The sequence below is a fragment of the Ambystoma mexicanum genome, chromosome 7q, assembly GCF_040938575.1.
Source record: "Ambystoma mexicanum isolate Mex_15411 chromosome 7q, UKY_AmexF1_1, whole genome shotgun sequence".
Lineage (NCBI taxonomy): Eukaryota > Metazoa > Chordata > Amphibia > Caudata > Ambystomatidae > Ambystoma > Ambystoma mexicanum.
In genome coordinates, this window is record NC_090941.1 from 1151099770 (window position 1) to 1151243948 (window position 144179).

Sequence of the window (144179 nt, forward strand, 5' to 3'; positions counted from 1 at the left end):
AATGTGTTTTTCTTGGAGAAGGTCAATGTACATGTCAATGTACATGTTGGACCTGCCCACCTCCCGCACCAATGTCACAGTACAGCCCACAGAACAGGCACATGCCGGACATACCTGGATGGATAAGCTGATGCGCACAAACAGTAGCAACTCCAAACAAACACATGACAACAGGTAATACAATGCAACATGTATCGTCCTAAATCAATGTCACACACAGTGTCACATCACATCACACAACATCAACCCTGCCAGTACCACAGCCAAATGCCCATGTACACTCAGACTATAATGCCGACCCGCTGCCCCCAGAAACCTATGGAGGGCCAATAGGAAACACATCAGGCCCATGCACGAGACCAATACACTGGCAAAAGACAACCACCATGTCAGCTTGACATGGCACCGACAGACACATGATGTAATATCAACTGCAATGGAACAGGATACATGTTAAGAAAATACAATGCATGATGAGAGTGATACAACATGAACAAACATTAAAACAACACATGCCATGCAATGAAGCCTCATATGCATGCACATGATGTCCATTGCCCTGATGCCGTGAAAGTCCACCCCCACACAATACACTGTGACTCATGGTTGTGCCGCTATCCATACAGGTGATTCCAGATACCCGCAGCTGCCATGGCTCATGACACCTGTGTGTGATCCACAAACACCACAGGATGTTGCCTACAACAAGGCTCACAGCAGGACCTGTTTGCACATAGATCATACCTTTGGCCTCCTGAAGGTCAGTTTCCTCTGCCTGAACCGTATAGGAGATGCCCTAATGTATACATCAGAGAAAGTGGGTAAAATTGTGCTTGTGTGTGCCATGCTGAACAGTATCCGACTCCAGAGGAATGTCCCTATTCCCCCTGAAGTAGACATGCCACCACAGGAGGATGAAGATGCAGTGCCTGTGGCAGAGGCGTCTGCATGTATTTCCAGAGAGTGGCACAGTTTCCTAAGACATTCACATGGCACATCAATAAATAAACACAACAATGACACAATGAAGAATGTAGTTTAACAATGTTAATGTTTTTCGAGTGCACTAACTATTCCCCTCCCCCACCACTGCCTCAACACACTATCCCCGAACAGACTATCCTCTCTCCCCTTACCCCCACCACCACCCCAATACACTATTCCCTTCCCCCTCCCCCACCACACTACCCTCTACCCCTCTAACCACCCGCCACCCCAACATACCCACTGTGGGCAACAAATGTGTCACAGTCACTTGCCTGGCCTCTTCTCCCTCAGGGCTGCCCCTAGGACTTTGGGCTAAAATGATGCTCAGACCGCCGCCTTGGTGTGCTGAGCGGTGAACCCTCAGTGGGTGTGGCCAAACTTGAGGGTTTGGACCCTGGCCCACAGATGTACTGTAGAGTGACTTCAAGACTCTGTTGCATGGACTCTGCAAATGCTGATATCCCCTCGGTCAGTTTCCTGACTTGCTGGCCACAGGCCGTCAGTGCAGCAGTACTTGAAGCTGCCTGTTCCCAGTTTTGCTGCATTGACCTTATGATCCTGCAGGTGGCTCCCTGCATACAGTCACGTATGGCCTGGAGGTGTAGTGAGTGTGTTGGCAATGGCCTCCATCTCACATTGCCACCTCTCCAAATCGGTGATGGTGTGGCTTGGTGGTGGGTGGTCACTGTGCTGGGGGCTCCGCAGAGCATCAGGGCTGAATCTTGGTGAGCCATAACAGGGGGTGTGCATGTCAGGCTTGGGTGTCTGGGCATGCTTGTGGTGGGAAACGCTCTCAGGACTGTGTGCCCCTACATCACCCTGTGGCACTTGGCTGGATTCCTCCTGGGTGCCATCGGAACCCCTGCCAGCAGGTGTGTCCTCAGTGTCAGCCACTGCAGCTGGCTGTATGGGTGTAGTAGGTGTGGAGGTGGACCCAGTGCCATGTGGGAGTGGCGCAGAACCTGCGCTGCCACCAACAGGCCTGACCTTGCTGGTGTTGCATGTGGCCGTCCTTCAGGGGTGGTAGTGGACTTTGACGGCCTGGAGATGCCAGTTCCTGATGAGTCGGCCCCCATCATCCTCCTCAGATTTTTCCTGTGCTGCCTCAGTGCCTGTAGGGGACAAATGGAATGTTGTCAGGTATGGTGCGTTCATGTGGGTTGGCATGTAAGTCGCATATGCTATTCTACATAGTGACCCACCCATTTGGCCAGATGGGCATGGTTGTTCAGGGGACATTGCATGTGGCCAAGTATTGGGGGAATGGTCGCAGCCGTGTGTGTGACCCATGTCCAGTTGGCCTTTGGCCTGTGTGTGGTGAAGGCGGGATGTCCATGCAGGGGCAGCTGATTGGGGATTCTATGCATGCATATGGTCCTGCAGGTTGATGCATATTGTAGCATCCTCTCATGGTCAAGGCTGGCATACAGGCACAGTCTTAGTAATAGCATCACATGGGACGGTCAAATGTCTTCATGCCCACACATCCCCACCCCGGTGATGCACACCTTGTGGGTATGGTGACTTCGTCTATGCCACGGCCATGGCTCTATGGGACACTGCTGTGCAGCCAGCAGCGGTGCACTGTCTTGTTATGTGTTCGGCTTTCTGCTGTTAGGGATAATTCTCAAGAATGGCTAATTTCCCTTACCCACTGAGTCCCTCAGCAGCTTTGCTGGATTGCTAGGATTTATTTTTTTCACCTGGTAAGAGGGTGAGCCCTTTTTCCCACTTTTAAATGTGTTTTGCTGTGTGTGTTTAACATTCTTGTGTTCATAGACTGTGGAGCCTCACCTACTCCACAGGCATCATCTTTTTATTGTGTGTTACACAGCACCTTCAGTGCAGTGACACAGGGTTGTCTTTTAAACTTCCCAACTCAGACTCCATTTTCTGGGACTGACTACTGTCTCCCAGAACATGTAAAGTTGCCATTGACTTTATTAGTCTTTTAAAACCACAGACCCAGTACACACCATCTTCCATGGAGTAGTGGGAAAGGTTAATATTTATCCCTTTTTGTCTGTTTCTCTTGGAGTCTTGTTATGCTCCCTTTTCATCAAGACTTGGCTGGTGGCAGTGCTAACTGCCCTATTTTTGCTACCGCGGTTCTCTTAAATAATCTTGGTATTGTTTTAGGCTATCTTGATAGCCTCGAACTTAAACCCGCTTAACCATATTGTTTTTAATATTGTTCCGGCTGGGTTTATTCGTCATTTCTTTTTCAAAATAACTTTCTCGTGTTTTTCTCTGCGCGCCAAACCAGGTTTGGTTCCTTTGTTCACCGTCTTTTTGCAGGCTTCTACGCAGAAGCCCTCCTTAGGCGCCTGTATGTCTGGGGGGGACAGGATGTGAGGGAGGGGTTTAGGACACCCTGCACAGAGTCTCCTTGGAGACCCCTGTCACACTCTGACATAATTGGCTGTGCTGTGTGATTGACAGCCAGGCTGTGTGAATGGGGGAAAACTGCATAAAAAGCAGGTCTCTGGGTCTGGAAAGGCAGAGTCGCCACTGGAACGAAAGTACTGACGAGGAGCTGACGGAAGAGGACCCCTACCACTACTGAACCGCCCGGTGAAGCCCTGCTGCAGGTCTGAATCTCCAAATCCGACAACAGAGAAGATCCTCCAGAATCTTATTCCCCTGAGCTGGTGGGACCAACCAGTTTGCCCAAACTGCAAGCAGGACTCCCTCCCCTGGTCGAATTCACTGTACAGAGCTACAGTGGGCTGGATCGCAAGGAAGGTCGGACCATGCTTGGGTTTTATGGAGCACACCTTTTATTTGTTGCTTTGCTCGGCTGCTGGTTTCGTCCCTGGGTAGTGCAGGCCCCTCCAGTCTTCCTACTTCATGTCAGTCCGACAGTCACTTCAGGAACCGTGAGCCTGTAGGAACTACCAGGAACGTCCACCTCAGCCACCTCAGCTACAGCTTCTTCTCCATTGAAAGGTACTGTTCAAATCTGGTTGTTCGTTTCGTTCAGCCGCGGTGAAAGTGTGTGAAATCTTTCTCCAATCCGAGGGCTTGTCCTTCTCTACTCTTTAAACTAACTTTTCTGCCGACCAACTTCGTCCGGAACTCTTGGCAAAGACTTAACCGAGAACTACCCTGAACTGTGTGATCTTGAGCAAAAGACTTTTGTCTGATTGACTTTGGCCCTAAGCTTATTTGATTTGATCCCATCACTGTAGTTCCTGTTTCTAGATTGCCCTGCTTACTTACCTGTTGGTGTTACTCAATTTCTGCCTAACTTTGTCTTTCCCTCCCTTTTAAATTACCAGAGTGCCATTTTGCTCCAACTTCATTTTGTGAACCTAACTTGTCTGGAAACTATTGGGAGTGGTGTGGTGTATTAAGAGTGTGATTTTTAAACTGCTTTACTTTAGTGAAATGTTATACAACTAATGTGTAAATAAATGTATATTCTTTTACTCAGAAACCTTGACTCAGTGTTTGTTTGAATCATAGTAATTGCTGTCCTTTGTGTAACTATAGATACTGCTCACTTGCTCTTGAGATAAGTCTGGCTGCTCAGCCATTGCTACCACTTTTACTGTGTAGTACACGCTTGTACCAAAGGTGAATTTGTGCTGCCACTTGTAGTCCTAATTGTGTGTGGTGTTCCCAAAGAGTACTGCATATAATTCTGCCTAACAGCTGCACCCATGTAGGTGCATAGGGTCATGTGCTTCCATGGGGCTCGTCTGCCATGACTGAATGGGGCAGGCCAACTGGGCTTGGTGTTACTACTGTGCGGTGTCATGGTTACTCACACACCACAATCCTGCTGGCATGGGGGAACCAGCAGGGGTGTGGAGTGCATTGCACTTGGATTGGTCACTTGCCACACCTTCAACCTGCAGACCCGCTGAGGGGTGCACTTGGTGCCCTACCCCCAGGCCTCTGTGGAGGGTGGCTGATGTGGCACCCCATCACTTCCCCCTGATTAGCCGGCCATGCTGCTGGGTCTGTTTAATTTCAAGAGTTGCACATGGCTTTGCATGTATGTTAACAGCACAATGTATGTGCAATAGTGATTCAAATTTATTGATGGGACATTGTTATATATTGTAGTAACTCTCATATAATTTCTTGAATATTTTGCTAATTTGTGGTTCCTCTTTTTATTTTGTAATTTTCACAATTTTTCTTCAAAACCAACCTGTCACCATTTGAACCCACCCCTCCATTTTTTACCTGACCTGTGACATGGTATGTGCTATGATTTGAGTATGAGAAACCTTCCTGAACCTCAATCTACTGTGCTAACTGTTTTGCAAACTTTTGTGAGAAGTTTGAGGGAATAGTGTACTCGCTGCCACCGATCTTGTTTGGAAATGTAGTTGTCTTACAATAATATTTTGTGAGTGGTAACTAGCGCACCTGTATAGATCGATCCCACAACTATGATATGATATGATAGGTTATTTATAACGCACCTAATACCCAGAGGTTTCTAACCACGGACCCGGGGATCGAACCTGTGGTGCACGTTGCCCCTGAGCTATCCTCCCGCGACACCTGCCAGTAGGTCGCACAATATAATAGGCAGAGAAGGCCTAGGTTTCTCAATACAGAAGCTTTCACAATATTATAGACAGATATGGGGGATACACCTACATTTGAGAGGCCTAGGTTTCATACAATGATATCTGAAAATAGTGTAAAATTGTTCCTGCCTTATCCGTTGATGATGGTTGACGGCAGGCTGATCCCCGTAAGGTGCATCAGGTTACTGCAGCCGGCTGCTACTGCTGGTTTGCGGGTGGGATTATGAATTTGGAACTACCTCGTTGTTGGCTGTTGTTGGAGGGGGGGTCATGGAATGACACTGCACGCAGGGACTAAAATGGGGCACTGTTAGTCATTCTCTTGGGCTCAGTGCGTTGAGCTAAAGCTAGGTAAGTCCACGGAGTGCCTGTTTGGTTGTATGTGTCACTGTGGCATGGAGGGTTATTTAGTACTTTAGGCTTTGTTTATGTTAGTGGGTTGCTGCTTCCCCTGCTGACACCTGCAGACACTGTCTGGAGCCTCTGCTTCAGGAGCCGCCCTTTGCCTTGGGGTCCTTAGCCACTGCAGCTGACCAGGCAGAGGGCTGCCCTGGGAAGGTCTGTGTAAGAGCGACAATTAGCCAATCGGGAGAGGGGGGTAGGAGGGAGTGGGGAGAAGGGGCGTGTCCAGAAGCAGGAAGGTGGATTACAACACGCACAGAAGCGCTTTACAAAGAAATACACCCCACAAAATCTGGTAAAGATTTAAGAGCCGTAGCGGCTCAGGCTTACCTCAAGGGGAAACACCAGAAGAGTGCGCAATCTGCGAGCATGCAGGGGCCTAAGGCTTGCACAACATGGCTCATGGTGTTAGCCAATTGGGAGAGGGGGCGAGAGGGAGCAGGGTCATGTCCGAGAGAGGTGAGGTGGATTACAATGCACACAGAAGCGCTTTCCAAAGAAATTCACCCCACAAAAGCTGGTAAAGATTTAAGAGCCTTAGCGGCTCAGGCTTACCTCAAAAGGAAACACCTGCGGAGTGCCCGATCTGCGAGCGTGCAGGGGCCTAGGGCCTGCACAACACGGCTTGTGGTGTTAGCCAATCACGAGAGGGAGGAGGGAGCAGGTCCGTATCCGAAAGCGGGGAGGTGGATTACAATGAACACAGAAGCACTTTCCAAAGAAATTCACCCCACAAAAGCTGGTAAAGATTTAAGAGCCTTAGCGGCTCAGGCTCACCACTAGAGGAAACACCAGCAGAGTACCTGAACTGCGAGTGTGCAGGGGTCTAGGGCCTGCACAACACAGCTCGCAGTGTTAACCAATCGGGAGAGTGGTGCGGGAGGCAGAACCGTGTCCATAAGCGGGGAGATGGATTACACCGCGCACATAAGCGCTTTCCAAAGAAAGTCACCCCACAAAAGCTGGTAAAGATTTCAGAGCCTTAGTGGCTCAGGCTTACCTCAAGAGGAAAAACCGGCAGAGTGTTTGCATCTCTCCTCAATCATAGACTTCCAAGGTTCTCTTCCAGGACAGGAGAGGTGGGGATTGTCTGGTGGATGCTCAGACAATCTGCTGGCCTCTGGGGCTTCTGTATATAATTCCTCTGATTCCTCTGCTGTGCAGTATCTTGAGGTGGATTAGGACATCCAGGACCGTATTGGCCATGCAGATCTTGGTTCCCTCTGTTACTTCTTTTAGCTGTGGCCCTCCTACTGCTCATTCCGGTCTCACCTCCCTCGGTCTGTCAGCAGCCCTAATGCCTCACAACACTTGGTAATGGGCAGCTTAGTCCTTGAAAGGGAATGGCTGAAATCTCAGGGTCTTTCCTCTCCTACCTTGTAACCGGTCCAGTGTCTAAAAAGCCACCCACCTTGCAGGCCTACGATAGGCATTGGGGTATATTTTCTGACATAATTGAATTGCCGATCCAGAGACATTGCTACATTCTTGCAGTCCGGGTTCCACCTGGGCCTTTTTGTTTATACATTAAGGGTGGGTGCAGGGGGCTGCAATTTAGACAGACCGGGCACTGTGGGTGGAATCTCCTGAGTCTGAGTCAGTAATTTCTATGTTGTTACACAATGTTTCCATGGCTCCACCTTTGGTTAAGTCTCTCACACCTCCTTGGGATCCAGCCTTGGTTGTTAGGGTTCTGCAAGGTCCTTCTTTGTACCCCTTAGATCTGTTAAGGTCAGGTATGTCCCCCTGACAATAGTTTTCTTCATGGCTAATGTTTCTGCCAATAGTACGTGGAGTTAGAGGTTCTGCTATATTTGTCTTTATTATTATTTTGTAGGTTCTTTGTTGTTTTTTTGGGGGGTATTTAATGAGAACGGATCTAGCTTTGGGGAGCAACAGAGCGCTTTACAATCCAAGGTGAAGAACGAAGTGAGGAAAGCAGCAAATAAGGGAGCAGGGAGGTAACATAGATGAGACGGCGGGTAATTGGCTGAAAGGGATCCCCAAGCTGCCAGGGGTGGAGACAGTGGGGAGCAGATCACCAAGTCTCAGGTAGGGTGGGGAGTGGAGGGTGTGTGGACCTAGGTGTCAGAGAGGAACCATTCCTGGAAGAGGAAGATCTTGAGCGCTTTCCTGAACTGTAGAAGTGAAGAGGTGAGTCTGATGTTGACCAGGAGGAGGTTCTAGAGACTTAGAGTATATTCAGTGAAGGCCTGTTTTCTGGTTCTTTCCTTCCTGCACCGTCAGAGTTCAAGTCTGCACATGTCCTTACTTCACATGGATCACAGGCCTCCGCAGATGCTGGGTTTCTCAGTGAGATAGCTTGGGGACTTCAGGGTGACAGCTTTGTAGATGATGCAACAGGATTTAAAGATGATTCAGATTTGCAGCGGGAGCCAGTGCAATACAATGAGAGTCAAGATTCCTTTTATGAGTCATGCTGTTCTTAACCTTATTTATCTATGTACCCAGAAGCTGTTCTGCTACATTTTGACCGCCCACTCTCACTTCAAAGATGGGGTCCACTTTCCATCTTTCCCCAACACATTGTGATTCCATCGCTATCAAATGATTTGTCTGTGGATGTACATGCCCTGCTGGTTTCCTTGGATGGGAAAGAGGGAATTCTGATGCATTTAAACAGAACCACTTTATTCAGATCATCTAACAATGTGTTAGTCAATTTTGCAGGAGCATGTGTCAAACGGCTTCTTCTCACTTCATTAGCTACTGGTTTAAGGACCCCTATTGCTGTGGTGCATGCACTTTCTGATTCTCCTCTGCCAGGTATGATGGTGGGTCGGTCAACACAAGGAGAGAAGTAGATGGTGGGCATCACTGATGGATATCTGTAGGGCCACCATATGGTCCTCTCCTAATCATCATGTCCATCATTGTTGTCTGACCATCTTGAGGCAAGCTAATCGGGGGTTTCGTCTGCCGGTCATTTCTTGAATCTTGTTATTCTGTTTTTGTAACAAAAATGTAGCTGCGCAGCCCAAACACCCGCTCTTTCCTGCGATAATACAACGTAAGGTTGCGCGTTTCAGACAACTATGTGAAAAAAGAGTTCTACTCCCGAAGCGCAAATACTATAGCATATTAGTAGGTTTTCTTGGTGCAAGGGGCAGGGTCCTGGGGATGTTAGCAGAAATGAGCTGCCTGTGAATTAAGCTAAATTCAGAGTAGAGACCCCTAGCTTTGAGTATACAACACCTAGTTGTCAGTACAGTTCTTTGAAAGCAGAAAAGTGTTTCTGTTCGTAGGAGGGGGCGCGTGGTTAGAGGGTGGTCAGCAGGGTCAGTCTGGGGCATACGATTATCTCGGGCACAAATTAAAAAGTGGCCCTCAGTTGCAAATGGCAATTCATTCCTTTTGTGACTGTTTAAATAGTACCCAAGTGGGAGTTTTTTTGATGAAATGTGATGCAAATTGTGCATTTTAAAGAATATTTATTCAGCAAAACGACTAACTGCAAAGTGAAGTCACTCATGAAACTAGCACGCATTGGCCAAAAAAGTAGCCCACTTTGAACAAATAAATGGGCCCACACCAGCATTTTGCATTTTTGGTTTGGGCATTGCCCTATTGCCGTATAGGCCAGTCCGGGCCTGGTGATCGGGTGCCCAGGCACCCGCCAAGGTCTAGAGTCAGTCTGCACGCTTTTTGATCGCTGCCTCAAACGCTCCAACATCCAAAATCTAGCCACCAGCAAACCCAGGGAAATTCAAATGTTGTCTCCAAAGGCTAGTAGTATAAGCCATGGGATAAAACAAATAGATCTAGTGCTGTTCCTGGACTAAAACAGGTTGAATGGGATCTAGGGCGTCTGCTTGGAGTGGAAACAGTCCCTCACCGGTGTGGGGTGCAAACATTACAATGGTTACAAAAATTAGGTTAATCACTGTCAATTATCACAAGACTGCCAGCCAGCAGGGAGCTTAAACATTAAATACCCACTGAAGGGCACTAAGCCCTTCTTTGTCAGCAAGGGGCTGATGCAGAGGAACAGGTGTTAGATGGCAATGAGGTGATAACACTTAAGTATATCCCGTGGGAAGAGAAATCACAGCTTGTAATGCAAGTGCTGAAAAGCGCACAATTTAAGCCCCAGTACAGAAATAGAGAAATTAATGTTTATGTGTTGACTGGCAACATGGGGCCAGTTGCTGGGAGCCCCCTAGGGCTCAAAGACCCTTTCACTTGAAAAAGTTGAAAGGCCCCGACGCCATCCCATTGCCCCATTATATCACATTTTTAATAGATGCTGAATTCCTCCCACTTGTGAGTGCTTTATTAATTGAGTGCAATAAAAAGGCGTCATTATAACAACAATTTGCCAATGCCAGGAGGATGCCAGAATGCCAACCTGTGTGCAGGCTGAATGCAGGTTTTTTGAAGTGAGCACTTATCTCACCAAGCTATCTTGGCAAGAATTACCAGGACACTAGAGCTGTTCATTATCGCAGCAGCACAGCTTGTCACATATCAGGCCAGAGGAATTATATGTAAAACGCTTCTGCCACTGCACTGTGTTGACAAAAAGCAAAAAGAAAATGCAGGAACCTGTGCAGGACACAGCTCAAGCAAGCTGTCGCAAAAATGAATGACAGCATTTCTACCCATTCTTCTCACCTGCAGTAAAATATAGTGAAACTTGTCAGGTGTCAATATTGCACGTTTACATCCATTCTAGCCCTCCAGTTCAGGTGACCAAAATATCAATTGCACACTTTACAATGATGGTGCATTCTTTTAACGTTCTAATTGCACCAATACTGCTATGTGTCTCCATACTGCTCCCTTCCCCCTCGCTCCCCAATGCCCCCCAGCATTGCTGAAGCCGTGTTAAACATGAGAGAAGCAGGGGGAGGGAAAGAGGCAAAGCCTTGTGGCAGCATTATTCTCACTGCTCACGCGGATACAGGCCTTCGAGTATTAAACTAACTGGTGTTTTATTTATTTACTTCTGCAAAAATGACTTACAGTGATTTATGCAAACTGAGAGGAAATGCCCAAAGTATCTGCCATGCACATCGCAGACAACTGGTGCTTCTTGCTCTGCAACTACCACCAGCCACTGTTGAGTGTGCATGGTTGTGTCAAAGAGGTGTGAAATGTGCCTCCTGGAAGTGGGTGTGGGGGGGAGCCAGCGCCATGGAAACAGAGCCTTTGTGGAAAGCTGTGTGCTTTGTTTTATCAAAAGCAAATCATTAAGTTTTCTACCATGAACAACACAAGTGTAATGTAATCTTCACTTTTTGCTTTGGCACTGAATTGTAAAATGGCGGGTTTCTTCCCGTGATCCACTTGAGAATTGCTGGCCCACTTTTCAAAGAGAAGTTGGAATACAATCGCAATGTTGAGCAGTTTCATGATAAATAACTCATTCATATTGAAACTTTAAACTAGGCCGGAGGGTAGCTCAGCAGCAACTCAGGTGTCTTGGAAGCAGGACACATCCTGTGCTGACGTTTGGAAACTGTGCAGTAGGAGAACACATATAATGATACCCTACATTTATCAGGCACTACACTTTAGAGAGAATCTGCACACCCGCCAAGAAAAGCAAGTTTATCAATGTGCTTTTGGGATGTGCCAACTCCTCCGCTGAGGTCACCTAACCCTATCTTTGAAGAAGAACCATTTATCTAAGGAGGAATCTGCCAAGATATTGTACTAGTTCAATGCAACTGCTTAACAAGCAAAGTGCAATGTTAGTGAGCGGTAGTAACCCTGTTATATGGCACTCGCCAGTGTATCAAGTGAGAATGCTGGCACAGCAGGCACATTGTGCATTGTACAGTTAGGCAATCAGTTAAGTTAGCACATGGAGTCCGTCCGACCTCGAGCCTTCCTCTATCCCCTTTGCTCATTGACATGCTGCCTCTCATGGTGGGAATCAGTAACCAGAACCTCTCCTACTTCTATGTTAATGACATGCGGCTCCATTAAAGGCTCATGGCAATTGTTCTCAGCTGTGCATGGCGATCATGTCTAGTGCAAGGAATGCATTTCTAGTTGCTGGTTTCATCTACAAATGCATCCCGGACACTCTAGGAATATGGTGGTGTCTTCCATGGATGTCCTCGTTACCTCCACCTTCCTCAGTGGCCGTTGACAGCGACCTAGGGATGAACATGAATGTTCTCTTATGCTGCACTTAGATTTATAAGCAGTAAGCAAGGAAACAGCCATTTTGTTCCCAAACTCTCCCGGCCACTCGCCTGACTTGGACAAACCCAAACACACAAGTCATCTTACTGGAGCGCAAATTCTACCAACTACAGCAATGAAACACTGAGGTGAGCTGCCAACGGCTGGCATCAGAAATGTATGGCCTATTTTCCCCTTCATTATAAGCAGGTATGGTGGGCTCACTGTTTGGATTGTGGGCATGATCACAGTCCAGCTTTCCGTCCATTGCAGCCAAACAATGGAATGACTTACCACATGCACTGAGAGCGGAAGAATCTTACTGGGCTTTCCGCAAAGCGCTCAAAACCTGGTTGTTTACTTAATCGTGCATGCTCCATGCTGATCTCCCTTCCCCGCCCCCACTACCTTCTTGGAAACACACCACCACTCTGTCAAGTCTGTCTGTCTTATTATCTAGAATGTAACCACAATCTGTATGCACTACCTACCAAATGCCAATTGGCCAGATGTAACTGGAACCCTGTAACTGCGCCTCAATGCCTCCGAGTTTTTGTACGCGTTACAAATAAAATAAATAAATCAATCCACAATCTGCGCTAGGAATAGCCTCACCATATTTGTCCAAAATAGTAAGGCGGTATGTGCACTTTTGTTAGCCATCCCCTCCGAACCAAAATCTGCCCACAACCTTTCCCAGGATTTGGGGTTATAACACTGGTTATCAGCAAGCAAACACCTTATTTGTAAGCACCTGACGTAAGTGCTTTTATAGTTGAACACCCAATAATGGTAAAGGGATGCCCCGGCAACACAACCATCTGGCCGGTACCCACCCACCTCTTCGTGGCCGCTTAACTGCATTTGGTGAAACTTATGTTTCGTTGCGTTTTTAACAGCATATTTTTGTGGGCGAGGGGCGTGTTGTGGGAATATTTGGAAATTCTTTTTGGGGTATTGAGGCAGTGTGCCAGAGGAGTATGTGGGGGCCACGCTCACCATAAAACACACTGCGAGAATTGTAGCACACCAGCCAGACGACAAGGTGAGACGGGTCCCATCTGGACCCCCCAAACACATTAAGATCAGTTGAAAGGACCTTTAGCGGCTAGATGTAGTTCAGAATCTGAACCGGTTCTACTTGTCTTACTGTCTGTTGCATTCATTCCTGAATAGCATTGGCTACATGTTTGCCACACATGTGCGCAACCTGCCTGAGCATGGTGATTTCTATTTCCCTTTTGAGATTTCATAATGGAAACGTTTTACAGGGAGGGTGTCTACTTTTAGGGCTTCTCTGCGCTACTCCTAGTGACATATTCATCGTGTCTGCAGACTGCAGACAGTGGGTCACTAGCAGAAGACAGTCTTGCAGAAACACCAGAGCTGTCACCATGAAAAGCTACAAGGGGAAAATAAATGAACGTTGCCTCATGAAAACCAAAACTCTCTGCTTTAAAGCAAAGAACGAAACAAGGAATCACGCCCAGATCTACTCAACAGGAAAGAAGGGGGCAATGAAACGAGATGGGATTTTTGCCCGAAGTGCCTTTTTATAATGTCATTTATTTAAGTGGATTTCCACAAACACCATCTGGCGAATTGTTTACTATTCCCATCAGCACTAAATATCTTAGTTTGGGAACTGTTCACACATACTTCCCAGTATGTGAGGCAAGGTAACATTCCAAAGCTCCGCCATGATGTCTCTGCACAGTAATGTCAAAAACAAAAGCAATTAAAACGCCCTGTTAAGCTCCGTGCTGGGGATTTGGAGCAGGTATTCAAGGACTCACCATTTGGGTGTGATTGAAAGAGGGGGGGGCATGAAAGCATCGCAGGGGGCACTGCCTCCCGCACCTTTGGAGTGTGACCTCTCTTTCTTAAAGAATGAGGCGGCTCCCACTGTCTTTGCATTCATTGGCAAAATGCAGGGTCAATAGGCAGCATTTGCACTTAAACAAAAGTGCAAGTTCATGTGTTCAAAAGCCTCGCCCAGTTCTTGCCCTGGGGTGGAAAGCTTCCTGGCGGTCCGGGGTGTTACTTTCAAAGTCAATTATGGGTTTCTGTGAACGCTCACGGCTGCAAGGACGTATCCCAAAAGATGCGGCCGTTAGCACGGAATGTCTACAGCTCAGCCCTCAAGATTGTCTGCTGGTCTCCAGACTCCATTCACCTGTTGGAAAGCGCCAATTCCTTTTAGGGCTGGGCTACTGGCAATGCCACACGTGTATCTCTTGCATGTCAAAGAACGTTGACGCTGGCACTGTGGTTTCATGCGCTTGCCCCCAACATCTCTGAAACAACGGGAAACTCTTCCGGTGACATTTCCGGGAGGGTGCACCTGCACTGCGGCATAAGCGCGCCACACGTGTTTGCTGAGGCCAAACATGATGGCTCCACGAATAAGCTTAAATACAATGTGCTGCAGATGTAGTGTCATTTCAATGTCCTCGCCCTTCAGCAATGTCACCAAAAAGGCCAAACCTTGTTTCAAAAGTTGCCTTTTTTTTATTACTAAAGACTTATAAACGCATCTAAAAAATTAAAAGCTAATGGGGTGCTCCTCGGAAACGGTGTTTTTGAGCGCATGATTGTTGCCGTGTAACTTTGATATGACGAGTTATTTCTGCACGCATTTGCGCACTCGACCTCTTTAATAATTGCTGGACATGTTACTTACACCTTCATGCCTGCTGGCTAGTCTATTCTGTACTCGTGCCATTTCTAACACCGGGCCACTTGGCCCACCCTGGCCTTTTAGTTGAGAATACACCAAACTGTCAGTACCGGAATTCAAGTTGCTGCTAGCAAAGCAAGCTAGTGCTGTGAACGTGTGTGTTGCATGACATTGTACCACTTAGCAAGTGCAACTATGTCTAAGAGTGTGTGGGGGCTGTGCAGTGCACCCAGCACCTTACCCTCAGCTGGGCTAACTTCGCTCTGCCTACCCTTTGAACTTGAGTATGCTTTAGTTAGGAGGTCGCGCCACCTATTTTTTCATTTGAGTTTGTTCTGTGGACAGTATAAGTGGGTCATTACATGGATTATCTATGTTGTGTTGGATTTGAATAAAACAATTAATTTGCCTTCAAGGCGCCTAGGAGGATGGAAGCTACAACATGAGTGGCCCACCTGGCTCTAGTTGGTTTAAAAACACTATGGGACAGCATGAAAATGAGACTGTTGCTTTTAACTTTAGCCTAAACAAAATGTAGTAAATCTCAAAGGGATGTATGTGCAGAGGTCGTGCTTGTGCTGACTAAGAGACCACCTACATTTAACACTATTAATGACGTGTTCTTACCCTTCTGTGTCACTCACTCGTGCCTACATTTGAGAGAACAAAACCTTGACTTGATTTCCTACTGTGTACGCCTACATTTTGTTGATACACGCACACAGTCTCTCTCTCTCACCTTCTGCTCAATGAGCACTCCCACAGATAAGACACAGCAGCATAACATCTTTTGCCCAGGATAACACACTTTAGCTGACTGCTGAAGCCGGGATTTGAGACCAGCCCGCCACATAGACACTTGGTCACGTGTTTTCTCATGTCTGGATGATAGAGATGTGTTCAATCTATAGATCCGAAAAATGCTCTGTTTTAAAGAGATTATTTGGAAAGTACACGAATCATAATAAATCACTGTTACAAATACATAAACCCCTATAGGAATATGTTAAGTAAAACTAGCACAGTTGTTGCTTTCTTTCAAACCCTATATTGACGGGAAGACTGCAACTACTGTAATGCAAAACAATGTCAGATAATATTTATATGACAGTAAGGGGCATCCTTTGGGTAAGTGAAGGCTGTGCCATCCAGGTGAGTACACCGCACACCATTAAAGACCCCCTGGCCCTGGATACTTCGTACAGAACTTTTCTACTTCTCTTTGACATTGTATGGCAGCGAGGGGCCAAAGGTTCAGGTAAAAGAACACACATCTCATTAAACAGTGCGCCGGCAAGATAGCTCAGTGAGTTGGAGGTTCCTTACAACACTGTTAACCCGAGCAGGACAAAGATCTGACTCTATAAATGGGTCCAAGCATGAAGATCCCCCCACTCAATGAGTCCACACAGTATGGCGCACCCAGACAGCAATTGCCCAGCAGGTGAAGTCGTCACAATCGCAGACCATTCCTTTCTAGCCTGCAGCATCCTCGTCCTCGACTGCCCTAAACAATCTTTGCACACAACCTAGCTGCCAATGAGGCTTAACTCTAGGTTCCCTTCTTAACTCCATTGTACACAGTGACATGAATGTCTGGTCGATCAGTCTGGTCAACCTCCTGCCTGTGCTAAAACTCAACATACACTCTGTGAGCTGGTTGCCTTCTTAACACCCCACCACAATCTGGGCAGCATCATTGACCTATTATTCACCTCTGAGGACAAAGCCAATGTTTAAAGCTGCACCCTTGGTCTGGGGCGGTCACCTCGCCATACTCTTCAAAATGTATCTCTTGCTTGCCATGGCTAAACCCCCTGCCCGATCCCACCACCCCCGCCCTTATCTCAGATGAGCCTTGTGACTCTGCCTACGCCTGGCTGACATCTGCCCTCCTACCACCCAAGACTTTTCGTGCTGGTCAGAAACACCAAGAAGCTGGAGAAAATACTCCCACAAGGCCGTACATAAATCTTCTGCCGCTGGTACTACTAAGCCTACGTGTGTCTGCCAACAAAGCCTCAATAAACCACTGCACTTTAAGGTCCTGGCGGAACCTTCCCAAAGTTCTATAATGAGTAAGCCATTTTCTTCTGCTTCAAGATCCTGACCAGTGGGCAAAATATGTCAAGCAGCATTGCTTGTCTAGTATTATTCTTTCCTAAGGGTCTTCCGAGTTTGACCTGCAACCTACCAACCTTCATCTTCATTCCTTTACACATCAGCCAATCCAAGCCTCTTTTTAACCAAATGCAAAGCCTCCATTTTGACCCATGTCTTGCAAGAATCTTCAAATCCTTATGGCCTGGAATATCTGACCACCGGCTGGACTTGGTGAATGACCCACTCTCCCCCCTCCTCCCTCAATAACGCTATATATAAAGCAGTTGCCATTCAGAGGAGACCAACCCTAGTCCATTCTGACATTAAGAATGAATCTCTTATTACATGCTTAATACCAGAGACCATTCTCTAAGCGCTTGACTGGGATTCCAGCCTGTGTTGCTCTACTTTGTCTTGCTTCCAAGAGAAGCACGTTTCCCCGGAGCTATCTTCCCGGCCTGACATTGCCAATGACAGACCTATAACCATCCTCCCTTTCCTTACCAAATGCCTTGATCCCTCTCCTTACAAACAGTGTCAGTCTCACTGCTAGATTAACCATCTCCTTGATCCACACTGATGGGGTCTCCATGCATGAAAGGGTAAAAGGACAGTCCGAAGCCAATAGAGACAAAGAAGGATTTTTGTTTAGTATAGTCTTTACAGGAGGTGCCAAAGTTTTTCCAACATCCATATAAGTAGACAAGGTGGTTTGGACTGGAAGTTCCATTGTGGAATGGCAGACCTTGTCCCCAAGAAGGGAGTCACTCCCAGTGAGGCCCCATTTGTCCAAACCCCTATGCAGGGTCTTGCTTAGCGGGCTCGCCTCACTAACCTTAAAGGGGGTGGCTCTCTCACCTCTGGGGAGAAGGGACCAATTGTCCAGATTTGTCAAAGAACCCTCAACTTGTTTTCCTTCAGGTGCCTCCCCATCTTATTGTGCATTCCACCTTTTCTGTTGAGAATTCCGTTTTCCCTAAGAGCCTAAACCACTCGTCCTTGCATCTCCAACCTTCCTTTCCAGCCAGTCCCACTTCTATCTTGGTGTGTGTTGAAAACAAGTGCACTACCATGAAAAAAGACTTTCAAGCCCCATTGGAAAGAGTAGCACGTTTGTAATTTCCCTTAATCCAAGTTCCTTCTTGATGGCCTAGCCAATTTGCTGCTGATTCTGTATTGCCTTGGTGTAATTCAGGCACAGAACACTGTGGGACCATCTGCTTTCAGGGGCCCACGTCTTCTGGCTTTTTGAAGGAGTACATCTCTGTCTCTAAAATTGAAGATGTGGGTCACAGCAAATCTCTGCGGCTACCTCACGGGGTGCCCGCAATGGTACCCTATGTGCTCCCTTAACTGTAAAAATTGTTCCATAAGCCATGATTGGAGAGAAAAACGCTAGCTGGATGCTGGACGGGCGGGTGCCTTGACCGAGCAAGAGGCTCCAGTCTAGGAATGATCCTCAATAGGAAGACAACAGTCTTCTCTGGTGGAGTGACCACTGATAAACAGTGGTGGGCCTTGGGACCAGCAACCGACGGTGAGACCAGAGACTGGAGATGAGCCTGGATCGCTGAGCTCCACTGGACAAGCACCTGTTCCGCTGGAAGCAACACCGTTCGGAACACAGCCGCTGTCGATTTGGGGACACCAGTAATGCCAGGAACCTTTGCTTTCACGGAGTAAAAGAACCGACACCGTTACCGAAAACAGTCAGAAAGAGTTACAAAGATTGTATGTCACGGCTGGAATAGCCACCAAGAGTATGAAAACAAAAGAGAAGCTCACGGGCACACAGCCCCACAAAAGCGGGGGAAAAAGGTTAGGAACATAATGTGCCCAGGTCGGAATAACAACCCGAAGTATGAGAAAGTGAAAGAAGCTTATGGGCGCACGGCTAAAACAGTGAAAGAGATATGAGCATTGTATGCCAAGGCTGGAATAGCCAATCAAGATAGTGAATATTGCAATTGTGTAATAAAGACATCCACAAGAGAACCACATAACTTTGGGGAATGCCAATACTTGACAGTGGGAAATTGAGAGTTGCCTTGCCAAGTAATTCTGAAGGGATTTAGACATTTGAAAATAAAACATGAGAAATTCATGTGTGATTCATATGTGTAGTTTGGGTTGCATATATGACATCTCTGTTGCACGTGATGCTTTCCCGAAATAAGCTGATGCATATATGCAACAAAAAAAATGTATATTGGTTTCTGTGCATTTTTTAACCATTTGGAGATACACATTCAATGCAGCTTGTTTTAAAGCCACTAAATTCAGTCTTTATTTGCATTTAGTGTGTTTCTTACAAGCATTTTGAAAATGTTCGCACTTTGCATCACTGGTGATACAGAGAGAAAATTGAGTTTTTTTCTGTGAGGGAAGCACTTGGAGTGCTGACAAATTCATCTGTGAGCTCACTAGTAACATGCCATTGCAGCCATCTAATTTAAATTCAGCAAACATGAAATATATTTTCGAGGCTCCAAGTGGGACGAACTCAAATGATACATGACACAGAGTTCCATGGCATCGAACCGAAAAGGCCCTTCAACGCATATGATTGGTTATTTCTAACGCGCCTAATACCCAGAGGTTTCTAAGCGTGGACCCGGGGATCGAACCCGTGTTGCTCTGTGTCGTTTTGCTTCAAACACGGGAACGTTGCCCATAAGCTATCCTCCACAGACATAGAAATGTATTTTTCCTGGTGAAGGAAACACTTAAAATGCTGAAAATTCTTCTGTGAGCTCACTAGTACCATACCATTGCAGCCCTCTAATTTAAATTCAGTAAACATGAAGTACATTTATGAGGCTCCAAGGGGGACGAACTCAAAATGTTACCCGACACAGAGTTCCATGTCATCGGACCGAAAAAGCCCTTCGAAACAGAGATAGAAATGTGTTTTTCTTGGCAAAGGAAACACTTAGAGTGCTGAAAATCCATCTGCTAGCTCACTAGTACCATGCAATTGCAGCCCTCTAATTTAAATTCAGTAAACATGAAGTACATTTTTGAGGCTCAAAGGGGGACAATCTCAAAATGTTACACAACACAGAGTTCCATGGCATTGGACCGAAAAAGCCCTTCGACACAGAGATAAAAATGTGTTTTTCCTGGCGAAGGAAACACTTAGAATGCTGAAAATTCATCTGTGAGCTCACTAGTACCATGCCATTGCAGCCATCTAATTTAAATTCTGTAAACATGAAATACATGTTTGAGGCTCGAAGGGGGACAATCTCAAAATGTTACACAACACAGAGTTCCATGGCATCGTACCGAAAAAGCCCTTCGACACAAAAAGTTGATTTGTTTTGTTCCAATGCACATTTTTAACATTTGCAGTTATACATTCAATGCTGCTTGTACTAATTCCCCTGAATACAGTCTTTTTTGCATTTCTCATAAATAGTTTGAAAATGTTTGCCCTTTGCGTCACAGCTCACACAGAGATAAAAATAATTTTTCTAAAAAGGTGATTCCCAGAAATCCTGACCTTCGACTCAAGTCGTTCTGATTTCATACCATGTGTTAGTGCCTACTTACCCCTAGATTTATCTGGGCCTACCTGTATCTAAATAAATCCTTTATTTTTACAATACAAAGTGTTTAAGCGACAAGAGAGGTATTGAGCTGCTTCCAGAACGTCAGGTGGTCCTGCTCAGGTCTGAGAGGGGCAGTGAGACCATTGCAGATGGACGCACTTCCAGAGGAGAGAGACCTACCCCCAGTCTCTGCTGGGAGAAGCATCTGGCCCTCAGAGAGTTGGAGGTGGCTGAGCGAAGGGCTCAAGAAGGAAGCTGTTTAGGAAGAGAGAGTTGGACGTAGTGCAGGCCCCGGTCCCAGAAAGCCTTGTGAACGATGCAAAGGGTCGTGAACTTGATCCTTGCAGCCACCGGGAGCCAGTGGAGAGATTTCAGGGCTGGAGAGATACGATCCCTGGGCTTAAGGCCAAAGACAAGTCTTGCAATCCTGTTCTGGATTAGTTGCAGAGGGCAGAGAGTAGAGTGTCGGGGGGAAATTCTGCCGGGGTCGGCTGGGCCGTCCGCGGACCTCCGGGCAGGGAGGTCCCAACTCCTCCCGCGTATCACAAAAATGAGTATGAGGCGCACACAAGGAGCAAGGTGGTTCTGCTGTTTATTATACAAACGGCAGGGATGGGTCAAGGAGCGTACGCGTCCGTCCTGACACACACACAATCGTGGGGCTCGCAGGCCCTTTTTACCTTGATATGACGCGCTACTTGCGTCACCTCGAAAAGTTATCAAAAAACCTATCTCCACTCTGGATTGGTAACTTGAGTGGTAGGGTTAGTATAGCATACATATAGAGAAGGATATTAGTGGCTGAGGGTCAGTCAGGTGGTATACCTGGGTTGTCCCTGCAATTAGATACATGAGAATTGTTACATGAAGACCCCTGAGGATTGGTCAATGTTAATGGCGTCAGTGATAAGAGCCCCATGTTCTGATTGGTGCGCCCGCGAGCCTCCCAGCCTGGGACCATCGCCGTTCCCAGCTCGCGGTGCACCTGTCATTTGCAACAATGTTTGACTATGGGTACGTGTAGACAATGCGAGGACTTATTCATGGACTGGAAGGCCGACTACTCCCACTGTCGTAGATGTCCATTGAGTCTTTTATTTGTATCTGCTTGTGTCTCGTAATGAGAGGTCCAGGCGCCTCCATTCTCCTAGCCTTGGCATCCGTTCAGGTCTTGCTTGGTCACGTGAGGCGGGACCGTGTTTGAGGCCGAATTCTGCACAATTAATATTGTTTTTCCCACTGTGTGCCTTGTTTAATTTGCAGGTGTGACCTTGACGTTGGTGTGCGGCGTGCGAGATTGCAACATTGTGGCATGGCTGTCTGCCTTTCGCCGAGCTCATTCTGCAGGATCAGCAACCGGACTCTTGTTCATTTTAATGTTCATGGAAGCTCTTGCTTGCGGCCTACTTGAATCAGGTGCATAAATGGAGCCGTTAATTGCACAGGTGCTTTAGGTTATAGGGTTTATGTGAAGCGTAAGCAAGCCATTTGGATAAGTTCATCGTGCGTCTTGCGTTTCTGCATCTTAAAAGCCTATGTGAAAAATAATAAAGATGCACGTCCGTGGATGTGTCCGTCACCTACGTCATAACGCTGAGGATATTCTTCGTGTAGGTTGGTGTGTGAGTGTCCAGTGTGCATGGTCGTACAGGTGTGACCGTTGGCTAGGTCGTCATGGCATCTCTAACGATGTGTTGGTTTTAGTCGAGTTGATCCATGTTGCAGGTGTCGGCCTGGGTAGGGCGAGCTGCTGGGCAGGTAGGGCAGGTAGGTGGGCACATCCGTAGGTTCCTGTACCAAGGTATTTGGTCATCTGGTAGATGGGCAAACTCATCTCGTGGTGGGTGCCTAGGCCGTGATCCTCTAGGCCAAGCGCGAGAGGGGATTGGCGGGAGTCTGTTGTTCCATTCTCCCACTTCAGTCCCCCCTCTGGTCGACTTGTCGACCACAAACATATCCTTTTCTCTATCTCCTCTCACTCTCCATATTTTAGTTATTCCTCCCAAATGTCCATAGTGGTTGACATGGTCTTCAAATGACCAATACATGTATGCACATGTTCCTCCAGGAGTGCAGTACACCCATTTCCCTATGTAGCTCCTTGGGTTTCTTGGGTTTTCGAGCTTCACAGAGGGTGGGTCCAGGTGGTTGGTGGTGATTTGGTTACGCAGCCTCTCTCTTTCTTGTATTATCATGCCTGTGTGTTGGCCGTCATCTGCTGGCATCAAGGGGTGCATACCGGCCATTTCAATCATTTCATCTGTGGTGCGTGCCTTCCGGGCTTTCCAAAATCTTATTATGATCAGTGTAGCTCCAGCCAAAATCGTACATCCAACTATAATTTTCAGTCCATCTGACAGCCAAGATGGCATCCATGACCATAATATTGAAAACCAGCTCCCATCCTTTGTTACACCTTTACTTTCATCCATCATTTTGGAGTGCATCTGGGCCAATTGTGAAACTGCTTCTGTCAGTGTACCGTTGTCAGCATCGTTGGCAGGGATGAATGTACAGCATGATTGTCCTATCTTTGCGCAAACCCCTCCTTCCATTGCTGTGAGGAGGTCCAGTACATATCTGTTCTGAAGTGCCACCATTCTTACTGCGCGCAGTTCCTCTTTTATGGCGTTAAATCCATTCACTGCAGAGTTGATGGTCATCATTAGTTCCCATCTAGTTATCTGGAGCCATTTTGTATTTGCGTAAGCCTGTAATCCCGGATGTATTATCGAGGAGAAGAACATTGCTGCTCTGCTAAACAGTCTGTGTTCTGGCGGAATTGAGGTGAGTGCTGTTTCTGATCTTCCCCATAGGTAATTTCCCGTCAGAGGTTCTCCTTGTCTTTTCTTTCTATTCAGGACATTATCATTGCTGTTGATTTTGTTCTCCGGCCCCTTCTGAGGTTGTACAGACCTCTTCTTCCTCTCGTTCCCTTCATCCATTTTGGGGAAATTGGCCATATTCACGTGTTTCTGGGGTACCACTAGTGACGGTACATTAACGTGCACTATTGTGCATATACCATTCCACAGAGGGGGCAGTGTGTGGTATGCTTTGTCTCCGCAGGCCCAGTAGTGGTCCATTATCACTGCTGTTCCTGCTCCCCCCTCAGGTAACTCCATCACGCTTGCACAGTTGGTGTTATATCCTACGTCCACCTCTCCTTTATGTTGGTAGCATACCTTAGGCGCAGTTAGTGGCAGTATTATTATTGGGTCTTCATCCTTCTCTATCCACGTGAGCATGGGTACGTACTTGATCCAAGTCGTCCAACATCTGTGGTTGTGCCCATCGATAGTGGAAATAGTTTCTTTTGTTATCATGTTGCTGCCAACCACTCCTATCTCCCATTTGTTGTCCAAGTACACCTTCCCTGTTATCGTCACCAGTGCCCTCTCCCAACATCCTGTTTTACCAGCAACTTCAGTGGCATACCAATCACATGGTAGGTACTGTAGTGTTACCTTCTTTGTTTCTCCTTTTTCGGGACCACTCGTCATGTATCTGAAGGCTTCAGTGTGTAAACTTTTCTTGTGGTAACTTAAATAAGTCTTGAGAAAATTGTTTTCATATGGATATGAGTCACGTGTTTTCCACACCAGTTGTACCACTGTCCCTTGAAACCTTCCTTTCGTTTGGAACAGTGCCAGGTATATTATGCACTGTGCTGTTTTTTCATCTATTTCCGTGGCAACAAAAGTTCGAGAAGCGCTCATGGCATATGGAATTAATGAGCAAACGTAGCAGCTGTCTTCTGTTGTCTGCTTGCCTATGTGGGTCATGTGTTGATACCACATGTTGTTTGAGATGTGCGCTGAATCTTGTATGTAGTTGTCAATACCTTTATTATCTGAATATGTGCTGCGTTTAACCTTATTATCTTTGTGTGGGATTATACTAATACCACCTGACGTAACACCTGTTGCAGCTGGGGGTGGGGGTATATTAGGTTTGGGTACAGCAACAATATTCGTAGCATAGCTGTACTGCCATACAGAGGCAGCCAAGAACCCGGTGATCATCAAAATCCCTATCAATTTTATTACAAAAGCTAATTTCACCGGCATTTTGCTCTTACCTTGCTGCAGTCCGGCAGCGTATTCTTGCGACGTTAAAGTTGCCCGCCTGAAAATTCTTAATATGCTTGTTATTAGTGTTAGTTGTTGTTTATTTTTAAGCCCTCCCTATCAGATAGTCATTCAGTGCCCAGGCGAAGAGCTGTTCCCATGCCACTCTAAGTGATCTATCTCTTAGGGCAGGCAAGTATGGGTGGAGGTGGGGCATTGAATATTCTATGGCCAAGAGAAATGCTGTGTAGTAGACACGTACCCTTCTTTTGTTCAGGTACGTTGGTCTTCTTACTTCATATACAAATTGGTGTGACAATTCTTCTGGGTAGTTATCGTCTGAGGGTACCATCTACTCCTGGGCAGTGAATTTGTTAGTTAACTTACTTTCTTAACAGTACAATAATACGCAGTACCTGCATGTGCGAGAGAAAAGAAAGAGAGAACATTCAAGTGTTTACATGTGTATATGTGCAAAACAATGTCCTTCAGTTCTGTTGTTACTACAGGGGGTAGGGGATCAATGGGCAGAGGGGTTGGGGCTTAGCTGGCGGAAGTCTCTTTACTCTTTGATCGGGTGACCATGGGGTGGGTGGGTCCAATAGTTGTCTCTGGGGAATCTGGGGGTTGGCAGGGTATGGGGACACTTAAGCCGTCGGCAATGGCAGAATTCTCTTCCTCCGTTGGTGACGCTGTTGTTGTTCTTCCGATGGCCCTGTCGGTGGCGCTGGGGCGGGTCAGGAGTTTGTAGATCTTTACGTCATGTAGGTGATTCCAGGCACGTTTGTCCTGTAGCTTTACTGCTCTCGTTGATGTCTCCTCTACCAGATGGGGGCCAGTAAAACGTGGATCGCTCCACTTCCTGTTGAAATTGCGGAGTAGCACGTGGTCACCTTTAGCAATTTTACACAGTCTTTCCTTTTCCAGTTCTTTAACCGCGTCTTCTTGTTGGTCGCTGTTAGACCCGCCCCGTGTACGCTCGAGCTGTTGAGACACAAACACTACACTAGTAATCAAAGAAGACACATATTTATACATTTCATCACCAAAAACAGTGGCAGTGCTATCTTGGTCTGAGAATGCTCTTGATGTTGGTGTCAGAGGAAGGCGCATTTGGCGTCCGGTAACCACCTCGTGCGGGGTGAGGTGGTGATCGGAGCCCGGCCTATTTCTTAGTTCGAATAGGGCTAACGGAAGGCAATACAACCAACTCTTTTTTGTTGTTTGCTGTATTTTTGCAATTGCTTCCTTTAGTAGGCCATTCAGGCGCTCGCATATACCGTTGGCCTGTGGGTGGTATGCACATGCAAATTTATGCTTGATGCTCAATAAGGACGTGATGTGTTGGAACATTTCGTTTGCGAAATGCGGGCCATTGTCTGACCGCAGTACCTCGCACACCCCCCACCTGGGGAAGACCTCCCTTACTAGAAATTTAGCTGCTCTGAATGCATCTGGGTGGAAGCATGGCCCTGCTTCAATCCACCTCGAAAATGGGCATACTACTACGATCATGTACCTGTTTCCTTGACATACGTTGATCATATCAACATAGTCAATATGGAGATGTCGGAAGGGTCCCTCTGGCCGGGGTATAGTACCTTTTATCACCTTCAAAGTGTGACCGGCCGTAAACTGTTGACATGTGAGACAGTTACTTATGAAATTTGACACATGGGAATTTAACTCGGGGCAAAACCAGTCTTCCCTAATTCGTGCTGCAATTACTTCCTTGCCTGTATGGGCTGGGTGGTGTAGTTGGCTCAGGGCGGTATTCAATAGTGCCAGTGGTATTACAATTTTTCCAGTGTTACCCTGGCGCCATAGTGCGTCAGTTGGTGACATTGTGCATCCTCTTTTTACCCATATTTCTTTTTCTGCCATTGGTGCAGCTGCTTGTAGCTCCATTATCTGTGTGGCGGGGAGATGGGTGTACCCTTCTCTTATCAATATCTCCTTAGCCATTCCCCTCCCTCTCCCTCTCTCTGACTCTGGGGGGTTCCATATCTCACCAAAGTACGCAGCATACTTCGCATGTGCGTCTGCCGCTGCATTCCCTCTTGAGACATGATCTTCTCCATTGGTATGTGCGGTACATTTGACCAAGGCTAATTCCTGGGGGTTGTTTATTACTTCAATTAGTTCAGCCAGTAAGAGAGCATGTTGCACTGGAGTGCCGTCAGCTCTTCTAAACCCTCTTCTTCTCCATTTTGACAGCCCTGAGTGGACAGTAGACGTAACATATGCGCTGTCAGAATATATGGTCACTCGTTTATTAAAGCTTTCCTTCAACGCCAAGATCAGAGCAATTAGTTCTGCAGCTTGAGCAGAGTAATGCTGTGGTAGTTGCACACATTTCATTGCCACACACACCGGTACCGCCATCATTTTCACCACCGCTGCCCCAGTTCTCCTTATCCCGTCCTTTTGGTCAATTGTTGATGACCCATCAATGAACAGGAGCTCACCTCCCTCTAGTGCGTTTTCTTCAACTTTTCTAGCACATGAGTACATTTCAGTGGTTTGCGTACAATTGTGTGCATAATCTCCTTCCTCAATTACTTCTGCTAAAAACCTTGCAGGGTTTACTGTGCTACATCTAACAATTGATAGTTCAGCTCTGGATAATATTATCTCATAACCTGATGCCCTCTGCGTGGTTAGGGTGGATTTGGGTTTATTCAATATTGCAAATAGTGCATGTTCCACAAATAGTGTGGTTGGGCACCCCATGGTTATTGTTGACGCCTTTTCTACCGCAAAAGCAGCTGCGGCGAGGCCTTGTTCGCAAGGGAAATGACCCAACATTACAGGGTCTAAGTGGCCGCTGTAAAACGCTACTGGTTTGTAGCCCATGCTTGTTTTTTGAGCCAACACTGCTTTCATTACTGCTGAGTCGCAATGTGAAAATATGAAAAATTGTCGCTCATAATCTGGGGTGGCTAGTACTGGAACAGTTGATATCGCATCTTTCAATTCATCAAAAGCCTCTCTCATTTCCATCGTCCACCCCAACTTTTTCTCCCCTTTGTTTGCTTCTTTTAACCCTTCAAGCAGGGGTCCTATGTATGAGCTGTAATCAAATACCCATGCTCTACAGTAGTTGCACAGACCTAGAAACTGCTGTAGTTCCCTCACTGTTTGTGGCAATGGCGTTTTTGAGATGGCCTGTGCTCTTTGTGGTGCAATCTTTCTTCCATGTTGGGATATGAGCTGACCAATGTAAAGTACCTGTTCCTGACAGTACTGTAACTTTTCCATATCTACCTTGTAACCTTTTTCAGCCAATATTGTCAACATCTTCAACGAGTCCTCTCTGCATTTTTTTTCATTTGTGCTGCAAATTATTATGTCGTCTACATACTGCAACACTGTGCTTCCTACTTCAATGTTACCCAAATCCATCTGTATTACTCTGTTGAATATTGAGGGTGACTCGCAGTATCCTTGTGGCAATCTAGTGTGTTTCCACTTTGTGTTTCTGTATGTGAAGCTTGTCAAATCTTGTGAGTCGGGGTGCAATGGTATTGAGAAAAAAGCATTTTTAAGGTCGATCACTGTAAATCGTGATGCCTCTGCTGGAATGCCACACAATATTGTGGCCGGGTTTGCTGCTATGGGGTACTCTGCTTCCACTATGTTGTTCAAGGGTCTGAGGTCCTGTATGAAGCGCCAAGACCCCCCTTTAGCCTTGCGCACTGGGTATACAGCTGTGTTGCATGGTGATTCTGATGGTACTAGTATGCCATTATTTATGAGGGCCGTAATGGTTTCATATATGCCCTCATCTGCCTCTTTTGATAAGGGGTACTGTTTTACTCGGGGGAGTATTGCACCTTTTTTCAATTTTATCCTTACACCTCTGATACTTTTTATGCATCCCACGTCATAGGGGCTAGTAGTCCATAGTGACGTGGGTACCCTTGCCATATCCTCTTCTAAGAAGGGAACTGGGGTGGATGCGGGTGCCTCAAGTGCCATTGCAATTTTTTGTGCTACTTGTTTATACGTCACTCTTAGCCATATCTCCACACTCATCATAAACACCATTTCACCTTCCTCCTTTTCTTCTGAGAAGAGCTCCTCGTCTGACACCTGTGTTAGTCTACATCCCTCTGCTAGTGCTATTACTGCTCTCCATGCTCTTCCTTCGCTGTCTTGGGCATGCACTGCAATGTAATCAGCTGTTGCTATAATGCTCTCTATGTCTACTGAAATCACCTTTCCTTCTGGTTCATTGGCTGGTGTTTCTGGTCTGAACAAATAGGCTGCTGGCCTCCTCCAGATCTTTCCTTCTATCCCTGGCATCCAGGCAAATGCCATGTCTGTCCCGTATTGGAATAGTTCACCATCAATTGGCTCAGCCCTAATCGCTGTCTGTCCGCAGTATGCTTGCATGATTTGTCGTGCTGTGAGCATGTTGATCCCTGCGGTAGAGCAAATTATGCCGTCTTCCGTAAAGGAAATCGTCATATTCAACCTGTTCATGATGTCTCTCCCCAGTATATTTACTGGTGAGGCCCTAGAATATAAAAGTGGCACTGACATGTCATAATCCCCTATTGATAAGGGAACGTTATCAGTAAAGGGAACCAACCCCCTAGCCCCAGAGAATCCTTGGGTGTTCATGGCTTCGCCTGACATCTTAAACTTACCTTCCCTTATGCAAGACCGGGTCGCCCCGGTATCAACAAGAAATGATAACTTTTTGTCACCTATCGTCACCTCTATGCGTGGTTCCTCCGCACTATTAGGGGTTACTGACAGGATGGGACACACCAAGGTCGTCTGTGGGCTGTCCTATTGAGGGTACAATGATTGCCCGTTTCCCGTGTAAGGGTTGTGTCCTAGTACTGTCACCCTACCCAGTTGTGTTTGTTGTGCTTGGGGTTGTGGTGTTGCCACCACCTGTTGTTGTGGCAGTGAAAATGCCTGTGGCTGTTGTTGTGTTGCTGGTTGTTGCTGGTCATTTCCCTGTTGCAACGTCTGCTGTTGCTGTATCCCCTGCTGTTCCTGTGTGGGCCTTAGTTGTCCCTGCTCGTTCCATAATGGTGTCCCTGGTCTTACTCTACACGTACGTGACATGTGCCCTATCATGCCACAAATCCAACACACTGGTGGTTCCCTACTCTGCCATGGGAAGCTACCTGAGTTGTCCTGGTATACTGGTTGACCGGTGGGGCAGTAATTTCTAAGTCCTCCCACCTGTTGTTGTGTGTTATATCCGTATCCCCTCCCTCTCATTATTCCTCCCCTTCCCCTGTTATAGTTATAATACCCAGCTCCTTGCGTTGAGTATCCTCCTCCCAAGTTGGTCGTGTATGGTTGGAGTGGCGGCATCTGTTGTGTTATAGTCTGGGAGGGTTGTATTTGGGATGGGTCTTGTGCAACCACTACTTGTGTGGGGCTTTGGGTCATTGTTGCAGGTGTAGTTATTAGTGCCCCTTCCATTGTGTATTTAGTAAGTTTTTTCTGTACGAGTTTAGCCTCTTCCGCTTTCCTGTCCTCTTCCTTTTGTTTCATTTTACCTTGCCATGTCCTACAATGATGTACTATTGTCAGTTGTATTTCTGGCCATGCTTTTGCTTCCATTCCCACCACTTTCTTCAGTTGTTTCTGAACTCCTTCTGGGAGCCCTTGTACCAACATATGATAAAATATTGCTGGTGTTTTGTCCCATTGTTCTCTAGTTTCCATGCACCACTTCTCTTGAATTTCCTGGATATAATCAACAGGATCTTCGTTCTCACGCATCTTGCGTGAGGTAATTGCTCCTATGTCTGATGTGTCTGGGTACTGTACCCTTAGTGCCTGCCATAATGCATGTCTGCAGTTTGCGAATGGTGCCCCATCGTGTGATGTGTTGGTTATTGTTACCCCAGTGAATCCCGCTCTTTTCCAAATGTCATCCGCTGCATCCCCTAATATTGATATTAGAAGGCCCTTTACATCCCCCACTGCCAGTTTCTGTCCTGCGGTGTGTTTTTCCATTTCATATATCCATTTACCTGCACCTCCACTTAATGATGGGAGCCTGCACTTTATATTTTCTTTGTCTACATGCTTCCAAGGGACATATTGTGGTCTCACCCCTCCCCTCTCCAGAAGTGGCATTAAGTTGTGTCTCGTTATATCCCTTGGGTTCCGTAAAATTGAGTCCCCACACCCCTCCTCTTCTTCCCTCTCTCTTATATCTTCTATTCTGTCCGTAATTCCCCTGCTCGTAGCTCTTTCTTCTCTTTCTTTTCCCCTTCTTTCATCATCTCCTGTAGCTAATGTGGGCGTGTGTGTTCGTCCTTCTTGCCTACGTCTAGGGAGGTCTCTAAGCCTACCTACATAAGGTGTCATTTCGTTTGTGAAAGGCGCAAGTTTAGTTGTACGTAGTGAGCGTGGGGTGGTTGTCTGAGGGTAGGATGGTGAGGGTGTGGTGTCATGTATCTGTCTGTTCGCTATACCTCGCTCTTCCTCCTCACTTTTCTCCAGTTCATCCTTTCTCATACATATCCATGGTGAGTCTATATTGGTCCGAGTGGTGTATAGTTTATCTAGGCTTTCCCTGTCACTGTTTCTTCCTTCCTTCTCCATTCCTTCTTCTTCCTCACTACAAAAGTCATCTGTATGTGGCTGCCCCCACTCTGTCTTTCTCCCCTTGATAGTTACTGTTTTTAAGTCTATTAGGTCTGTCTCTCCCCTTTCTCCTTTACTACCCGCTCCCCCTTGTGCTGATGTTGTTGCTACTTCTTTATCTCTATACACATACCTCCTTTCTTCAATCTCTCCTCTCCTATCTTCTCTTTCCCCTCCCTTTCTCTCCTTCATCTCTCTTCCAATTTCCTCCCTTTTCCTTTTTAATTCCTCCATTACTTCGCTACTCATCTTTCCCAATGCCCTTTCATCCTCTTCCTTCCTTTCCTTTCTCACCCTCTCCCTTTCTAATATACTCTCTATCACCCTCCCTTCTTCATATCTCCTTGTCGTTTCTGATAGTAATCTCTTCTTCCACATTGACATTTCTTTTTCTTTCTCTTCTTCTTCCTTTTTCCTCTCTCGTAGTACTGCTCTTGATACCCTTTCTGCTGCTGCTTTCACCCTTTCTGCTTCTCTCCTTTGCTCCTCATTTCGTTCCCTTATTCTTTCCAACTCATTCCTTCCTTCTTTCCTTTCCCTTGCTCTCTCTCTTTCCTCCCTCTCGAGCTGTTTGATTAGTTCATTCTGCTCATCCCTTAGCTCTGCTAGCCGTTCCTCCAAAACCTCTTCCTTTCGTCTTATCAGCTCTTCTCCCCTTATTTCGCTCTCCCTGGTATTATCCTCGTCCATCTTCCTCACTACCTCCCTCTCTTCTCCAGTTAATGTACCTCGTAACTTTAATAGTATCTGTGCAGCTACCCACTCGTCATTTCCTATTTCCTCAGTTTGCTCTTCTCCAGTCCTCCCCTCCCCCTCTGTCATCTTCCTATAGGCTGATCCCGTCGTATTAGTCCGTTCCCCTTCCTTGTGGACACCCGTCACCGCATATGGTGGTGGGCTGTAGGTTGGGTTTGAGTACCCCTCAGCCGCCCTTAGTTGTTCTCTTCCTATTTCTCCTAGTTCTCTTAAAGGGTACAACCCCCCTCCCTCTGTTTTCACTACCTTTGCTAGGGTTATATCGTCGCCCTGTTCCTTTTTTAGTTAGTTTTCTTTTGGGTTGTTATTCTTTTCTCCTCCCTCTTGTCCGTTCCCCGTGTTCTTTGGGCCTTCACTCTCTTTCTCCCCACTCTCTCCTTCTTCCTTAATCTCTTTTTCTTCCGGTGTTTCCCCCATAGTGAACATTCCATTTGGTCCTGGTCGGGACCCTTGGAACATCCGCCATAAGTTAAACATCTCCACATGGTTTGTCAATTTCTTTCCCTTGTATGTATTATGCAGATGGTTTAATAGTGAATGTTGGGCATATGGATCGAAGCTACCATTAGGCGGCCATGGTGTTGTCATTTTGTTGTCCGTCCCCTGTGTCCATTCAATGCTATACTTGATCAATTTCTCCCGATGGGGTGACAGTGTTTTGCATATGTGCTGTAATGGGGTAGTGAGGGTGTTCCCCCACCCTCCCGATCCTGTTCCGTGTGACATAGCAGCGCTCCACTTGCTATCCTTCCCCTGTTTGGTAATTGTTGTTTTACTAACACCTACAATATAGAACCTTTTACCTTTACCTGGCCCCGTGAATATGGGGGCTTGCGATAGTCCGCTAAGGAAAATTGTTAAAATATAGTATTTACATTTCCATATTCTTTTCTTCCTTGTCTTCCTTTACACAACACCCTTACAGCCCCCTGCGGCCGAGGCGAACGTAGCCCCCTACGGCTGCGTACCCCTTGTGACGTTCTTATACAGTCGTCCTATTTTCATTTGCTCCTCCTCCCTCTTCTACCCTGGCCGTGGCCGGCGTTCTCCGTGCGCAGCCACGCCCCCCGTTTAGTTTTTTCCCCGATCGCCTCATTATCGTTTATCTCCGTTTCCACTCCCTTACCACAACTCTCTTCCCCACCACCCTCCGAAAGAGAGATGCCTTGTGCTCGGGATATCCTATGAAAGCCCTACTGGTGACGTCACCGGTCTTAGTTCTTAATATACTTGCACTCTACCCCCGTTAACCCCACAGCTGTCTTCCTGTCACGCCTGGAACAAGGTAATCAACAATATATAATCGGACTGCGCACGCTGCGTCGCCTCGCGTGTGATACGCCCCTCGACAGGAGGGCTTAACCAGTCAATTATCTTCCGTATTGGGCAACCACCTAGCTACCGCCTACAGGGAAACGTCATCTACCTATCGAGTTTCTTGCTCGATCAATAGGGATCCTCATCTACTCATTGATCAATAATCACCAAATCGTAGGAAACCGCACATACACACACCCGTACACGTAGTCGCGACCTAGGCCAATCAGTGTCTACGAGCGGCTGCACGTGATGTTTTCGTGCTCCGCCCCCCTCTTTCGCGTAGCGTAGCCTACTGCTCTCGCACTCGTTCGGCTACCATTCATTTCATAGCCAACACTAAATTGTCAAACCTTCTCCGCGCACCTGTGCAACACCTCCCTCCTCCCTTAGTTAATTCCTCCCCCCTCCCTCACAATTCCACATTGCTTGTTGGGTGTGGCATACTCACCAAGTTCTCCTGATGCGGGGCCGCTCAACTGCGTGCACCCCTCCAAGCGGCTCGCCACCTCCCCTCGTCTGGACCACGTCTGGACACTCGCCAACCGCGGGCGGGATACTTCTCAACCGGCTCCCGAAGGCCAATATCCGGATTGCGCCGTCCGGTCTTCTCGCAGTTCCGCGATGGTCCTGTAGTCCTCAGAAGGGGGCAGCGGCAGAGGGGGCCGCGCCGCCGGGCCTCCTCGCAGCGGGAGCACTCAGAAAAATAAAAATAAAAGCAGACCTTAAACAGATCTCAGCAGTGCCTCCAACTTGTCGGGGGGAAATTCTGCCGGGGTCGGCTGGGCCGTCCGCGGACCTCCGGGCAGGGAGGCCCCAACTCCTCCCGCGTATCACAAAAATGAGTATGAGGCGCACACAAGGAGCAAGGGGGTTCTGCTGTTTATTATACAAACGGCAGGGATGGGTCAAGGAGCGTACGCGTCCGTCCTGACACACACACAATCGTGGGGCTCGCAGGCCCTTTTTACCTTGATATGACGCGCTACTTGCGTCACCTCGAAAAGTTATCAAAAAACCTATCTCCACTCTGGATTGGTTACTTGAGTGGTAGGGTTAGTATAGCATACATATAGAGAAGGATATTAGTGGCTGAGGGTCAGTCAGGTGGTATACCTGGGTTGTCCCTGCAATTAGATACATGAGAATTGTTACATGAAGACCCCTGAGGATTGGTCAATGTTAATGGCGTCAGTGATAAGAGCCCCATGTTCTGATTGGTGCGCCCGCGAGCCTCCCAGCCTGGGACCATCGCCGTTCCCAGCTCGCGGTGCACTTGTCATTTGCAACAATGTTTGACTATGGGTACGTGTAGACAATGCGAGGACTTATTCATGGACTGGAAGGCCGACTACTCCCACTGTCGTAGATGTCCATTGAGTCTTTTATTTGTATCTGCTTGTGTCTCGTAACGAGAGGTCCAGGCGCCTCCATTCTCCAAGCCTTGGCATCCGTTCAGGTCTTGCTTGGTCACGTGAGGCGGGACTGTGTTTGAGGCCGAATTCTGCACAATTAATATTGTTTTTCCCACTGTGTGCCTTGTTTAATTTGCAGGTGTGACCTTGACGTTGGTGTGCGGCGTGCGAGATTGCAACATTGTGGCATGGCTGTCTGCCTTTCACCGAGCTCATTCTGCAGGATCAGCAACCAGACTCTTGTTCATTTTAATGTTCATGGAAGCTCTTGCTTGCGGCCTACTTGAATCAGGTGCATAAATGGAGCCGTTAATTGCACAGGTGCTTTAGGTTATAGGGTTTATGTGAAGCGTAAGCAAGCCATTTGGATAAGTTCATCGTGCGTCTTGCGTTTCTGCATCTTAAAAGCCTATGTGAAAAATAATAAAGATGCACGTCCGTGGATGTGTCCGTCACCTACGTCATAACGCTGAGGATATTCTTCGTGTAGGTTGGTGTGTGAGTGTCCAGTGTGCATGGTCGTACAGGTGTGACCGTTGGCTAGGTCGTCATGGCATCTCTAACGATGTGTTGGTTTTAGTCGAGTTGATCCATGTTGCAGGTGTCGGCCTGGGTAGGGCGAGCTGTTGGGCAGGTAGGGCAGGTAGGTGGGCACATCCGTAGGTTCCTGTACCAAGGTATTTGGTCGTCTGGTAGATGGGCAAACTCATCTCGGGGCGGGTGCCTAGGCCGTGATCCTCTAGGCCAAGCGCGAGAGGGGATTGGCGGGAGTCTGTTGTTCCATTCTCCCACTTCAAGAGGAAGGCAGATTGAGAAAGAGGCTGGAAAGTGAGAAAAGGAGGCACCTGCTGTAACTGTTTCAGTGTGTGGCAGAAGCTTGCACAGATCCTGTTTTTGTCATAAATGTACCAATTTGAGTAATGTGTGCACAGCCCCTTACACGTACTAATACTCCCTAAGGGAGCAATCCATGTGGTCTTAAAAGCTTTCAGACAAATTTGTGGAATTAGCTATTATAGGTATCTTTGCTGCAAGATTTCAGCTGGTGTTGGCTTCATTTAAAAAAAAAAAACAACTAATAAACAGCAAAAATCTGTACTGTTTTACTCAGAGTGGAAAAAAATGAAACCTCACTAATTTCAACAATGGTGGACTCTCCAAAAAGGCCATTCTCAAAAGAAAATATGTGTTTACAAGTCTCACATCATTTGAATGTAATCTAGATACTTTGATTTTGTATTCTGTATTAATAATGGCAGAGGGTTAAATGATGATTTTGACTGATTGTATAACTAATGCACCACGACTGAAACGTTGAAAATGGAATATGAAAACAATTACATATTTAAAATGAGCACAACGTATATTGACATGAATAAAAACATGTATGTACCTGTTTATGTTCTCTTCTAAAGAAAAAAGTTTCAAAGAACTAAAAATATTAAATTAAACAAATTAAAAAGGAACGCTGTTTGAACTTCCCCAAAACTGTCCCAAAAGTGAATCACAAATGCGTGCAGGTCACAAATGGTTGAGAGACCTGTGAATAGTCAAGGATCAGTTTGGGGGTAATCAGCCCCCAAAACTCCAAATGATACCCTTATGTCATTGTCTGGCCCCTAACAGCTCCAAAGGCCTCCCACCCATCAACAGAGGGCTGGAAATAAAAAAAAAGCTTTAACATGCCCCCTGCATTCACATTTTAACACATCGGAGCGGCTTCTCGATCCATGTGGGGGATTGTGCCAATGCCATCTGGGTTCTAATGCAGCCCCAGCCAGATGGATTGCCTCCTGCATCTCAGAGAGCAGTTGGGGTGTGAATATGGCTTCCCCAAAGGTGCTGCACTGCATGCGGTCAGGGCGAACGCACCTGCATTTGCCCTCTAAAGGCATATTTCCCGGGGTGGCCATTGCCAGGGCTGCTGAATAGGCCTCTCTCTCAGCTTTCTGTAAGCATTACTACCTGGACGGCCTTTGGCAAGGGAGTACTACAGAATATCTTTGGCTCGATCAGCATAGGACCTACACTCATCTGTATCTTATTGTGTGATAATCTCCTACTGGTGTTGAGGAAGGGAACAGGACATGGGAGTCACTGACAATTACTTGCCATAGTGACTACTGTACTCCTCGTCCAATGTCTCCTTCCCTCCATACCCCCTCCCACGTTGCCTGATTAAATTAGGCATCAGTTACTGCCTGCACAGAAGGAAAAGGACTGGTGGAGTGAGGCTGGAGGGGAGGAGTATGAAAGAGGAGCTATTTACTGCTTTAAAGAATGGACTCATCCCCATTCCCATGAGTGGGTCCACACACAGGGATGGAGGAATGGGGACTAAGTAACAGAAGTACAATAGTCACTATAGTGAAGGAATTACACAAAAACACGCATGTCGAAAAGCTGTAATAAAACATAAGGCCAAAGCAAATGAATGAGGATGAAAGGCTACCGCACTGTAAGTGTAAGACAACAAATAAAAATGTGACTGGGTCTTCTATAGCATTACCTATGCGGAGACAGGAGCAAGGTGCCTGGAGCTGTGTTATAGCTGTTAGTGCTGTTAGTGCTGGGAGGAGGAGGCGCCCTGAATCTACTCATCCGAAAAGCTCTGTAAAACGAATGATCTGGTGGATCGCACCTTCTCTAAAGGCTATAAAGGAAAGGTAAGCCGGATCGGCGTTTACCATACGTTGCTTTTAACCCATTTGTGAACTGCAAGAGGCTGCTGGAAATCTATCCTTTGATATCATGGTTAGCTGGGTTTATTTCAACGATGATATTGTGCTCCCAATACACTATTCTGATCTCAACTAATAGTGTAATATCTACGCTACGCTGCAATGGCGAGGCGAGAGAGTCTCCTTTGTGTGCTGTGCTTTTTGGGGTCTCCTCTCTAGGGCCTACCTATCTGATTCCACTCATATAAGATCTGACTGAGGACTGCGGGTCAGAGACCTTTGACTCAGCTGGAATCTGTGAGGGTGAATCAATAAGCGCAGGATCTGAGAAAGCTGGACGCCGGTTTTGAGAAAGGAAAATGTCAAACATATACAATCTACAAAGCGGACCAATGCTGGATAAACAAATGCTTCTAGAACCACAAGCTATATCTACCCCAGTGGTCCAGCAAAATGTAGCAATGAACCCCCCATTAACCCATTTTAGAGCGGGAGGGGCTCATTTTCTACCGCCAATGAGTACTTTCCCAGAAGACTCTGAGGTACCTACTAGCTCGGGTCTTTCTGCTATTAAGATAGATTAAAAAAAGACTTACCTTATGCTTCACATTTAAGTATTTCAGCACAAACTACTCTAATGGCCAATTTAAATTATACGGTCACAGCTGCAACAATGAAAAATACTATTGAAGATCGTTTTGCCAGACCAACTGAGGCTAAAACAAAAGATAAAGCCTCAATATCAATGGATCAACATCTTCAATCAAATCAAGCATTATATAACTCTGACAACCAAATTGTTAGTGGTGCGCACTCATCGGCTGTTTCCCCTCAGTTTCAAAACCTGGATTTATCAATGGAGCAGAATCCAATATTGGATAGCTGGCATGCATCTCTGAATACTGCTCCAGTAAAATGTAAAACAACTACCCAAGCATTTGAATATCAAAATGAGAACCTAACATTGCCATCAAATGTGGAGGAAGACCTGAGTCCCCCAACCATTATAGCTTTGAACTTTGTATTGACTTCACTGGTCAAGGTCTTTGAAAATATCAAATCAAAAGTGGAAATGCATTCTGGAATATTGCTGGAACTATCAAAGGATATGGAGTCTCTGGACTCAAATATGGTGGCTTTTAAAACAACTACAAACAAGGAGAGAATTGTTTCAAGAAACTTATGGCAGTCCTTTCAGGAAGTTCAATTAAGTAAAATGGACACTATATGGGCACAGGGAGTTGAAACTGAACAGATTTTATCTCTTCTAAAAGAAAATTGGGATAAGGCCCAAAAAAGCCAAAAACAATATGATGAGCCCAGGAATTTGGAGGAGCGTCAGATGGCAGATGATTGGGAAGATATCTATCTATCTGCCTCTATGATGGAAGAATGTATGCGCCTTGCTCAATTGGCAGGGGACGAAATTGCTCGAAGTGTAAATAACGAGAAGTCTCAACATGCTGATCCGGCAGAAAATCAGACCGGTAATAAGGGATCTTTAACCAAATGCGCTAGGAAGCTGAATGGAAAATCTAAAAGAAAAAGAAAAAAGAAAATGGAAGAAGTACAAATGGAGCAAAAGAAGAAAAATTTGAGTGCAAACCAAAAGGAGTGTGAACCCCGTATATCTAACACAAAGCACTCTGTTAAAAGTCTGAAAAAACGGACTCTGCCTATCGGAGTGAAGTCCAATCGGAAAGGCCCTAAACAAGGTTCGGCCAAAAACCAAAAACTGAAAGGGGTAGAGTCAGAAACGGATAAGAATTTGGATAATACCTCCCCGCCTACTAGAAAGGTGTTGGTGAGTAGTCAGACAGATTTTCTGGCTCCCCCAAAGAAAATTGCCCCAATATTCCTTCCTCTGAAGTAAAAAGTGAATACTAGTACACCTTATTTGAAAATTGCCCCCTTTTTTCTGAAGCATACAAAGAAGAAGGCACCACCTGGTGTCCATGAACATAGGTTGGGTACGAACATACCATATGTGCAAAAGAAGGACTTGCATAAAGATGAAGCTAGGGAGGAAGAGGAAAGGGAAATTGTGGGCATATTTCCGGAAAATCAAGTATTCCAAATGCTGATTGATAGCTAATGAACTCAAGGGGGATAAAGTTCCCTAATTCTAACTGTAATGATCTTCCAGGGTCGACTGGGAAAAATGTGGCAATTAATTCCCCGTCACAGAGAATCTTCTTATTTAAGTCCAATGACAACAAATCAAGATGTCCTATTAACCGACCAGTCATCTTGGAAGAGATGAAATTAATGAATTTATTGAAATTTCTTATCTCCAGTGATATCGATCGAGTACGTTTCCTAAACTACCCAAACACGACAGTAACTGAAATACAGTTGAAATCAAGATTAGCATCTGAGTGTATGCTCGAGTCAATGGAGGAATGGCAAAAAAGAGGCTATGTTGTATCAAGAACCAATCCCAGTGCCGCCTCAAATATGGTCGCTGAAAAGGAGTACTCAAAGAGGAGGGGATCTGGAAATCTTTGGGATATGGTCGCAGAAATCCTAGCACACGTTTTCCAGAAGATGGGCCTGCCTGAACAAAGGCTTTAGCAAAGCAAGAAATCAGATGCCTATCATGGAACTCCAGAGGATACAACTCCTTCGTGGGAGACAACCAAAGAGATTTCATTTTTCAGAAGTTTGGATTGATCTCCCTACAAGAAACATGGTTAGTGGAAGAGGTGGGCATCATAGGTTTCTATGTCTTCCAACAAACTGCTGAACACAAAGGGATGGGTCGTCCAAGTGGAGGAATGCTGTTAGCATGTAACAAAGAGTGGTTTAAGGAATGTACTTCGTTATCAAATAAATTCCAGGGCCTCTTGGTTGTTAGAGTCCGGATCAAAGAATAGTCGAGTCCAACCCATTGGATTATAATTAGAGTATATTGGAATCGTGTGGAGACTGCCCTAGGCCTCTTTCTACAGCAGCTCTCCGACTTACTGGTTACAGTTTTAACACAATTTCCCAGAGATGAACTGATAATACTGGGCGACTTTAACTCACAGTGTGTCAACACAGATGTATCTCAGCTCTTCTAAAAAAAGAAGTCTATGAATGGGAAAGTATGGGTGGATTTTATGTCGGACTGGCATTTAACTATGTTAAACGAGAATGTGAGGGAGAATATCTCATGTGCTCCATCTTGGGAGAGAGGTGACTCCTTCTCTACTATTGATTATGTTTTCATTTCCCGTAACATCTTTAACAAATGTGCATCACTAAAGCTCACCCATACTATAGATAGTGATCATGCCATGTTAGACTTTACTATAGGAATGGATGTGAGATCATTAGATCTGTACTATTCATAACCCCTGGAGATAAATCTGGGTGTAAATCGTATTGTAAAATTTGAAAAAGGGTGCCAAATTCTGAATTACAATCTGGAGAAAGCTATTGACTGAATACTGGTTGTTGAGTTGAAACATCAATGTAAACCCAGTAACTATATTGGCTTTATATGGTCTCTGAACCGACCAATCTCTGGAAAGGACAAACTAAATAAAAGGCATAAATACAGTTATGATAACCAGATCCAGGGAAAAAAGAAACAGTTAAGGGCCGAAAAAAATTAAATAAAAAAAAACAGTGAGAAATGAGAAGGTATGCCTAAGCCAAATTAAACAGCTAGAGAAACAATATAAGAACTGGGTTAGAAGCCATAGATATATGCTCCTGCAAAAAGATGGGGAAGAAATGTTGAAGGCTATTTCCTTTCAAAACTCAAAGAACTTTTGGACACTTGTAAATCATGTACAACCCTGCAGTAATTTAACCCTAGAGTCAGTAGTAGACGAAGGGGCTTGGGTGGGCCATTTTATAAAGGTCTACGCTCCGATTGTCTCTGAGACCTATTACTACCAACAAGACGCAATATGAACTCTCCAATTTGATGCAAAGGACATTATGCGCCTGATAAACAAATCTTCAAACTCAAGGGCTCCAGGGTCAAACAGTTTATCGAACTCAGTATTAAAAAATAACCCGTCTCTATGGGGCCATTTACTGAAGATTCTGTTCGACAATATTATTGCCACAAAAACAACTCCGGACACATGGAAACAAGCAATTATTATTCCGGCTTACAAGAAGGGAGATCAATCTTTGCCAATTAACTACAGGCCAATTTCCCTATTGGATACAGATGGTAAGATCTTCAGTGGTCTAATGTTGATGGAACTAGAGAATTGGGCGGCCTCTAATGATATAATCCCCAAGGAACAAACCCGTTTCTGGAGAGGCTTATCAACTCCATTGAATATTCTAATCCTCACCTGTATTTTGTCATTGTCCTTGTTAAAACTGGTATTCCCCTCTTTGCTGCCTGGGTGGATCTCTCCCAGGCCTTTGATACTATCAATGGGAAGAGGCTGTGGCTCAAACTAAAAAATTGGGGTTTACCAGATGGCCTCCTTAATATCCTTATACATCTTCATGAAGACTCCGCTATTAGAGTTAGACTCACAAAATCTGATCTTCTATCGAAGAGTATTAAAACAGAGAGGGGGGTTCGTCAGGGGTGTCTTTTGGCTCCTTTTCTATTCATATTATTTTATGGCGGACCTGTCAAATTGGTTGCGGGAGAAAGGATTGGTGGCGCCTAGGTTTGGGGGAGGTAAAGAGGTAAAATAGAGTGGCTTGCCTATGCAGACGGCATAGTGGTCATGGATCACACTCAAGTTGGGCTGCAGAGTCTAATGACAGCACTATCTGACTACGCTAATCTTAATGACTTGACCATGATTCCAGCTAAGTCTAAGATTGTAATCTTTAAACATCCCCTTAAAATAACTAAATCCTATGCATGGCAACTGAATAACACTGTGGTTCCAATAGACACAGAGGTTACCTATCTGGGGTGTCAGATTCTATCTTACCCATCTATGTCTCATCTCCTAACAACAATAGAACCCAAACAAAGAAAATTCAGAGCGCAAATGAAAAAAAGTTTTCAGTAAGTACTGTAAATTCTCCCTAATTCCTTTGATAAAATTCTATGGGTCAAAGGTTCTCCCATCCCTTAGCTATGGGTAAGAGTGTTATTCGCAGCCCTCAATTGGGAAAAAATAAAGTCTCAGTTGTGGAAAAGGGTATTGCTACTGCCAAACTGTATACCAATGTCAAGTCTTCGATATGAGTTAGGCCTTGCCTCCTTGATGTCTTTAATGGAATGGAAATGGTTAAGTCTACATAGACTTATTTTGTGCCCCCAAAAAGCTACTATGTATGTTGAAGCAGCAGATCAGGTGGAAAAGAGAGACAACATATTTCTAAATAGATTAAGCTCTGTCTATCAAAACATATTAGTAGCAGCAGGCACTACCATAGATAATCTAATCCAGGATCCTCTAATGGTAAAGAAATGATAAAGAAACTTCTAACCCGAATGGGCTGGATTAGAACTATCTCTAAAATGAGAGAGGCCAAATTGTCGGCATCTTGGACGAAAATCGATATCGGTGCCGGCTTATCTAAAAGAAATCTTCAAATCAAAGAATAATATCAGACTTATTAAGATTTAGACTAAATCTGGTTCTTACCTTAGAATTAAAGCATATTAGAGACCCAATAGCCTATCCATGTAACCATGTAACATCTGTGATAAATGTGAAGATGATGATGTGAAGATGGTGTTAAGCAAACTACGATCCACTTGCTGTCAGAGTGTATGGGGACGTGGACTCTGAGACAGAACAGATTTCAAAGCTTGTGCATAACCCGCAACTACTCAACTTCACTCTGTTCTGGGAAAGACTTGTGCAAGGCCAAGAAACCTTCCTTACTTATGAAGTCATCTGCTTTCTAACAGATATGAACTTACTATCTGAGACAGTGGTCGAAGTGTACGAAAAGAAGTAGTGGAACTATGTTCCCTGCTGGCCTGCACCCACTCCCCCACAAACCCCATGGCCACAACCCCACCCACATACAATACACGCCCCCAAACACTTGCACCTGCTGTTTAAGGGAACGTTCAGTGCAATGCACTGAAAGGGCAAGTTTCAACTTCTTCCTACACTTTTATTTTAAAACCAAACCATTCCGGAACGGTTTCTTTTTAAAATAAAAGTATAGGAGCTGTAAAAGGTAATTTAAAAAAGTAGAGGAGCACCGCTCCCGACCGCTCCCGCTCACTTCGACCACTGATCTGAGAATGGATAAGGGAATGCTTTTGTGCACATCCAAAATGATATCTATATTCTTTTCCTGGTGTTCTGTTTCGTTTGTCTATGTAACTTGGTTTATGATAATGTTTTAAGTATTCATTGGTTTGTATGTGTAAAAAGTCAGATTTTGACTAGTATCACAATAAAATAAAAAAAAATAAAAAATGTGACTGGGTCTTCTATAGCATTACCTATATTGTGTTGAGGGCCTCTTGGTTCTATGAATTCCAAATCCTCATCTCTGAAAAGCTTACAGGGTAATTCATAGAATTCGGTGCACAAGTGGCGCACACGGCTGGCGCACAGTGTGCGCGTGCGGCAGTCTGCGCCAGCCGCACGCACCAAAATCCATTTCCACGCACAGCGTATTCATGGATTTTAACATCCATAACCAGCCGTGGCGCAGTGTGGCGCAGCGACCCTGCAGCAGCGCCAGTTAAGTCCCCAACCCCGCCCCGTGCGCCATGAACAGCGCACAAATCCCGTACATGGCGCACAGGCCAGTGGACCAGCATACAGCCCCCAACCATGAAAACATCTGTAAAACTACCCGCGCACCCTTCAGAATACACGTACCCCTCTCGCGGTAGCAAAATCGCGTGTAAAACTCTCTGCGCACCCCTTCGAATACATGTACCCCGCTCGCGCCAGGTAAATTGCATGCAAAAAGCACCCCCATGTGGCGTGGGCTGCCTGTGGGGCATGCCCAGGGTGGATGGGGTGCCTGCGTGTATTTGGGGGGTGCGTGGGAAGTTTCACATGTGATAGGCCATGTACGAGTGGGGTACGTGCATTTCGGGGGTGCGCGTGGAGAATCACACGCTATAGGCCTTGGGGAGCGGTGTACGTGTATTCTGAGGGGTGAGCGGGGAGAATCACACGCGATAGGTCTTGTGCGAGAAGGGTACATGTATTTTGGGGGTGCGTGTGGAGAAACACACGCGATAGGCCCTGTGTGAGCCGGGTACGTGTATTTGGGGGTGCGCGTGGAGAATCACCCCGACTCATGTCCCCCTGCACCCCCACCCATCCAGCATTGACGGGCACCTGCCAGAGGGCCCCGACCCATGTCCCCCCCCAACATGTCAAAAAGATGCACATTCATGGGCCTCATGTCCACCAAATTTACACTGCACGCCACCCCCCAGTCTTGAGACCCAATCAAGTTTCCCATCCACCCCACACTGAAAGGCCTATTTCATGACACAAACCAAAAGTCAACTATGCACATCAACACATGTCCGTCACACACACACACTGGGTGCCAGTGATTGTGCAAACCCACATTGTGACATGCAGTAAACCAATGAGCGAATACCACACATGGAAGTAATAAATCACAAAATGAAGCTAATGGAATGAAACCATGACAATTATTTGAAACAAGAAAAAAAATGCATGTCCAAAAATGAAAAAAAGAAATGAAGTCTCAATCCAAAGTAATCCAAAAGAAAGTTAGTCCAAACTCTCCGTCCACCAAAGCAAATCCAAAGGAAACATAAATTGTAAAATCCATTGATCCATGGTGATTTAAAATAAATTATTGTTCAGAAATCCACAGTTCAACTATGTACAACGATTCAAACCAGGGTCTATGAGCCCAACGAATGAAATGAAACCTATAAAAAAAAAACTACCTAATGAAGAACTATATACAAAAAACGTGGGGCATTGTCCAAGCGTCCCAAAAGAAATAAAAACAGAAAGGAAACCTAACACTAACTAACTACATACAATGGCGGCAGGCAAATCCTATGGCTCACTCTGTGATGTTGTGGGCCAGGGCATCATCGAACTCCATGTCAATCTCCCGGAGGCCGGCCTCTGCCCTGGCCCGAGGTCTCGCAGGGATGCAGTCATGGCCTGTTCCAACTCCCTGCGAGTTGCCTCAAGGCACTCAGCCCGCCTCAACGCCCAGCGCATGGAGAACTCCGCACTGACCATGGTGAGCCGCGCCGCTACCGCCCGCTGCCGCCTCACATCTGTCCGCTGGCCCAACCGCAGCCACACGGAAGACACTCCCATTCCAGATTGCAAGCGGGTGGCGACGCTGAGGCGAGCTCTTCCTTCTTCTCCACTGGAGGGGGGATGATGGTGAGCATGCAGTGATCGTAACCAGGTGACGTCGGAAAGCAGTGGAAATGGTGGAAATGGGTGTGTGTCAGTGGCAGAGATTGGAGGGGGCCCTGTGATTGTTGCCTCAACTTCCGCATCCCACAGACTTCACAGACGGCACATGGTGAGACAGCAAAACTAGTGAAAAAATGATTAAAGTAGTAATTCTAGCCACCCTTATTTTTGCTCTTCTTTGTTTTCTTCTTTTATTTCGAGAGGGGAGCAGGGGGGTGACCAGCCCTGACAAGCCCTGGAAAACCAGAGATACCGGAGACACTGTAATTGGCACTGCTCTCCTTCTTGCCGGCATCTGGTCCAAAATCCCCACCCACCTCACAGTAAAACAAAAACAACAACAACAAAAAACAAAAGCTGGTGGGGAAAGGGGTCACACTGAGAAAGCTGAGCTGAGCTGTAAGATTCATGCTTTATGCATTATGTTGGCAGTGTATAATCATTCTGCCTTTCTCTCAAGCACTTTGTCTGACTAGTTTATGTTTGACTAACTCGTGTTATTTAACTCCTAAGTCCCTAGCAGAGTTTACAGCTAACCCCATACTTAATATAATTGTTGGTGAGCTGGTGGGGTGGTGCTCAAAACAAATAAGGGGGAAACAATTATGGGATTTTTTTTTAGAAATCAAGCAAAGCCTAAATCACTAGGACCATCCACAGTAACAAAGCATGCAAAAATCAGGGCAGTCCCAGTAAAAGTTAGTACAAGGTGCTCATTTGCACTTAGTTCAGAGCATGTTTTGCCCAATCCAAAGATGCTCTGAGCTGGGCAGCGTCCAGTCCGTCGCACCAAATACTGCAGCAGGTCCTTCGCTGCCAGAAATAAGTAATGAAACCTTCATGTTCCGACATAAATGCCGGGGGAGGCAGCAATTTCAGTCTGGATTGTACTGATACTGCTGCTTCGGTCCCCTTGCAGAAGGTGTATGTAGATTGGTGGCTGCAGAGGGAGAGGGTGTGGAGACTCCCATGGAGGTCATTAATGTCCTACTATTGGAGACAAGCTCAAACAGCATAGCTCATTAACATTCTCATACCACACGCCTCGTGCCTCAAACGGCACAAGCACCTGTTTGCAAAATGGAGACGGTGGATGGGGATCAACATCGGAATGTTACCGCTATCAGAGGTCAACTTACTTCACCAGATACATCGTGCACAGCAAATCTGTCCTCAAATCCCGTTGAGTCTTTTAGCTCTGAAGAAGAGTTTCTGGCTATGGTTGATTCTAAGCTTATTAAAGAGAAAAGTGCATACACGAAGATGACATCCGTACCACAAACCCCACACTCAAACAAGATCTGATGATTAATTGTCTTGGCCATAGAATGGACGAAATACTGTATTCCTTTTCTCAGCCATTGGGAAATGTCATTACTTCAACGGGGAGATGGCCATCAGCAAATTCAAACAACAGTTTTGACTTCAGGAACAAAAGATACTGTAGCACCAAAACCATCAGCACAAACAACAAAACATGTAAATGGTCAACTGCCCCCTCAACAGATAATGATTAATCATTCTGAAAATTCCAACAATGATCTGTCTACGGTCTCAGCTCTAGTAGCAGAACTTTTGGCCCTTTCGGTAGGCCCAGGTCATATACCAGGGGACACCAGATCAGAATGAGCTCAGTTTCAGTCTGTTCAAGCTGCTCATAATTTAACCTTTACAGGCACAGCCCTAAGATCAGATGTAGCTGAAATTCAGCAATCCTCAAGGGGGCCAGTACACGTGTCGAGATGCTGCTGCAATTGTAACTGCATGCCTGCTTCAAAACACTTTAAGAGTAGCGCTAAGATCCTTCAAGAACAACTGCCAATGATGAGACTTTTAAAAGAGACATTAGAGATTATGAGGACTGGCTTTTCAAAGATGGAGGGTCAAATGAAAGCAGTGGGTCTCATTATATAGGAGCGTATCCAAGACCAAATTCTATTAGAGAAACCACTGGACCTAACCAATGATCTAGTAAATCAAGACAGGTCAAGATATGACAAAACCTCTGCTCACAGCTCCCCTCAAAGTTCCCCTCAAGGAAGATCAGAGTACGTCATGAGGAATCCAAATGCTCACGTTGCAACTGTGCCATCCTGTTCTGACAAAGAGAAAATGTCAGCTCAGGAGGAACTTGGCCCTCCATCTGTGAGAACGGAGTAATAAGTCAGCTACTGGAACCTCAGAGTACCATGGTGACCTGATGGTCAACAGGAATGCAGGGAACTTGCTAAACTGTCACAATAACCTGATAACAAATGAAGTGGAATCCAGATGGCCTCTGCTCGGGTCCTCCCAGATCTCTGTTTTAGAACCTAATAATGGTAACTCAAAACAAAACTCCACTAACTCAGTGTCCTGTCCCGATAAATAGAAAGGGAAACTAGACACTGGCACAAGTGTACAAATGGATCACCAACAATGTTGGAGGAAAAATAACCTAATTTGCACCTTCAAGGGTTCCTTCTTTGGAAACAAGAATACATATAGAAGAAGACTGGAAATGGTGCTAAGGGACAACCTCAGCATTATAGTGAACTCCCACAAGATGATACCTCTGCTACGCATACTATAGAACTGCATGCATTGTGCCAGCTGCAGCATAAGAGTGACCTTTGCAGGTACACGCGTACATGTATCAAGGAGCATGTGTACTAAGTGAAAATATGTTCTCCTGCCCTGGAACAGGCACCTACCCTGATTAGGACAGCCCACAGAGAGCACTTGCATGTCCAGCCCTATCCACTACCTTATGTCCAGAAGAAGAACCACTGGTGGGGGCAGAGATAGGGAACAAACAGTTCATCTTTATGGTGGACTTGGGGGGTGGAAAAATCGTGTCTATGTGAAGGTGATTTTCCGTTATCTGGCAAAATTCTCGAGACACAAGGATTCTCTGGGGCTGTGGTCATGGTTTCTTACACAGAAGATTTGGATGTTAGAATAGGGAGGAAAACCATATGAGCACCCCTACTGTACCACAAAGATTCTCCTGTAAACTTACTGGTGCAAGACTTACTCAGCAAGCTCAACCTGACCATAGCATTTACAGACAGGGGGATAATAGGTTCTACCCCGGGCATGTGCACACTCCCAGCAATGCTGCTGATACACACAATAGCCAATGAAGTAAAGGTGCGTGGGTTACCCACAAATTCAGACATGTATATATATGGAATACAAGTATTAGCAAGAGCAGTGCCAAAACAAACACAAAAAGAATGGAGGGTGTCCTCTGATTTTGTGTTTTACCCAGTGGCCACCCGCGAAACAGTGCCTGGTACCATTCTGTCCCTCGATCTGTATGGTGTCCAAGTGTCAGCAAAACGCATAGTAGCAATAGGCCTGGACACCCATGGCTTTGAGTGGCGTACAGTGTTGTCTATTGACCCGAATGTACCCTTATGACAATTAATGGACGAGGAACTGTTCACTGACAATGACACTGATGTGGAGATCATACTGGAAATGTGTATGCCCTGTGATATAATGGTACAGTACAGAGGGGTAACGAACCCCTAACAGCTGTTGTCAGTGCACCACCATCTTTCTGTGACACAGACTTGCAACAAGTACCGCCATATTTGTGGACCACGAGCCCCCATGATATGGAGTTATTAAGAGAAGTGAACCCTGTAAAAATAAAACTTAATCCAGGTGCGGTCCTGCCCACAGTGAGACTGTATCCATTGTCCAGGGAGGCAGAGGAAGGGATTAAAGAAACATTACATGCACTGCTGCAACAGTGTATCATTGTTCCCTTAAAATCACCATGTAACACCGCAGTGTACCCCATTAAGAAAGCGAAAGGAGGGTTGTGGCGTAAGATCCAGGACCTCCACCCATTAAATAGTGTCCAAAAGGAGTTTCCGCTTGTCCCAAATCTGGCATCCATTTTGTGTAGCATTCCAAAGAAGGCCACCCATTTCACTGTGGTGAATCTGAAGAATACATTTTTCTCAATACCACTCGACCCAGAATCACAGTATCTTACAGTCTTCACACTAGGGGGGAGGAGATATGAGCATCGACAATTGTCCCAAGGGTATTGTGAGAGCCAAGCATTTTCAACAGAATATTGCACGAAGATCTCGGCAATATTGATGTTCAGAGCACAATCATTCAGTACGTAGATGACCTCCTGGTATGTAGTGAAGGAGAAGAGAATTGTCGGAGGGATTCTGTCATGTTGCTTAAATTACTGGGCAAGAAAGGGTACAAAATGGACAAAAACAAATTGCAGTATTGCCTGACTGAGGTGCTGTACTTGGGCCAACTGATTTCAAAATATGACAAGAGAATAATACCCGACAGAGCGATAACAGTGCGTGGCTCAGCAAGACCACATACTGTGAAGGAATTGCAGAAGTTTCTCGGAATCTGAAGGGCATGGATATTAGACTATGCCGCCTATACACGACCCCTATTACAAGGGCTAAAAGAAGCACAGAAAGACAAGACACCCATCACATGGACACATGAAATGCACACTGCCTTTGAGACACTTAAAGAACTGATAAGTACACCCCCAATCCTAGCCACACCTGATTATGAATGGGAATTCTACCTATTCTCACACTCAAACGGGACGATCATGACAGCAGTACTGACACAAAAAACAACCATGGGCAATAAACCATTAGCGTACTACAGTGGCATACTTGATTCAGTAATGCAAGGGTACTTTGCTTGCGAACAAGCTCTTGCTGCAGTTGCCTTTGCAATAGAAAAGAGTTTGATAATTGTGATGGGATGCTCCGTCACATTGCACGGTGAACACTCCCTGTTCGCCATACTTGAAAGGTCCAAATCCGCCCTGACCACACAAAGAGCATGAGCATACGAAGTGATAATAGCAAGTCCAAACGTACACGTAGTATGCTGTAAAACAATAACCCTGACACTTTTCCTACAGAGCCATATACAGTGAAAGATGTGCAAGACCATGATTTTGTCACTTATGAGGGGGAAGAGGATGATATTCGCAAAGCAAGCGAGAATGAACTCGAGGAGGGTGAAGTATATTTTGTGGATGGATCAGCATCCATCTGTCAAGAAACAGCTGAAAAGTATGTCGGAGCAGTAGTAGTGAGGATAGAAGAAGGGAAATATGAGGTACTGGTTCAAAAACACTTACCCAAGGGATGTGCAATAATTCTGCATATGTTACCACTATGGTACATGCTGGCTTATCATGATGGAGAAGGAGGGGGATCAGAAGGGCTGATGGGTCCCCGGTACAACATGCACAACTGCTGAATGAATTAATCGAAGCATTTGCAGAACCCTCAGTAGTGGCCCTGGTAAAATGCCAAGCTCATAAAAATAACAATGACGAAATCTCACTAGGGAACGTAGCAGCGGACCCTGCTGCAAAAGAAGCAGCTTGCCTCCTAAAACCAATGAATACAAAATGCACGTTGAAAGGAAAACAAGAAGCGCCCACAGAGGAGGGATACGATGCCCTACCTATATCTCAGATAATCGAACTCCAAAAGAGAGCCCACTTGTCGAACAGGAACTGTGGACAAAAAGGGGATGCACCCAGTCGCCGACTGATCTCCTATGGAGACAGGAGGTTACAAGGAAAATAGTAATTCTCGTAGAATTATTACAGGTAGCATTTCAACAGCTGCATTTCCCAGCCCCTCAAACCTCAAAACTGCACACAGCAGCAGATATCCAGGAGGATTGGTTCATCCCAAACCTCCAGGAGTATCTCAATAAACTCACAATAGAGTGTACCACCTGTCAAGCATTTAACTCAGGAATGACCCTTAGAACACTATGGTGAACATTGCCACACCCTGTGGGACCTTTCCGTGAGCTGCACATTGATTATGCAGACATGGGGGAGAGATGCAATGGAGCGAGATATCTGATTGTGGTGGTCTGTCCCTTCTTGCGCTGGCTGGAGGCAGGGCCCCGAGCCCACCCAGACGCCAGGTGTGCAGCAAAATTCCTAGTGCGGAAGGGGTTCCTGCATTGGGGCATATGCGATGTCATACACTCTGACAACGGAACACATTTTGTAAATGACCTGTTTAAGGAAGTAACAACCTTATTGGGAATAAAACATAACATGTGCTCAATTTATCACCTGCAAGCAAACGGAAAAAAGGTTGAGAAAATCAACGGCCTTCTTAAGAGCAGGTTATCAAAACTATGCCACTCTCTAAAGAAAAATTGGGTCTATTGCCTGCCTTTGGCCCTGTTACAATTGCGCACACAGCCCAGCAAGGACCACCACCTGTCCTCTCATGAAATGTGACAGGTAGGCACATGCAAACGCCACTGTCCCCTGTAAGGAGATTGTCAGATGCACATAGAACAGCGGCTGTGTTATGTGAGGAATTCAGAGAATACCTCACCCAACTCACTAGAGCAGTAAGATGTATTGACAAACAAATTGCCCCACCTTTCACACGAGAGAGTGAAACAGACACGACAACTGCACCTGTAGGCAGCCCAGCAAAATCACTAATGCCTGGCGAACTGGTGTATGTTCACAGCTTTGTGAGGAAATGGAACGGCCAAAAAGTCATTGGGCCTCATTCCGAGGCTGGCGCTATCCATGGAGTAAATAGCACCATAGTAAGCAACCATGGAGCTATTTACTCCATGGAAATCCGGCATGGTGAATGGAGTAATTACCGGTCCATTCCAAGGTTGGAGGGACCGGTAATTCCCCATTCACCGTACCGGTTCCCCATCCCCCTTCCTGCCCCCATAGGGCTCAATGGGAATGGGGAAGGAGTAAATTACGGCACCGTAAATTACGGTGCCGTAATTTACTCCAAGGTCCCTTTGCGGGTTGGATTTTTAACGCCTGCTAAAAGCAGGCGTTAAATGCCAACCCGCAAAAGGGAACTCGGAATATGGTGGTAAGTGTTAACGGTCACCGTTGCCATTAACGGTGACCGTTAACCCTTACCTCCAACCTCGGAATGAGGCCCATATATTGCCAAAAAGTCATTCTGTTTTCAAAAAGCTGCCTTGCGTGTTTTTCCTTGCAAAGGAAACACTAAGAGTACTGCAAATTCACCTATGAGCTCTCTATTACCATGCCATTGCAACCTTCTAATTTAAATGCACTTACCATGAAATAAAATGTTGATGCTCCAAAGGGGACGAACCCAAAATTTTACCCGACACAGAGTTCCATGGCATCGGACCGAAAAAGCCCTTTGACACAAAAAGTTGATTTTTTTCCTCTGCACATTTTTAACATTTGTAGATATACATTCAATACAGCTTGCTCTAATTCTCCTGAATACAGTCTTTTTTTGTGTTTCTGATAAATATTATGAACATTTTCACACTTTTTATCACTGCTGACACAGAAATTTAAATGTGTTTTTCTTGGAGAAGGAAACACTTAGAATGCTGAAAATCCATCTGTGAGCTCACTATTACCATGCTATTGAAGCCGCCTAGTTTAAATTCACTTACCATGAAAGAAAGTTTTGAGGCTGTAAGGCCGACAATGTCACTTTTTTTAAAGAAAGCTGCCTTGCCTGTCAAATCTTCTTCACAAGATCCCAAGTGATAAATATACTGGCTATCATGCTCGGGGTAAGCTGCAGATATGCAAAGAAAAGGTGTACTGGTGTCAACAGATGTCGGTGTCAGAATCAGTCTCCAACAGTGGACTGATCAATAAAGCCTCAGACTGGAAATGTCAAGTTTTCAATAAAAAAAAGTTATATAGATAGGTTAGATACATATGCGGGACACTCCATTAACACCAGTGGTGGGTTCTGAGTTGTACAAACGCCGTCAGAAACACAAAAACTGTATTTTGCCTTGACATGAAAGTGAGTTACTTCTTGGCAAAGCGCCATATATGGCGCTTTGCCAAAAAGTCATTCTGTTTTCAAAAAGCTGCCTTGCGTGTTTTTCCTTGCAAAGGAAACACTAAGAGTACTGCAAATTCACCTGTGAGCTCTCTATTACCATGCCATTGCAACCTTCTAATTTAAATGCACTTACCATGAAATAAAATGTTGATGCTCCAAGGGGGACGAACCCAAAATTTTACCCGACACAGAGTTCCATGGCATCAGACCGAAAAAGCCCTTTGACACAAAAAGTTGATTATTTTTCCTCTGCACATTTTTTACATTTGTAGATATACATTCAATACAGCTTGCTCTAATTCTCCTGAATACAGTCTTTTTTGTGTTTCTGATAAATATTATGAACATTTTCACACTTTTTATCACTGCTGACACAGAAATTTAAATGTGTTTTTCTTGGAGAAGGAAACGCTTAGAATGCTGAAAATCCATCTGTGAGCTCACTATTACCATGCTATTGAAGCCGCCTAGTTTAAATTCACTTACCATGAAAGAAAGTTTTGAGGCTGTAAGGCCGACAATGTCACTTTTTTTAAAGAAAGCTGCCTTGCCTGTCAAATCTTCTTCACAAGATCCCAAGTGATAAATATACTGGCTATCATGCTCGGGGTAAGCTGCAGATATGCAAAGAAAAGGTGTACTGGTGTCAACAGATGTCGGTGTCAGAATCAGTCTCCAACAGTGGACTGATCAATAAAGCCTCAGACTGGAAATGTCAAGTTTTCAATAAAAAAAAGTTATATAGATAGGTTAGATACATATGCGGGACACTCCATTAACACCAGTGGTGGGTTCTGAGTTGTACAAACGCCGTCAGAAACACAAAAACTGTATTTTGCCTTGACATGAAAGTGAGTTACTTCTTGGCAAAGCGCCATATATGGCGCTTTGCCAAAAAGTCATTCTGTTTTCAAAAAGCTGCCTTGCGTGTTTTTCCTTGCAAAGGAAACACTAAGAGTACTGCAAATTCACCTGTGAGCTCTCTATTACCATGCCATTGCAACCTTCTAATTTAAATGCACTTACCATGAAATAAAATGTTGATGCTCCAAGGGGGACGAACCCAAAATTTTACCCGACACAGAGTTCCATGGCATCAGACCGAAAAAGCCCTTTGACACAAAAAGTTGATTATTTTTCCTCTGCACATTTTTTACATTTATAGATATACATTCAATGCAGCTTGTTCTAATTCTCCTGAATACATTCTTTTTTGTGTTTCTCATAAAAATTATGAACATTTTCACACTTTTTATCACTGCTGACACAGAAATTTAAATGTGTTTTTCTTAGCGAAGGAAACACTTAGAATGCTGAAAGTCGATCTGTGAGCTCACTATTACCATGCCATTGCAGCCGCATAGCTTAAATTCACTTACCATGAAATAAAATTTTGAGGCAATAAGGCAGACAATGTCACTTTTTTTAAAAAAGCTTCCTTGCCTGTCAAATCTTCTTCACAAGATCTCAAGTGATAAATATATTGGCTAGCATGCTCGGGTTAAGCTGCAGATATGCAAAGAAAAGGTGTACTGGTGTCAACAGATGTCAGTGTCAGAATCAATCTCCAACAGTGGACTGATCAATAAGGCCTCAGACTAGAAATGTCAAGTTTTCAACAAAAAAAAGTTATGTAAATAGGTTAGATACATATGCGGGACACTCCATCAACACCAGTGGTGGGTTCTGAGTTGTACAGACGCCGTCAGAAACACAAAAACTGTATTTTGCCTTGACATGAAAGTGAGTTACTTCTTGGCAAAGCGCCATATATGGCGCTTTGCCAAAAAGTCATTCTGTTTTCAAAAAGCTGCCTTGCGTGTTTTTCCTTGCAAAGGAAACACTAAGAGTACTGCAAATTCACCTGTGAGCTCTCTATTACCATGCCATTGCAACCTTCTAATTTAAATGCACTTATCATGAAATAAAATTTTGATGCTCCAAGGGGGACGAACCCAAAATTTTACCCGACACAGAGTTCCATGGCATCGGACCGAAAAAGCCCTTTGACACAAAAAGTTGATTTTTTTCCTCTGCACATTTTTAACATTTGTAGATATACATTCAATACAGCTTGCTCTAATTCTCCTGAATACAGTCTTTTTTTGTGTTTCTGATAAATATTATGAACATTTTCACACTTTTTATCACTGCTGACACAGAAATTTAAATGTGTTTTTCTTGGAGAAGGAAACACTTAGAATGCTGAAAATCCATCTGTGAGCTCACTATTACCATGCTATTGAAGCCGCCTAGTTTAAATTCACTTACCATGAAAGAAAGTTTTGAGGCTGTAAGGCTGACAATGTCACTTTTTTTAAAGAAAGCTGCCTTGCCTGTCAAATCTTCTTCACAAGATCCCAAGTGATAAATATACTGGCTAGCATGCTCGGGGTAAACTGCAGATATGCAAAGAAAAGGTGTACTGGTGTCAACAGATGTCGGTGTCAGAATCAGTCTCCAACAGTGGACTGATCAATAAAGCCTCAGACTGGAAATGTCAAGTTTTCAATAAAAAAAAGTTATATAGATAGGTTAGATACATATGCGGGACACTCCATTAACACCAGTGGTGGGTTCTGAGTTGTACAAACGCCGTCAGAAACACAAAAACTGTATTTTGCCTTGACATGAAAGTGAGTTACTTCTTGGCAAAGCGCCATATATGGCGCTTTGCCAAAAAGTCATTCTGTTTTCAAAAAGCTGCCTTGCGTGTTTTTCCTTGCAAAGGAAACACTAAGAGTACTGCAAATTCACCTGTGAGCTCTCTATTACCATGCCATTGCAACCTTCTAATTTAAATGCACTTACCATGAAATACAATTTTGATGCTCCAAGGGGGACGAACCCAAAATTTTACCCGACACAGAGTTCCATGGCATCGGACCGAAAAAGCCCTTTGACACAAAAAGTTGATTTTTTTCCTCTGCACATTTTTAACATTTGTAGATATACATTCAATACAGCTTGCTCTAATTCTCCTGAATACAGTCTTTTTTTGTGTTTCTGATAAATATTATGAACATTTTCACACTTTTTATCACTGCTGACAGAAATTTAAATGTGTTTTTCTTGGAGAAGGTCAATGTACATGTCAATGTACATGTTGGACCTGCCCACCTCCCGCACCAATGTCACAGTACAGCCCACAGAACAGGCACATGCCGGACATACCTGGATGGATAAGCTGATGCGCACAAACAGTAGCAACTCCAAACAAACACATGACAACAGGTAATACAATGCAACATGTATCGTCCTAAATCAATGTCACACACAGTGTCACATCACATCACACAACATCAACCCTGCCAGTACCACAGCCAAATGCCCATGTACACTCAGACTATAATGCCGACCCGCTGCCCCCAGAAACCTATGGAGGGCCAATAGGAAACACATCAGGCCCATGCACGAGACCAATACACTGGCAAAAGACAACCACCATGTCAGCTTGACATGGCACCGACAGACACATGATGTAATATCAACTGCAATGGAACAGGATACATGTTAAGAAAATACAATGCATGATGAGAGTGATACAACATGAACAAACATTAAAACAACACATGCCATGCAATGAAGCCTCATATGCATGCACATGATGTCCATTGCCCTGATGCCGTGAAAGTCCACCCCCACACAATACACTGTGACTCATGGTTGTGCCGCTATCCATACAGGTGATTCCAGATACCCGCAGCTGCCATGGCTCATGACACCTGTGTGTGATCCACAAACACCACAGGATGTTGCCTACAACAAGGCTCACAGCAGGACCTGTTTGCACATAGATCATACCTTTGGCCTCCTGAAGGTCAGTTTCCTCTGCCTGAACCGTATAGGAGATGCCCTAATGTATACATCAGAGAAAGTGGGTAAAATTGTGCTTGTGTGTGCCATGCTGAACAGTATCCGACTCCAGAGGAATGTCCCTATTCCCCCTGAAGTAGACATGCCACCACAGGAGGATGAAGATGCAGTGCCTGTGGCAGAGGCGTCTGCATGTATTTCCAGAGAGTGGCACAGTTTCCTAAGACATTCACATGGCACATCAATAAATAAACACAACAATGACACAATGAAGAATGTAGTTTAACAATGTTAATGTTTTTCGAGTGCACTAACTATTCCCCTCCCCCACCACTGCCTCAACACACTATCCCCGAACACACTATCCTCTCTCCCCTTACCCCCACCACCACCCCAATACACTATTCCCTTCCCCCTCCCCCACCACACTACCCTCTACCCCTCTAACCACCCGCCACCCCAACATACCCACTGTGGGCAACAAATGTGTCACAGTCACTTGCCTGGCCTCTTCTCCCTCAGGGCTGCCCCTAGGACTTTGGGCTAAAATGATGCTCAGACCGCCGCCTTGGTGTGCTGAGCGGTGAACCCTCAGTGGGTGTGGCCAAACTTGAGGGTTTGGACCCTGGCCCACAGATGTACTGTAGAGTGACTTCAAGACTCTGTTGCATGGACTCTGCAAATGCTGATATCCCCTCGGTCAGTTTCCTGACTTGCTGGCCACAGGCCGTCAGTGCAGCAGTACTTGAAGCTGCCTGTTCCCAGTTTTGCTGCATTGACCTTATGATCCTGCAGGTGGCTCCCTGCATACAGTCACGTATGGCCTGGAGGTGTAGTGAGTGTGTTGGCAATGGCCTCCATCTCACATTGCCACCTCTCCAAATCGGTGATGGTGTGGCTTGGTGGTGGGTGGTCACTGTGCTGGGGGCTCCGCAGAGCATCAGGGCTGAATCTTGGTGAGCCATAACAGGGGGTGTGCATGTCAGGCTTGGGTGTCTGGGCATGCTTGTGGTGGGAAACGCTCTCAGGACTGTGTGCCCCTACATCACCCTGTGGCACTTGGCTGGATTCCTCCTGGGTGCCATCGGAACCCCTGCCAGCAGGTGTGTCCTCAGTGTCAGCCACTGCAGCTGGCTGTATGGGTGTAGTAGGTGTGGAGGTGGACCCAGTGCCATGTGGGAGTGGCGCAGAACCTGCGCTGCCACCAACAGGCCTGACCTTGCTGGTGTTGCATGTGGCCGTCCTTCAGGGGTGGTAGTGGACTTTGACGGCCTGGAGATGCCAGTTCCTGATGAGTCGGCCCCCATCATCCTCCTCAGATTTTTCCTGTGCTGCCTCAGTGCCTGTAGGGGACAAATGGAATGTTGTCAGGTATGGTGCGTTCATGTGGGTTGGCATGTAAGTCGCATATGCTATTCTACATAGTGACCCACCCATTTGGCCAGATGGGCATGGTTGTTCAGGGGACATTGCATGTGGCCAAGTATTGGGGGAATGGTCGCAGCCGTGTGTGTGACCCATGTCCAGTTGGCCTTTGGCCTGTGTGTGGTGAAGGCGGGATGTCCATGCAGGGGCAGCTGATTGGGGATTCTATGCATGCATATGGTCCTGCAGGTTGATGCATATTGTAGCATCCTCTCATGGTCAAGGCTGGCATACAGGCACAGTCTTAGTAATAGCATCACATGGGACGGTCAAATGTCTTCATGCCCACACATCCCCACCCCGGTGATGCACACCTTGTGGGTATGGTGACTTCGTCTATGCCACGGCCATGGCTCTATGGGACACTGCTGTGCAGCCAGCAGCGGTGCACTGTCTTGTTATGTGTTCGGCTTTCTGCTGTTAGGGATAATTCTCAAGAATGGCTAATTTCCCTTACCCACTGAGTCCCTCAGCAGCTTTGCTGGATTGCTAGGATTTATTTTTTTCACCTGGTAAGAGGGTGAGCCCTTTTTCCCACTTTTAAATGTGTTTTGCTGTGTGTGTTTAACATTCTTGTGTTCATAGACTGTGGAGCCTCACCTACTCCACAGGCATCATCTTTTTATTGTGTGTTACACAGCACCTTCAGTGCAGTGACACAGGGTTGTCTTTTAAACTTCCCAACTCAGACTCCATTTTCTGGGACTGACTACTGTCTCCCAGAACATGTAAAGTTGCCATTGACTTTATTAGTCTTTTAAAACCACAGACCCAGTACACACCATCTTCCATGGAGTAGTGGGAAAGGTTAATATTTATCCCTTTTTGTCTGTTTCTCTTGGAGTCTTGTTATGCTCCCTTTTCATCAAGACTTGGCTGGTGGCAGTGCTAACTGCCCTATTTTTGCTACCGCGGTTCTCTTAAATAATCTTGGTATTGTTTTAGGCTATCTTGATAGCCTCGAACTTAAACCCGCTTAACCATATTGTTTTTAATATTGTTCCGGCTGGGTTTATTCGTCATTTCTTTTTCAAAATAACTTTCTCGTGTTTTTCTCTGCGCGCCAAACCAGGTTTGGTTCCTTTGTTCACCGTCTTTTTGCAGGCTTCTACGCAGAAGCCCTCCTTAGGCGCCTGTATGTCTGGGGGGGACAGGATGTGAGGGAGGGGTTTAGGACACCCTGCACAGAGTCTCCTTGGAGACCCCTGTCACACTCTGACATAATTGGCTGTGCTGTGTGATTGACAGCCAGGCTGTGTGAATGGGGGAAAACTGCATAAAAAGCAGGTCTCTGGGTCTGGAAAGGCAGAGTCGCCACTGGAACGAAAGTACTGACGAGGAGCTGACGGAAGAGGACCCCTACCACTACTGAACCGCCCGGTGAAGCCCTGCTGCAGGTCTGAATCTCCAAATCCGACAACAGAGAAGATCCTCCAGAATCTTATTCCCCTGAGCTGGTGGGACCAACCAGTTTGCCCAAACTGCAAGCCAGGACTCCCTCCCCTGGTCGAATTCACTGTACAGAGCTACAGTGGGCTGGATCGCAAGGAAGGTCGGACCATGCTTGGGTTTTATGGAGCACACCTTTTATTTGTTGCTTTGCTCGGCTGCTGGTTTCGTCCCTGGGTAGTGCAGGCCCCTCCAGTCTTCCTACTTCATGTCAGTCCGACAGTCACTTCAGGAACCGTGAGCCTGTAGGAACTACCAGGAACGTCCACCTCAGCCACCTCAGCTACAGCTTCTTCTCCATTGAAAGGTACTGTTCAAATCTGGTTGTTCGTTTCGTTCAGCCGCGGTGAAAGTGTGTGAAATCTTTCTCCAATCCGAGGGCTTGTCCTTCTCTACTCTTTAAACTAACTTTTCTGCCGACCAACTTCGTCCGGAACTCTTGGCAAAGACTTAACCGAGAACTACCCTGAACTGTGTGATCTTGAGCAAAAGACTTTTGTCTGATTGACTTTGGCCCTAAGCTTATTTGATTTGATCCCATCACTGTAGTTCCTGTTTCTAGATTGCCCTGCTTACTTACCTGTTGGTGTTACTCAATTTCTGCCTAACTTTGTCTTTCCCTCCCTTTTAAATTACCAGAGTGCCATTTTGCTCCAACTTCATTTTGTGAACCTAACTTGTCTGGAAACTATTGGGAGTGGTGTGGTGTATTAAGAGTGTGATTTTTAAACTGCTTTACTTTAGTGAAATGTTATACAACTAATGTGTAAATAAATGTATATTCTTTTACTCAGAAACCTTGACTCAGTGTTTGTTTGAATCATAGTAATTGCTGTCCTTTGTGTAACTATAGATACTGCTCACTTGCTCTTGAGATAAGTCTGGCTGCTCAGCCATTGCTACCACTTTTACTGTGTAGTACACGCTTGTACCAAAGGTGAATTTGTGCTGCCACTTGTAGTCCTAATTGTGTGTGGTGTTCCCAAAGAGTACTGCATATAATTCTGCCTAACAGCTGCACCCATGTAGGTGCATAGGGTCATGTGCTTCCATGGGGCTCGTCTGCCATGACTGAATGGGGCAGGCCAACTGGGCTTGGTGTTACTACTGTGCGGTGTCATGGTTACTCACACACCACAATCCTGCTGGCATGGGGGAACCAGCAGGGGTGTGGAGTGCATTGCACTTGGATTGGTCACTTGCCACACCTTCAACCTGCAGACCCGCTGAGGGGTGCACTTGGTGCCCTACCCCCAGGCCTCTGTGGAGGGTGGCTGATGTGGCACCCCATCACTTCCCCCTGATTAGCCGGCCATGCTGCTGGGTCTGTTTAATTTCAAGAGTTGCACGTGGCTTTGCATGTATGTTAACAGCACAATGTATGTGCAATAGTGATTCAAATTTATTGATGGGACATTGTTATATATTGTAGTAACTCTCATATAATTTCTTGAATATTTTGCTAATTTGTGGTTCCTCTTTTTATTTTGTAATTTTCACAATTTTTCTTCAAAACCAACCTGTCACCATTTGAACCCACCCCTCCATTTTTTACCTGACCTGTGACATGGTATGTGCTATGATTTGAGTATGAGAAACCTTCCTGAACCTCAATCTACTGTGCTAACTGTTTTGCAAACTTTTGTGAGAAGTTTGAGGGAATAGTGTACTCGCTGCCACCGATCTTGTTTGGAAATGTAGTTGTCTTACAATAATATTTTGTGAGTGGTAACTAGCGCACCTGTATAGATCGATCCCACAACTATGATATGATATGATAGATTATTTATAACGCACCTAATACCCAGAGGTTTCTAACCACGGACCCGGGGATCGAACCTGTGGTGCACGTTGCCCCTGAGCTATCCTCCCGCGACACCTGCCAGTAGGTCGCACAATATAATAGGCAGAGAAGGCCTAGGTTTCTCAATACAGAAGCTTTCACAATATTATAGACAGATATGGGGGATACACCTACATTTGAGAGGCCTAGGTTTCATACAATGATATCTGAAAATAGTGTAAAATTGTTCCTGCCTTATCCGTTGATGATGGTTGACGGCAGGCTGATCCCCGTAAGGTGCATCAGGTTACTGCAGCCGGCTGCTACTGCTGGTTTGCGGGTGGGATTATGAATTTGGAACTACCTCGTTGTTGGCTGTTGTTGGAGGGGGGGTCATGGAATGACACTGCACGCAGGGACTAAAATGGGGCACTGTTAGTCATTCTCTTGGGCTCAGTGCGTTGAGCTAAAGCTAGGTAAGTCCACGGAGTGCCTGTTTGGTTGTATGTGTCACTGTGGCATGGAGGGTTATTTAGTACTTTAGGCTTTGTTTATGTTAGTGGGTTGCTGCTTACCCTGCTGACACCTGCAGACACTGTCTGGAGCCTCTGCTTCAGGAGCCGCCCTTTGCCTTGGGGTCCTTAGCCACTGCAGCTGACCAGGCAGAGGGCTGCCCTGGGAAGGTCTGTGTAAGAGCGACAATTAGCCAATCGGGAGAGGGGGGTAGGAGGGAGTGGGGAGAAGGGGCGTGTCCAGAAGCAGGAAGGTGGATTACAACACGCACAGAAGCGCTTTACAAAGAAATACACCCCACAAAATCTGGTAAAGATTTAAGAGCCGTAGCGGCTCAGGCTTACCTCAAGGGGAAACACCAGAAGAGTGCGCAATCTGCGAGCATGCAGGGGCCTAAGGCTTGCACAACATGGCTCATGGTGTTAGCCAATTGGGAGAGGGGGCGAGAGGGAGCAGGGTCATGTCCGAGAGAGGTGAGGTGGATTACAATGCACACAGAAGCGCTTTCCAAAGAAATTCACCCCACAAAAGCTGGTAAAGATTTAAGAGCCTTAGCGGCTCAGGCTTACCTCAAAAGGAAACACATGCGGAGTGCCCGATCTGCGAGCGTGCAGGGGCCTAGGGCCTGCACAACACGGCTTGTGGTGTTAGCCAATCACGAGAGGGAGGAGGGAGCAGGTCCGTATCCGAAAGCGGGGAGGTGGATTACAATGAACACAGAAGCACTTTCCAAAGAAATTCACCCCAAAAAAGCTGGTAAAGATTTAAGAGCCTTAGCGGCTCAGGCTCACCACTAGAGGAAACACCAGCAGAGTACCTGAACTGCGAGTGTGCAGGGGTCTAGGGCCTGCACAACACAGCTCGCAGTGTTAACCAATCGGGAGAGTGGTGCGGGAGGCAGAACCGTGTCCATAAGCGGGGAGATGGATTACACCGCGCACATAAGCGCTTTCCAAAGAAAGTCACCCCACAAAAGCTGGTAAAGATTTCAGAGCCTTAGTGGCTCAGGCTTACCTCAAGAGGAAAAACCGGCAGAGTGTTTGCATCTCTCCTCAATCATAGACTTCCAAGGTTCTCTTCCAGGACAGGAGAGGTGGGGATTGTCTGGTGGATGCTCAGACAATCTGCTGGCCTCTGGGGCTTCTGTATATAATTCCTCTGATTCCTCTGCTGTGCAGTATCTTGAGGTGGATTAGGACATCCAGGACCGTATTGGCCATGCAGATCTTGGTTCCCTCTGTTACTTCTTTTAGCTGTGGCCCTCCTACTGCTCATTCCGGTCTCACCTCCCTCGGTCTGTCAGCAGCCCTAATGCCTCACAACACTTGGTAATGGGCAGCTTAGTCCTTGAAAGGGAATGGCTGAAATCTCAGGGTCTTTCCTCTCCTACCTTGTAACCGGTCCAGTGTCTAAAAAGCCACCCACCTTGCAGGCCTACGATAGGCATTGGGGTATATTTTCTGACATAATTGAATTGCCGATCCAGAGACATTGCTACATTCTTGCAGTCCGGGTTCCACCTGGGCCTTTTTGTTTATACATTAAGGGTGGGTGCAGGGGGCTGCAATTTAGACAGACCGGGCACTGTGGGTGGAATCTCCTGAGTCTGAGTCAGTAATTTCTATGTTGTTACACAATGTTTCCATGGCTCCACCTTTGGTTAAGTCTCTCACACCTCCTTGGGATCCAGCCTTGGTTGTTAGGGTTCTGCAAGGTCCTTCTTTGTACCCCTTAGATCTGTTAAGGTCAGGTATGTCCCCCTGACAATAGTTTTCTTCATGGCTAATGTTTCTGCCAATAGTACGTGGAGTTAGAGGTTCTGCTATATTTGTCTTTATTATTATTTTGTAGGTTCTTTGTTGTTTTTTTGGGGGGTATTTAATGAGAACGGATCTAGCTTTGGGGAGCAACAGAGCGCTTTACAATCCAAGGTGAAGAACGAAGTGAGGAAAGCAGCAAATAAGGGAGCAGGGAGGTAACATAGATGAGACGGCGGGTAATTGGCTGAAAGGGATCCCCAAGCTGCCAGGGGTGGAGACAGTGGGGAGCAGATCACCAAGTCTCAGGTAGGGTGGGGAGTGGAGGGTGTGTGGACCTAGGTGTCAGAGAGGAACCATTCCTGGAAGAGGAAGATCTTGAGCGCTTTCCTGAACTGTAGAAGTGAAGAGGTGAGTCTGATGTTGACCAGGAGGAGGTTCTAGAGACTTAGAGTATATTCAGTGAAGGCCTGTTTTCTGGTTCTTTCCTTCCTGCACCGTCAGAGTTCAAGTCTGCACATGTCCTTACTTCACATGGATCACAGGCCTCCGCAGATGCTGGGTTTCTCAGTGAGATAGCTTGGGGACTTCAGGGTGACAGCTTTGTAGATGATGCAACAGGATTTAAAGATGATTCAGATTTGCAGCGGGAGCCAGTGCAATACAATGAGAGTCAAGATTCCTTTTATGAGTCATGCTGTTCTTAACCTTATTTATCTATGTACCCAGAAGCTGTTCTGCTACATTTTGACCGCCCACTCTCACTTCAAAGATGGGGTCCACTTTCCATCTTTCCCCAACACATTGTGATTCCATCGCTATCAAATGATTTGTCTGTGGATGTACATGCCCTGCTGGTTTCCTTGGATGGGAAAGAGGGAATTCTGATGCATTTAAACAGAACCACTTTATTCAGATCATCTAACAATGTGTTAGTCAATTTTGCAGGAGCATGTGTCAAACGGCTTCTTCTCACTTCATTAGCTACTGGTTTAAGGACCCCTATTGCTGTGGTGCATGCACTTTCTGATTCTCCTCTGCCAGGTATGATGGTGGGTCGGTCAACACAAGGAGAGAAGTAGATGGTGGGCATCACTGATGGATATCTGTAGGGCCACCATATGGTCCTCTCCTAATCATCATGTCCATCATTGTTGTCTGACCATCTTGAGGCAAGCTAATCGGGGGTTTCGTCTGCCGGTCATTTCTTGAATCTTGTTATTCTGTTTTTGTAACAAAAATGTAGCTGCGCAGCCCAAACACCCGCTCTTTCCTGCGATAATACAACGTAAGGTTGCGCGTTTCAGACAACTATGTGAAAAAAGAGTTCTACTCCCGAAGCGCAAATACTATAGCATATTAGTAGGTTTTCTTGGTGCAAGGGGCAGGGTCCTGGGGATGTTAGCAGAAATGAGCTGCCTGTGAATTAAGCTAAATTCAGAGTAGAGACCCCTAGCTTTGAGTATACAACACCTAGTTGTCAGTACAGTTCTTTGAAAGCAGAAAAGTGTTTCTGTTCGTAGGAGGGGGCGCGTGGTTAGAGGGTGGTCAGCAGGGTCAGTCTGGGGCATACGATTATCTCGGGCACAAATTAAAAAGTGGCCCTCAGTTGCAAATGGCAATTCATTCCTTTTGTGACTGTTTAAATAGTACCCAAGTGGGAGTTTTTTTGATGAAATGTGATGCAAATTGTGCATTTTAAAGAATATTTATTCAGCAAAACGACTAACTGCAAAGTGAAGTCACTCATGAAACTAGCACGCATTGGCCAAAAAAGTAGCCCACTTTGAACAAATAAATGGGCCCACACCAGCATTTTGCATTTTTGGTTTGGGCATTGCCCTATTGCCGTATAGGCCAGTCCGGGCCTGGTGATCGGGTGCCCAGGCACCCGCCAAGGTCTAGAGTCAGTCTGCACGCTTTTTGATCGCTGCCTCAAACGCTCCAACATCCAAAATCTAGCCACCAGCAAACCCAGGGAAATTCAAATGTTGTCTCCAAAGGCTAGTAGTATAAGCCATGGGATAAAACAAATAGATCTAGTGCTGTTCCTGGACTAAAACAGGTTGAATGGGATCTAGGGCGTCTGCTTGGAGTGGAAACAGTCCCTCACCGGTGTGGGGTGCAAACATTACAATGGTTACAAAAATTAGGTTAATCACTGTCAATTATCACAAGACTGCCAGCCAGCAGGGAGCTTAAACATTAAATACCCACTGAAGGGCACTAAGCCCTTCTTTGTCAGCAAGGGGCTGATGCAGAGGAACAGGTGTTAGATGGCAATGAGGTGATAACACTTAAGTATATCCCGTGGGAAGAGAAATCACAGCTTGTAATGCAAGTGCTGAAAAGCGCACAATTTAAGCCCCAGTACAGAAATAGAGAAATTAATGTTTATGTGTTGACTGGCAACATGGGGCCAGTTGCTGGGAGCCCCCTAGGGCTCAAAGACCCTTTCACTTGAAAAAGTTGAAAGGCCCCGACGCCATCCCATTGCCCCATTATATCACATTTTTAATAGATGCTGAATTCCTCCCACTTGTGAGTGCTTTATTAATTGAGTGCAATAAAAAGGCGTCATTATAACAACAATTTGCCAATGCCAGGAGGATGCCAGAATGCCAACCTGTGTGCAGGCTGAATGCAGGTTTTTTGAAGTGAGCACTTATCTCACCAAGCTATCTTGGCAAGAATTACCAGGACACTAGAGCTGTTCATTATCGCAGCAGCACAGCTTGTCACATATCAGGCCAGAGGAATTATATGTAAAACGCTTCTGCCACTGCACTGTGTTGACAAAAAGCAAAAAGAAAATGCAGGAACCTGTGCAGGACACAGCTCAAGCAAGCTGTCGCAAAAATGAATGACAGCATTTCTACCCATTCTTCTCACCTGCAGTAAAATATAGTGAAACTTGTCAGGTGTCAATATTGCACGTTTACATCCATTCTAGCCCTCCAGTTCAGGTGACCAAAATATCAATTGCACACTTTACAATGATGGTGCATTCTTTTAACGTTCTAATTGCACCAATACTGCTATGTGTCTCCATACTGCTCCCTTCCCCCTCGCTCCCCAATGCCCCCCAGCATTGCTGAAGCCGTGTTAAACATGAGAGAAGCAGGGGGAGGGAAAGAGGCAAAGCCTTGTGGCAGCATTATTCTCACTGCTCACGCGGATACAGGCCTTCGAGTATTAAACTAACTGGTGTTTTATTTATTTACTTCTGCAAAAATGACTTACAGTGATTTATGCAAACTGAGAGGAAATGCCCAAAGTATCTGCCATGCACATCGCAGACAACTGGTGCTTCTTGCTCTGCAACTACCACCAGCCACTGTTGAGTGTGCATGGTTGTGTCAAAGAGGTGTGAAATGTGCCTCCTGGAAGTGGGTGTGGGGGGGAGCCAGCGCCATGGAAACAGAGCCTTTGTGGAAAGCTGTGTGCTTTGTTTTATCAAAAGCAAATCATTAAGTTTTCTACCATGAACAACACAAGTGTAATGTAATCTTCACTTTTTGCTTTGGCACTGAATTGTAAAATGGCGGGTTTCTTCCCGTGATCCACTTGAGAATTGCTGGCCCACTTTTCAAAGAGAAGTTGGAATACAATCGCAATGTTGAGCAGTTTCATGATAAATAACTCATTCATATTGAAACTTTAAACTAGGCCGGAGGGTAGCTCAGCAGCAACTCAGGTGTCTTGGAAGCAGGACACATCCTGTGCTGACGTTTGGAAACTGTGCAGTAGGAGAACACATATAATGATACCCTACATTTATCAGGCACTACACTTTAGAGAGAATCTGCACACCCGCCAAGAAAAGCAAGTTTATCAATGTGCTTTTGGGATGTGCCAACTCCTCCGCTGAGGTCACCTAACCCTATCTTTGAAGAAGAACCATTTATCTAAGGAGGAATCTGCCAAGATATTGTACTAGTTCAATGCAACTGCTTAACAAGCAAAGTGCAATGTTAGTGAGCGGTAGTAACCCTGTTATATGGCACTCGCCAGTGTATCAAGTGAGAATGCTGGCACAGCAGGCACATTGTGCATTGTACAGTTAGGCAATCAGTTAAGTTAGCACATGGAGTCCGTCCGACCTCGAGCCTTCCTCTATCCCCTTTGCTCATTGACATGCTGCCTCTCATGGTGGGAATCAGTAACCAGAACCTCTCCTACTTCTATGTTAATGACATGCAGCTCCATTCAAGGCTCATGGCAATTGTTCTCAGCTGTGCATGGCAATCATGTCTAGTGCAAGGAATGCATTTCTAGTTGCTGGTTTCATCTACAAATGCATCCCGGACACTCTAGGAATATGGTGGTGTCTTCCATGGATGTCCTCGTTACCTCCACCTTCCTCAGTGGCCGTTGACAGCGACCTAGGGATGAACATGAATGTTCTCTTATGCTGCACTTAGATTTATAAGCAGTAAGCAAGGAAACAGCCATTTTGTTCCCAAACTCTCCCGGCCACTCGCCTGACTTGGACAAACCCAAACACACAAGTCATCTTACTGGAGCGCAAATTCTACCAACTACAGCAATGAAACACTGAGGTGAGCTGCCAACGGCTGGCATCAGAAATGTATGGCCTATTTTCCCCTTCATTATAAGCAGGTATGGTGGGCTCACTGTTTGGATTGTGGGCATGATCACAGTCCAGCTTTCCGTCCATTGCAGCCAAACAATGGAATGACTTACCACATGCACTGAGAGCGGAAGAATCTTACTGGGCTTTCCGCAAAGCGCTCAAAACCTGGTTGTTTACTTAATCGTGCATGCTCCATGCTGATCTCCCTTACCCGCCCCCACTACCTTCTTGGAAACACACCACCACTCTGTCAAGTCTGTCTGTCTTATTATCTAGAATGTAACCACAATCTGTATGCACTACCTACCAAATGCCAATTGGCCAGATGTAACTGGAACCCTGTAACTGCGCCTCAATGCCTCCGAGTTTTTGTACGCGTTACAAATGAAATAAATAAATCAATCCACAATCTGCGCTAGGAATAGCCTCACCATATTTGTCCAAAATAGTAAGGGGGTATGTGCACTTTTGTTAGCCATCCCCTCCGAACCAAAATCTGCCCACAACCTTTTCCAGGATTTGGGGTTATAACACTGGTTATCAGCAAGCAAACACCTTATTTGTAAGCACCTGACGTAAGTGCTTTTATAGTTGAACACCCAATAATGGTAAAGGGATGCCCCGGCAACACAACCATCTGGCCGGTACCCACCCACCTCTTCGTGGCCGCTTAACTGCATTTGGTGAAACTTATGTTTCGTTGCGTTTTTAACAGCATATTTTTGTGGGCGAGGGGCGTGTTGTGGGAATATTTGGAAATTCTTTTTGGGGTATTGAGGCAGTGTGCCAGAGGAGTATGTGGGGGCCACGCTCACCATAAAACACACTGCGAGAATTGTAGCACACCAGCCAGACGACAAGGTGAGACGGGTCCCATCTGGACCCCCCAAACACATTAAGATCAGTTGAAAGGACCTTTAGCGGCTAGATGTAGTTCAGAATCTGAACCGGTTCTACTTGTCTTACTGTCTGTTGCATTCATTCCTGAATAGCATTGGCTACATGTTTGCCACACATGTGCGCAACCTGCCTGAACATGGTGATTTCTATTTCCCTTTTGAGATTTCATAATGGAAACGTTTTACAGGGAGGGTGTCTACTTTTAGGGCTTCTCTGCGCTACTCCTAGTGACATATTCATCGTGTCTGCAGACTGCAGACAGTGGGTCACTAGCAGAAGACAGTCTTGCAGAAACACCAGAGCTGTCACCATGAAAAGCTACAAGGGGAAAATAAATGAACGTTGCCTCATGAAAACCAAAACTCTCTGCTTTAAAGCAAAGAACGAAACAAGGAATCACGCCCAGATCTACTCAACAGGAAAGAAGGGGGCAATGAAACGAGATGGGATTTTTGCCCGAAGTGCCTTTTTATAATGTCATTTATTTAAGTGGATTTCCACAAACACCATCTGGCGAATTGTTTACTATTCCCATCAGCACTAAATATCTTAGTTTGGGAACTGTTCACACATACTTCCCAGTATGTGAGGCAAGGTAACATTCCAAAGCTCCGCCATGATGTCTCTGCACAGTAATGTCAAAAACAAAAGCAATTAAAACGCCCTGTTAAGCTCCGTGCTGGGGATTTGGAGCAGGTATTCAAGGACTCACCATTTGGGTGTGATTGAAAGAGGGGGGGGCATGAAAGCATCGCAGGGGGCACTGCCTCCCGCACCTTTGGAGTGTGACCTCTCTTTCTTAAAGAATGAGGCGGCTCCCACTGTCTTTGCATTCATTGGCAAAATGCAGGGTCAATAGGCAGCATTTGCACTTAAACAAAAGTGCAAGTTCATGTGTTCAAAAGCCTCGCCCAGTTCTTGCCCTGGGGGTGGAAAGCTTCCTGGCAGTCCGGGGTGTTACTTTCAAAGTCAATTATGGGTTTCTGTGAACGCTCATGGCTGCAAGGACGTATCCCAAAAGATGCGGCCGTTAGCACGGAATGTCTACAGCTCAGCCCTCAAGATTGTCTGCTGGTCTCCAGACTCCATTCACCTGTTGGAAAGCGCCAATTCCTTTTAGGGCTGGGCTACTGGCAATGCCACACGTGTATCTCTTGCATGTCAAAGAACGTTGACGCTGGCACTGTGGTTTCATGCGCTTGCCCCCAACAACATGGCATAAGCGCGCCACACGTGTTTGCTGAGGCCAAACATGATGGCTCCACGAATAAGCTTAAATACAATGTGCTGCAGATGTAGTGTCATTTCAATGTCCTCGCCCTTCAGCAATGTCACCAAAAAGGCCAAACCTTGTTTCAAAAGTTGCCTTTTTTTTATTACTAAAGACTTATAAACGCATCTAAAAAATTAAAAGCTAATGGGGTGCTCCTCGGAAACGGTGTTTTTGAGCGCATGATTGTTGCCGTGTAACTTTGATATGACGAGTTATTTCTGCACGCATTTGCGCACTCGACCTCTTTAATAATTGCTGGACATGTTACTTACACCTTCATGCCTGCTGGCTAGTCTATTCTGTACTCGTGCCATTTCTAACACCGGGCCACTTGGCCCACCCTGGCCTTTTAGTTGAGAATACACCAAACTGTCAGTACCGGAATTCAAGTTGCTGCTAGCAAAGCAAGCTAGTGCTGTGCACGTGTGTGTTGCATGACATTGTACCACTTAGCAAGTGCAACTATGTCTAAGAGTGTGTGGGGGCTGTGCAGTGCACCCAGCACCTTACCCTCAGCTGGGCTAACTTCGCTCTGCCTACCCTTTGAACTTGAGTATGCTTTAGTTAGGAGGTCGCGCCACCTATTTTTTCATTTGAGTTTGTTCTGTGGACAGTATAAGTGGGTCATTACATGGATTATCTATGTTGTGTTGGATTTGAATAAAACAATTAATTTGCCTTCAAGGCGCCTAGGAGGATGGAAGCTACAACATGAGTGGCCCACCTGGCTCTAGTTGGTTTAAAAACACTATGGGACAGCATGAAAATGAGACTGTTGCTTTTAACTTTAGCCTAAACAAAATGTAGTAAATCTCAAAGGGATGTATGTGCAGAGGTCGTGCTTGTGCTGACTAAGAGACCACCTACATTTAACACTATTAATGACGTGTTCTTACCCTTCTGTGTCACTCACTCGTGCCTACATTTGAGAGAACAAAACCTTGACTTGATTTCCTACTGTGTACGCCTACATTTTGTTGATACACGCACACAGTCTCTCTCTCTCACCTTCTGCTCAATGAGCACTCCCACAGATAAGACACAGCAGCATAACATCTTTTGCCCAGGATAACACACTTTAGCTGACTGCTGAAGCCGGGATTTGAGACCAGCCCGCCACATAGACACTTGGTCACGTGTTTTCTCATGTCTGGATGATAGAGATGTGTTCAATCTATAGATCCGAAAAATGCTCTCTTTTAAAGAGATTATTTGGAAAGTACACGAATCATAATAAATCACTGTTACAAACACATAAACCCCTATAGGAATATGTTAAGTAAAACTAGCACAGTTGTTGCTTTCTTTCAAACCCTATATTGACGGGAAGACTGCAACTACTGTAATGCAAAACAATGTCAGATAACATTTATATGACAGTAAGGGGCATCCTTTGGGTAAGTGAAGGCTGTGCCATCCAGGTGAGTACACCGCACACCATTAAAGACCCCCTGGCCCTGGATACTTCGTACAGAACTTTTCTACTTCTCTTTGACATTGTATGGCAGCGAGGGGCCAAAGGTTCAGGTAAAAGAACACACATCTCATTAAACAGAGCGCCGGCAAGATAGCTCAGTGAGTTGGAGGTTCCTTACAACACTGTTAACCCGAGCAGGACAAAGATCTGACTCTATAAATGGGTCCAAGCATGAAGATCCCCCCACTCAATGAGTCCACACAGTATGGCGCACCCAGACAGCAATTGCCCAGCAGGTGAAGTCGTCACAATCGCAGACCATTCCTTTCTAGCCTGCAGCATCCTCGTCCTCGACTGCCCTAAACAATCTTTGCACACAACCTAGCTGCCAATGAGGCTTAACTCTAGGTTCCCTTCTTAACTCCATTGTACACAGTGACATGAATGTCTGGTCGATCAGTCTGGTCAACCTCCTGCCTGTGCTAAAACTCAACATACACTCTGTGAGCTGGTTGCCTTCTTAATACCCCACCACAATCTGGGCAGCATCATTGACCTATTATTCACCTGTGAGGACAAAGCCAATGTTTAAAGCTGCACCCTTGGTCTGGGGCGGTCACCTCGCCATACTCTTCAAAATGTATCTCTTGCTTGCCATGGCTAAACCCCCTGCCCGATCCCACCACCCCCGCCCTTATCTCAGATGAGCCTTGTGACTCTGCCTACGCCTGGCTGACATCTGCCCTCCTACCACCCAAGACTTTTCGTGCTGGTCAGAAACACCAAGAAGCTGGAGAAAATACTCCCACAAGGCCGTACATAAATCTTCTGCCGCTGGTACTACTAAGCCTACGTGTGTCTGCCAACAAAGCCTCAATAAACCACTGCACTTTAAGGTCCTGGCGGAACCTTCCCAAAGTTCTATAATGAGTAAGCCATTTTCTTCTGCTTCAAGATCCTGACCAGTGGGCAAAATATGTCAAGCAGCATTGCTTGTCTAGTATTATTCTTTCCTAAGGGTCTTCCGAGTTTGACCTGCAACCTACCAACCTTCATCTTCATTCCTTTACACATCAGCCAATCCAAGCCTCTTTTTAACCAAATGCAAAGCCTCCATTTTGACCCATGTCTTGCAAGAATCTTCAAATCCTTATGGCCTGGAATATCTGACCACCGGCTGGACTTGGTGAATGACCCACTCTCCCCCCTCCTCCCTCAATAACGCTATATATAAAGCAGTTGCCATTCAGAGGAGACCAACCCTAGTCCATTCTGACATTAAGAATGAATCTCTTATTACATGCTTAATACCAGAGACCATTCTCTAAGCGCTTGACTGGGATTCCAGCGCGTTTCCCCGGAGCTATCTTCCCGGCCTGACATTGCCAATGACAGACCTATAACCATCCTCCCTTTCCTTACCAAATGCCTTGATCCCTCTCCTTACAAACAGTGTCAGTCTCACTTCTAGATTAACCATCTCCTTGATCCACACTGATGGGGTCTCCATGCATGAAAGGGTAAAAGGACAGTCCGAAGCCAATAGAGACAAAGAAGGATTTTTGTTTAGTATAGTCTTTACAGGAGGTGCCAAAGTTTTTCCAACATCCATATAAGTAGACAAGGTGGTTTGGACTGGAAGTTCCATTGTGGAATGGCAGACCTTGTCCCCAAGAAGGGAGTCACTCCCAGTGAGGCCCCATTTGTCCAAACCCCTATGCAGGGTCTTGCTTAGCGGGCTCACCTCACTAACCTTAAAGGGGGTGGCTCTCTCACCTCTGGGGAGAAGGGACCAATTGTCCAGATTTGTCAAAGAACCCTCAACTTGTTTTCCTTCAGGTGCCTCCCCATCTTATTGTGCATTCCACCTTTTCTGTTGAGAATTCCGTTTTCCCTAAGAGCCTAAACCACTCGTCCTTGCATCTCCAACCTTCCTTTCCAGCCAGTCCCACTTCTATCTTGGTGTGTGTTGAAAACAAGTGCACTACCATGAAAAAAGACTTTCAAGCCCCATTGGAAAGAGTAGCATGTTTGTAATTTCCCTTAATCCAAGTTCCTTCTTGATGGCCTAGCCAATTTGCTGCTGATTCTGTATTGCCTTGGTGTAATTCAGGCACAGAACACTGTGGGACCATCTGCTTTCAGGGGCCCACGTCTTCTGGCTTTTTGAAGGAGTACATCTCTGTCTCTAAAATTGAAGATGTGGGTCACAGCAAATCTCTGCGGCTACCTCACGGGGTGCCCGCAATGGTACCCTATGTGCTCCCTTAACTGTAAAAATTGTTCCATAAGCCATGATTGGAGAGAAAAACGCTAGCTGGATGCTGGACGGGCGGGTGCCTTGACCGAGCAAGAGGCTCCAGTCTAGGAATGATCCTCAATAGGAAGACAACAGTCTTCTCTGGTGGAGTGACCACTGATAAACAGTGGTGGGCCTTGGGACCAGCAACCGACGGTGAGACCAGAGACTGGAGATGAGCCTGGATCGCTGAGCTCCACTGGACAAGCACCTGTTCCGCTGGAAGCAACACCGTTCGGAACACAGCCGCTGTCGATTTGGGGACACCAGTAATGCCAGGAACCTTTGCTTTCACGGAGTAAAAGAACCGACACCGTTACCGAAAACAGTCAGAAAGAGTTACAAAGATTGTATGTCATGGCTGGAATAGCCACCAAGAGTATGAAAACAAAAGAGAAGCTCACGGGCACACAGCCCCACAAAAGCGGGGGAAAAAGGTTAGGAACATAATGTGCCCAGGTCGGAATAACAACCCGAAGTATGAGAAAGTGAAAGAAGCTTATGGGCGCACGGCTAAAACAGTGAAAGAGATATGAGCATTGTATGCCAAGGCTGGAATAGCCAATCAAGATAGTGAATATTGCAATTGTGTAATAAAGACATCCACAAGAGAACCACATAACTTTGGGGAATGCCAATACTTGACAGTGGGAAATTGAGAGTTGCCTTGCCAAGTAATTCTGAAGGGATTTAGACATTTGAAAATAAAACATGAGAAATTCATGTGTGATTCATATGTGTAGTTTGGGTTGCATATATGACATCTCTGTTGCACGTGATGCTTTCCCGAAATAAGCTGATGCATATATGCAACAAAAAAAATGTATATTGGTTTCTGTGCATTTTTTAACCATTTGGAGATACACATTCAATGCAGCTTGTTTTAAAGCCACTAAATTCAGTCTTTATTTGCATTTAGTGTGTTTCTTACAAGCATTTTGAAAATGTTCGCACTTTGCATCACTGGTGATACAGAGAGAAAATTGAGTTTTTTTCTGTGAGGGAAGCACTTGGAGTGCTGAAAATCCATCTGTGAGCTCACTAGTAACATGCCATTGCAGCCATCTAATTTAAATTCAGCAAACATGAAATATATTTTCGAGGCTCCAAGTGGGACGAACTCAAATGATACATGACACAGAGTTCCATGGCATCGAACCGAAAAGGCCCTTCAACGCATATGATTGGTTATTTCTAACGCGCCTAATACCCAGAGGTTTCTAAGCGTGGACCCGGGGATCGAACCCGTGTTGCTCTGTGTCGTTTTGCTTCAAACACGGGAACGTTGCCCATAAGCTATCCTCCACAGACATAGAAATGTATTTTTCCTGGTGAAGGAAACACTTAAAATGCTGAAAATTCTTCTGTGAGCTCACTAGTACCATACCATTGCAGCCCTCTAATTTAAATTCAGTAAACATGAAGTACATTTATGAGGCTCCAAGGGGGACGAACTCAAAATGTTACCCGACACAGAGTTCCATGTCATCGGACCGAAAAAGCCCTTCGAAACAGAGATAGAAATGTGTTTTTCTTGGCAAAGGAAACACTTAGAGTGCTGAAAATCCATCTGCTAGCTCACTAGTACCATGCAATTGCAGCCCTCTAATTTAAATTCAGTAAACATGAAGTACATTTTTGAGGCTCAAAGGGGGACAATCTCAAAATGTTACACAACACAGAGTTCCATGGCATTGGACCGAAAAAGCCCTTCGACACAGAGATAAAAATGTGTTTTTCCTGGCGAAGGAAACACTTAGAATGCTGAAAATTCATCTGTGAGCTCACTAGTACCATGCCATTGCAGCCATCTAATTTAAATTCTGTAAACATGAAATACATGTTTGAGGCTCGAAGGGGGACAATCTCAAAATGTTACACAACACAGAGTTCCATGGCATCGTACCGAAAAAGCCCTTCGACACAAAAAGTTGATTTGTTTTGTTCCAATGCACATTTTTAACATTTGCAGTTATACATTCAATGCTGCTTGTACTAATTCCCCTGAATACAGTCTTTTTTGCATTTCTCATAAATAGTTTGAAAATGTTTGCCCTTTGCGTCACAGCTCACACAGAGATAAAAATAATTTTTCTAAAAAGGTGATTCCCAGAAATCCTGACCTTCGACTCAAGTCGTTCTGATTTCATACCATGTGTTAGTGCCTACTTACCCCTAGATTTATCTGGGCCTACCTGTATCTAAATAAATCCTTTATTTTTACAATACAAAGTGTTTAAGCGACAAGAGAGGTATTGAGCTGCTTCCAGAACGTCAGGTGGTCCTGCTCAGGTCTGAGAGGGGCAGTGAGACCATTGCAGATGGACGCACTTCCAGAGGAGAGAGACCTACCCCCAGTCTCTGCTGGGAGAAGCATCTGGCCCTCAGAGAGTTGGAGGTGGCTGAGCGAAGGGCTCAAGAAGGAAGCTGTTTAGGAAGAGAGAGTTGGACGTAGTGCAGGCCTCGGTCCCAGAAAGCCTTGTGAACGATGCAAAGGGTCGTGAACTTGATCCTTGCAGCCACCGGGAGCCAGTGGAGAGATTTCAGGGCTGGAGAGATACGATCCCTGGGCTTAAGGCCAAAGACAAGTCTTGCAATCCTGTTCTGGATTAGTTGCAGAGGGCAGAGAGTAGAGTGTCGGGGGGAAATTCTGCCGGGGTCGGCTGGGCCGTCCGCGGACCTCCGGGCAGGGAGGTCCCAACTCCTCCCGCGTATCACAAAAATGAGTATGAGGCGCACACAAGGAGCAAGGTGGTTCTGCTGTTTATTATACAAACGGCAGGGATGGGTCAAGGAGCGTACGCGTCCGTCCTGACACACACACAATCGCGGGGCTCGCAGGCCCTTTTTACCTTGATATGACGCGCTACTTGCGTCACCTCGAAAAGTTATCAAAAAACCTATCTCCACTCTGGATTGGTAACTTGAGTGGTAGGGTTAGTATAGCATACATATAGAGAAGGATATTAGTGGCTGAGGGTCAGTCAGGTGGTATACCTGGGTTGTCCCTGCAATTAGATACATGAGAATTGTTACATGAAGACCCCTGAGGATTGGTCAATGTTAATGGCGTCAGTGATAAGAGCCCCATGTTCTGATTGGTGCGCCCGCGAGCCTCCCAGCCTGGGACCATCGCCGTTCCCAGCTCGCGGTGCACCTGTCATTTGCAACAATGTTTGACTATGGGTACGTGTAGACAATGCGAGGACTTATTCATGGACTGGAAGGCCGACTACTCCCACTGTCGTAGATGTCCATTGAGTCTTTTATTTGTATCTGCTTGTGTCTCGTAATGAGAGGTCCAGGCGCCTCCATTCTCCTAGCCTTGGCATCCGTTCAGGTCTTGCTTGGTCACGTGAGGCGGGACCGTGTTTGAGGCCGAATTCTGCACAATTAATATTGTTTTTCCCACTGTGTGCCTTGTTTAATTTGCAGGTGTGACCTTGACGTTGGTGTGCGGCGTGCGAGATTGCAACATTGTGGCATGGCTGTCTGCCTTTCGCCGAGCTCATTCTGCAGGATCAGCAACCGGACTCTTGTTCATTTTAATGTTCATGGAAGCTCTTGCTTGCGGCCTACTTGAATCAGGTGCATAAATGGAGCCGTTAATTGCACAGGTGCTTTAGGTTATAGGGTTTATGTGAAGCGTAAGCAAGCCATTTGGATAAGTTCATCGTGCGTCTTGCGTTTCTGCATCTTAAAAGCCTATGTGAAAAATAATAAAGATGCACGTCCGTGGATGTGTCCGTCACCTACGTCATAACGCTGAGGATATTCTTCGTGTAGGTTGGTGTGTGAGTGTCCAGTGTGCATGGTCGTACAGGTGTGACCGTTGGCTAGGTCGTCATGGCATCTCTAACGATGTGTTGGTTTTAGTCGAGTTGATCCATGTTGCAGGTGTCGGCCTGGGTAGGGCGAGCTGCTGGGCAGGTAGGGCAGGTAGGTGGGCACATCCGTAGGTTCCTGTACCAAGGTATTTGGTCATCTGGTAGATGGGCAAACTCATCTCGTGGTGGGTGCCTAGGCCGTGATCCTCTAGGCCAAGCGCGAGAGGGGATTGGCGGGAGTCTGTTGTTCCATTCTCCCACTTCAGTCCCCCCTCTGGTCGACTTGTCGACCACAAACATATCCTTTTCTCTATCTCCTCTCACTCTCCATATTTTAGTTATTCCTCCCAAATGTCCATAGTGGTTGACATGGTCTTCAAATGACCAATACATGTATGCACATGTTCCTCCAGGAGTGCAGTACACCCATTTCCCTATGTAGCTCCTTGGGTTTCTTGGGTTTTCGAGCTTCACAGAGGGTGGGTCCAGGTGGTTGGTGGTGATTTGGTTACGCAGCCTCTCTCTTTCTTGTATTATCATGCCTGTGTGTTGGCCGTCATCTGCTGGCATCAAGGGGTGCATACCGGCCATTTCAATCATTTCATCTGTGGTGCGTGCCTTCCGGGCTTTCCAAAATCTTATTATGATCAGTGTAGCTCCAGCCAAAATCGTACATCCAACTATAATTTTCAGTCCATCTGACAGCCAAGATGGCATCCATGACCATAATATTGAAAACCAGCTCCCATCCTTTGTTACACCTTTACTTTCATCCATCATTTTGGAGTGCATCTGGGCCAATTGTGAAACTGCTTCTGTCAGTGTACCGTTGTCAGCATCGTTGGCAGGGATGAATGTACAGCATGATTGTCCTATCTTTGCGCAAACCCCTCCTTCCATTGCTGTGAGGAGGTCCAGTACATATCTGTTCTGAAGTGCCACCATTCTTACTGCGCGCAGTTCCTCTTTTATGGCGTTAAATCCATTCACTGCAGAGTTGATGGTCATCATTAGTTCCCATCTAGTTATCTGGAGCCATTTTGTATTTGCGTAAGCCTGTAATCCCGGATGTATTATCGAGGAGAAGAACATTGCTGCTCTGCTAAACAGTCTGTGTTCTGGCGGAATTGAGGTGAGTGCTGTTTCTGATCTTCCCCATAGGTAATTTCCCGTCAGAGGTTCTCCTTGTCTTTTCTTTCTATTCAGGACATTATCATTGCTGTTGATTTTGTTCTCCGGCCCCTTCTGAGGTTGTACAGACCTCTTCTTCCTCTCGTTCCCTTCATCCATTTTGGGGAAATTGGCCATATTCACGTGTTTCTGGGGTACCACTAGTGACGGTACATTAACGTGCACTATTGTGCATATACCATTCCACAGAGGGGGCAGTGTGTGGTATGCTTTGTCTCCGCAGGCCCAGTAGTGGTCCATTATCACTGCTGTTCCTGCTCCCCCCTCAGGTAACTCCATCACGCTTGCACAGTTGGTGTTATATCCTACGTCCACCTCTCCTTTATGTTGGTAGCATACCTTAGGCGCAGTTAGTGGCAGTATTATTATTGGGTCTTCATCCTTCTCTATCCACGTGAGCATGGGTACGTACTTGATCCAAGTCGTCCAACATCTGTGGTTGTGCCCATCGATAGTGGAAATAGTTTCTTTTGTTATCATGTTGCTGCCAACCACTCCTATCTCCCATTTGTTGTCCAAGTACACCTTCCCTGTTATCGTCACCAGTGCCCTCTCCCAACATCCTGTTTTACCAGCAACTTCAGTGGCATACCAATCACATGGTAGGTACTGTAGTGTTACCTTCTTTGTTTCTCCTTTTTCGGGACCACTCGTCATGTATCTGAAGGCTTCAGTGTGTAAACTTTTCTTGTGGTAACTTAAATAAGTCTTGAGAAAATTGTTTTCATATGGATATGAGTCACGTGTTTTCCACACCAGTTGTACCACTGTCCCTTGAAACCTTCCTTTCGTTTGGAACAGTGCCAGGTATATTATGCACTGTGCTGTTTTTTCATCTATTTCCGTGGCAACAAAAGTTCGAGAAGCGCTCATGGCATATGGAATTAATGAGCAAACGTAGCAGCTGTCTTCTGTTGTCTGCTTGCCTATGTGGGTCATGTGTTGATACCACATGTTGTTTGAGATGTGCGCTGAATCTTGTATGTAGTTGTCAATACCTTTATTATCTGAATATGTGCTGCGTTTAACCTTATTATCTTTGTGTGGGATTATACTAATACCACCTGACGTAACACCTGTTGCAGCTGGGGGTGGGGGTATATTAGGTTTGGGTACAGCAACAATATTCGTAGCATAGCTGTACTGCCATACAGAGGCAGCCAAGAACCCGGTGATCATCAAAATCCCTATCAATTTTATTACAAAAGCTAATTTCACCGGCATTTTGCTCTTACCTTGCTGCAGTCCGGCAGCGTATTCTTGCGACGTTAAAGTTGCCCGCCTGAAAATTCTTAATATGCTTGTTATTAGTGTTAGTTGTTGTTTATTTTTAAGCCCTCCCTATCAGATAGTCATTCAGTGCCCAGGCGAAGAGCTGTTCCCATGCCACTCTAAGTGATCTATCTCTTAGGGCAGGCAAGTATGGGTGGAGGTGGGGCATTGAATATTCTATGGCCAAGAGAAATGCTGTGTAGTAGACACGTACCCTTCTTTTGTTCAGGTACGTTGGTCTTCTTACTTCATATACAAATTGGTGTGACAATTCTTCTGGGTAGTTATCGTCTGAGGGTACCATCTACTCCTGGGCAGTGAATTTGTTAGTTAACTTACTTTCTTAACAGTACAATAATACGCAGTACCTGCATGTGCGAGAGAAAAGAAAGAGAGAACATTCAAGTGTTTCCATGTGTATATGTGCAAAACAATGTCCTTCAGTTCTGTTGTTACTACAGGGGGTAGGGGATCAATGGGCAGAGGGTTTGGGGCTTAGCTGGCGGAAGTCTCTTTACTCTTTGATCGGGTGACCATGGGGTGGGTGGGTCCAATAGTTGTCTCTGGGGAATCTGGGGGTTGGCAGGGTATGGGGACACTTAAGCCGTCGGCAATGGCAGAATTCTCTTCCTCCGTTGGTGACGCTGTTGTTGTTCTTCCGATGGCCCTGTCGGTGGCGCTGGGGCGGGTCAGGAGTTTGTAGATCTTTACGTCATGTAGGTGATTCCAGGCACGTTTGTCCTGTAGCTTTACTGCTCTCGTTGATGTCTCCTCTACCAGATGGGGGCCAGTAAAACGTGGATCGCTCCACTTCCTGTTGAAATTGCGGAGTAGCACGTGGTCACCTTTAGCAATTTTACACAGTCTTTCCTTTTCCAGTTCTTTAACCGCGTCTTCTTGTTGGTCGCTGTTAGACCCGCCCCGTGTACGCTCGAGCTGTTGAGACACAAACACTACACTAGTAATCAAAGAAGACACATATTTATACATTTCATCACCAAAAACAGTGGCAGTGCTATCTTGGTCTGAGAATGCTCTTGATGTTGGTGTCAGAGGAAGGCGCATTTGGCGTCCGGTAACCACCTCGTGCGGGGTGAGGTGGTGATCGGAGCCCGGCCTATTTCTTAGTTCGAATAGGGCTAACGGAAGGCAATACAACCAACTCTTTTTTGTTGTTTGCTGTATTTTTGCAATTGCTTCCTTTAGTAGGCCATTCAGGCGCTCGCATATACCGTTGGCCTGTGGGTGGTATGCACATGCAAATTTATGCTTGATGCTCAATAAGGACGTGATGTGTTGGAACATTTCGTTTGCGAAATGCGGGCCATTGTCTGACCGCAGTACCTCGCACACCCCCCACCTGGGGAAGACCTCCCTTACTAGAAATTTAGCTGCTCTGAATGCATCTGGGTGGAAGCATGGCCCTGCTTCAATCCACCTCGGAAATGGGCATACTACTACGATCATGTACCTGTTTCCTTGACATACGTTGATCATATCAACATAGTCAATATGGAGATGTCGGAAGGGTCCCTCTGGCCGGGGTATAGTACCTTTTATCACCTTCAAAGTGTGACCGGCCGTAAACTGTTGACATGTGAGACAGTTACTTATGAAATTTGACACATGGGAATTTAACTCGGGGCAAAACCAGTCTTCCCTAATTCGTGCTGCAATTACTTCCTTGCCTGTATGGGCTGGGTGGTGTAGTTGGCTCAGGGCGGTATTCAATAGTGCCAGTGGTATTACAATTTTTCCAGTGTTACCCTGGCGCCATAGTGCGTCAGTTGGTGACATTGTGCATCCTCTTTTTACCCATATTTCTTTTTCTGCCATTGGTGCAGCTGCTTGTAGCTCCATTATCTGTGTGGCGGGGAGATGGGTGTACCCTTCTCTTATCAATATCTCCTTAGCCATTCCCCTCCCTCTCCCTCTCTCTGACTCTGGGGGGTTCCATATCTCACCAAAGTACGCAGCATACTTCGCATGTGCGTCTGCCGCTGCATTCCCTCTTGAGACATGATCTTCTCCATTGGTATGTGCGGTACATTTGACCAAGGCTAATTCCTGGGGGTTGTTTATTACTTCAATTAGTTCAGCCAGTAAGAGAGCATGTTGCACTGGAGTGCCGTCAGCTCTTCTAAACCCTCTTCTTCTCCATTTTGACAGCCCTGAGTGGACAGTAGACGTAACATATGCGCTGTCAGAATATATGGTCACTCGTTTATTAAAGCTTTCCTTCAACGCCAAGATCAGAGCAATTAGTTCTGCAGCTTGAGCAGAGTAATGCTGTGGTAGTTGCACACATTTCATTGCCACACACACCGGTACCGCCATCATTTTCACCACCGCTGCCCCAGTTCTCCTTATCCCGTCCTTTTGGTCAATTGTTGATGACCCATCAATGAACAGGAGCTCACCTCCCTCTAGTGCGTTTTCTTCAACTTTTCTAGCACATGAGTACATTTCAGTGGTTTGCGTACAATTGTGTGCATAATCTCCTTCCTCATTTACTTCTGCTAAAAACCTTGCAGGGTTTACTGTGCTACATCTAACAATTGATAGTTCAGCTCTGGATAATATTATCTCATAACCTGATGCCCTCTGCGTGGTTAGGGTGGATTTGGGTTTATTCAATATTGCAAATAGTGCATGTTCCACAAATAGTGTGGTTGGGCACCCCATGGTTATTGTTGACGCCTTTTCTACCGCAAAAGCAGCTGCGGCGAGGCCTTGTTCGCAAGGGAAATGACCCAACATTACAGGGTCTAAGTGGCCGCTGTAAAACGCTACTGGTTTGTAGCCCATGCTTGTTTTTTGAGCCAACACTGCTTTCATTACTGCTGAGTCGCAATGTGAAAATATGAAAAATTGTCGCTCATAATCTGGGGTGGCTAGTACTGGAACAGTTGATATCGCATCTTTCAATTCATCAAAAGCCTCTCTCATTTCCATCGTCCACCCCAACTTTTTCTCCCCTTTGTTTGCTTCTTTTAACCCTTCAAGCAGGGGTCCTATGTATGAGCTGTAATCAAATACCCATGCTCTACAGTAGTTGCACAGACCTAGAAACTGCTGTAGTTCCCTCACTGTTTGTGGCAATGGCGTTTTTGAGATGGCCTGTGCTCTTTGTGGTGCAATCTTTCTTCCATGTTGGGATATGAGCTGACCAATGTAAAGTACCTGTTCCTGACAGTACTGTAACTTTTCCATATCTACCTTGTAACCTTTTTCAGCCAATATTGTCAACATCTTCAACGAGTCCTCTCTGCATTTTTTTTCATTTGTGCTGCAAATTATTATGTCGTCTACATACTGCAACACTGTGCTTCCTACTTCAATGTTACCCAAATCCATCTGTATTACTCTGTTGAATATTGAGGGTGACTCGCAGTATCCTTGTGGCAATCTAGTGTGTTTCCACTTTGTGTTTCTGTATGTGAAGCTTGTCAAATCTTGTGAGTCGGGGTGCAATGGTATTGAGAAAAAAGCATTTTTAAGGTCGATCACTGTAAATCGTGATGCCTCTGCTGGAATGCCACACAATATTGTGGCCGGGTTTGCTGCTATGGGGTACTCTGCTTCCACTATGTTGTTCAAGGGTCTGAGGTCCTGTATGAAGCGCCAAGACCCCCCTTTAGCCTTGCGCACTGGGTATACAGCTGTGTTGCATGGTGATTCTGATGGTACTAGTATGCCATTATTTATGAGGGCCGTAATGGTTTCATATATGCCCTCATCTGCCTCTTTTGATAAGGGGTACTGTTTTACTCGGGGGAGTATTGCACCTTTTTTCAATTTTATCCTTACACCTCTGATACTTTTTATGCATCCCACGTCATAGGGGCTAGTAGTCCATAGTGACGTGGGTACCCTTGCCATATCCTCTTCTAAGAAGGGAACTGGGGTGGATGCGGGTGCCTCAAGTGCCATTGCAATTTTTTGTGCTACTTGTTTATACGTCACTCTTAGCCATATCTCCACACTCATCATAAACACCATTTCACCTTCCTCCTTTTCTTCTGAGAAGAGCTCCTCGTCTGACACCTGTGTTAGTCTACATCCCTCTGCTAGTGCTATTACTGCTCTCCATGCTCTTCCTTCGCTGTCTTGGGCATGCACTGCAATGTAATCAGCTGTTGCTATAATGCTCTCTATGTCTACTGAAATCACCTTTCCTTCTGGTTCATTGGCTGGTGTTTCTGGTCTGAACAAATAGGCTGCTGGCCTCCTCCAGATCTTTCCTTCTATCCCTGGCATCCAGGCAAATGCCATGTCTGTCCCGTATTGGAATAGTTCACCATCAATTGGCTCAGCCCTAATCGCTGTCTGTCCGCAGTATGCTTGCATGATTTGTCGTGCTGTGAGCATGTTGATCCCTGCGGTAGAGCAAATTATGCCGTCTTCCGTAAAGGAAATCGTCATATTCAACCTGTTCATGATGTCTCTCCCCAGTATATTTACTGGTGAGGCCCTAGAATATAAAAGTGGCACTGACATGTCATAATCCCCTATTGATAAGGGAACGTTATCAGTAAAGGGAACCAACCCCCTAGCCCCAGAGAATCCTTGGGTGTTCATGGCTTCGCCTGACATCTTAAACTTACCTTCCCTTATGCAAGACGGGGTCGCCCCGGTATCAACAAGAAATGATAACTTTTTGTCACCTATCGTCACCTCTATGCGTGGTTCCTCCGCACTATTAGGGGTTACTGACAGGATGGGACACACCAAGGTCGTCTGTGGGCTGTCCTATTGAGGGTACAATGATTGCCCGTTTCCCGTGTAAGGGTTGTGTCCTAGTACTGTCACCCTACCCAGTTGTGTTTGTTGTGCTTGGGGTTGTGGTGTTGCCACCACCTGTTGTTGTGGCAGTGAAAATGCCTGTGGCTGTTGTTGTGTTGCTGGTTGTTGCTGGTCATTTCCCTGTTGCAACGTCTGCTGTTGCTGTATCCCCTGCTGTTCCTGTGTGGGCCTTAGTTGTCCCTGCTCGTTCCATAATGGTGTCCCTGGTCTTACTCTACACGTACGTGACATGTGCCCTATCATGCCACAAATCCAACACACTGGTGGTTCCCTACTCTGCCATGGGAAGCTACCTGAGTTGTCCTGGTATACTGGTTGACCGGTGGGGCAGTAATTTCTAAGTCCTCCCACCTGTTGTTGTGTGTTATATCCGTATCCCCTCCCTCTCATTATTCCTCCCCTTCCCCTGTTATAGTTATAATACCCAGCTCCTTGCGTTGAGTATCCTCCTCCCAAGTTGGTCGTGTATGGTTGGAGTGGCGGCATCTGTTGTGTTATAGTCTGGGAGGGTTGTATTTGGGATGGGTCTTGTGCAGCCACTACTTGTGTGGGGCTTTGGGTCATTGTTGCAGGTGTAGTTATTAGTGCCCCTTCCATTGTGTATTTAGTAAGTTTTTTCTGTACGAGTTTAGCCTCTTCCGCTTTCCTGTCCTCTTCCTTTTGTTTCATTTTACCTTGCCATGTCCTACAATGATGTACTATTGTCAGTTGTATTTCTGGCCATGCTTTTGCTTCCATTCCCACCACTTTCTTCAGTTGTTTCTGAACTCCTTCTGGGAGCCCTTGTACCAACATATGATAAAATATTGCTGGTGTTTTGTCCCATTGTTCTCTAGTTTCCATGCACCACTTCTCTTGAATTTCCTGGATATAATCAACAGGATCTTCGTTCTCACGCATCTTGCGTGAGGTAATTGCTCCTATGTCTGATGTGTCTGGGTACTGTACCCTTAGTGCCTGCCATAATGCATGTCTGCAGTTTGCGAATGGTGCCCCATCGTGTGATGTGTTGGTTATTGTTACCCCAGTGAATCCCGCTCTTTTCCAAATGTCATCCGCTGCATCCCCTAATATTGATATTAGAAGGCCCTTTACATCCCCCACTGCCAGTTTCTGTCCTGCGGTGTGTTTTTCCATTTCATATATCCATTTACCTGCACCTCCACTTAATGATGGGAGCCTGCACTTTATATTTTCTTTGTCTACATGCTTCCAAGGGACATATTGTGGTCTCACCCCTCCCCTCTCCAGAAGTGGCATTAAGTTGTGTCTCGTTATATCCCTTGGGTTCCGTAAAATTGAGTCCCCACACCCCTCCTCTTCTTCCCTCTCTCTTATATCTTCTATTCTGTCCGTAATTCCCCTGCTCGTAGCTCTTTCTTCTCTTTCTTTTCCCCTTCTTTCATCATCTCCTGTAGCTAATGTGGGCGTGTGTGTTCGTCCTTCTTGCCTACGTCTAGGGAGGTCTCTAAGCCTACCTACATAAGGTGTCATTTCGTTTGTGAAAGGCGCAAGTTTAGTTGTACGTAGTGAGCGTGGGGTGGTTGTCTGAGGGTAGGATGGTGAGGGTGTGGTGTCATGTATCTGTCTGTTCGCTATACCTCGCTCTTCCTCCTCACTTTTCTCCAGTTCATCCTTTCTCATACATATCCATGGTGAGTCTATATTGGTCCGAGTGGTGTATAGTTTATCTAGGCTTTCCCTGTCACTGTTTCTTCCTTCCTTCTCCATTCCTTCTTCTTCCTCACTACAAAAGTCATCTGTATGTGGCTGCCCCCACTCTGTCTTTCTCCCCTTGATAGTTACTGTTTTTAAGTCTATTAGGTCTGTCTCTCCCCTTTCTCCTTTACTACCCGCTCCCCCTTGTGCTGATGTTGTTGCTACTTCTTTATCTCTATACACATACCTCCTTTCTTCAATCTCTCCTCTCCTATCTTCTCTTTCCCCTCCCTTTCTCTCCTTCATCTCTCTTCCAATTTCCTCCCTTTTCCTTTTTAATTCCTCCATTACTTCGCTACTCATCTTTCCCAATGCCCTTTCATCCTCTTCCTTCCTTTCCTTTCTCACCCTCTCCCTTTCTAATATACTCTCTATCACCCTCCCTTCTTCATATCTCCTTGTCGTTTCTGATAGTAATCTCTTCTTCCACATTGACATTTCTTTTTCTTTCTCTTCTTCTTCCTTTTTCCTCTCTCGTAGTACTGCTCTTGATACCCTTTCTGCTGCTGCTTTCACCCTTTCTGCTTCTCTCCTTTGCTCCTCATTTCGTTCCCTTATTCTTTCCAACTCATTCCTTCCTTCTTTCCTTTCCCTTGCTCTCTCTCTTTCCTCCCTCTCGAGCTGTTTGATTAGTTCATTCTGCTCATCCCTTAGCTCTGCTAGCCGTTCCTCCAAAACCTCTTCCTTTCGTCTTATCAGCTCTTCTCCCCTTATTTCGCTCTCCCTGGTATTATCCTCGTCCATCTTCCTCACTACCTCCCTCTCTTCTCCAGTTAATGTACCTCGTAACTTTAATAGTATCTGTGCAGCTACCCACTCGTCATTTCCTATTTCCTCAGTTTGCTCTTCTCCAGTCCTCCCCTCCCCCTCTGTCATCTTCCTATAGGCTGATCCCGTCGTATTAGTCCGTTCCCCTTCCTTGTGGACACCCGTCACCGCATATGGTGGTGGGCTGTAGGTTGGGTTTGAGTACCCCTCAGCCGCCCTTAGTTGTTCTCTTCCTATTTCTCCTAGTTCTCTTAAAGGGTACAACCCCCCTCCCTCTGTTTTCACTACCTTTGCTAGGGTTATATCGTCGCCCTGTTCCTTTTTTAGTTAGTTTTCTTTTGGGTTGTTATTCTTTTCTCCTCCCTCTTGTCCGTTCCCCGTGTTCTTTGGGCCTTCACTCTCTTTCTCCCCACTCTCTCCTTCTTCCTTAATCTCTTTTTCTTCCGGTGTTTCCCCCATAGTGAACATTCCATTTGGTCCTGGTCGGGACCCTTGGAACATCCGCCATAAGTTAAACATCTCCACATGGTTTGTCAATTTCTTTCCCTTGTATGTATTATGCAGATGGTTTAATAGTGAATGTTGGGCATATGGATCGAAGCTACCATTAGGCGGCCATGGTGTTGTCATTTTGTTGTCCGTCCCCTGTGTCCATTCAATGCTATACTTGATCAATTTCTCCCGATGGGGTGACAGTGTTTTGCATATGTGCTGTAATGGGGTAGTGAGGGTGTTCCCCCACCCTCCCGATCCTGTTCCGTGTGACATAGCAGCGCTCCACTTGCTATCCTTCCCCTGTTTGGTAATTGTTGTTTTACTAACACCTACAATATAGAACCTTTTACCTTTACCTGGCCCCGTGAATATGGGGGCTTGCGATAGTCCGCTAAGGAAAATTGTTAAAATATAGTATTTACATTTCCATATTCTTTTCTTCCTTGTCTTCCTTTACACAACACCCTTACAGCCCCCTGCGGCCGAGGCGAACGTAGCCCCCTACGGCTGCGTACCCCTTGTGACGTTCTTATACAGTCGTCCTATTTTCATTTGCTCCTCCTCCCTCTTCTACCCTGGCCGTGGCCGGCGTTCTCCGTGCGCAGCCACGCCCCCCGTTTAGTTTTTTCCCCGATCGCCTCATTATCGTTTATCTCCGTTTCCACTCCCTTACCACAACTCTCTTCCCCACCACCCTCCGAAAGAGAGATGCCTTGTGCTCGGGATATCCTATGAAAGCCCTACTGGTGACGTCACCGGTCTTAGTTCTTAATATACTTGCACTCTACCCCCGTTAACCCCACAGCTGTCTTCCTGTCACGCCTGGAACAAGGTAATCAACAATATATAATCGGACTGCGCACGCTGCGTCGCCTCGCGTGTGATACGCCCCTCGACAGGAGGGCTTAACCAGTCAATTATCTTCCGTATTGGGCAACCACCTAGCTACCGCCTACAGGGAAACGTCATCTACCTATCGAGTTTCTTGCTCGATCAATAGGGATCCTCATCTACTCATTGATCAATAATCACCAAATCGTAGGAAACCGCACATACACACACCCGTACACGTAGTCGCGACCTAGGCCAATCAGTGTCTACGAGCGGCTGCACGTGATGTTTTCGTGCTCCGCCCCCCTCTTTCGCGTAGCGTAGCCTACTGCTCTCGCACTCGTTCGGCTACCATTCATTTCATAGCCAACACTAAATTGTCAAACCTTCTCCGCGCACCTGTGCAACACCTCCCTCCTCCCTTAGTTAATTCCTCCCCCCTCCCTCACAATTCCACATTGCTTGTTGGGTGTGGCATACTCACCAAGTTCTCCTGATGCGGGGCCGCTCAACTGCGTGCACCCCTCCAAGCGGCTCGCCACCTCCCCTCGTCTGGACCACGTCTGGACACTCGCCAACCGCGGGCGGGATACTTCTCAACCGGCTCCCGAAGGCCAATATCCGGATTGCGCCGTCCGGTCTTCTCGCAGTTCCGCGATGGTCCTGTAGTCCTCAGAAGGGGGCAGCGGCAGAGGGGGCCGCGCCGCCGGGCCTCCTCGCAGCGGGAGCACTCGGAAAAATAAAAATAAAAGCAGACCTTAAACAGATCTCAGCAGTGCCTCCAACTTGTCGGGGGGAAATTCTGCCGGGGTCGGCTGGGCCGTCCGCGGACCTCCGGGCAGGGAGGCCCCAACTCCTCCCGCGTATCACAAAAATGAGTATGAGGCGCACACAAGGAGCAAGGGGGTTCTGCTGTTTATTATACAAACGGCAGGGATGGGTCAAGGAGCGTACGCGTCCGTCCTGACACACACACAATCGTGGGGCTCGCAGGCCCTTTTTACCTTGATATGACGCGCTACTTGCGTCACCTCGAAAAGTTATCAAAAAACCTATCTCCACTCTGGATTGGTTACTTGAGTGGTAGGGTTAGTATAGCATACATATAGAGAAGGATATTAGTGGCTGAGGGTCAGTCAGGTGGTATACCTGGGTTGTCCCTGCAATTAGATACATGAGAATTGTTACATGAAGACCCCTGAGGATTGGTCAATGTTAATGGCGTCAGTGATAAGAGCCCCATGTTCTGATTGGTGCGCCCGCGAGCCTCCCAGCCTGGGACCATCGCCGTTCCCAGCTCGCGGTGCACTTGTCATTTGCAACAATGTTTGACTATGGGTACGTGTAGACAATGCGAGGACTTATTCATGGACTGGAAGGCCGACTACTCCCACTGTCGTAGATGTCCATTGAGTCTTTTATTTGTATCTGCTTGTGTCTCGTAACGAGAGGTCCAGGCGCCTCCATTCTCCAAGCCTTGGCATCCGTTCAGGTCTTGCTTGGTCACGTGAGGCGGGACTGTGTTTGAGGCCGAATTCTGCACAATTAATATTGTTTTTCCCACTGTGTGCCTTGTTTAATTTGCAGGTGTGACCTTGACGTTGGTGTGCGGCGTGCGAGATTGCAACATTGTGGCATGGCTGTCTGCCTTTCACCGAGCTCATTCTGCAGGATCAGCAACCAGACTCTTGTTCATTTTAATGTTCATGGAAGCTCTTGCTTGCGGCCTACTTGAATCAGGTGCATAAATGGAGCCGTTAATTGCACAGGTGCTTTAGGTTATAGGGTTTATGTGAAGCGTAAGCAAGCCATTTGGATAAGTTCATCGTGCGTCTTGCGTTTCTGCATCTTAAAAGCCTATGTGAAAAATAATAAAGATGCACGTCCGTGGATGTGTCCGTCACCTACGTCATAACGCTGAGGATATTCTTCGTGTAGGTTGGTGTGTGAGTGTCCAGTGTGCATGGTCGTACAGGTGTGACCGTTGGCTAGGTCGTCATGGCATCTCTAACGATGTGTTGGTTTTAGTCGAGTTGATCCATGTTGCAGGTGTCGGCCTGGGTAGGGCGAGCTGCTGGGCAGGTAGGGCAGGTAGGTGGGCACATCCGTAGGTTCCTGTACCAAGGTATTTGGTCGTCTGGTAGATGGGCAAACTCATCTCGTGGCGGGTGCCTAGGCCGTGATCCTCTAGGCCAAGCGCGAGAGGGGATTGGCGGGAGTCTGTTGTTCCATTCTCCCACTTCAAGAGGAAGGCAGATTGAGAAAGAGGCTGGAAAGTGAGAAAAGGAGGCACCTGCTGTAACTGTTTCAGTGTGTGGCAGAAGCTTGCACAGATCCTGTTTTTGTCATAAATGTACCAATTTGAGTAATGTGTGCACAGCCCCTTACACGTACTAATACTCCCTAAGGGAGCAATCCATGTGGTCTTAAAAGCTTTCAGACAAATTTGTGGAATTAGCTATTATAGGTATCTTTGCTGCAAGATTTCAGCTGGTGTTGGCTTCATTTAAAAAAAAAAAACAACTAATAAACAGCAAAAATCTGTACTGTTTTACTCAGAGTGGAAAAAAATGAAACCTCACTAATTTCAACAATGGTGGACTCTCCAAAAAGGCCATTCTCAAAAGAAAATATGTGTTTACAAGTCTCACATCATTTGAATGTAATCTAGATACTTTGATTTTGTATTCTGTATTAATAATGGCAGAGGGTTAAATGATGATTTTGACTGATTGTATAACTAATGCACCACGACTGAAACGTTGAAAATGGAATATGAAAACAATTACATATTTAAAATGAGCACAACGTATATTGACATGAATAAAAACATGTATGTACCTGTTTATGTTCTCTTCTAAAGAAAAAAGTTTCAAAGAACTAAAAATATTAAATTAAACAAATTAAAAAGGAACGCTGTTTGAACTTCCCCAAAACTGTCCCAAAAGTGAATCACAAATGCGTGCAGGTCACAAATGGTTGAGAGACCTGTGAATAGTCAAGGATCAGTTTGGGGGTAATCAGCCCCCAAAACTCCAAATGATACCCTTATGTCATTGTCTGGCCCCTAACAGCTCCAAAGGCCTCCCACCCATCAACAGAGGGCTGGAAATAAAAAAAAAAGCTTTAACATGCCCCCTGCATTCACATTTTAACACATCGGAGCGGCTTCTCGATCCATGTGGGGGATTGTGCCAATGCCATCTGGGTTCTAATGCAGCCCCAGCCAGATGGATTGCCTCCTGCATCTCAGAGAGCAGTTGGGGTGTGAATATGGCTTCCCCAAAGGTGCTGCACTGCATGCGGTCAGGGCGAACGCACCTGCATTTGCCCTCTAAAGGCATATTTCCCGGGGTGGCCATTGCCAGGGCTGCTGAATAGGCCTCTCTCTCAGCTTTCTGTAAGCATTACTACCTGGACGGCCTTTGGCAAGGGAGTACTACAGAATATCTTTGGCTCGATCAGCATAGGACCTACACTCATCTGTATCTTATTGTGTGATAATCTCCTACTGGTGTTGAGGAAGGGAACAGGACATGGGAGTCACTGACAATTACTTGCCATAGTGACTACTGTACTCCTCGTCCAATGTCTCCTTCCCTCCATACCCCCTCCCACGTTGCCTGATTAAATTAGGCATCAGTTACTGCCTGCACAGAAGGAAAAGGACTGGTGGAGTGAGGCTGGAGGGGAGGAGTATGAAAGAGGAGCTATTTACTGCTTTAAAGAATGGACTCATCCCCATTCCCATGAGTGGGTCCACACACAGGGATGGAGGAATGGGGACTAAGTAACAGAAGTACAATAGTCACTATAGTGAAGGAATTACACAAAAACACGCATGTCGAAAAGCTGTAATAAAACATAAGGCCAAAGCAAATGAATGAGGATGAAAGGCTACCGCACTGTAAGTGTAAGACAACAAATAAAAATGTGACTGGGTCTTCTATAGCATTACCTATGCGGAGACAGGAGCAAGGTGCCTGGAGCTGCTGTTATAGCTGTTAGTGCTGTTAGTGCTGGGAGGAGGAGGCGCCCTGAATCTACTCATCCGAAAAGCTCTGTAAAACGAATGATCTGGTGGATCGCACCTTCTCTAAAGGCTATAAAGGAAAGGTAAGCCGGATCGGCGTTTACCATACGTTGCTTTTAACCCATTTGTGAACTGCAAGAGGCTGCTGGAAATCTATCCTTTGATATCATGGTTAGCTGGGTTTATTTCAACGATGATATTGTGCTCCCAATACACTATTCTGATCTCAACTAATAGTGTAATATCTACGCTACGCTGCAATGGCGAGGCGAGAGAGTCTCCTTTGTGTGCTGTGCTTTTTGGGGTCTCCTCTCTAGGGCCTACCTATCTGATTCCACTCATATAAGATCTGACTGAGGACTGCGGGTCAGAGACCTTTGACTCAGCTGGAATCTGTGAGGGTGAATCAATAAGCGCAGGATCTGAGAAAGCTGGACGCCGGTTTTGAGAAAGGAAAATGTCAAACATATACAATCTACAAAGCGGACCAATGCTGGATAAACAAATGCTTCTAGAACCACAAGCTATATCTACCCCAGTGGTCCAGCAAAATGTAGCAATGAACCCCCCATTAACCCATTTTAGAGCGGGAGGGGCTCATTTTCTACCGCCAATGAGTACTTTCCCAGAAGACTCTGAGGTACCTACTAGCTCGGGTCTTTCTGCTATTAAGATAGATTAAAAAAAGACTTACCTTATGCTTCACATTTAAGTATTTCAGCACAAACTACTCTAATGGCCAATTTAAATTATACGGTCACAGCTGCAACAATGAAAAATACTATTGAAGATCGTTTTGCCAGACCAACTGAGGCTAAAACAAAAGATAAAGCCTCAATATCAATGGATCAACATCTTCAATCAAATCAAGCATTATATAACTCTGACAACCAAATTGTTAGTGGTGCGCACTCATCGGCTGTTTCCCCTCAGTTTCAAAACCTGGATTTATCAATGGAGCAGAATCCAATATTGGATAGCTGGCATGCATCTCTGAATACTGCTCCAGTAAAATGTAAAACAACTACCCAAGCATTTGAATATCAAAATGAGAACCTAACATTGCCATCAAATGTGGAGGAAGACCTGAGTCCCCCAACCATTATAGCTTTGAACTTTGTATTGACTTCACTGGTCAAGGTCTTTGAAAATATCAAATCAAAAGTGGAAATGCATTCTGGAATATTGCTGGAACTATCAAAGGATATGGAGTCTCTGGACTCAAATATGGTGGCTTTTAAAACAACTACAAACAAGGAGAGAATTGTTTCAAGAAACTTATGGCAGTCCTTTCAGGAAGTTCAATTAAGTAAAATGGACACTATATGGGCACAGGGAGTTGAAACTGAACAGATTTTATCTCTTCTAAAAGAAAATTGGGATAAGGCCCAAAAAAGCCAAAAACAATATGATGAGCCCAGGAATTTGGAGGAGCGTCAGATGGCAGATGATTGGGAAGATATCTATCTATCTGCCTCTATGATGGAAGAATGTATGCGCCTTGCTCAATTGGCAGGGGACGAAATTGCTCGAAGTGTAAATAACGAGAAGTCTCAACATGCTGATCCGGCAGAAAATCAGACCGGTAATAAGGGATCTTTAACCAAATGCGCTAGGAAGCTGAATGGAAAATCTAAAAGAAAAAGAAAAAAGAAAATGGAAGAAGTACAAATGGAGCAAAAGAAGAAAAATTTGAGTGCAAACCAAAAGGAGTGTGAACCCCGTATATCTAACACAAAGCACTCTGTTAAAAGTCTGAAAAAACGGACTCTGCCTATCGGAGTGAAGTCCAATCGGAAAGGCCCTAAACAAGGTTCGGCCAAAAACCAAAAACTGAAAGGGGTAGAGTCAGAAACGGATAAGAATTTGGATAATACCTCCCCGCCTACTAGAAAGGTGTTGGTGAGTAGTCAGACAGATTTTCTGGCTCCCCCAAAGAAAATTTCCCCAATATTCCTTCCTCTGAAGTAAAAAGTGAATACTAGTACACCTTATTTGAAAATTGCCCCCTTTTTTCTGAAGCATACAAAGAAGAAGGCACCACCTGGTGTCCATGAACATAGGTTGGGTACGAACATACCATATGTGCAAAAGAAGGACTTGCATAAAGATGAAGCTAGGGAGGAAGAGGAAAGGGAAATTGTGGGCATATTTCCGGAAAATCAAGTATTCCAAATGCTGATTGATAGCTAATGAACTCAAGGGGGATAAAGTTCCCTAATTCTAACTGTAATGATCTTCCAGGGTCGACTGGGAAAAATGTGGCAATTAATTCCCCGTCACAGAGAATCTTCTTATTTAAGTCCAATGACAACAAATCAAGATGTCCTATTAACCGACCAGTCATCTTGGAAGAGATGAAATTAATGAATTTATTGAAATTTCTTATCTCCAGTGATATCGATCGAGTACGTTTCCTAAACTACCCAAACACGACAGTAACTGAAATACAGTTGAAATCAAGATTAGCATCTGAGTGTATGCTCGAGTCAATGGAGGAATGGCAAAAAAGAGGCTATGTTGTATCAAGAACCAATCCCAGTGCCGCCTCAAATATGGTCGCTGAAAAGGAGTACTCAAAGAGGAGGGGATCTGGAAATCTTTGGGATATGGTCGCAGAAATCCTAGCACACGTTTTCCAGAAGATGGGCCTGCCTGAACAAAGGCTTTAGCAAAGCAAGAAATCAGATGCCTATCATGGAACTCCAGAGGATACAACTCCTTCGTGGGAGACAACCAAAGAGATTTCATTTTTCAGAAGTTTGGATTGATCTCCCTACAAGAAACATGGTTAGTGGAAGAGGTGGGCATCATAGGTTTCTATGTCTTCCAACAAACTGCTGAACACAAAGGGATGGGTCGTCCAAGTGGAGGAATGCTGTTAGCATGTAACAAAGAGTGGTTTAAGGAATGTACTTCGTTATCAAATAAATTCCAGGGCCTCTTGGTTGTTAGAGTCCGGATCAAAGAATAGTCGAGTCCAACCCATTGGATTATAATTAGAGTATATTGGAATCGTGTGGAGACTGCCCTAGGCCTCTTTCTACAGCAGCTCTCCGACTTACTGGTTACAGTTTTAACACAATTTCCCAGAGATGAACTGATAATACTGGGCGACTTTAACTCACAGTGTGTCAACACAGATGTATCTCAGCTCTTCTAAAAAAAGAAGTCTATGAATGGGAAAGTGTGGGTGGATTTTATGTCGGACTGGCATTTAACTATGTTAAACGAGAATGTGAGGGAGAATATCTCATGTGCTCCATCTTGGGAGAGAGGTGACTCCTTCTCTACTATTGATTATGTTTTCATTTCCGGTAACATCTTTAACAAATGTGCATCACTAAAGCTCACCCATACTATAGATAGTGATCATGCCATGTTAGACTTTACTATAGGAATGGATGTGAGATCATTAGATCTGTACTATTCATAACCCCTGGAGATAAATCTGGGTGTAAATCGTATTGTAAAATTTGAAAAAGGGTGCCAAATTCTGAATTACAATCTGGAGAAAGCTATTGACTGAATACTGGTTGTTGAGTTGAAACATCAATGTAAACCCAGTAACTATATTGGCTTTATATGGTCTCTGAACCGACCAATCTCTGGAAAGGACAAACTAAATAAAAGGCATAAATACAGTTATGATAACCAGATCCAGGGAAAAAAGAAACAGTTAAGGGCCGAAAAAAATTAAATAAAAAAAAACAGTGAGAAATGAGAAGGTATGCCTAAGCCAAATTAAACAGCTAGAGAAACAATATAAGAACTGGGTTAGAAGCCATAGATATATGCTCCTGCAAAAAGATGGGGAAGAAATGTTGAAGGCTATTTCCTTTCAAAACTCAAAGAACTTTTGGACACTTGTAAATCATGTACAACCCTGCAGTAATTTAACCCTAGAGTCAGTAGTAGACGAAGAGGCTTGGGTGGGCCATTTTATAAAGGTCTACGCTCCGATTGTCTCTGAGACCTATTACTACCAACAAGACGCAATATGAACTCTCCAATTTGATGCAAAGGACATTATGCGCCTGATAAACAAATCTTCAAACTCAAGGGCTCCAGGGTCAAACAGTTTATCGAACTCAGTATTAAAAAATAACCCGTCTCTATGGGGCCATTTACTGAAGATTCTGTTCGACAATATTATTGCCACAAAAACAACTCCGGACACATGGAAACAAGCAATTATTATTCCGGCTTACAAGAAGGGAGATCAATCTTTGCCAATTAACTACAGGCCAATTTCCCTATTGGATACAGATGGTAAGATCTTCAGTGGTCTAATGTTGATGGAACTAGAGAATTGGGCGGCCTCTAATGATATAATCCCCAAGGAACAAACCCGTTTCTGGAGAGGCTTATCAACTCCATTGAATATTCTAATCCTCACCTGTATTTTGTCATTGTCCTTGTTAAAACTGGTATTCCCCTCTTTGCTGCCTGGGTGGATCTCTCCCAGGCCTTTGATACTATCAATGGGAAGAGGCTGTGGCTCAAACTAAAAAATTGGGGTTTACCAGATGGTAATATCCTTATACATCTTCATGAAGACTCCGCTATTAGAGTTAGACTCACAAAATCTGATCTTCTATCGAAGAGTATTAAAACAGAGAGGGGGGTTCGTCAGGGGTGTCTTTTGGCTCCTTTTCTATTCATATTATTTTATGGCGGACCTGTCAAATTGGTTGCGGGAGAAAGGATTGGTGGCGCCTAGGTTTGGGGGAGGTAAAGAGGTAAAATAGAGTGGCTTGCCTATGCAGACGGCATAGTGGTCATGGATCACACTCAAGTTGGGCTGCAGAGTCTAATGACAGCACTATCTGACTACGCTAATCTTAATGACTTGACCATGATTCCAGCTAAGTCTAAGATTGTAATCTTTAAACATCCCCTTAAAATAACTAAATCCTATGCATGGCAACTGAATAACACTGTGGTTCCAATAGACACAGAGGTTACCTATCTGGGGTGTCAGATTCTATCTTACCCATCTATGTCTCATCTCCTAACAACAATAGAACCCAAACAAAGAAAATTCAGAGCGCAAATGAAAAAAAGTTTTCAGTAAGTACTGTAAATTCTCCCTAATTCCTTTGATAAAATTCTATGGGTCAAAGGTTCTCCCATCCCTTAGCTATGGGTAAGAGTGTTATTCGCAGCCCTCAATTGGGAAAAAATAAAGTCTCAGTTGTGGAAAAGGGTATTGCTACTGCCAAACTGTATACCAATGTCAAGTCTTCGATATGAGTTAGGCCTTGCCTCCTTGATGTCTTTAATGGAATGGAAATGGTTAAGTCTACATAGACTTATTTTGTGCCCCCAAAAAGCTACTATGTATGTTGAAGCAGCAGATCAGGTGGAAAAGAGAGACAACATATTTCTAAATAGATTAAGCTCTGTCTATCAAAACATATTAGTAGCAGCAGGCACTACCATAGATAATCTAATCCAGGATCCTCTAATGGTAAAGAAATGATAAAGAAACTTCTAACCCGAATGGGCTGGATTAGAACTATCTCTAAAATGAGAGAGGCCAAATTGTCGGCATCTTGGACGAAAATCGATATCGGTGCCGGCTTATCTAAAAGAAATCTTCAAATCAAAGAATAATATCAGACTTATTAAGATTTAGACTAAATCTGGTTCTTACCTTAGAATTAAAGCATATTAGAGACCCAATAGCCTATCCATGTAACCATGTAACATCTGTGATAAATGTGAAGATGATGATGTGAAGATGGTGTTAAGCAAACTACGATCCACTTGCTGTCAGAGTGTATGGGGACGTGGACTCTGAGACAGAACAGATTTCAAAGCTTGTGCATAACCCGCAACTACTCAACTTCACTCTGTTCTGGGAAAGACTTGTGCAAGGCCAAGAAACCTTCCTTACTTATGAAGTCATCTGCTTTCTAACAGATATGAACTTACTATCTGAGACAGTGGTCGAAGTGTACGAAAAGAAGTAGTGGAACTATGTTCCCTGCTGGCCTGCACCCACTCCCCCACAAACCCCATGGCCACAACCCCACCCACATACAATACACGCCCCCAAACACTTGCACCTGCTGTTTAAGGGAACGTTCAGTGCAATGCACTGAAAGGGCAAGTTTCAACTTCTTCCTACACTTTTATTTTAAAACCAAACCATTCCGGAACGGTTTCTTTTTAAAATAAAAGTATAGGAGCTGTAAAAGGTAATTTAAAAAAGTAGAGGAGCACCGCTCCCGACCGCTCCCGCTCACTTCGACCACTGATCTGAGAATGGATAAGGGAATGCTTTTGTGCACATCCAAAATGATATCTATATTCTTTTCCTGGTGTTCTGTTTCGTTTGTCTATGTAACTTGGTTTATGATAATGTTTTAAGTATTCATTGGTTTGTATGTGTAAAAAGTCAGATTTTGACTAGTATCACAATAAAATAAAAAAAAATAAAAAATGTGACTGGGTCTTCTATAGCATTACCTATATTGTGTTGAGGGCCTCTTGGTTCTATGAATTCCAAATCCTCATCTCTGAAAAGCTTACAGGGTAATTCATAGAATTCGGTGCACAAGTGGCGCACACGGCTGGCGCACAGTGTGCGCGTGCGGCAGTCTGCGCCAGCCGCACGCACCAAAATCCATTTCCACGCACAGCGTATTCATGGATTTTAACATCCATAACCAGCCGTGGCGCAGTGTGGCGCAGCGACCCTGCAGCAGCGCCAGTTAAGTCCCCAACCCCGCCCCGTGCGCCATGAACAGCGCACAAATCCCGTACATGGCGCACAGGCCAGTGGACCAGCATACAGCCCCCAACCATGAAAACATCTGTAAAACTACCCGCGCACCCTTCAGAATACACGTACCCCTCTCGCGGTAGCAAAATCGCGTGTAAAACTCTCTGCGCACCCCTTCGAATACATGTACCCCGCTCGCGCCAGGTAAATTGCATGCAAAAAGCACCCCCATGTGGCGTGGGCTGCCTGTGGGGCATGCCCAGGGTGGATGGGGTGCCTGCGTGTATTTGGGGGGTGCGTGGGAAGTTTCACATGTGATAGGCCATGTACGAGTGGGGTACGTGCATTTCGGGGGTGCGCGTGGAGAATCACACGCTATAGGCCTTGGGGAGCGGTGTACGTGTATTCTGAGGGGTGAGCGGGGAGAATCACACGCGATAGGTCTTGTGCGAGAAGGGTACATGTATTTTGGGGGTGCGTGTGGAGAAACACACGCGATAGGCCCTGTGTGAGCCGGGTACGTGTATTTGGGGGTGCGCGTGGAGAATCACCCCGACTCATGTCCCCCTGCACCCCCACCCATCCAGCATTGACGGGCACCTGCCAGAGGGCCCCGACCCATGTCCCCCTCCACCCCCACCCATCCAGCATTGACGGGCACCTGCCAGCAGGCCCCGACTCATGTCCCCCCCCAACATGTCAAAAAGATGCACATTCATGGGCCTCATGTCCACCAAATTTACACTGCACGCCACCCCCCAGTCTTGAGACCCAATCAAGTTTCCCATCCACCCCACACTGAAAGGCCTATTTCATGACACAAACCAAAAGTCAACTATGCACATCAACACATGTCCGTCACACACACACACTGGGTGCCAGTGATTGTGCAAACCCACATTGTGACATGCAGTAAACCAATGAGCGAATACCACACATGGAAGTAATAAATCAAAATGTATTTTGCACAAAATGAAGCTAATGGAATGAAACCATGACAATTATTTGAAACAAGAAAAAAAATGCATGTCCAAAAATGAAAAAAAGAAATGAAGTCTCAATCCAAAGTAATCCAAAAGAAAGTTAGTCCAAACTCTCCGTCCACCAAAGCAAATCCAAAGGAAACATAAATTGTAAAATCCATTGATCCATGGTGATTTAAAATAAATTATTGTTCAGAAATCCACAGTTCAACTATGTACAACGATTCAAACCAGGGTCTATGAGCCCAACGAATGAAATGAAACCTATAAAAAAAAAACTACCTAATGAAGAACTATATACAAAAAACGTGGGGCATTGTCCAAGCGTCCCAAAAGAAATAAAAACAGAAAGGAAACCTAACACTAACTAACTACATACAATGGCGGCAGGCAAATCCTATGGCTCACTCTGTGATGTTGTGGGCCAGGGCATCATCGAACTCCATGTCAATCTCCCGGAGGCCGGCCTCTGCCCTGGCCCGAGGTCTCGCAGGGATGCAGTCATGGCCTGTTCCAACTCCCTGCGAGTTGCCTCAAGGCACTCAGCCCGCCTCAACGCCCAGCGCATGGAGAACTCCGCACTGACCATGGTGAGCCGCGCCGCTACCGCCCGCTGCCGCCTCACATCTGTCCGCTGGCCCAACCGCAGCCACACGGAAGACACTCCCATTCCAGATTGCAAGCGGGTGGCGACGCTGAGGCGAGCTCTTCCTTCTTCTCCACTGGAGGGGGGATGATGGTGAGCATGCAGTGATCGTAACCAGGTGACGTCGGAAAGCAGTGGAAATGGTGGAAATGGGTGTGTGTCAGTGGCAGAGATTGGAGGGGGCCCTGTGATTGTTGCCTCAACTTCCGCATCCCACAGACTTCACAGACGGCACATGGTGAGACAGCAAAACTAGTGAAAAAATGATTAAAGTAGTAATTCTAGCCACCCTTATTTTTGCTCTTCTTTGTTTTCTTCTTTTATTTCGAGAGGGGAGCAGGGGGGTGACCAGCCCTGACAAGCCCTGGAAAACCAGAGATACCGGAGACACTGTAATTGGCACTGCTCTCCTTCTTGCCGGCATCTGGTCCAAAATCCCCACCCACCTCACAGTAAAACAAAAACAACAACAACAAAAAACAAAAGCTGGTGGGGAAAGGGGTCACACTGAGAAAGCTGAGCTGAGCTGTAAGATTCATGCTTTATGCATTATGTTGGCAGTGTATAATCATTCTGCCTTTCTCTCAAGCACTTTGTCTGACTAGTTTATGTTTGACTAACTCGTGTTATTTAACTCCTAAGTCCCTAGCAGAGTTTACAGCTAACCCCATACTTAATATAATTGTTGGTGAGCTGGTGGGGTGGTGCTCAAAACAAATAAGGGGGAAACAATTATGGGATTTTTTTTTAGAAATCAAGCAAAGCCTAAATCACTAGGACCATCCACAGTAACAAAGCATGCAAAAATCAGGGCAGTCCCAGTAAAAGTTAGTACAAGGTGCTCATTTGCACTTAGTTCAGAGCATGTTTTGCCCAATCCAAAGATGCTCTGAGCTGGGCAGCGTCCAGTCCGTCGCACCAAATACTGCAGCAGGTCCTTCGCTGCCAGAAATAAGTAATGAAACCTTCATGTTCCGACATAAATGCCGGGGGAGGCAGCAATTTCAGTCTGGATTGTACTGATACTGCTGCTTCGGTCCCCTTGCAGAAGGTGTATGTAGATTGGTGGCTGCAGAGGGAGAGGGTGTGGAGACTCCCATGGAGGTCATTAATGTCCTACTATTGGAGACAAGCTCAAACAGCATAGCTCATTAACATTCTCATACCACACGCCTCGTGCCTCAAACGGCACAAGCACCTGTTTGCAAAATGGAGACGGTGGATGGGGATCAACATCGGAATGTTACCGCTATCAGAGGTCAACTTACTTCACCAGATACATCGTGCACAGCAAATCTGTCCTCAAATCCCGTTGAGTCTTTTAGCTCTGAAGAAGAGTTTCTGGCTATGGTTGATTCTAAGCTTATTAAAGAGAAAAGTGCATACACGAAGATGACATCCGTACCACAAACCCCACACTCAAACAAGATCTGATGATTAATTGTCTTGGCCATAGAATGGACGAAATACTGTATTCCTTTTCTCAGCCATTGGGAAATGTCATTACTTCAACGGGGAGATGGCCATCAGCAAATTCAAACAACAGTTTTGACTTCAGGAACAAAAGATACTGTAGCACCAAAACCATCAGCACAAACAACAAAACATGTAAATGGTCAACTGCCCCCTCAACAGATAATGATTAATCATTCTGAAAATTCCAACAATGATCTGTCTACGGTCTCAGCTCTAGTAGCAGAACTTTTGGCCCTTTCGGTAGGCCCAGGTCATATACCAGGGGACACCAGATCAGAATGAGCTCAGTTTCAGTCTGTTCAAGCTGCTCATAATTTAACCTTTACAGGCACAGCCCTAAGATCAGATGTAGCTGAAATTCAGCAATCCTCAAGGGGGCCAGTACACGTGTCGAGATGCTGCTGCAATTGTAACTGCATGCCTGCTTCAAAACACTTTAAGAGTAGCGCTAAGATCCTTCAAGAACAACTGCCAATGATGAGACTTTTAAAAGAGACATTAGAGATTATGAGGACTGGCTTTTCAAAGATGGAGGGTCAAATGAAAGCAGTGGGTCTCATTATATAGGAGCGTATCCAAGACCAAATTCTATTAGAGAAACCACTGGACCTAACCAATGATCTAGTAAATCAAGACAGGTCAAGATATGACAAAACCTCTGCTCACAGCTCCCCTCAAAGTTCCCCTCAAGGAAGATCAGAGTACGTCATGAGGAATCCAAATGCTCACGTTGCAACTGTGCCATCCTGTTCTGACAAAGAGAAAATGTCAGCTCAGGAGGAACTTGGCCCTCCATCTGTGAGAACGGAGTAATAAGTCAGCTACTGGAACCTCAGAGTACCATGGTGACCTGATGGTCAACAGGAATGCAGGGAACTTGCTAAACTGTCACAATAACCTGATAACAAATGAAGTGGAATCCAGATGGCCTCTGCTCGGGTCCTCCCAGATCTCTGTTTTAGAACCTAATAATGGTAACTCAAAACAAAACTCCACTAACTCAGTGTCCTGTCCCGATAAATAGAAAGGGAAACTAGACACTGGCACAAGTGTACAAATGGATCACCAACAATGTTGGAGGAAAAATAACCTAATTTGCACCTTCAAGGGTTCCTTCTTTGGAAACAAGAATACATATAGAAGAAGACTGGAAATGGTGCTAAGGGACAACCTCAGCATTATAGTGAACTCCCACAAGATGATACCTCTGCTACGCATACTATAGAACTGCATGCATTGTGCCAGCTGCAGCATAAGAGTGACCTTTGCAGGTACACGCGTACATGTATCAAGGAGCATGTGTACTAAGTGAAAATATGTTCTCCTGCCCTGGAACAGGCACCTACCCTGATTAGGACAGCCCACAGAGAGCACTTGCATGTCCAGCCCTATCCACTACCTTATGTCCAGAAGAAGAACCACTGGTGGGGGCAGAGATAGGGAACAAACAGTTCATCTTTATGGTGGACTTGGGGGGTGGAAAAATCGTGTCTATGTGAAGGTGATTTTCCGTTATCTGGCAAAATTCTCGAGACACAAGGATTCTCTGGGGCTGTGGTCATGGTTTCTTACACAGAAGATTTGGATGTTAGAATAGGGAGGAAAACCATATGAGCACCCCTACTGTACCACAAAGATTCTCCTGTAAACTTACTGGTGCAAGACTTACTCAGCAAGCTCAACCTGACCATAGCATTTACAGACAGGGGGATAATAGGTTCTACCCCGGGCATGTGCACACTCCCAGCAATGCTGCTGATACACACAATAGCCAATGAAGTAAAGGTGCGTGGGTTACCCACAAATTCAGACATGTATATATATGGAATACAAGTATTAGCAAGAGCAGTGCCAAAACAAACACAAAAAGAATGGAGGGTGTCCTCTGATTTTGTGTTTTACCCAGTGGCCACCCGCGAAACAGTGCCTGGTACCATTCTGTCCCTCGATCTGTATGGTGTCCAAGTGTCAGCAAAACGCATAGTAGCAATAGGCCTGGACACCCATGGCTTTGAGTGGCGTACAGTGTTGTCTATTGACCCGAATGTACCCTTATGACAATTAATGGACGAGGAACTGTTCACTGACAATGACACTGATGTGGAGATCATACTGGAAATGTGTATGCCCTGTGATATAATGGTACAGTACAGAGGGGTAACGAACCCCTAACAGCTGTTGTCAGTGCACCACCATCTTTCTGTGACACAGACTTGCAACAAGTACCGCCATATTTGTGGACCACGAGCCCCCATGATATGGAGTTATTAAGAGAAGTGAACCCTGTAAAAATAAAACTTAATCCAGGTGCGGTCCTGCCCACAGTGAGACTGTATCCATTGTCCAGGGAGGCAGAGGAAGGGATTAAAGAAACATTACATGCACTGCTGCAACAGTGTATCATTGTTCCCTTAAAATCACCATGTAACACCGCAGTGTACCCCATTAAGAAAGCGAAAGGAGGGTTGTGGCGTAAGATCCAGGACCTCCACCCATTAAATAGTGTCCAAAAGGAGTTTCCGCTTGTCCCAAATCTGGCATCCATTTTGTGTAGCATTCCAAAGAAGGCCACCCATTTCACTGTGGTGAATCTGAAGAATACATTTTTCTCAATACCACTCGACCCAGAATCACAGTATCTTACAGTCTTCACACTAGGGGGGAGGAGATATGAGCATCGACAATTGTCCCAAGGGTATTGTGAGAGCCAAGCATTTTCAACAGAATATTGCACGAAGATCTCGGCAATATTGATGTTCAGAGCACAATCATTCAGTACGTAGATGACCTCCTGGTATGTAGTGAAGGAGAAGAGAATTGTCGGAGGGATTCTGTCATGTTGCTTAAATTACTGGGCAAGAAAGGGTACAAAATGGACAAAAACAAATTGCAGTATTGCCTGACTGAGGTGCTGTACTTGGGCCAACTGATTTCAAAATATGACAAGAGAATAATACCCGACAGAGCGATAACAGTGCGTGGCTCAGCAAGACCACATACTGTGAAGGAATTGCAGAAGTTTCTCGGAATCTGAAGGGCATGGATATTAGACTATGCCGCCTATACACGACCCCTATTACAAGGGCTAAAAGAAGCACAGAAAGACAAGACACCCATCACATGGACACATGAAATGCACACTGCCTTTGAGACACTTAAAGAACTGATAAGTACACCCCCAATCCTAGCCACACCTGATTATGAATGGGAATTCTACCTATTCTCACACTCAAACGGGACGATCATGACAGCAGTACTGACACAAAAAACAACCATGGGCAATAAACCATTAGCGTACTACAGTGGCATACTTGATTCAGTAATGCAAGGGTACTTTGCTTGCGAACAAGCTCTTGCTGCAGTTGCCTTTGCAATAGAAAAGAGTTTGATAATTGTGATGGGATGCTCCGTCACATTGCACGGTGAACACTCCCTGTTCGCCATACTTGAAAGGTCCAAATCCGCCCTGACCACACAAAGAGCATGAGCATACGAAGTGATAATAGCAAGTCCAAACGTACACGTAGTATGCTGTAAAACAATAACCCTGACACTTTTCCTACAGAGCCATATACAGTGAAAGATGTGCAAGACCATGATTTTGTCACTTATGAGGGGGAAGAGGATGATATTCGCAAAGCAAGCGAGAATGAACTCGAGGAGGGTGAAGTATATTTTGTGGATGGATCAGCATCCATCTGTCAAGAAACAGCTGAAAAGTATGTCGGAGCAGTAGTAGTGAGGATAGAAGAAGGGAAATATGAGGTACTGGTTCAAAAACACTTACCCAAGGGATGTGCAATAATTCTGCATATGTTACCACTATGGTACATGCTGGCTTATCATGATGGAGAAGGAGGGGGATCAGAAGGGCTGATGGGTCCCCGGTACAACATGCACAACTGCTGAATGAATTAATCGAAGCATTTGCAGAACCCTCAGTAGTGGCCCTGGTAAAATGCCAAGCTCATAAAAATAACAATGACGAAATCTCACTAGGGAACGTAGCAGCGGACCCTGCTGCAAAAGAAGCAGCTTGCCTCCTAAAACCAATGAATACAAAATGCACGTTGAAAGGAAAACAAGAAGCGCCCACAGAGGAGGGATACGATGCCCTACCTATATCTCAGATAATCGAACTCCAAAAGAGAGCCCACTTGTCGAACAGGAACTGTGGACAAAAAGGGGATGCACCCAGTCGCCGACTGATCTCCTATGGAGATAGGAGGTTACAAGGAAAATAGTAATTCTCGTAGAATTATTACAGGTAGCATTTCAACAGCTGCATTTCCCAGCCCCTCAAACCTCAAAACTGCACACAGCAGCAGATATCCAGGAGGATTGGTTCATCCCAAACCTCCAGGAGTATCTCAATAAACTCACAATAGAGTGTACCACCTGTCAAGCATTTAACTCAGGAATGACCCTTAGAACACTATGGTGAACATTGCCACACCCTGTGGGACCTTTCCGTGAGCTGCACATTGATTATGCAGACATGGGGGAGAGATGCAATGGAGCGAGATATCTGATTGTGGTGGTCTGTCCCTTCTTGCGCTGGCTGGAGGCAGGGCCCCGAGCCCACCCAGACGCCAGGTGTGCAGCAAAATTCCTAGTGCGGAAGGGGTTCCTGCATTGGGGCATATGCGATGTCATACACTCTGACAACGGAACACATTTTGTAAATGACCTGTTTAAGGAAGTAACAACCTTATTGGGAATAAAACATAACATGTGCTCAATTTATCACCTGCAAGCAAACGGAAAAAAGGTTGAGAAAATCAACGGCCTTCTTAAGAGCAGGTTATCAAAACTATGCCACTCTCTAAAGAAAAATTGGGTCTATTGCCTGCCTTTGGCCCTGTTACAATTGCGCACACAGCCCAGCAAGGACCACCACCTGTCCTCTCATGAAATGTGACAGGTAGGCACATGCAAACGCCACTGTCCCCTGTAAGGAGATTGTCAGATGCACATAGAACAGCGGCTGTGTTATGTGAGGAATTCAGAGAATACCTCACCCAACTCACCAGAGCAGTAAGATGTATTGACAAACAAATTGCCCCACCTTTCACACGAGAGAGTGAAACAGACACGACAACTGCACCTGTAGGCAGCCCAGCAAAATCACTAATGCCTGGCGAACTGGTGTATGTTCACAGCTTTGTGAGGAAATGGAACGGCCAAAAAGTCATTGGGCCTCATTCCGAGGCTGGCGCTATCCATGGAGTAAATAGCACCATAGTAAGCAACCATGGAGCTATTTACTCCATGGAAATCCGGCATGGTGAATGGAGTAATTACCGGTCCATTCCAAGGTTGGAGGGACCGGTAATTCCCCATTCACCGTACCGGTTCCCCATCCCCCTTCCTGCCCCCATAGGGCTCAATGGGAATGGGGAAGGAGTAAATTACGGCACCGTAAATTACGGTGCCGTAATTTACTCCAAGGTCCCTTTGCGGGTTGGATTTTTAACGCCTGCTAAAAGCAGGCGTTAAATGCCAACCCGCAAAAGGGAACTCGGAATATGGTGGTAAGTGTTAACGGTCACCGTTGCCATTAACGGTGACCGTTAACCCTTACCTCCAACCTCGGAATGAGGCCCATATATTGCCAAAAAGTCATTCTGTTTTCAAAAAGCTGCCTTGCGTGTTTTTCCTTGCAAAGGAAACACTAAGAGTACTGCAAATTCACCTATGAGCTCTCTATTACCATGCCATTGCAACCTTCTAATTTAAATGCACTTACCATGAAATAAAATGTTGATGCTCCAAAGGGGACGAACCCAAAATTTTACCCGACACAGAGTTCCATGGCATCGGACCGAAAAAGCCCTTTGACACAAAAAGTTGATTTTTTTCCTCTGCACATTTTTAACATTTGTAGATATACATTCAATACAGCTTGCTCTAATTCTCCTGAATACAGTCTTTTTTTGTGTTTCTGATAAATATTATGAACATTTTCACACTTTTTATCACTGCTGACACAGAAATTTAAATGTGTTTTTCTTGGAGAAGGAAACACTTAGAATGCTGAAAATCCATCTGTGAGCTCACTATTACCATGCTATTGAAGCCGCCTAGTTTAAATTCACTTACCATGAAAGAAAGTTTTGAGGCTGTAAGGCCGACAATGTCACTTTTTTTAAAGAAAGCTGCCTTGCCTGTCAAATCTTCTTCACAAGATCCCAAGTGATAAATATACTGGCTATCATGCTCGGGGTAAGCTGCAGATATGCAAAGAAAAGGTGTACTGGTGTCAACAGATGTCGGTGTCAGAATCAGTCTCCAACAGTGGACTGATCAATAAAGCCTCAGACTGGAAATGTCAAGTTTTCAATAAAAAAAAGTTATATAGATAGGTTAGATACATATGCGGGACACTCCATTAACACCAGTGGTGGGTTCTGAGTTGTACAAACGCCGTCAGAAACACAAAAACTGTATTTTGCCTTGACATGAAAGTGAGTTACTTCTTGGCAAAGCGCCATATATGGCGCTTTGCCAAAAAGTCATTCTGTTTTCAAAAAGCTGCCTTGCGTGTTTTTCCTTGCAAAGGAAACACTAAGAGTACTGCAAATTCACCTGTGAGCTCTCTATTACCATGCCATTGCAACCTTCTAATTTAAATGCACTTACCATGAAATAAAATGTTGATGCTCCAAGGGGGACGAACCCAAAATTTTACCCGACACAGAGTTCCATGGCATCAGACCGAAAAAGCCCTTTGACACAAAAAGTTGATTATTTTTCCTCTGCACATTTTTTACATTTGTAGATATACATTCAATACAGCTTGCTCTAATTCTCCTGAATACAGTCTTTTTTGTGTTTCTGATAAATATTATGAACATTTTCACACTTTTTATCACTGCTGACACAGAAATTTAAATGTGTTTTTCTTGGAGAAGGAAACGCTTAGAATGCTGAAAATCCATCTGTGTGCTCACTATTACCATGCTATTGAAGCCGCCTAGTTTAAATTCACTTACCATGAAAGAAAGTTTTGAGGCTGTAAGGCCGACAATGTCACTTTTTTTAAAGAAAGCTGCCTTGCCTGTCAAATCTTCTTCACAAGATCCCAAGTGATAAATATACTGGCTAGCATGCTCGGGGTAAGCTGCAGATATGCAAAGAAAAGGGGTACTGGTGTCAACAGATGTCGGTGTCAGAATCAGTCTCCAACAGTGGACTGATCAATAAAGCCTCAGACTGGAAATGTCAAGTTTTCAATAAAAAAAAGTTATATAGATAGGTTAGATACATATGCGGGACACTCCATTTACACTAGTGGTGGGTTCTGAGTTGTACAAACGCCGTCAGAAACACAAAAACTGTATTTTGCCTTGACATGAAAGTGAGTTACTTCTTAGCAAAGCGCCATATATGGCGCTTTGCCAAAAAGTCATTCTGTTTTCAAAAAGCTGCCTTGCGTGTTTTTCCTTGCAAAGGAAACACTAAGAGTACTGCAAATTCACCTATGGACTCTCTATTACCATGCCATTGCAACCTTCTAATTTAAATGCACTTACCATGAAATAAAATGTTGATGCTCCAAGGGGGACGAACCCAAAATTTTACCCGACACAGAGTTCCATGGCATCGGACCGAAACAGCCCTTTGACACAAAAAGTTGATTTTTTTCCTCTGCACATTTTTAACATTTGTAGATATACATTCAATACAGCTTGCTCTAATTCTCCTGAATACAGTCTTTTTTTGTGTTTCTGATAAATATTATGAACATTTTCACACTTTTTATCACTGCTGACACAGAAATTTATTAAATGTGTTTTTCTTGGAGAAGGAAACACTTAGAATGCTGAAAATCCATCTGTGAGCTCACTATTACCATGCTATTGAAGCCGCCTAGTTTAAATTCACTTACCATGAAAGAAAGTTTTGAGGCTGTAAGGCCGACAATGTCACTTTTTTTAAAGAAAGCTGCCTTGCCTGTCAAATCTTCTTCACAAGATCCCAAGTGATAAATATACTTGCTAGCATGCTCGGGGTAAGCTGCAGATATGCAAAGAAAAGGTGTACTGGTGTCAACAGATGTCGGTGTCAGAATCAGTCTCCAACAGTGGACTGATCAATAAAGCCTCAGACTGGAAATGTCAAGTTTTCAATAAAAAAAGTTATATAGATAGGTTAGATACATATGCGGGACACTCCATTAACACCAGTGGTGGGTTCTGAGTTGCACAAACGCGTCAGAAACACAAAAACTGTATTTTGCCTTGACATGAAAGTGAGTTACTTCTTGGCAAAGCGCCATATATGGCGCTTTGCCAAAAAGTCATTCTGTTTTCAAAAAGCTGCCTTGCGTGTTTTTCCTTGCAAAGGAAACACTAAGAGTACTGCAAATTCACCTGTGAGCTCTCTATTACCATGCCATTGCAACCTTCTAATTTAAATGCACTTATCATGAAATAAAATGTTGATGCTCCAAGGGGGACGAACCCAAAATTTTACCCGACACAGAGTTCCATGGCATCGGACCGAAAAAGCCCTTTGACATAAAAAGTTGATTTTTTTCCTCGGCACATTTTTAACATTTGTAGATATACATTCAATACAGCTTGCTCTAATTCTCCTGAATACAGTCTTTTTTTGTGTTTCTCATAAAAATTATGAACATTTTCACACTTTTTATCACTGCTGACACAGAAATTTAAATGTGTTTTTCTTAGCGAAGGAAACACTTAGAATGCTGAAAGTCGATCTGTGAGCTCACTATTACCATGCCATTGCAGCCGCATAGATTAAATTCACTTACCATGAAATAACATTTTGAGGCTGTAAGGCAGACAATGTCACTTTTTTTAAAAAGCTTCCTTGCCTGTCAAATCTTCTTCACAAGGTCTCAAGTGATAAATATATTGGCTAGCATGCTCGGGTTAAGCTGCAGATATGCAAAGAAAAGGTGTACTGGTGTCAACAGATGTCAGTGTCAGAATCAATCTCCAACAGTGGACTGATCAATAAGGCCTCAGACTAGAAATGTCAAGTTTTCAACAAAAAAAAGTTATGTAAATAGGTTAGATATATATGCGGGACACTCCATCAACACCAGTGGTGGGTTCTGAGTTGTACAAACGCCGTCAGAAACACAAAAAACGTATTTTGCCTTGACATGAAAGTGAGTTACTTCTTGGCAAAGCGCCATATATGGCGCTTTGCCAAAAAGTCATTCTGTTTTCAAAAAGCTGCCTTGCGTGTTTTTCCTTGCAAAGGAAACACTAAGAGTACTGCAAATTCACCTGTGAGCTCTTTATTACCATGCCATTGCAACCTTCTAATTTAAATGCACTTACCATGAAAAAGAATTTTGATGCTCCAAGGGGGACGAACCCAACATTTTACCCGACACAGAGTTCCATGGCATCGGACCGAAAAAGCCCTTTGACACAAAAAGTTGATTTTTTTCCTCTGCACATTTTTAACATTTGTAGATATACATTCAATACAGCTTGCTCTAATTCTCCTGAATACAGTCTTTTTTTGTGTTTCTCATAAATATTATGAACATTTTCACACTTTTTATCACTGCTGACACAGAAATTTAAATGTGTTTTTCTTGGAGAAGGAAACACTTAGAATGCTGAAAATCCATCTGTGAGCTCACTATTACCATGCTATTGAAGCCGCCTAGTTTAAATTCACTTACCATGAAAGAAAGTTTTGAGGCTGTAAGGCCGACAATGTCACTTTTTTTAAAGAAAGCTGCCTTGCCTGTCAAATCTTCTTCACAAGATCCCAAGTGATAAATATACTGGCTATCATGCTCGGGGTAAGCTGCAGATATGCAAAGAAAAGGTGTACTGGTGTCAACAGATGTCGGTGTCAGAATCAGTCTCCAACAGTGGACTGATCAATAAAGCCTCAGACTGGAAATGTCAAGTTTTCAATAAAAAAAAGTTATATAGATAGGTTAGATACATATGCGGGACACTCCATTAACACCAGTGGTGGGTTCTGAGTTGTACAAACGCCGTCAGAAACACAAAAACTGTATTTTGCCTTGACATGAAAGTGAGTTACTTCTTGGCAAAGCGCCATATATGGCGCTTTGCCAAAAAGTCATTCTGTTTTCAAAAAGCTGCCTTGCGTGTTTTTCCTTGCAAAGGAAACACTAAGAGTACTGCAAATTCACCTGTGAGCTCTCTATTACCATGCCATTGCAACCTTCTAATTTAAATGCACTTACCATGAAATAAAATGTTGATGCTCCAAGGGGGACGAACCCAAAATTTGACCCGACACAGAGTTCCATGGCATCAGACCGAAAAAGCCCTTTGACACAAAAAGTTGATTATTTTTCCTCTGCACATTTTTTACATTTATAGATATACATTCAATGCAGCTTGTTCTAATTCTCCTGAATACAGTCTTTTTTGTGTTTCTCATAAAAATTATGAACATTTTCACACTTTTTATCACTGCTGACACAGAAATTTAAATGTGTTTTTCTTAGCGAAGGAAACACTTAGAATGCTGAAAGTCGATCTGTGAGCTCACTATTACCATGCCATTGCAGCCGCATAGCTTAAATTCACTTACCATGAAATAAAATTTTGAGGCAATAAGGCAGACAATGTCACTTTTTTTAAAAAAGCTTCCTTGCCTGTCAAATCTTCTTCACAAGATCTCAAGTGATAAATATATTGGCTAGCATGCTCGGGTTAAGCTGCAGATATGCAAAGAAAAGGTGTACTGGTGTCAACAGATGTCAGTGTCAGAATCAATCTCCAACAGTGGACTGATCAATAAGGCCTCAGACTAGAAATGTCAAGTTTTCAACAAAAAAAAGTTATGTAAATAGGTTAGATACATATGCGGGACACTCCATCAACACCAGTGGTGGGTTCTGAGTTGTACAGACGCCGTCAGAAACACAAAAACTGTATTTTGCCTTGACATGAAAGTGAGTTACTTCTTGGCAAAGCGCCATATATGGCGCTTTGCCAAAAAGTCATTCTGTTTTCAAAAAGCTGCCTTGCGTGTTTTTCCTTGCAAAGGAAACACTAAGAGTACTGCAAATTCACCTGTGAGCTCTCTATTACCATGCCATTGCAACCTTCTAATTTAAATGCACTTATCATGAAATAAAATTTTGATGCTCCAAGGGGGACGAACCCAAAATTTTACCCGACACAGAGTTCCATGGCATCGGACCGAAAAAGCCCTTTGACACAAAAAGTTGATTTTTTTCCTCTGCACATTTTTAACATTTGTAGATATACATTCAATACAGCTTGCTCTAATTCTCCTGAATACAGTCTTTTTTTGTGTTTCTGATAAATATTATGAACATTTTCACACTTTTTATCACTGCTGACACAGAAATTTAAATGTGTTTTTCTTGGAGAAGGAAACACTTAGAATGCTGAAAATCCATCTGTGAGCTCACTATTACCATGCTATTGAAGCCGCCTAGTTTAAATTCACTTACCATGAAAGAAAGTTTTGAGGCTGTAAGGCTGACAATGTCACTTTTTTTAAAGAAAGCTGCCTTGCCTGTCAAATCTTCTTCACAAGATCCCAAGTGATAAATATACTGGCTAGCATGCTCGGGGTAAACTGCAGATATGCAAAGAAAAGGTGTACTGGTGTCAACAGATGTCGGTGTCAGAATCAGTCTCCAACAGTGGACTGATCAATAAAGCCTCAGACTGGAAATGTCAAGTTTTCAATAAAAAAATGTTATATAGATAGGTTAGATACATATGCGGGACACTCCATTAACACCAGTGGTGGGTTCTGAGTTGTACAAACGCCGTCAGAAACACAAAAACTGTATTTTGCCTTGACATGAAAGTGAGTTACTTCTTGGCAAAGCGCCATATATGGCGCTTTGCCAAAAAGTCATTCTGTTTTCAAAAAGCTGCCTTGCGTGTTTTTCCTTGCAAAGGAAACACTAAGAGTACTGCAAATTCACCTGTGAGCTCTCTATTACCATGCCATTGCAACCTTCTAATTTAAATGCACTTACCATGAAATACAATTTTGATGCTCCAAGGGGGACGAACCCAAAATTTTACCCGACACAGAGTTCCATGGCATCGGACCGAAAAAGCCCTTTGACACAAAAAGTTGATTTTTTTCCTCTGCACATTTTTAACATTTGTAGATATACATTCAATACAGCTTGCTCTAATTCTCCTGAATACAGTCTTTTTTTGTGTTTCTGATAAATATTATGAACATTTTCACACTTTTTATCACTGCTGACAGAAATTTAAATGTGTTTTTCTTGGAGAAGGTCAATGTACATGTCAATGTACATGTTGGACCTGCCCACCTCCCGCACCAATGTCACAGTACAGCCCACAGAACAGGCACATGCCGGACATACCTGGATGGATAAGCTGATGCGCACAAACAGTAGCAACTCCAAACAAACACATGACAACAGGTAATACAATGCAACATGTATCGTCCTAAATCAATGTCACACACAGTGTCACATCACATCACACAACATCAACCCTGCCAGTACCACAGCCAAATGCCCATGTACACTCAGACTATAATGCCGACCCGCTGCCCCCAGAAACCTATGGAGGGCCAATAGGAAACACATCAGGCCCATGCACGAGACCAATACACTGGCAAAAGACAACCACCATGTCAGCTTGACATGGCACCGACAGACACATGATGTAATATCAACTGCAATGGAACAGGATACATGTTAAGAAAATACAATGCATGATGAGAGTGATACAACATGAACAAACATTAAAACAACACATGCCATGCAATGAAGCCTCATATGCATGCACATGATGTCCATTGCCCTGATGCCGTGAAAGTCCACCCCCACACAATACACTGTGACTCATGGTTGTGCCGCTATCCATACAGGTGATTCCAGATACCCGCAGCTGCCATGGCTCATGACACCTGTGTGTGATCCACAAACACCACAGGATGTTGCCTACAACAAGGCTCACAGCAGGACCTGTTTGCACATAGATCATACCTTTGGCCTCCTGAAGGTCAGTTTCCTCTGCCTGAACCGTATAGGAGATGCCCTAATGTATACATCAGAGAAAGTGGGTAAAATTGTGCTTGTGTGTGCCATGCTGAACAGTATCCGACTCCAGAGGAATGTCCCTATTCCCCCTGAAGTAGACATGCCACCACAGGAGGATGAAGATGCAGTGCCTGTGGCAGAGGCGTCTGCATGTATTTCCAGAGAGTGGCACAGTTTCCTAAGACATTCACATGGCACATCAATAAATAAACACAACAATGACACAATGAAGAATGTAGTTTAACAATGTTAATGTTTTTCGAGTGCACTAACTATTCCCCTCCCCCACCACTGCCTCAACACACTATCCCCGAACACACTATCCTCTCTCCCCTTACCCCCACCACCACCCCAATACACTATTCCCTTCCCCCTCCCCCACCACACTACCCTCTACCCCTCTAACCACCCGCCACCCCAACATACCCACTGTGGGCAACAAATGTGTCACAGTCACTTGCCTGGCCTCTTCTCCCTCAGGGCTGCCCCTAGGACTTTGGGCTAAAATGATGCTCAGACCGCCGCCTTGGTGTGCTGAGCGGTGAACCCTCAGTGGGTGTGGCCAAACTTGAGGGTTTGGACCCTGGCCCACAGATGTACTGTAGAGTGACTTCAAGACTCTGTTGCATGGACTCTGCAAATGCTGATATCCCCTCGGTCAGTTTCCTGACTTGCTGGCCACAGGCCGTCAGTGCAGCAGTACTTGAAGCTGCCTGTTCCCAGTTTTGCTGCATTGACCTTATGATCCTGCAGGTGGCTCCCTGCATACAGTCACGTATGGCCTGGAGGTGTAGTGAGTGTGTTGGCAATGGCCTCCATCTCACATTGCCACCTCTCCAAATCGGTGATGGTGTGGCTTGGTGGTGGGTGGTCACTGTGCTGGGGGCTCCGCAGAGCATCAGGGCTGAATCTTGGTGAGCCATAACAGGGGGTGTGCATGTCAGGCTTGGGTGTCTGGGCATGCTTGTGGTGGGAAACGCTCTCAGGACTGTGTGCCCCTACATCACCCTGTGGCACTTGGCTGGATTCCTCCTGGGTGCCATCGGAACCCCTGCCAGCAGGTGTGTCCTCAGTGTCAGCCACTGCAGCTGGCTGTATGGGTGTAGTAGGTGTGGAGGTGGACCCAGTGCCATGTGGGAGTGGCGCAGAACCTGCGCTGCCACCAACAGGCCTGACCTTGCTGGTGTTGCATGTGGCCGTCCTTCAGGGGTGGTAGTGGACTTTGACGGCCTGGAGATGCCAGTTCCTGATGAGTCGGCCCCCATCATCCTCCTCAGATTTTTCCTGTGCTGCCTCAGTGCCTGTAGGGGACAAATGGAATGTTGTCAGGTATGGTGCGTTCATGTGGGTTGGCATGTAAGTCGCATATGCTATTCTACATAGTGACCCACCCATTTGGCCAGATGGGCATGGTTGTTCAGGGGACATTGCATGTGGCCAAGTATTGGGGGAATGGTCGCAGCCGTGTGTGTGACCCATGTCCAGTTGGCCTTTGGCCTGTGTGTGGTGAAGGCGGGATGTCCATGCAGGGGCAGCTGATTGGGGATTCTATGCATGCATATGGTCCTGCAGGTTGATGCATATTGTAGCATCCTCTCATGGTCAAGGCTGGCATACAGGCACAGTCTTAGTAATAGCATCACATGGGACGGTCAAATGTCTTCATGCCCACACATCCCCACCCCGGTGATGCACACCTTGTGGGTATGGTGACTTCGTCTATGCCACGGCCATGGCTCTATGGGACACTGCTGTGCAGCCAGCAGCGGTGCACTGTCTTGTTATGTGTTCGGCTTTCTGCTGTTAGGGATAATTCTCAAGAATGGCTAATTTCCCTTACCCACTGAGTCCCTCAGCAGCTTTGCTGGATTGCTAGGATTTATTTTTTTCACCTGGTAAGAGGGTGAGCCCTTTTTCCCACTTTTAAATGTGTTTTGCTGTGTGTGTTTAACATTCTTGTGTTCATAGACTGTGGAGCCTCACCTACTCCACAGGCATCATCTTTTTATTGTGTGTTACACAGCACCTTCAGTGCAGTGACACAGGGTTGTCTTTTAAACTTCCCAACTCAGACTCCATTTTCTGGGACTGACTACTGTCTCCCAGAACATGTAAAGTTGCCATTGACTTTATTAGTCTTTTAAAACCACAGACCCAGTACACACCATCTTCCATGGAGTAGTGGGAAAGGTTAATATTTATCCCTTTTTGTCTGTTTCTCTTGGAGTCTTGTTATGCTCCCTTTTCATCAAGACTTGGCTGGTGGCAGTGCTAACTGCCCTATTTTTGCTACCGCGGTTCTCTTAAATAATCTTGGTATTGTTTTAGGCTATCTTGATAGCCTCGAACTTAAACCCGCTTAACCATATTGTTTTTAATATTGTTCCGGCTGGGTTTATTCGTCATTTCTTTTTCAAAATAACTTTCTCGTGTTTTTCTCTGCGCGCCAAACCAGGTTTGGTTCCTTTGTTCACCGTCTTTTTGCAGGCTTCTACGCAGAAGCCCTCCTTAGGCGCCTGTATGTCTGGGGGGGACAGGATGTGAGGGAGGGGTTTAGGACACCCTGCACAGAGTCTCCTTGGAGACCCCTGTCACACTCTGACATAATTGGCTGTGCTGTGTGATTGACAGCCAGGCTGTGTGAATGGGGGAAAACTGCATAAAAAGCAGGTCTCTGGGTCTGGAAAGGCAGAGTCGCCACTGGAACGAAAGTACTGACGAGGAGCTGACGGAAGAGGACCCCTACCACTACTGAACCGCCCGGTGAAGCCCTGCTGCAGGTCTGAATCTCCAAATCCGACAACAGAGAAGATCCTCCAGAATCTTATTCCCCTGAGCTGGTGGGACCAACCAGTTTGCCCAAACTGCAAGCAGGACTCCCTCCCCTGGTCGAATTCACTGTACAGAGCTACAGTGGGCTGGATCGCAAGGAAGGTCGGACCATGCTTGGGTTTTATGGAGCACACCTTTTATTTGTTGCTTTGCTCGGCTGCTGGTTTCGTCCCTGGGTAGTGCAGGCCCCTCCAGTCTTCCTACTTCATGTCAGTCCGACAGTCACTTCAGGAACCGTGAGCCTGTAGGAACTACCAGGAACGTCCACCTCAGCCACCTCAGCTACAGCTTCTTCTCCATTGAAAGGTACTGTTCAAATCTGGTTGTTCGTTTCGTTCAGCCGCGGTGAAAGTGTGTGAAATCTTTCTCCAATCCGAGGGCTTGTCCTTCTCTACTCTTTAAACTAACTTTTCTGCCGACCAACTTCGTCCGGAACTCTTGGCAAAGACTTAACCGAGAACTACCCTGAACTGTGTGATCTTGAGCAAAAGACTTTTGTCTGATTGACTTTGGCCCTAAGCTTATTTGATTTGATCCCATCACTGTAGTTCCTGTTTCTAGATTGCCCTGCTTACTTACCTGTTGGTGTTACTCAATTTCTGCCTAACTTTGTCTTTCCCTCCCTTTTAAATTACCAGAGTGCCATTTTGCTCCAACTTCATTTTGTGAACCTAACTTGTCTGGAAACTATTGGGAGTGGTGTGGTGTATTAAGAGTGTGATTTTTAAACTGCTTTACTTTAGTGAAATGTTATACAACTAATGTGTAAATAAATGTATATTCTTTTACTCAGAAACCTTGACTCAGTGTTTGTTTGAATCATAGTAATTGCTGTCCTTTGTGTAACTATAGATACTGCTCACTTGCTCTTGAGATAAGTCTGGCTGCTCAGCCATTGCTACCACTTTTACTGTGTAGTACACGCTTGTACCAAAGGTGAATTTGTGCTGCCACTTGTAGTCCTAATTGTGTGTGGTGTTCCCAAAGAGTACTGCATATAATTCTGCCTAACAGCTGCACCCATGTAGGTGCATAGGGTCATGTGCTTCCATGGGGCTCGTCTGCCATGACTGAATGGGGCAGGCCAACTGGGCTTGGTGTTACTACTGTGCGGTGTCATGGTTACTCACACACCACAATCCTGCTGGCATGGGGGAACCAGCAGGGGTGTGGAGTGCATTGCACTTGGATTGGTCACTTGCCACACCTTCAACCTGCAGACCCGCTGAGGGGTGCACTTGGTGCCCTACCCCCAGGCCTCTGTGGAGGGTGGCTGATGTGGCACCCCATCACTTCCCCCTGATTAGCCGGCCATGCTGCTGGGTCTGTTTAATTTCAAGAGTTGCACATGGCTTTGCATGTATGTTAACAGCACAATGTATGTGCAATAGTGATTCAAATTTATTGATGGGACATTGTTATATATTGTAGTAACTCTCATATAATTTCTTGAATATTTTGCTAATTTGTGGTTCCTCTTTTTATTTTGTAATTTTCACAATTTTTCTTCAAAACCAACCTGTCACCATTTGAACCCACCCCTCCATTTTTTACCTGACCTGTGACATGGTATGTGCTATGATTTGAGTATGAGAAACCTTCCTGAACCTCAATCTACTGTGCTAACTGTTTTGCAAACTTTTGTGAGAAGTTTGAGGGAATAGTGTACTCGCTGCCACCGATCTTGTTTGGAAATGTAGTTGTCTTACAATAATATTTTGTGAGTGGTAACTAGCGCACCTGTATAGATCGATCCCACAACTATGATATGATATGATAGGTTATTTATAACGCACCTAATACCCAGAGGTTTCTAACCACGGACCCGGGGATCGAACCTGTGGTGCACGTTGCCCCTGAGCTATCCTCCCGCGACACCTGCCAGTAGGTCGCACAATATAATAGGCAGAGAAGGCCTAGGTTTCTCAATACAGAAGCTTTCACAATATTATAGACAGATATGGGGGATACACCTACATTTGAGAGGCCTAGGTTTCATACAATGATATCTGAAAATAGTGTAAAATTGTTCCTGCCTTATCCGTTGATGATGGTTGACGGCAGGCTGATCCCCGTAAGGTGCATCAGGTTACTGCAGCCGGCTGCTACTGCTGGTTTGCGGGTGGGATTATGAATTTGGAACTACCTCGTTGTTGGCTGTTGTTGGAGGGGGGGTCATGGAATGACACTGCACGCAGGGACTAAAATGGGGCACTGTTAGTCATTCTCTTGGGCTCAGTGCGTTGAGCTAAAGCTAGGTAAGTCCACGGAGTGCCTGTTTGGTTGTATGTGTCACTGTGGCATGGAGGGTTATTTAGTACTTTAGGCTTTGTTTATGTTAGTGGGTTGCTGCTTCCCCTGCTGACACCTGCAGACACTGTCTGGAGCCTCTGCTTCAGGAGCCGCCCTTTGCCTTGGGGTCCTTAGCCACTGCAGCTGACCAGGCAGAGGGCTGCCCTGGGAAGGTCTGTGTAAGAGCGACAATTAGCCAATCGGGAGAGGGGGGTAGGAGGGAGTGGGGAGAAGGGGCGTGTCCAGAAGCAGGAAGGTGGATTACAACACGCACAGAAGCGCTTTACAAAGAAATACACCCCACAAAATCTGGTAAAGATTTAAGAGCCGTAGCGGCTCAGGCTTACCTCAAGGGGAAACACCAGAAGAGTGCGCAATCTGCGAGCATGCAGGGGCCTAAGGTTTGCACAACATGGCTCATGGTGTTAGCCAATTGGGAGAGGGGGCGAGAGGGAGCAGGGTCATGTCCGAGAGAGGTGAGGTGGATTACAATGCACACAGAAGCGCTTTCCAAAGAAATTCACCCCACAAAAGCTGGTAAAGATTTAAGAGCCTTAGCGGCTCAGGCTTACCTCAAAAGGAAACACCTGCGGAGTGCCCGATCTGCGAGCGTGCAGGGGCCTAGGGCCTGCACAACACGGCTTGTGGTGTTAGCCAATCACGAGAGGGAGGAGGGAGCAGGTCCGTATCCGAAAGCGGGGAGGTGGATTACAATGAACACAGAAGCACTTTCCAAAGAAATTCACCCCACAAAAGCTGGTAAAGATTTAAGAGCCTTAGCGGCTCAGGCTCACCACTAGAGGAAACACCAGCAGAGTACCTGAACTGCGAGTGTGCAGGGGTCTAGGGCCTGCACAACACAGCTCGCAGTGTTAACCAATCGGGAGAGTGGTGCGGGAGGCAGAACCGTGTCCATAAGCGGGGAGATGGATTACACCGCGCACATAAGCGCTTTCCAAAGAAAGTCACCCCACAAAAGCTGGTAAAGATTTCAGAGCCTTAGTGGCTCAGGCTTACCTCAAGAGGAAAAACCGGCAGAGTGTTTGCATCTCTCCTCAATCATAGACTTCCAAGGTTCTCTTCCAGGACAGGAGAGGTGGGGATTGTCTGGTGGATGCTCAGACAATCTGCTGGCCTCTGGGGCTTCTGTATATAATTCCTCTGATTCCTCTGCTGTGCAGTATCTTGAGGTGGATTAGGACATCCAGGACCGTATTGGCCATGCAGATCTTGGTTCCCTCTGTTACTTCTTTTAGCTGTGGCCCTCCTACTGCTCATTCCGGTCTCACCTCCCTCGGTCTGTCAGCAGCCCTAATGCCTCACAACACTTGGTAATGGGCAGCTTAGTCCTTGAAAGGGAATGGCTGAAATCTCAGGGTCTTTCCTCTCCTACCTTGTAACCGGTCCAGTGTCTAAAAAGCCACCCACCTTGCAGGCCTACGATAGGCATTGGGGTATATTTTCTGACATAATTGAATTGCCGATCCAGAGACATTGCTACATTCTTGCAGTCCGGGTTCCACCTGGGCCTTTTTGTTTATACATTAAGGGTGGGTGCAGGGGGCTGCAATTTAGACAGACCGGGCACTGTGGGTGGAATCTCCTGAGTCTGAGTCAGTAATTTCTATGTTGTTACACAATGTTTCCATGGCTCCACCTTTGGTTAAGTCTCTCACACCTCCTTGGGATCCAGCCTTGGTTGTTAGGGTTCTGCAAGGTCCTTCTTTGTACCCCTTAGATCTGTTAAGGTCAGGTATGTCCCCCTGACAATAGTTTTCTTCATGGCTAATGTTTCTGCCAATAGTACGTGGAGTTAGAGGTTCTGCTATATTTGTCTTTATTATTATTTTGTAGGTTCTTTGTTGTTTTTTTGGGGGGTATTTAATGAGAACGGATCTAGCTTTGGGGAGCAACAGAGCGCTTTACAATCCAAGGTGAAGAACGAAGTGAGGAAAGCAGCAAATAAGGGAGCAGGGAGGTAACATAGATGAGACGGCGGGTAATTGGCTGAAAGGGATCCCCAAGCTGCCACGGGTGGAGACAGTGGGGAGCAGATCACCAAGTCTCAGGTAGGGTGGGGAGTGGAGGGTGTGTGGACCTAGGTGTCAGAGAGGAACCATTCCTGGAAGAGGAAGATCTTGAGCGCTTTCCTGAACTGTAGAAGTGAAGAGGTGAGTCTGATGTTGACCAGGAGGAGGTTCTAGAGACTTAGAGTATATTCAGTGAAGGCCTGTTTTCTGGTTCTTTCCTTCCTGCACCGTCAGAGTTCAAGTCTGCACATGTCCTTACTTCACATGGATCACAGGCCTCCGCAGATGCTGGGTTTCTCAGTGAGATAGCTTGGGGACTTCAGGGTGACAGCTTTGTAGATGATGCAACAGGATTTAAAGATGATTCAGATTTGCAGCGGGAGCCAGTGCAATACAATGAGAGTCAAGATTCCTTTTATGAGTCATGCTGTTCTTAACCTTATTTATCTATGTACCCAGAAGCTGTTCTGCTACATTTTGACCGCCCACTCTCACTTCAAAGATGGGGTCCACTTTCCATCTTTCCCCAACACATTGTGATTCCATCGCTATCAAATGATTTGTCTGTGGATGTACATGCCCTGCTGGTTTCCTTGGATGGGAAAGAGGGAATTCTGATGCATTTAAACAGAACCACTTTATTCAGATCATCTAACAATGTGTTAGTCAATTTTGCAGGAGCATGTGTCAAACGGCTTCTTCTCACTTCATTAGCTACTGGTTTAAGGACCCCTATTGCTGTGGTGCATGCACTTTCTGATTCTCCTCTGCCAGGTATGATGGTGGGTCGGTCAACACAAGGAGAGAAGTAGATGGTGGGCATCACTGATGGATATCTGTAGGGCCACCATATGGTCCTCTCCTAATCATCATGTCCATCATTGTTGTCTGACCATCTTGAGGCAAGCTAATCGGGGGTTTCGTCTGCCGGTCATTTCTTGAATCTTGTTATTCTGTTTTTGTAACAAAAATGTAGCTGCGCAGCCCAAACACCCGCTCTTTCCTGCGATAATACAACGTAAGGTTGCGCGTTTCAGACAACTATGTGAAAAAAGAGTTCTACTCCCGAAGCGCAAATACTATAGCATATTAGTAGGTTTTCTTGGTGCAAGGGGCAGGGTCCTGGGGATGTTAGCAGAAATGAGCTGCCTGTGAATTAAGCTAAATTCAGAGTAGAGACCCCTAGCTTTGAGTATACAACACCTAGTTGTCAGTACAGTTCTTTGAAAGCAGAAAAGTGTTTCTGTTCGTAGGAGGGGGCGCGTGGTTAGAGGGTGGTCAGCAGGGTCAGTCTGGGGCATACGATTATCTCGGGCACAAATTAAAAAGTGGCCCTCAGTTGCAAATGGCAATTCATTCCTTTTGTGACTGTTTAAATAGTACCCAAGTGGGAGTTTTTTTGATGAAATGTGATGCAAATTGTGCATTTTAAAGAATATTTATTCAGCAAAACGACTAACTGCAAAGTGAAGTCACTCATGAAACTAGCACGCATTGGCCAAAAAAGTAGCCCACTTTGAACAAATAAATGGGCCCACACCAGCATTTTGCATTTTTGGTTTGGGCATTGCCCTATTGCCGTATAGGCCAGTCCGGGCCTGGTGATCGGGTGCCCAGGCACCCGCCAAGGTCTAGAGTCAGTCTGCACGCTTTTTGATCGCTGCCTCAAACGCTCCAACATCCAAAATCTAGCCACCAGCAAACCCAGGGAAATTCAAATGTTGTCTCCAAAGGCTAGTAGTATAAGCCATGGGATAAAACAAATAGATCTAGTGCTGTTCCTGGACTAAAACAGGTTGAATGGGATCTAGGGCGTCTGCTTGGAGTGGAAACAGTCCCTCACCGGTGTGGGGTGCAAACATTACAATGGTTACAAAAATTAGGTTAATCACTGTCAATTATCACAAGACTGCCAGCCAGCAGGGAGCTTAAACATTAAATACCCACTGAAGGGCACTAAGCCCTTCTTTGTCAGCAAGGGGCTGATGCAGAGGAACAGGTGTTAGATGGCAATGAGGTGATAACACTTAAGTATATCCCGTGGGAAGAGAAATCACAGCTTGTAATGCAAGTGCTGAAAAGCGCACAATTTAAGCCCCAGTACAGAAATAGAGAAATTAATGTTTATGTGTTGACTGGCAACATGGGGCCAGTTGCTGGGAGCCCCCTAGGGCTCAAAGACCCTTTCACTTGAAAAAGTTGAAAGGCCCCGACGCCATCCCATTGCCCCATTATATCACATTTTTAATAGATGCTGAATTCCTCCCACTTGTGAGTGCTTTATTAATTGAGTGCAATAAAAAGGCGTCATTATAACAACAATTTGCCAATGCCAGGAGGATGCCAGAATGCCAACCTGTGTGCAGGCTGAATGCAGGTTTTTTGAAGTGAGCACTTATCTCACCAAGCTATCTTGGCAAGAATTACCAGGACACTAGAGCTGTTCATTATCGCAGCAGCACAGCTTGTCACATATCAGGCCAGAGGAATTATATGTAAAACGCTTCTGCCACTGCACTGTGTTGACAAAAAGCAAAAAGAAAATGCAGGAACCTGTGCAGGACACAGCTCAAGCAAGCTGTCGCAAAAATGAATGACAGCATTTCTACCCATTCTTCTCACCTGCAGTAAAATATAGTGAAACTTGTCAGGTGTCAATATTGCACGTTTACATCCATTCTAGCCCTCCAGTTCAGGTGACCAAAATATCAATTGCACACTTTACAATGATGGTGCATTCTTTTAACGTTCTAATTGCACCAATACTGCTATGTGTCTCCATACTGCTCCCTTCCCCCTCGCTCCCCAATGCCCCCCAGCATTGCTGAAGCCGTGTTAAACATGAGAGAAGCAGGGGGAGGGAAAGAGGCAAAGCCTTGTGGCAGCATTATTCTCACTGCTCACGCGGATACAGGCCTTCGAGTATTAAACTAACTGGTGTTTTATTTATTTACTTCTGCAAAAATGACTTACAGTGATTTATGCAAACTGAGAGGAAATGCCCAAAGTATCTGCCATGCACATCGCAGACAACTGGTGCTTCTTGCTCTGCAACTACCACCAGCCACTGTTGAGTGTGCATGGTTGTGTCAAAGAGGTGTGAAATGTGCCTCCTGGAAGTGGGTGTGGGGGGGAGCCAGCGCCATGGAAACAGAGCCTTTGTGGAAAGCTGTGTGCTTTGTTTTATCAAAAGCAAATCATTAAGTTTTCTACCATGAACAACACAAGTGTAATGTAATCTTCACTTTTTGCTTTCGCACTGAATTGTAAAATGGCGGGTTTCTTCCCGTGATCCACTTGAGAATTGCTGGCCCACTTTTCAAAGAGAAGTTGGAATACAATCGCAATCTTGAGCAGTTTCATGATAAATAACTCATTCATATTGAAACTTTAAACTAGGCCGGAGGGTAGCTCAGCAGCAACTCAGGTGTCTTGGAAGCAGGACACATCCTGTGCTGACGTTTGGAAACTGTGCAGTAGGAGAACACATATAATGATACCCTACATTTATCAGGCACTACACTTTAGAGAGAATCTGCACACCCGCCAAGAAAAGCAAGTTTATCAATGTGCTTTTGGGATGTGCCAACTCCTCCGCTGAGGTCACCTAACCCTATCTTTGAAGAAGAACCATTTATCTAAGGAGGAATCTGCCAAGATATTGTACTAGTTCAATGCAACTGCTTAACAAGCAAAGTGCAATGTTAGTGAGCGGTAGTAACCCTGTTATATGGCACTCGCCAGTGTATCAAGTGAGAATGCTGGCACAGCAGGCACATTGTGCATTGTACAGTTAGGCAATCAGTTAAGTTAGCACATGGAGTCCGTCCGACCTCGAGCCTTCCTCTATCCCCTTTGCTCATTGACATGCTGCCTCTCATGGTGGGAATCAGTAACCAGAACCTCTCCTACTTCTATGTTAATGACATGCGGCTCCATTAAAGGCTCATGGCAATTGTTCTCAGCTGTGCATGGCGATCATGTCTAGTGCAAGGAATGCATTTCTAGTTGCTGGTTTCATCTACAAATGCATCCCGGACACTCTAGGAATATGGTGGTGTCTTCCATGGATGTCCTCGTTACCTCCACCTTCCTCAGTGGCCGTTGACAGCGACCTAGGGATGAACATGAATGTTCTCTTATGCTGCACTTAGATTTATAAGCAGTAAGCAAGGAAACAGCCATTTTGTTCCCAAACTCTCCCGGCCACTCGCCTGACTTGGACAAACCCAAACACACAAGTCATCTTACTGGAGCGCAAATTCTACCAACTACAGCAATGAAACACTGAGGTGAGCTGCCAACGGCTGGCATCAGAAATGTATGGCCTATTTTCCCCTTCATTATAAGCAGGTATGGTGGGCTCACTGTTTGGATTGTGGGCATGATCACAGTCCAGCTTTCCGTCCATTGCAGCCAAACAATGGAATGACTTACCACATGCACTGAGAGCGGAAGAATCTTACTGGGCTTTCCGCAAAGCGCTCAAAACCTGGTTGTTTACTTAATCGTGCATGCTCCATGCTGATCTCCCTTCCCCGCCCCCACTACCTTCTTGGAAACACACCACCACTCTGTCAAGTCTGTCTGTCTTATTATCTAGAATGTAACCACAATCTGTATGCACTACCTACCAAATGCCAATTGGCCAGATGTAACTGGAACCCTGTAACTGCGCCTCAATGCCTCCGAGTTTTTGTACGCGTTACAAATAAAATAAATAAATCAATCCACAATCTGCGCTAGGAATAGCCTCACCATATTTGTCCAAAATAGTAAGGCGGTATGTGCACTTTTGTTAGCCATCCCCTCCGAACCAAAATCTGCCCACAACCTTTCCCAGGATTTGGGGTTATAACACTGGTTATCAGCAAGCAAACACCTTATTTGTAAGCACCTGACGTAAGTGCTTTTATAGTTGAACACCCAATAATGGTAAAGGGATGCCCCGGCAACACAACCATCTGGCCGGTACCCACCCACCTCTTCGTGGCCGCTTAACTGCATTTGGTGAAACTTATGTTTCGTTGCGTTTTTAACAGCATATTTTTGTGGGCGAGGGGCGTGTTGTGGGAATATTTGGAAATTCTTTTTGGGGTATTGAGGCAGTGTGCCAGAGGAGTATGTGGGGGCCACGCTCACCATAAAACACACTGCGAGAATTGTAGCACACCAGCCAGACGACAAGGTGAGACGGGTCCCATCTGGACCCCCCAAACACATTAAGATCAGTTGAAAGGACCTTTAGCGGCTAGATGTAGTTCAGAATCTGAACCGGTTCTACTTGTCTTACTGTCTGTTGCATTCATTCCTGAATAGCATTGGCTACATGTTTGCCACACATGTGCGCAACCTGCCTGAGCATGGTGATTTCTATTTCCCTTTTGAGATTTCATAATGGAAACGTTTTACAGGGAGGGTGTCTACTTTTAGGGCTTCTCTGCGCTACTCCTAGTGACATATTCATCGTGTCTGCAGACTGCAGACAGTGGGTCACTAGCAGAAGACAGTCTTGCAGAAACACCAGAGCTGTCACCATGAAAAGCTACAAGGGGAAAATAAATGAACGTTGCCTCATGAAAACCAAAACTCTCTGCTTTAAAGCAAAGAACGAAACAAGGAATCACGCCCAGATCTACTCAACAGGAAAGAAGGGGGCAATGAAACGAGATGGGATTTTTGCCCGAAGTGCCTTTTTATAATGTCATTTATTTAAGTGGATTTCCACAAACACCATCTGGCGAATTGTTTACTATTCCCATCAGCACTAAATATCTTAGTTTGGGAACTGTTCACACATACTTCCCAGTATGTGAGGCAAGGTAACATTCCAAAGCTCCGCCATGATGTCTCTGCACAGTAATGTCAAAAACAAAAGCAATTAAAACGCCCTGTTAAGCTCCGTGCTGGGGATTTGGAGCAGGTATTCAAGGACTCACCATTTGGGTGTGATTGAAAGAGGGGGGGGCATGAAAGCATCGCAGGGGGCACTGCCTCCCGCACCTTTGGAGTGTGACCTCTCTTTCTTAAAGAATGAGGCGGCTCCCACTGTCTTTGCATTCATTGGCAAAATGCAGGGTCAATAGGCAGCATTTGCACTTAAACAAAAGTGCAAGTTCATGTGTTCAAAAGCCTCGCCCAGTTCTTGCCCTGGGGTGGAAAGCTTCCTGGCGGTCCGGGGTGTTACTTTCAAAGTCAATTATGGGTTTCTGTGAACGCTCACGGCTGCAAGGACGTATCCCAAAAGATGCGGCCGTTAGCACGGAATGTCTACAGCTCAGCCCTCAAGATTGTCTGCTGGTCTCCAGACTCCATTCACCTGTTGGAAAGCGCCAATTCCTTTTAGGGCTGGGCTACTGGCAATGCCACACGTGTATCTCTTGCATGTCAAAGAACGTTGACGCTGGCACTGTGGTTTCATGCGCTTGCCCCCAACATCTCTGAAACAACGGGAAACTCTTCCGGTGACATTTCCGGGAGGGTGCACCTGCACTGCGGCATAAGCGCGCCACACGTGTTTGCTGAGGCCAAACATGATGGCTCCACGAATAAGCTTAAATACAATGTGCTGCAGATGTAGTGTCATTTCAATGTCCTCGCCCTTCAGCAATGTCACCAAAAAGGCCAAACCTTGTTTCAAAAGTTGCCTTTTTTTTATTACTAAAGACTTATAAACGCATCTAAAAAATTAAAAGCTAATGGGGTGCTCCTCGGAAACGGTGTTTTTGAGCGCATGATTGTTGCCGTGTAACTTTGATATGACGAGTTATTTCTGCACGCATTTGCGCACTCGACCTCTTTAATAATTGCTGGACATGTTACTTACACCTTCATGCCTGCTGGCTAGTCTATTCTGTACTCGTGCCATTTCTAACACCGGGCCACTTGGCCCACCCTGGCCTTTTAGTTGAGAATACACCAAACTGTCAGTACCGGAATTCAAGTTGCTGCTAGCAAAGCAAGCTAGTGCTGTGAACGTGTGTGTTGCATGACATTGTACCACTTAGCAAGTGCAACTATGTCTAAGAGTGTGTGGGGGCTGTGCAGTGCACCCAGCACCTTACCCTCAGCTGGGCTAACTTCGCTCTGCCTACCCTTTGAACTTGAGTATGCTTTAGTTAGGAGGTCGCGCCACCTATTTTTTCATTTGAGTTTGTTCTGTGGACAGTATAAGTGGGTCATTACATGGATTATCTATGTTGTGTTGGATTTGAATAAAACAATTAATTTGCCTTCAAGGCGCCTAGGAGGATGGAAGCTACAACATGAGTGGCCCACCTGGCTCTAGTTGGTTTAAAAACACTATGGGACAGCATGAAAATGAGACTGTTGCTTTTAACTTTAGCCTAAACAAAATGTAGTAAATCTCAAAGGGATGTATGTGCAGAGGTCGTGCTTGTGCTGACTAAGAGACCACCTACATTTAACACTATTAATGACGTGTTCTTACCCTTCTGTGTCACTCACTCGTGCCTACATTTGAGAGAACAAAACCTTGACTTGATTTCCTACTGTGTACGCCTACATTTTGTTGATACACGCACACAGTCTCTCTCTCTCACCTTCTGCTCAATGAGCACTCCCACAGATAAGACACAGCAGCATAACATCTTTTGCCCAGGATAACACACTTTAGCTGACTGCTGAAGCCGGGATTTGAGACCAGCCCACCACATAGACACTTGGTCACGTGTTTTCTCATGTCTGGATGATAGAGATGTGTTCAATCTATAGATCCGAAAAATGCTCTGTTTTAAAGAGATTATTTGGAAAGTACACGAATCATAATAAATCACTGTTACAAATACATAAACCCCTATAGGAATATGTTAAGTAAAACTAGCACAGTTGTTGCTTTCTTTCAAACCCTATATTGACGGGAAGACTGCAACTACTGTAATGCAAAACAATGTCAGATAATATTTATATGACAGTAAGGGGCATCCTTTGGGTAAGTGAAGGCTGTGCCATCCAGGTGAGTACACCGCACACCATTAAAGACCCCCTGGCCCTGGATACTTCGTACAGAACTTTTCTACTTCTCTTTGACATTGTATGGCAGCGAGGGGCCAAAGGTTCAGGTAAAAGAACACACATCTCATTAAACAGTGCGCCGGCAAGATAGCTCAGTGAGTTGGAGGTTCCTTACAACACTGTTAACCCGAGCAGGACAAAGATCTGACTCTATAAATGGGTCCAAGCATGAAGATCCCCCCACTCAATGAGTCCACACAGTATGGCGCACCCAGACAGCAATTGCCCAGCAGGTGAAGTCGTCACAATCGCCGACCATTCCTTTCTAGCCTGCAACATCCTCGTCCTCGACTGCCCTAAACAATCTTTGCACACAACCTAGCTGCCAATGAGGCTTAACTCTAGGTTCCCTTCTTAACTCCATTGTACACAGTGACATGAATGTCTGGTCGATCAGTCTGGTCAACCTCCTGCCTGTGCTAAAACTCAACATACACTCTGTGAGCTGGTTGCCTTCTTAACACCCCACCACAATCTGGGCAGCATCATTGACCTATTATTCACCTCTGAGGACAAAGCCAATGTTTAAAGCTGCACCCTTGGTCTGGGGCGGTCACCTCGCCATACTCTTCAAAATGTATCTCTTGCTTGCCATGGCTAAACCCCCTGCCCGATCCCACCACCCCCGCCCTTATCTCAGATGAGCCTTGTGACTCTGCCTACGCCTGGCTGACATCTGCCCTCCTACCACCCAAGACTTTTCGTGCTGGTCAGAAACACCAAGAAGCTGGAGAAAATACTCCCACAAGGCCGTACATAAATCTTCTGCCGCTGGTACTACTAAGCCTACGTGTGTCTGCCAACAAAGCCTCAATAAACCACTGCACTTTAAGGTCCTGGCGGAACCTTCCCAAAGTTCTATAATGAGTAAGCCATTTTCTTCTGCTTCAAGATCCTGACCAGTGGGCAAAATATGTCAAGCAGCATTGCTTGTCTAGTATTATTCTTTCCTAAGGGTCTTCCGAGTTTGACCTGCAACCTACCAACCTTCATCTTCATTCCTTTACACATCAGCCAATCCAAGCCTCTTTTTAACCAAATGCAAAGCCTCCATTTTGACCCATGTCTTGCAAGAATCTTCAAATCCTTATGGCCTGGAATATCTGACCACCGGCTGGACTTGGTGAATGACCCACTCTCCCCCCTCCTCCCTCAATAACGCTATATATAAAGCAGTTGCCATTCAGAGGAGACCAACCCTAGTCCATTCTGACATTAAGAATGAATCTCTTATTACATGCTTAATACCAGAGACCATTCTCTAAGCGCTTGACTGGGATTCCAGCCTGTGTTGCTCTACTTTGTCTTGCTTCCAAGAGAAGCACGTTTCCCCGGAGCTATCTTCCCGGCCTGACATTGCCAATGACAGACCTATAACCATCCTCCCTTTCCTTACCAAATGCCTTGATCCCTCTCCTTACAAACAGTGTCAGTCTCACTGCTAGATTAACCATCTCCTTGATCCACACTGATGGGGTCTCCATGCATGAAAGGGTAAAAGGACAGTCCGAAGCCAATAGAGACAAAGAAGGATTTTTGTTTAGTATAGTCTTTACAGGAGGTGCCAAAGTTTTTCCAACATCCATATAAGTAGACAAGGTGGTTTGGACTGGAAGTTCCATTGTGGAATGGCAGACCTTGTCCCCAAGAAGGGAGTCACTCCCAGTGAGGCCCCATTTGTCCAAACCCCTATGCAGGGTCTTGCTTAGCGGGCTCGCCTCACTAACCTTAAAGGGGGTGGCTCTCTCACCTCTGGGGAGAAGGGACCAATTGTCCAGATTTGTCAAAGAACCCTCAACTTGTTTTCCTTCAGGTGCCTCCCCATCTTATTGTGCATTCCACCTTTTCTGTTGAGAATTCCGTTTTCCCTAAGAGCCTAAACCACTCGTCCTTGCATCTCCAACCTTCCTTTCCAGCCAGTCCCACTTCTATCTTGGTGTGTGTTGAAAACAAGTGCACTACCATGAAAAAAGACTTTCAAGCCCCATTGGAAAGAGTAGCACGTTTGTAATTTCCCTTAATCCAAGTTCCTTCTTGATGGCCTAGCCAATTTGCTGCTGATTCTGTATTGCCTTGGTGTAATTCAGGCACAGAACACTGTGGGACCATCTGCTTTCAGGGGCCCACGTCTTCTGGCTTTTTGAAGGAGTACATCTCTGTCTCTAAAATTGAAGATGTGGGTCACAGCAAATCTCTGCGGCTACCTCACGGGGTGCCCGCAATGGTACCCTATGTGCTCCCTTAACTGTAAAAATTGTTCCATAAGCCATGATTGGAGAGAAAAACGCTAGCTGGATGCTGGACGGGCGGGTGCCTTGACCGAGCAAGAGGCTCCAGTCTAGGAATGATCCTCAATAGGAAGACAACAGTCTTCTCTGGTGGAGTGACCACTGATAAACAGTGGTGGGCCTTGGGACCAGCAACCGACGGTGAGACCAGAGACTGGAGATGAGCCTGGATCGCTGAGCTCCACTGGACAAGCACCTGTTCCTGCTGGAAGCAACACCGTTCGGAACACAGCCGCTGTCGATTTGGGGACACCAGTAATGCCAGGAACCTTTGCTTTCACGGAGTAAAAGAACCGACACCGTTACCGAAAACAGTCAGAAAGAGTTACAAAGATTGTATGTCACGGCTGGAATAGCCACCAAGAGTATGAAAACAAAAGAGAAGCTCACGGGCACACAGCCCCACAAAAGCGGGGGAAAAAGGTTAGGAACATAATGTGCCCAGGTCGGAATAACAACCCGAAGTATGAGAAAGTGAAAGAAGCTTATGGGCGCACGGCTAAAACAGTGAAAGAGATATGAGCATTGTATGCCAAGGCTGGAATAGCCAATCAAGATAGTGAATATTGCAATTGTGTAATAAAGACATCCACAAGAGAACCACATAACTTTGGGGAATGCCAATACTTGACAGTGGGAAATTGAGAGTTGCCTTGCCAAGTAATTCTGAAGGGATTTAGACATTTGAAAATAAAACATGAGAAATTCATGTGTGATTCATATGTGTAGTTTGGGTTGCATATATGACATCTCTGTTGCACGTGATGCTTTCCCGAAATAAGCTGATGCATATATGCAACAAAAAAAATGTATATTGGTTTCTGTGCATTTTTTAACCATTTGGAGATACACATTCAATGCAGCTTGTTTTAAAGCCACTAAATTCAGTCTTTATTTGCATTTAGTGTGTTTCTTACAAGCATTTTGAAAATGTTCGCACTTTGCATCACTGGTGATACAGAGAGAAAATTGAGTTTTTTTCTGTGAGGGAAGCACTTGGAGTGCTGACAAATTCATCTGTGAGCTCACTAGTAACATGCCATTGCAGCCATCTAATTTAAATTCAGCAAACATGAAATATATTTTCGAGGCTCCAAGTGGGACGAACTCAAATGATACATGACACAGAGTTCCATGGCATCGAACCGAAAAGGCCCTTCAACGCATATGATTGGTTATTTCTAACGCGCCTAATACCCAGAGGTTTCTAAGCGTGGACCCGGGGATCGAACCCGTGTTGCTCTGTGTCGTTTTGCTTCAAACACGGGAACGTTGCCCATAAGCTATCCTCCACAGACATAGAAATGTATTTTTCCTGGTGAAGGAAACACTTAAAATGCTGAAAATTCTTCTGTGAGCTCACTAGTACCATACCATTGCAGCCCTCTAATTTAAATTCAGTAAACATGAAGTACATTTATGAGGCTCCAAGGGGGACGAACTCAAAATGTTACCCGACACAGAGTTCCATGTCATCGGACCGAAAAAGCCCTTCGAAACAGAGATAGAAATGTGTTTTTCTTGGCAAAGGAAACACTTAGAGTGCTGAAAATCCATCTGCTAGCTCACTAGTACCATGCAATTGCAGCCCTCTAATTTAAATTCAGTAAACATGAAGTACATTTTTGAGGCTCAAAGGGGGACAATCTCAAAATGTTACACAACACAGAGTTCCATGGCATTGGACCGAAAAAGCCCTTCGACACAGAGATAAAAATGTGTTTTTCCTGGCGAAGGAAACACTTAGAATGCTGAAAATTCATCTGTGAGCTCACTAGTACCATGCCATTGCAGCCATCTAATTTAAATTCTGTAAACATGAAATACATGTTTGAGGCTCGAAGGGGGACAATCTCAAAATGTTACACAACACAGAGTTCCATGGCATCGTACCGAAAAAGCCCTTCGACACAAAAAGTTGATTTGTTTTGTTCCAATGCACATTTTTAACATTTGCAGTTATACATTCAATGCTGCTTGTACTAATTCCCCTGAATACAGTCTTTTTTGCATTTCTCATAAATAGTTTGAAAATGTTTGCCCTTTGCGTCACAGCTCACACAGAGATAAAAATAATTTTTCTAAAAAGGTGATTCCCAGAAATCCTGACCTTCGACTCAAGTCGTTCTGATTTCATACCATGTGTTAGTGCCTACTTACCCCTAGATTTATCTGGGCCTACCTGTATCTAAATAAATCCTTTATTTTTACAATACAAAGTGTTTAAGCGACAAGAGAGGTATTGAGCTGCTTCCAGAACGTCAGGTGGTCCTGCTCAGGTCTGAGAGGGGCAGTGAGACCATTGCAGATGGACGCACTTCCAGAGGAGAGAGACCTACCCCCAGTCTCTGCTGGGAGAAGCATCTGGCCCTCAGAGAGTTGGAGGTGGCTGAGCGAAGGGCTCAAGAAGGAAGCTGTTTAGGAAGAGAGAGTTGGACGTAGTGCAGGCCCCGGTCCCAGAAAGCCTTGTGAACGATGCAAAGGGTCGTGAACTTGATCCTTGCAGCCACCGGGAGCCAGTGGAGAGATTTCAGGGCTGGAGAGATACGATCCCTGGGCTTAAGGCCAAAGACAAGTCTTGCAATCCTGTTCTGGATTAGTTGCAGAGGGCAGAGAGTAGAGTGTCGGGGGGAAATTCTGCCGGGGTCGGCTGGGCCGTCCGCGGACCTCCGGGCAGGGAGGTCCCAACTCCTCCCGCGTATCACAAAAATGAGTATGAGGCGCACACAAGGAGCAAGGTGGTTCTGCTGTTTATTATACAAACGGCAGGGATGGGTCAAGGAGCGTACGCGTCCGTCCTGACACACACACAATCGTGGGGCTCGCAGGCCCTTTTTACCTTGATATGACGCGCTACTTGCGTCACCTCGAAAAGTTATCAAAAAACCTATCTCCACTCTGGATTGGTAACTTGAGTGGTAGGGTTAGTATAGCATACATATAGAGAAGGATATTAGTGGCTGAGGGTCAGTCAGGTGGTATACCTGGGTTGTCCCTGCAATTAGATACATGAGAATTGTTACATGAAGACCCCTGAGGATTGGTCAATGTTAATGGCGTCAGTGATAAGAGCCCCATGTTCTGATTGGTGCGCCCGCGAGCCTCCCAGCCTGGGACCATCGCCGTTCCCAGCTCGCGGTGCACCTGTCATTTGCAACAATGTTTGACTATGGGTACGTGTAGACAATGCGAGGACTTATTCATGGACTGGAAGGCCGACTACTCCCACTGTCGTAGATGTCCATTGAGTCTTTTATTTGTATCTGCTTGTGTCTCGTAATGAGAGGTCCAGGCGCCTCCATTCTCCTAGCCTTGGCATCCGTTCAGGTCTTGCTTGGTCACGTGAGGCGGGACCGTGTTTGAGGCCGAATTCTGCACAATTAATATTGTTTTTCCCACTGTGTGCCTTGTTTAATTTGCAGGTGTGACCTTGACGTTGGTGTGCGGCGTGCGAGATTGCAACATTGTGGCATGGCTGTCTGCCTTTCGCCGAGCTCATTCTGCAGGATCAGCAACCGGACTCTTGTTCATTTTAATGTTCATGGAAGCTCTTGCTTGCGGCCTACTTGAATCAGGTGCATAAATGGAGCCGTTAATTGCACAGGTGCTTTAGGTTATAGGGTTTATGTGAAGCGTAAGCAAGCCATTTGGATAAGTTCATCGTGCGTCTTGCGTTTCTGCATCTTAAAAGCCTATGTGAAAAATAATAAAGATGCACGTCCGTGGATGTGTCCGTCACCTACGTCATAACGCTGAGGATATTCTTCGTGTAGGTTGGTGTGTGAGTGTCCAGTGTGCATGGTCGTACAGGTGTGACCGTTGGCTAGGTCGTCATGGCATCTCTAACGATGTGTTGGTTTTAGTCGAGTTGATCCATGTTGCAGGTGTCGGCCTGGGTAGGGCGAGCTGCTGGGCAGGTAGGGCAGGTAGGTGGGCACATCCGTAGGTTCCTGTACCAAGGTATTTGGTCATCTGGTAGATGGGCAAACTCATCTCGTGGTGGGTGCCTAGGCCGTGATCCTCTAGGCCAAGCGCGAGAGGGGATTGGCGGGAGTCTGTTGTTCCATTCTCCCACTTCAGTCCCCCCTCTGGTCGACTTGTCGACCACAAACATATCCTTTTCTCTATCTCCTCTCACTCTCCATATTTTAGTTATTCCTCCCAAATGTCCATAGTGGTTGACATGGTCTTCAAATGACCAATACATGTATGCACATGTTCCTCCAGGAGTGCAGTACACCCATTTCCCTATGTAGCTCCTTGGGTTTCTTGGGTTTTCGAGCTTCACAGAGGGTGGGTCCAGGTGGTTGGTGGTGATTTGGTTACGCAGCCTCTCTCTTTCTTGTATTATCATGCCTGTGTGTTGGCCGTCATCTGCTGGCATCAAGGGGTGCATACCGGCCATTTCAATCATTTCATCTGTGGTGCGTGCCTTCCGGGCTTTCCAAAATCTTATTATGATCAGTGTAGCTCCAGCCAAAATCGTACATCCAACTATAATTTTCAGTCCATCTGACAGCCAAGATGGCATCCATGACCATAATATTGAAAACCAGCTCCCATCCTTTGTTACACCTTTACTTTCATCCATCATTTTGGAGTGCATCTGGGCCAATTGTGAAACTGCTTCTGTCAGTGTACCGTTGTCAGCATCGTTGGCAGGGATGAATGTACAGCATGATTGTCCTATCTTTGCGCAAACCCCTCCTTCCATTGCTGTGAGGAGGTCCAGTACATATCTGTTCTGAAGTGCCACCATTCTTACTGCGCGCAGTTCCTCTTTTATGGCGTTAAATCCATTCACTGCAGAGTTGATGGTCATCATTAGTTCCCATCTAGTTATCTGGAGCCATTTTGTATTTGCGTAAGCCTGTAATCCCGGATGTATTATCGAGGAGAAGAACATTGCTGCTCTGCTAAACAGTCTGTGTTCTGGCGGAATTGAGGTGAGTGCTGTTTCTGATCTTCCCCATAGGTAATTTCCCGTCAGAGGTTCTCCTTGTCTTTTCTTTCTATTCAGGACATTATCATTGCTGTTGATTTTGTTCTCCGGCCCCTTCTGAGGTTGTACAGACCTCTTCTTCCTCTCGTTCCCTTCATCCATTTTGGGGAAATTGGCCATATTCACGTGTTTCTGGGGTACCACTAGTGACGGTACATTAACGTGCACTATTGTGCATATACCATTCCACAGAGGGGGCAGTGTGTGGTATGCTTTGTCTCCGCAGGCCCAGTAGTGGTCCATTATCACTGCTGTTCCTGCTCCCCCCTCAGGTAACTCCATCACGCTTGCACAGTTGGTGTTATATCCTACGTCCACCTCTCCTTTATGTTGGTAGCATACCTTAGGCGCAGTTAGTGGCAGTATTATTATTGGGTCTTCATCCTTCTCTATCCACGTGAGCATGGGTACGTACTTGATCCAAGTCGTCCAACATCTGTGGTTGTGCCCATCGATAGTGGAAATAGTTTCTTTTGTTATCATGTTGCTGCCAACCACTCCTATCTCCCATTTGTTGTCCAAGTACACCTTCCCTGTTATCGTCACCAGTGCCCTCTCCCAACATCCTGTTTTACCAGCAACTTCAGTGGCATACCAATCACATGGTAGGTACTGTAGTGTTACCTTCTTTGTTTCTCCTTTTTCGGGACCACTCGTCATGTATCTGAAGGCTTCAGTGTGTAAACTTTTCTTGTGGTAACTTAAATAAGTCTTGAGAAAATTGTTTTCATATGGATATGAGTCACGTGTTTTCCACACCAGTTGTACCACTGTCCCTTGAAACCTTCCTTTCGTTTGGAACAGTGCCAGGTATATTATGCACTGTGCTGTTTTTTCATCTATTTCCGTGGCAACAAAAGTTCGAGAAGCGCTCATGGCATATGGAATTAATGAGCAAACGTAGCAGCTGTCTTCTGTTGTCTGCTTGCCTATGTGGGTCATGTGTTGATACCACATGTTGTTTGAGATGTGCGCTGAATCTTGTATGTAGTTGTCAATACCTTTATTATCTGAATATGTGCTGCGTTTAACCTTATTATCTTTGTGTGGGATTATACTAATACCACCTGACGTAACACCTGTTGCAGCTGGGGGTGGGGGTATATTAGGTTTGGGTACAGCAACAATATTCGTAGCATAGCTGTACTGCCATACAGAGGCAGCCAAGAACCCGGTGATCATCAAAATCCCTATCAATTTTATTACAAAAGCTAATTTCACCGGCATTTTGCTCTTACCTTGCTGCAGTCCGGCAGCGTATTCTTGCGACGTTAAAGTTGCCCGCCTGAAAATTCTTAATATGCTTGTTATTAGTGTTAGTTGTTGTTTATTTTTAAGCCCTCCCTATCAGATAGTCATTCAGTGCCCAGGCGAAGAGCTGTTCCCATGCCACTCTAAGTGATCTATCTCTTAGGGCAGGCAAGTATGGGTGGAGGTGGGGCATTGAATATTCTATGGCCAAGAGAAATGCTGTGTAGTAGACACGTACCCTTCTTTTGTTCAGGTACGTTGGTCTTCTTACTTCATATACAAATTGGTGTGACAATTCTTCTGGGTAGTTATCGTCTGAGGGTACCATCTACTCCTGGGCAGTGAATTTGTTAGTTAACTTACTTTCTTAACAGTACAATAATACGCAGTACCTGCATGTGCGAGAGAAAAGAAAGAGAGAACATTCAAGTGTTTACATGTGTATATGTGCAAAACAATGTCCTTCAGTTCTGTTGTTACTACAGGGGGTAGGGGATCAATGGGCAGAGGGTTTGGGGCTTAGCTGGCGGAAGTCTCTTTACTCTTTGATCGGGTGACCATGGGGTGGGTGGGTCCAATAGTTGTCTCTGGGGAATCTGGGGGTTGGCAGGGTATGGGGACACTTAAGCCGTCGGCAATGGCAGAATTCTCTTCCTCCGTTGGTGACGCTGTTGTTGTTCTTCCGATGGCCCTGTCGGTGGCGCTGGGGCGGGTCAGGAGTTTGTAGATCTTTACGTCATGTAGGTGATTCCAGGCACGTTTGTCCTGTAGCTTTACTGCTCTCGTTGATGTCTCCTCTACCAGATGGGGGCCAGTAAAACGTGGATCGCTCCACTTCCTGTTGAAATTGCGGAGTAGCACGTGGTCACCTTTAGCAATTTTACACAGTCTTTCCTTTTCCAGTTCTTTAACCGCGTCTTCTTGTTGGTCGCTGTTAGACCCGCCCCGTGTACGCTCGAGCTGTTGAGACACAAACACTACACTAGTAATCAAAGAAGACACATATTTATACATTTCATCACCAAAAACAGTGGCAGTGCTATCTTGGTCTGAGAATGCTCTTGATGTTGGTGTCAGAGGAAGGCGCATTTGGCGTCCGGTAACCACCTCGTGCGGGGTGAGGTGGTGATCGGAGCCCGGCCTATTTCTTAGTTCGAATAGGGCTAACGGAAGGCAATACAACCAACTCTTTTTTGTTGTTTGCTGTATTTTTGCAATTGCTTCCTTTAGTAGGCCATTCAGGCGCTCGCATATACCGTTGGCCTGTGGGTGGTATGCACATGCAAATTTATGCTTGATGCTCAATAAGGACGTGATGTGTTGGAACATTTCGTTTGCGAAATGCGGGCCATTGTCTGACCGCAGTACCTCGCACACCCCCCACCTGGGGAAGACCTCCCTTACTAGAAATTTAGCTGCTCTGAATGCATCTGGGTGGAAGCATGGCCCTGCTTCAATCCACCTCGAAAATGGGCATACTACTACGATCATGTACCTGTTTCCTTGACATACGTTGATCATATCAACATAGTCAATATGGAGATGTCGGAAGGGTCCCTCTGGCCGGGGTATAGTACCTTTTATCACCTTCAAAGTGTGACCGGCCGTAAACTGTTGACATGTGAGACAGTTACTTATGAAATTTGACACATGGGAATTTAACTCGGGGCAAAACCAGTCTTCCCTAATTCGTGCTGCAATTACTTCCTTGCCTGTATGGGCTGGGTGGTGTAGTTGGCTCAGGGCGGTATTCAATAGTGCCAGTGGTATTACAATTTTTCCAGTGTTACCCTGGCGCCATAGTGCGTCAGTTGGTGACATTGTGCATCCTCTTTTTACCCATATTTCTTTTTCTGCCATTGGTGCAGCTGCTTGTAGCTCCATTATCTGTGTGGCGGGGAGATGGGTGTACCCTTCTCTTATCAATATCTCCTTAGCCATTCCCCTCCCTCTCCCTCTCTCTGACTCTGGGGGGTTCCATATCTCACCAAAGTACGCAGCATACTTCGCATGTGCGTCTGCCGCTGCATTCCCTCTTGAGACATGATCTTCTCCATTGGTATGTGCGGTACATTTGACCAAGGCTAATTCCTGGGGGTTGTTTATTACTTCAATTAGTTCAGCCAGTAAGAGAGCATGTTGCACTGGAGTGCCGTCAGCTCTTCTAAACCCTCTTCTTCTCCATTTTGACAGCCCTGAGTGGACAGTAGACGTAACATATGCGCTGTCAGAATATATGGTCACTCGTTTATTAAAGCTTTCCTTCAACGCCAAGATCAGAGCAATTAGTTCTGCAGCTTGAGCAGAGTAATGCTGTGGTAGTTGCACACATTTCATTGCCACACACACCGGTACCGCCATCATTTTCACCACCGCTGCCCCAGTTCTCCTTATCCCGTCCTTTTGGTCAATTGTTGATGACCCATCAATGAACAGGAGCTCACCTCCCTCTAGTGCGTTTTCTTCAACTTTTCTAGCACATGAGTACATTTCAGTGGTTTGCGTACAATTGTGTGCATAATCTCCTTCCTCAATTACTTCTGCTAAAAACCTTGCAGGGTTTACTGTGCTACATCTAACAATTGATAGTTCAGCTCTGGATAATATTATCTCATAACCTGATGCCCTCTGCGTGGTTAGGGTGGATTTGGGTTTATTCAATATTGCAAATAGTGCATGTTCCACAAATAGTGTGGTTGGGCACCCCATGGTTATTGTTGACGCCTTTTCTACCGCAAAAGCAGCTGCGGCGAGGCCTTGTTCGCAAGGGAAATGACCCAACATTACAGGGTCTAAGTGGCCGCTGTAAAACGCTACTGGTTTGTAGCCCATGCTTGTTTTTTGAGCCAACACTGCTTTCATTACTGCTGAGTCGCAATGTGAAAATATGAAAAATTGTCGCTCATAATCTGGGGTGGCTAGTACTGGAACAGTTGATATCGCATCTTTCAATTCATCAAAAGCCTCTCTCATTTCCATCGTCCACCCCAACTTTTTCTCCCCTTTGTTTGCTTCTTTTAACCCTTCAAGCAGGGGTCCTATGTATGAGCTGTAATCAAATACCCATGCTCTACAGTAGTTGCACAGACCTAGAAACTGCTGTAGTTCCCTCACTGTTTGTGGCAATGGCGTTTTTGAGATGGCCTGTGCTCTTTGTGGTGCAATCTTTCTTCCATGTTGGGATATGAGCTGACCAATGTAAAGTACCTGTTCCTGACAGTACTGTAACTTTTCCATATCTACCTTGTAACCTTTTTCAGCCAATATTGTCAACATCTTCAACGAGTCCTCTCTGCATTTTTTTTCATTTGTGCTGCAAATTATTATGTCGTCTACATACTGCAACACTGTGCTTCCTACTTCAATGTTACCCAAATCCATCTGTATTACTCTGTTGAATATTGAGGGTGACTCGCAGTATCCTTGTGGCAATCTAGTGTGTTTCCACTTTGTGTTTCTGTATGTGAAGCTTGTCAAATCTTGTGAGTCGGGGTGCAATGGTATTGAGAAAAAAGCATTTTTAAGGTCGATCACTGTAAATCGTGATGCCTCTGCTGGAATGCCACACAATATTGTGGCCGGGTTTGCTGCTATGGGGTACTCTGCTTCCACTATGTTGTTCAAGGGTCTGAGGTCCTGTATGAAGCGCCAAGACCCCCCTTTAGCCTTGCGCACTGGGTATACAGCTGTGTTGCATGGTGATTCTGATGGTACTAGTATGCCATTATTTATGAGGGCCGTAATGGTTTCATATATGCCCTCATCTGCCTCTTTTGATAAGGGGTACTGTTTTACTCGGGGGAGTATTGCACCTTTTTTCAATTTTATCCTTACACCTCTGATACTTTTTATGCATCCCACGTCATAGGGGCTAGTAGTCCATAGTGACGTGGGTACCCTTGCCATATCCTCTTCTAA